We start from the raw sequence: 113,340 nt of genomic DNA on the forward strand, positions 1-113,340 counted from the left end.
CCCGTTGAAGAAAGGTCACTCTCATTAATTTAATTAAAATAATTTACGTCATTTTGCCGTTGGTTACATTATAGGGTTGTGAGAAAGTCAAATGTGTGGAATGCAATACAATGGCATGATTTGGCATCAATGTTCATCGCTGGAATTAATGTCATACACCAGACAGCACTGTAATGCTATTTTACTTCATTCCTCAGTCTCATTATCATCTAGTGTATTTCATTTCAACTAACTTTCGTGCTTATATCCAATTAAGGTTCAAGCACGCTGTCCTGGGCACACACATCAGCTATTTGGGCTGTGTGTCCAGGACAGTGAGTTAGTTGTTATTAGTTAGTCAGAGAGAAGAGGGTGTAGTGATATTACACCTACCCATTGAGTCGTTAAAACTCGCTCTGGGAGGGAGCCGGTACTGGGCTGTGAACCCTGTACCTACCAGCCGTATGCCCGATGGCTTAACTACAACACCACTGAGGTCTAGTGTAAGTGTTGGGTCCTCGGATCCAGGTCGAGTTTGACCCTCAGGTACTTTGGACTCATGGAAGCCCTAAAGGCTGGTATATTAAAGGCAGTGGTATGTGCTAAGGGAAGTTCATACAAAAAGATCCTTTTCAGTTATTGAAAAAAAAAGGGTTTCCTCCAAGACTATATCAGAATTATCAAATGTTTGGTATCCTATACAGCTATAGCTGTTGATTAAAGGGACGTTCCTGAGTTTGCTACAGTTTTTAAGATGTTATCGACTAACAGAGACTTTTTAATGATTGTAATTACATATCAAATATATTTTTTCTGCATAAAATATTAGTGGCTGTATATTAAATGTGTTTCTGGTCGTTCTAATATTTGTACTAGGTTAAATTTCATCTTATTTCCTAAAATATTTTCTTTTCGTAGGTATGAAATTATTGAAGACAAAATCCAGTTTGGGCTTCTTACAAATATTAAGACGACCAGAAACGCATTGAATATACAGACACTGATACTCTAAACAACAAAATATATTTAATATGCAAGTTTAATCGTAGAAATATTTTATTAGTCAGAAACGTCTTACAATGCAGCAAATTCAGGAATGTCCCTTTAATAAATCAATGTGCACTAGATGACTGGCATCGTGGTTAGGCCATCAGTCTACAGGCTGGTAGGTACTGGGTTCGGATCCCAGTCGAGGCATGGGATTTTTAATCCAGATACTGACTCCAAACTCTGAGTGAGTGCTCCGCAAGGCTCAATGGGTAGGTGTAAACCACTTGCACTGACCAGTGATCCATAACTGGTTCAACAAAGGTCATGGTTTGTGCTATCCTGCCTGTGGGAAGCGCAAATAAAAGATCCCTTGCTACCAGTCATAAAAGAATAGCCTATGTGGCGAAAGCGGGTTTCCTCTAAAAAAAACCAGTGTCAGAATGACCATATGTTTGACGTCCAATAGCCGATGATAAGATAAACAAATCAATGTGCTCTAGTGGCGTCGTTAAATAAAACAAACTTTACTTTACTTTATGTGCACTAGATGAAACAAAACAAACTCTGTATTTCTCACTCCCTCACTATCTCTCAAATATCTGTATTTATCTGTCTTCGTCTCTCACTGTCTACCTGTGTGTGTGTGTGTGTGTCTCTCTCTCTGTGTGTGTCTGTCTTTCTCTCTTTCTCTCTCTCTCTCTCTCTCTGACACCAACACACACACAGTGATATACACACCCATACAGCCACACACAACAGCCACACACACACCACACACATAATGGCAAGAAGCTAAGGTGTTGACATACTGTTTTCTCTTTCAATAAAGTTTTAATATTTTACATATGATGAACATTTATTGATGCATCTCTTTTTGAGTAACCCACAAGAGCAAAATATCGGTAATCTCTTACAAGGAACACCAAAAAGCTTCCAGTTGCCAATATTTAATAAAATGTTGGATACAATAACATGTTCCCCTAATTAAATGGCTAAGACAAACAGTGGTGTAGGCAGGATTTTGTATTGGTGGTAGTGGTGGTGGTGGGGGGGGGGGGGGGGGGGGGGGGGGGGGGGGGGGCACCTGGCATCTAAGCAAACAATGATATAGAGTAGTGGGATATGACACAGGAACCTTTTTAATGTTATTAATAAGCGAAAAGGTAAAAAGTTCCCGGGATTGGGGGGGGGGGGGGGGCATGGCCTCCCTGGCTACACCACTGAAGACAAATAGTAGTGTAAAGGAAGATAAATTGTTTAACTGCCCCTCAGCACATATTAAAGCAGTGTCATGTCCATCATATGGTCATTTAGATACAGTTGAATCCTCTTGGCTCAAACCCCGTCGGTGCTCGAGAAAGTGGTCGACTCATCGGTTAGTTCCATCCAACCATTCGGTCAGTATGTGTAAGTGTAACTCGGGACTTCATTTTTGGTTTGAGTGTTGTGGTTTATTTGACATTTCAGAGTCCGACGCAATGAGATTCTACTATACTTGATCAACATCACAATGGCAAAATGACAGGGGTTTATTAAGCAGGGGATATAGACCCCCTTCTGCCCGGTCTCCCTCGCTGAGGCTAAAACAATTGGATTGTAATATTAGGCTAGTAATACAGATGTCCAGGAAAAATTCAGACAAAAGGATCTGCTGAGTTCATGCTTGAACAGCCCACACAGGTCCAGACCAGGATACTCCACTGAAAGATATAGTGCTAATCATTATAGAGTTGACCAAATTTAACACCCACACATGTTAATCCTATTAGTGTTGATAAGCTATGTTAATTGTCACCCTGCGTTCAAATTACCCATTTATGATGAATAAATTCAATCATATTCATTTTACACATCAGTATATTAATTATATCCATTATGGCATTGGCAGAGAATAAACATGCATAGTAACCCATCTACTTTTGTCTGATCAGTTGCAGAAAACTGAAACTGAAGTTCATTAATATTATAAAAGATTGTGGCTTCCTCTACTTGAAAGGAATCATGTAATGATTCTTGATTCATTAAATTACACATCAGATGCATTGCCAATCATTACAAAGTTGACGAGTTTTAGTGCAAAATGATTACTGGTTATCAAGGTGTGGGTGGGTAATTTTTGGCATGCTTCCATCAGAGAACTGTCATGGGCACAACCTGTGACTTCGCCAGAGTTCCATCCATGACAGGGGTTACAAAGGAAGATAATCTTACAAAAAATAAAAAAGGCATAAGTGTAATTTCAGCCTGAGAAAAAATGCACTACATCTTGAAGTCTTTATCAGTTGATTGTTATAGAATACTGAATGAAATCAGTTTTCAGGTTATTTTAATTTAGTCATTCTTATGAACCTGGAGCCTAATTCACTAAACTCTCGCAACTTTGCGATATCGCAGTGCAATGCTAGAAGACTTGCAAAGAGGATACTTTGTTGTCTAGCAGAGCCTAAGAGACCTTTGTAAATTAGGCCCCTGATTTGTCTGGTGGCAATTTCAGGTTTTGCACCTTATTAATTCTAGTGTCTTTCATAATGTGAGATGCATTTGTGCTCTTTGTTTTTCTCTGCCAGTTTCTTATTAATAACTAATGTTTTAAGCGATTTTTATCTCAGTCTTCATATTTTTTATCAATTTTAGGAAGAATAAGAAGGAATGTTTTATTTAACAATGCACTCAACACATTTTATTTACAGTTATATGGCATCAGACATATGATTACGGACGACACAGATATAGAGAGGAAACACGCTGTCGCCACTTCATGGGCTATTCTTTTCAATTAGCAGCAAGGGATCTTTTATATGCACCATCCCACAGATAGGATAGTACATACCATGGCCTTTGTTACACCAGTTGTGGAGCACTGGCTGGAATGAGAAATAGCCCAATGGGGCCACCGACTATCAATTTTTGGGGTTAGTAACACAATGTGACACACTTTGGGAGAATGACCCATATATGAAAATAACAATAAGATATGAGAACTATGTAGCAGAAGTATACTGAAAAACAAAGGAAACGTGAATATTTCAATATACAGTGAAAACTGTCTAAACCGGACCCTGAACAAAGCAGAATCTTATGAAAACCAGCCAAGTTTTATGGTCTCAAATTTTCTAACTTCTAAAACGCAACCCTATAAACACCTGATGCTGTCAAAATCAGATAAATAATAGATCCTGGTTTGATCTTGTTTAGACATGTTGCACTGTTAATATATAGAGATTTGTTTTCATGATACAATTAATTCGGTAACTAGAATGTCAAAATGGCTTAAAATGTTCCAAAGACACTGATAATCTTAATAGATACAAAAACTAATGGGATACAAATTGAATTATTTTAAATAAAATTAAAGAAAACTAAATTAACATTTGTATTCCTTTTGTTGTTCAGTATATTTTAAAAGACCCATTCAGTTTTAAAATCTTTAAGTAACACTGTCATGAAAATCATGTATTGTCATGGAAATCTGCTCATCTCAATTTCCACACCTGGAAATCCATGAAAGTTTGAAATGGGTCATGGAATTTTTTTTTTAATATACCCTCACCGCAACTCCTTTTTAAAATTACACATGAAGAGCAGAAATTCACATCAAAACATTATAAAATTATGCTGATGGAAGAAAAAACATTGAAAATCCTAAATAAAAAAAATTGAAACGGTCACGAAAAATTCCTTTAAAAAAGGTCATGGAAAGTCATGGAATTTGGTTAATAAAGTGTCATTGATTAGATCAGGGCCCAATTTCACAAAACATCATTAGCCTAGTTTTGTACATAAACGTAAATCTACAATTAAACGACAATTCTTATTACTATTATAGTACAACAAATATAGTTAAAAGTACACATATTTGAGTTTCTTTTGTCCTTAAAATGCTCCATCTTCTGTAATGATGTAATTTTCAATGTGAAATAAGATGCCAAACACGTGTAAATGTACGGCCGGTATAACTGCTGGTCACAGACGTAGATGTACAATGTTTTGTGAAATAGGCCCCAAGTATAATATAGATAAAATTCTGACTCATGTTGAAACTAAAAGGTGGTACTAGTAAATGCTGCATGTATATGAAAAGAAGATCAATCCTTTTTTTTTTTTTTTAAATTTATTATCCAGTACATAATAGATCATGGTATGTATGGTTCTCTTTAAAGGAAAGTGTATATAAACAATCCCTTACTTCTTTTCAGTATGGGTAGCCTATGTGGTGACAGCCAGTTTCCCTAATCTGTCCATCTGTCTGTTTTCCCCCTCTCCCCTCTCTGTCTCTCTGTCTCTCTCATAAGTTGTAAAACTAACCATATGCTACACACCAAATAGTCAGTTTAAAACGTGTGGAGACGTCATTAAACAAATATTCCTTTCAGAACCAGCTTCGTTGGTGTAGTGGTTATGCCTTTGGACTGAGGTTGGTAGGTACTGGGTTCATATCCCACCTGAGGCAATGCGGAATTTGCTAGTACCGGCTCCAACCCAGAGTGAGTGAACTGCTAGGCTAAATGGGTAGGTGAAGGCCACATGCATCAAGTTAAACCCACTTGACGGATACTATTATGGGTGTGTCTCCTGAGTGTATGACCCCATATGGGGATGAAAAGTAAAGTTTGTTTGATTTAACGACGCCACTAGAGCACATTGATTTTGTATCTTATCATCGGCTATTGGACGTCAAACATATGGTAATTTTGACACTGTTTTGAAGAGGAACCCCGCTGTCGCCACATAGGCTATTCTTTTTTTTGACAGGCAGCAAGGGATCTTTTATTTGCGCTTCCCACAGACAGGATAGCACAAACCATGGCCTTTGTTGAACCAGTTATGGATCACTGGTCGGTGCAAGTGGTTTACACCTACCCATTAAGCCTTGCGGAGCACTCACTCAGGGTTTGGAGTCGGTATCTGGATTAAAAATCCCATGCCTCGACTGGGATCCGAACCCAGTACCTACCAGCCTGTAGTCCGATGGCTTAACCAATGCGCCACCGAGGCCGGTCCATATGGGGATGACTACCTGGCATAAAACTACAGGTTCATTGTACCCTGGGCTCGGGTGATACTGAGATAGCTCAACTGACAGCAAGCCTGGAGCACGGACCTGCCAAGTAGTCCCATACCAAAATGGAAATACTGCTGCTGCTTCACCATCATCAATGTTTGTAATGTCCCCCAAAAACAATGTCTTTGCCTCTGTGTTAAATGTCTGTGGCATTTTTAGAAGAAGAAAAAAACCCACAAGAAAAAACCCAATTCCCTTCAGTTATTCCCAATTTTGGATTTCATAAATTTTGTAAAGACACACTCTTCAATTCCGTAATACTCTAAGAGAGGATGAGAGTGGGTTGTTAAATGTACTTGCATTCAACTCACATTCAACTGGCTGTCCTGAGTTTGCTGCCATTAACATGTTGTCGAAGAAAGAAGGAAATGTTTTATTCAATGACGCACTGAACACATTTTATCTACGGTTATATGGTGTCGGACACATGGTTAAGGACCAGGATCTTTTATATGCACCATCCCACAGACAGAATGGTACATACCATGGCCTTTGTTACACCAGTTGTGGAGCACTGGCTGGAATGAAAAATAGCCCAATGGGCCCACCGACAGGAATCAATCCTAGATCGATCGAGCATCAGGCGAGCGCTTAACATGTTGTCGACTAACAGATACTTATTAATGACTATAATTACATATTAAATATATATTTTCTGCATAATATATCAGTGGCTGTATATTAAATGTGTTTTAATTATCAGGAAGCATATTGTGCACTTTGAGTGACATTTCCTACATAAACCTGCACTGTTTATTTCAAGTCTTTATCATTGCTGTTAAAGAGTACCAGTGAGGTACATGATATGCCCATTAGGAGTTTGATGGAAAACGGCATCTATATTAATAAATATATTACGGATATGATTCAAGTCTAATTATGTGAATGTTTTCTAAATGAGATGGATGAACAGTTTGTTTTGGACCAACCACCATCCCAAGTTGTTCCTACATGTGGTTTGATGTTCCCGTATGCAAGATATGGTCCGGACAAGGATTTACAGTTATGTGCAGTAAATTGTGAAAAGTAGGTCACAGTGACATAATAGTATGCGACACACCACCATTCCAAGTTGTTCCTACATGTGAGGTTTGATGGTCCTGTATGCATCAGTATGCAAGATATGGTCTGGACAAGGATTTACTGTTATGTGCAGTACCCCCGTGAAAAGAAGGTTACAGTGACCTAGTAATAGTACGCGACACACCACCATACCAAGTTGTTCGTACATGTGAGGTTTGATGGTCCTGTATGCATCTACATGCAAGATATGGTCTGAACAAGGATTTACTGTTATGTGCAGTAGACCGTGAAAAGATATGGTCCAAACAAGAAAATGCTAACAGATGGACGGACAACGCCATACCATAATACGACCCTTTATAGATGGGCGTATAAAAAGTGACACTACAAGTCTAATTAGGTGTCTATTTTGAGACTAAATTTCTAAACTGCTGCTCAACTTTCTATCATTTACATCCAGCTTTGAGCTTAAAATTTTAAAAGCAAAGCTTGCTTGCCATTCTACAAAATTAATTTTTAGCCTTTGTATGTTTATTACAAAGCCTAGTGTCATATGAAAACATGGCAAACGAAGCTGATCAAAGTCAAAAGCTGTGTTTACATATTTCATCTAATAAATAAAACATAAACTTTAATTTTTAGTTTTAGTTTTTTTATTTAGCAAGATAAAAAAAAGAAAAAAGAAGAGAAGTTATTGCCATTTGATTCTAACACATTTTGCTACCATGACTAACATATAATTTATAAAACAGCCATCATGTTATAAATGCGATTCTTGTTACAAGGTGAGACTGTTGGACTTTTAACAGAATTATCTTGAATACACCACAAGATAGTACATTGTATTTTTAAAATAATTAAAGTCAACACATGACACGATTGCCTGTAGTACTTGCAACAGAACTAGGGCTCAAATGCCCATTTTGGCAAGAGCGACAATTTTAAACTAGGCTAACTTCATCCAATTGTTAATTTACTCGTCACTAGTTTTTCTCAGAACCTGAAGCAGACCAGTTTTTCTCAGAAGCTGAAGTAGGCCAATTTTGTTCACAACCTGAAGTAGGCCAATTTTTGTCACAAGCTGAAGTAGGCCAATTTTTGCACAAGCTGAAGTAGGCCATTTTTCTCACAAGCTGAAGTAGGCCATTTTTCTCACAAGTTAAAGTAGGCCAGGCCGCACTGGAACCCTGAGAGCACCTTTTACCGAATTACAGGGCCTCCATGTTCTGTGTTCTCTCTGGCAGTTAATACAGGATATTCAACAAGCTTCCACTTCATATAATGTTCATGTTTCAAGTGAAATAATTTTTAATTGTCACAAGCTTTAATAAAAAATATATCTGATACACATCAACATGAACCCATCAGCCAACTTTGTCCAGGTGTTTCCATTGCATAAGTTCAACCACGAATTCAGTTTTTGTTTCAAAAGTATTTCAAATGCACTTGTCTACTACATGTTGAGCTATCAAGTCGGTTCATCTTGATCGAACCTTGGTTTTTTCTGTAGTGTGGTGCTCGACGCCTCTGTGGAGCTCATGACGTCTATACCAGAATCAAATCCTATAGGCCACGAGCTTTCTACTGGGTATTGAGGTTCATCCGCTTCTTCAGCTTCCATGTTGGCTGCCGTCTCTGAAAACAATCACAGTACCATGTTGAATCATTTATTACATACCTATTCAATCTTACTACAGTGATAAAGACATTTTTAAACCGTGTGATAAATTTATCTGGTATCGCAACATATCTGCGATCTGGACTGGAAAATTTAATGGGAAATTCCCTTTTTATCTTTACTGGAATTAGTGCCTTTTTGTTACTGACGTCATATATGATTTACAAATTATGTTGTATTTGAAATATTACACCAGGTTACCGCAGAGTATGATTCTTAACATTACATAAATCCATGAAATGAGTATTAATCATATATTTAAGAAAGTGTTGCCATGACCTTAAATTAAAAGCCCTTTTGTAAAACATAAAAGAAGGTATGTAATAAATACAGAACTTCACATCCTATTTATTGTACTAATTTATTTTTCACAAGAACATACCATTTCACCACTATGCGGTCTTGTGGTATATATTCTTGCGCAAAATAAACTTGTGCAATAAACAGGAAGCGAAAACAATGTCTGTGAAGTTGTGTATATTTATTACACATACATACAGTAGCTGGTTGTGATATTACCATTAGTGATGTCCCAATAATCAATTATCATCGAACTGTTTTTATCACTTCAGCTCTACTGATATGATGATTACTTGTTCACACAGTTTGAATGATACAATCATATAACAATGCTGTGGATTGGGTTTGTTTTCATGTGATCATAAAGAAGACATATACTGAATAGGTATTAAATGTAAAATTTGCGGACTGTGTGTGTGTGTGTGTGCATGCATTTAATCAGACGTTGTCTTTTAAGGTGCGCGAGAGCGATCGCATCATACAGCGCACATAATTTTAATCTGGCGAGTGTGAAAAATAACGCACATTACTCTTAACTAACAGCGCACGTACAATTATTTTGTATATTGATTGACATTATTTACCTTATGTAGCTGATAGAAAGACCCATTTAACAATACCAGATTTTTTTTTTTTTAATGTGACGAGCACGGTAGCGTCTCAATTAGTTCATAACTGTTAGCCTACCAAACTTACACGAGGTCCCCAAAATGGCATGCGTGTAACTTTCAACTGTCTTAAAAAAGAAATGAAATTTAGACAAAGTCAATTCAAAAGTAGACGGAATAACAAAAAGAAGGAAACAAAATGATAATAGGTATGTAGGTATAGGCCTAGGTCTCATTTACGTCTATTATATATGTACAAAATATAGCAACAGTAATCAATTATCATAGCTGACTATTTAATTTTTGTTTGTTTCAATATCTTTGTAAGAAAGTCACAGACCATGTGACTAGAATATTATTTGATGCGCAGTACTCTGTGACATATTGACCAATCAGAGTGATTGGGTTCAGATTATTTTTACTCTTGGAACTCTGGCTGCATGCACACGCTGGTCTACTTGACAACTTCATTTATGATGATGTCTAAAATTATGTTTTTTTAGATTATCTTTATTATGGCAACCCACGTTTGGAATACAATCCTTTGTAATGGCAGATTTTGTCGGAGTTGGGTTTTTTTTTTTATCAAGAACATTGGGACCATTCTAGATCAATAACGTAATGCTGACTTGACATAGATAGATGTCAGAGCCGTTCCTAACTGATAGTGGTAAGTTAAATCACGTATTGCAAAATAGTGAGGAAAGGAAGACTGGTAGGGTAATTGTTGAATTAAAAATGACACGTGAATGTCAATGCCCCAACCAACACTATCAATTGAACTAATTCTACGCCTACATTTAACGAACTGAAAACCAAAGATAATTTTATACGGGATCTAATTCAGTCAGTAGTGCACACCTGAGATGGTTGAGTCGTAGTTCTAATTGAACAACCTCCTCAGAACCAGTGGGTTTTCTCCATCCCAACTATCCTAATGTTCGTTGTACATAATAATGAAATTCGAGACAAGTTGATTCCTACACGTTTAGCTGCACATTCATTAAACCATCTTAACACTGAAAAGGTATCTATAATTGTGTGCATAAAATTATCTGAATAATGCATATTGTAATTAAAAAATCAAATTGTTTGCATCAGTGTACATGTCATAATTACATGTCTATAGCAGTGCACTGCTCCTGAATTTTTTTAATAACTCCATTCCTGAAAGGAAAAAATAAGTCAGACTACACTAATGAACCAAACAACATAAAATTAGAAGAAAACATTATTGGTTTATTGGTTCATTTTGGCAACATATCGAGGGGTTAGTGCCAGAACCATTGATCTCCTTTCCACTTCAATCTGAGAAAACTACACTGAAAACTTTGGAATGCACTTAAAAATCGGAAACTTAACTTTTGCTAAATATTTTGTTTTTAGCTGCTAGCAATTATTTGTTTTAGTATAAAACTTAAAAGTTTTGTCTGCTAATAATAATAGATCATGATGTAATTAGATGAAGAAATATTTAATTTATTCTGGTTCCTGGAACTTGAACACAAACAGCTCCAACCAGCATGCCAGAGCAAGCTATTTTATAAACAGTTTTTCTTACAGCCCAGCATGTGACAAATTGTGTGAAATCTCAAGTCAAGAATAATGTTATCTTGCAGTGAGTCCATGTGGCCAACAGTAAACTTTCAATATGGCAGCAGCTCTAAAACACCTAATTGGGTCTGTGTTGTTAATACTTTGAAAATGGACTGGAGGCAGGAAGTAATTGTAAACAATAACAAATTATCTCTGGATGGCAGGCACTAGCAAGGGTCATGGGTGTTTCCAGCTGTGTGCACAGTAACCTTATCCTATACTGAGCTAGTGAATCAGGCTTCCTGGTATTGTAGCAGGTTGCTAGAAGCACTTCACAACTTTAGAAAAACAATTTGTGAAACAAAGCAAATCCAATTATAACATATATTGTTACATTAATTGTTACATGAAATGTAAGCTATCATACCAGTTATAACAGATATATTTATTACACTAATTAAACACAAAATGTAAGCTATCAGAGTAAACCAGGGGCGTCAGAAGCAAATTAATATTGGGGAGGTGGATGTCCACCGAGCGAAACGAGGGAGTGCTAGGGGGGTCCGGGGGCATGTTCCCCCCCCCAAAAAAATTTGAATTCTAGATGCCATTTCCTGCATTTAAGATACAACTTTAGTAAGTATCTCATACATATTTTTGTAGCAAAAGTACTGGTAAAAAAGCGTATTTCACTGATAATTTTATGACAATGAAAAGGTTTGTATGATTTGTATGAGGTCTCACCATCTGTACCCTTTTCTTTGACATATTTGGAAGTGTGCAAAATGCAAATACCATTTTACATGTGTGTAAACTGTTTTAGAATGTATTACAAAATAATAAACAAACAATGTCGCACCAGGAATGGCACTGTTCCCATGCCGGGTAAAGTCAATAGGCTATTTGATATCTGAAATTACATCATCTAATTAACAAGATAATCACTACATTGCAAATCATGTTCCGATCCCGACCTCACACCAAAAAATTAAAGGTGTGGGGTTTTTTTTGGGGGGGGGGGGGGGGGGGGGGGGTGGTCCAAATATTGGGGCGGCGGCTGCTGCCTCTGCCGCCCCAGTTCCGACGCCACTGTAAACTGCACCATATATGTAGTGTTGAGATACTAACTGAATTAATAATGCTAATTCAACAGTTAACAGATAAGTTAATATGTTTAATGATTTTTAATACACAGTAATTTAACGAAACAAAATGAATACAGGGCCAGTAACTACTAGTATATTCGGCATTTTTCCTTAAACATTTTCATTCGTTATAAAGTGTCTACATTTTGACATGTTCTAAAACAAATGTTCTTCAACTTATTGATTTAAACAGCAATTTAGAGAGAATAAAATGACAAATATATTTACATTCAACATGTAATGATTCCTAGCAGAATGCGCATTTTCGTAGGTTTTACAAAAATGCACCAAAAAACTGTTGCATGTATCTGTGATTAAACTTACTAAAATAATATGACATTAACAAATAATTACCACACTTCTACTGGCCCTTAATTTATTTTGTTGAGTACATTTTAAATATGCAAGTAATATTACTTAAGGTAACTGTGTTGAAACCAAAATCTATTGATTGATATACTTTAAATTGCACAGATATGCACTAGCGTATCTGGGTAGCCAGGGATTGGGCACAAGAAGACCTTGCCTTCTCAAATATACCTCTTTTTTTCACAATATCTACTTTTATAATGCATGTCGCCCCATAGCATGTGCAAAAGCAGTGCCCTCTATCCCCACTCCACCCCCAATATAAAATCCTGGCTATCCTAATATATATATATGCGCCGTTAACGTTTGTTGACTAGTTGGATATTGGCATGGATGGGAAAGAAATATTTAATGGCACGCCAGCACATGATATTTTTAAACCATGGTTATCATATGTCCTCTCTCTGAGGTATTTCGACACTTGGTAGACCCGTAAAATGCAAAAGGAAAATTGTTACTAGCACAGTGGCTGCTCCAACAAGACAGCGACAAGGTATCATTTATATGCACTTCCCCATTGACAGGGAAGTACTACATACCACAATCTTTAATGTACCAGTCCTAGGCACTGGTTGAAGTAAGATAAAAGCCGATGGGTCCACTAAGGGCAATTAATCATATATCCCATCGCATTTACCTGTACCACTGACCTATGCTGACATGGGTGATATACTGTATATGTGTACAGGAATGAACTACTCTCCTAGTCTTATCATATATAAATTGCAAATACATTGCGGTAACTGTAGATTAAAAATAAGACACATTTTCAGGTAGTTTCATGTTTTGATTGTTAACAGACCTGTCAACCCTCCTGGATTCGGCAGGAGTCTCCTGGTATTTGATCAAATCTCCTTACACCCTGTGCAGGAGACAATTTCTCCTGTTAAATGACATTTTTGTAAGCATATGACGGACCTGAAGTGCCAGACTCTGGCCCAGGGTTGACAGCAATACACACGATGCATGTTAAAATCACATGTCACAGCAAGACAAAGAAAAGACCAATTAGCTATATAAACATACTTGTGTCAGTTAATTTTGTATGTTTGTGCAGTAAAATGTTGGTAACAAGGGTACACTTCAATAGATTTTTTTTTGTACAATTAATAAATGTTGTGTTTGATATAAAGTTATCCACGTAAATGGGTATAATTCCGGTATATTTCACACAATGTCCGTAATGAGGTTTTACTTATGATTAATGGAAATACAATGTTTATTGCATCATTATAATGATTTTAAATAAGTACCACACCACTGTTCCTTATTATAGTAAAAACTGAATATTAATTTATAAGATTTATATAACTTTATCTTGGGTACTTCAATTTGGGTATACTAGCCACAAATGATGACGTAACATAACCTGTAAGTGTAATGCCGTAAATGTACTAATTAAATTTTTTAATTTCTTGTTAATTTTTGGATAAAAGAGATTTTAAAAATATATATTTATTAAATCATAATGATATTTAAACTTTGAAAAGAAATATATACACACATTTAAAAAAAATTTTTTAATTAATTAATTAAAAAAAAATTAAAGCCAAGATCTAAGGTTAACAAGTATATATGGCATTATGTAGTGTTCATATAACTTATTGTAATAATGTTTACAACAACCTTGTGATTTTGGGTTAAATTGTGTGAAGTTAAAAAATCTCCTGTTTTTTGACAAAATCTCCTGCTTTTCAACACACACCTCCTGCTTTCTCTTGACTAAAGGTTGACAGGTCTGTGTTAATGTTTTGAAAACATTTTAATTTGTTCATTGAATAAAGACTGTTGATTAAACTATTTAATAAATTGATGTTATAATAATGATAACAGTGAATGCTATTAAGTACAATGAGACCAGGTGTAAAAAATGTCTAAATACAATTTAATGCATTCGTCATCAGTATTGATCTGGTGTGTGATTAAGTATAATGTTTGTTTGATGCACTCGTAGGATGATATACATGTACACACATATTTCATTTAAATACACTATAGCAGTAACCACTTTGTTATAATGACCAGAGATCCCTCATCATTGGAACATCTGAAATGTTATAATTATTCAATTTAATGTAGTAATATCTAGATATTTTAGCCCAGAAAATATGAATGTGCATACATTTCATCTACTACATTGAACAATATTTATTATTAGTATGCATATTTATTTTATGTTATTTACATAAAGGGGTCACTTCTTCTAACCAATTAGTTATAATATGAACTACCATGAATGGACTCTGATTTAAAGAAATATGCTCGACCTTTTTCTACTAATTCATTTTCAACTATATGTCAAATATTATATAATGTCTATAAAATATACAATGACTAGAAAAGTTACAATCCTGTGATGATGCCTTCAAAATAATATAAACTAATTTCCTTCTATTTTATTGTGTATGGTCATAAAACATTTATCATCTTTGGGCCGGCATCCTTATTACAATAAACAATTCCCAGGCATTTTCATTTTAAATTGCAACTTAATTTTTTTTTTATATATACATGTATATATATATAATATTCAAATTGTCTACACAATACAGACATAGCTAGTTCATAATTTTAACTAAGATTGTTGCATATGGGAGCCATGTTTAAAAAAAACCATAAAGAAAGGAATTTTATATTTAATGACACACTCAACACAACTACAGATGACTGGTGTCAGACGTGGTTAATGACCACAAATATATTTTAAGAGAGGAAGCTATGGGCAACTATTTTTTTTTTATTAGCACCATGGGATCTTTAATATATGCATCATCTCACAGACAGGATAGTACATATCATAGTCTGTAACACCAGTTGTCAAGCACTGGCTGGAACGAGAAATAGTCCAATGATTCCACTAACAGGGATCGATTCTAGACTGACCGTACACCAGGCCAGCACTTTACTACTGGGCTACGTCCTTCCCCCAGCAAATTAATTTAGTTATATTATTTTTCCTCTAATACACATAGTAACTATTCAAACGAAAATAGGGGACAATAACTTTCCTTTCTAACTAGTTTCTCTATGTCTCTGTTCAGATAATATTTTCTCAACTGCGTGTTTCTTCTGTAGAAATAAATGAACTCTGCAATCACTTCTGATTAAAATATTAACATAACCGGCATTTAATCAGCAACTAGTTAACAACACACACATTTTACCACATTCCAGATGTCTAAGCACCCCCATTGTCAGCAGTCCATCTCAGATTACCACCAACGGACATTGTGATGCGTAAACAATTAAATTCTAGATACCTCTGCCAGCATTGTTATTTCTTTGTAAGCCAAAACACCCAGCCAAAGATAGTTTACATATAAAACACCATTGCTGGATGTAAACACTTAGAGCTAGCATGTGTCATTAGCGTGTCATGCGGTATGGCACCTAGGATTCAGTCTTCTCAGACAGTTTACAGCCCACCACAATCCAGTGTTGTGAGCTAACGTGTTATGTCTGTCAGCTATGGGTGATACTACAAAATTCTAGAGAGACAGAATAAGGTAGTGCTGAAAACATGGTTTTGGCCTTTTGTGGAAATGGACATAAAAGATAATTGGTTTGGGTTTTGATGTATAAAGCATAAATAAAGGATTGATTTGAATGAGACATTGTGAAATGATAGTACATATTCCCATGATGCTGACAAGTGATTAACTCATTTTTGTATAATTCACCATACGAAGGGTAAAATTATAAACTCTAAAATCTTGAAAATTAATGGATATATTTTTATGATTTTTACAAAATTATAGTAAGAGAACTGCTGTTTAAAATTAGCCGAAGTACATCAGTATCTGTCCCTGCATACATACCACCATTACTGACGAGCTCTTCAGATTCCTCGCTCTTTTTCTCGTTCAAAAAGGCTCTCTGCATGATTAATTTCTTTCTCGTATGACAAAGATAGTTGAGCTTCGCGGGCCCTGAAGCTGCAGATAGCAAGCTTTTCTTCTTAGATGCAGAATCTGTGCAAACATAAACAGAGAGGATATTTCAAGCTTTTGGGGTCAATTTATCTCAAACATAAGCATACAAGATGGGGTGGGAGTCAACTGCCCTTCCCCAGTGCTGGAGCAAATATTCAAATTTGGGCAAATATTGATGGAGAAATTCAGAGACATTCAAAATGAATTAGCCTGAAATGTTTTCACCATGTATTTCCATCATTCTGACCACAGTGTTAGTTGTAATCCATATTACAGTGTAGTGATTCGTTTGCAACTCTTATAAACCTGTTCGATAGTAATACTATCACTGTTATCACTCTTATCTAGATTCAGGCTTTTTTTTTTTAAATCAGGCAGAATACAGCCCCCCCCCACCCCCCAATGGAAGCATGTACACCTATGATCTCAATAAGTGAAGTATGCAAGTTTATTAAATATGGCGATTTTAATTGTGTTAGAGGGCCGTGTGCAGTTTAATTGCACGTAGCCCAGGTGGGCAACTTGTTACGTAATACTTCTGCGCGACAGTCCTCGATCGGTACGCCTAATACACACCCAGCCAGGTGCGGAGGCCATGTGGCTAGTAGTTACGTAATATCTCCGGTAGTGCTGTTTATGGCCAGGAGATTGCTCGCGGTTGGCGACAGCCAGACTGACGATCAGAGAGAAATATACCGACTCTAGTAGACGTGAAATATCAGATGATAGGGGGAGGTACCGCCTTGTACCCCCAGGCGAATTCTGATTTTATAATAAATAGCTAGTTTTTAGAGATATCGAGGAGAACCAGAATAGGAAGGCTCCTAGGGAACGTAGTCCGTTGGACTTTGGTAAATATTTTTATTTCTGCTCTGTGTATAACCTTGATGTGATTGATGTGACTTTAAAAATTTTAATACTGTATTATACCAATATTCTTTAGACAGTGTCTTCGGTCATCTGACGAAGTAAATCGTAGACTTTTTGTTCTAACATTATATGAGTATTTGGTAATATAAAGCTTAGCCAGTCATCCTAGAGGACCTAGATAAACTGTAGGTTATTGTCTTTATTGTGATAGGTACCAGTATTAATTCTGTGTTACAAGATTACTGAAAGAGTAGTTAAGGGTTAATTAAAAATTAACCCGTTAGGAATAGAGCTGTAATTCCTTTATTAATTAAGTTCCCCAAGAAGCGTTTCTCAATTATCACACGTTACTGAACGAGTAGTAAGGGTTAATTAAAAATTAACCAGTTAGGAATGGTGTTGTAATTCCTTTATTAATTAACTTCTCCTGGAAGCGTTTCTCAATTATCACACGTGTGGGTGTGGTGTAACGGTGAAGTGATTCGCATATTGTGTAACTAGACACCTAGAGATTAACTAATTAAGTGATCAGTTCTGGGTTGTTATTATTGCTGTTATTAATTAACTACTACGGCTGTACATTTGTCAGCGTAGATTAATACAGATTCCAAAGTGTATTGTGTTTTTGTTGTGTTTCTAGAGAACTAACGTGCTATAATAATATATACTTTATATAAGATCGTATCTCTGATCATACCTAGAGACGAGCCATACTAAGGTTAACCGCCTGTTACAGAGAGATCTAATAGATATACAGTTAGGAGAGATATTTTGATAATCGTGTTCTATTCAGTTACGGGAATTATAGAATCCCCGTGACAGGAGTAGAAAATTGGGGCGCTCGTCCCGGATCTGAAACGGGACATGCATATTTAAAAAAGTATTGTTTGTAAATGGGGGCTTTATAAATTATTTTTACAAATAACCAGAAGTAGCACGTTGTTCACTAGAAAATTAATTAATATTAAGTGTGTCATATCTAAACATGGATAAGAATTTGCTGGATAGGCCTACGCTCAGTGTAGTGGAGATTAAGCGAGCACGTAAGGCCGAGTTAGTTGAAATCGCGGGTGAGCGAGAAATTGATTTAACATCAGCTAAAACCTTAGGAGATATAAGGACAATTATTATCCAGGAAGTTTTTGGTGATAGTCCTGTTATGGAAGACAGTGAGATTGTTCCAGAGATAGAGATAAATGAGTTAAGTGTGGAACAACAATTAGCTTTTAAAAAACTTGAGTACGAAAGAGAAGAACGTGCATTAGATAGAGAGAGAGATAGAGAAGATAGAGAGAGAGATAGAGAAAGAGAAGAGAGGGAGAGAGAGAGAGAGAAAGAGAAGAGAGGAATAGAGAAAAAGAAAATAGAGATAGAGATAGGGAAGATAGAGATAGGGAAGATAGAGAGAAGGATAGAGAAGAGAGAGAGAGAGATAGAGAGAGAGAGAGAGAGAAGAGAGAGATAGGGATAGAGAATTCCAGTTAGCAAAATTAAAAGTGGAACATGAGTTAAAGTTGAATACTGAAGAAGTTAGACGTGAGGCAGGAAATGGTTTTAACATGTCGGAGGCTTATAGATCAGTGCCTGTATTTGATGACCAGGAGGTAGATATGTTTTTCGAACTTTTTGAACGGGCCGCTAAGCAGCTAAATTGGCCGCAGTCTAAGTGGACATTGTTAGCCGTGTCTAAGTTTAAGGGGAAGGCTAGTGTAGCTTATAATTCAATGAGTGATGAGCGAGCAAGTCAGGACGACCTAGTTAAGGCGGCAGTGTTAAGGGCGTATGAATTACGACCTGAGGATTATCGTTTACGGTACAGCGAGTTGAGAAAAACGCAGGGTCAGTCTTATAGTGAGTTTGTGGCTAAGAAGGCAGGGATGTTTGATAAATGGGTGGTGTCTCATCAGGTAGAGTCATATACTGAGTTACGGGAGTTGTTGATCTTACAGGACATTAAAAATGGATTACCAGTTAGCTTACGTATTCATTTAGAGGATCGTAATGTCAAAAAGATAGAGGAGGCAGGCATAGTGGCAGATGATTACGTGTTAATACACAAAGCTCAGGCAGTACAGGGTAGCTCTTTACAACAGGGTGATAAGAAGAAATTTCAGCCAGGTTTTTCCCGGGAAAGTAACTATCGGGGAGAGTCATCTAGTTGGTCAGCTAGTCAGGCAAGGAATGCACCTGGTGGGCAAAGTAAGGATAAACCTGCATTATCAGCCAATGCACGAACTTTTCGTCCACATTGCAGTTACTGTAAAAAGGATAACCATCTTATCGGGGACTGTTTTAAAAGGAAACGCGATAATGCGCAAGTGGTCGGTTTAGTGAGGTCAGCTCCGTTAGCGAGAGAGTTAATGGTTAGTCCCATGGCAGAGAAAGTAAACCCGTATGTGTCCACTGGTATGGTTTGTGATGTGAAACAAGAGTTGTGTCCTAAGGCAATATCAATCTATAGAGATACCGGGTGTAGTCAGAGTCTGATAACGCAAAAGTGTTTAGCTGGTATTGAAAATTCCGATACAGGACGAAGTTTGGCTTTAAGCTCAGTTACTGGAGAAAAAATGGTTGTCCGGTTACATAAGGTTTTCTTGTGTTCGAAGTTTGTGACGGGACCAGTCGTTATGGGTGTTGTGAAGGACTTGCCTGTTGAAAACATAGGAGTTTTGTTGGGTAATGATTTGACTAGTCAGTGTTGTCAGCCGAAACGTGACCAATTGTTAATGAAAGACAGCCCTTTACCCATAAAAGAGTGTGAGGTTGATGAGATTAGTTATCCTGCGTGTGTAAAGACTAGGGCTATGGCCAGTAGGTTAGCACGGGACCTAGAGGATATTTGTGATTTGTCTGATACGTGTGTGAGCCATGAAATTGGAGTGGATGAGGTTATCAGTAAAATGGTAGATAAGTCAACTGAGGAATTAAATGTGGTGGAACCTGTTGATCTCCCGCAGAGGGGAATTGAACCAGTTGTCTTTGATAGAGGGGATTTACCTTGTAATAGACAAGAGTTAATTCTAGAGCAGGGGGCTGATCCAAATTTGTTGGCAGCTCGCACTACCTTGTTAACTGTGGACAAGGGAGTATTAATAAATAAGAGAGTTAGAGATGGGAGGTTGCCGGCGACCGAACTAGCTAGGAAGCAACTGAGCCATGCTCAGAGCAAGATAAAATCAGTGTTTGATAGGAAGGCTAAGAGTCGGGAATTTAAACCAGGGGATAAGGTGCTGCTGTACCTTCCCATTAAACGGGGTTCATTACAGAACAGGTATTTCGGGCCCTATGTTGTGCACAAACGGGTTAATGAGACAGGGTATATGATAAACACTCCTGATAGGGTTAGGAAAAGTAGGTATTGTCACATCAATTTGCTAAAAGGTTATTTTGACAGACTGCCGATAGTTCCAGTCCAAATTGAGAGACACTCAATTTCCTGTGATGACGTCAAGACTGCAGAGGTCAAGTTGGCCAACGGCCAGATTCTAGCAGACTTGAACCCCCAGCGAGCAAAGTTGACTACGTCGAAACAAGACAATGTTTCCATTTGTCAGAACCTTCCAACGGTTACCAACACCTTAAGCCAAGATGTGCGCTTGGAACCCAACGCTACACAGATTCGACAGCATGCCTATCGGAGAAAACCTGGAAAACGTGCGACACTGAAAAAGAAAGAAACGACGTTCCAATGGTCAGGTGAATGCGAGAAGTCATTCAACCGTCTCAAGCAGAGGCGCTACTCGTCTCCCATGATGGCAGCACCAGACTACCGAATGCCGTTCAAGCTAGCTGTGGGTACCAGTGACGTGGGTGCTGGAGCTGTGCTGTTCCCAGAAGACGAAGACGGACTGGACCATCCTAATGGAAGCCTCCAACCAGAGAGTTTTGAGATGGAGTCTTCTTCTGCAAGAATACCCAATTACCATTGAACATATCAAGGGCACATCCAATGTAATCGCTGATGCCCTGTCCCGAAGTTGAACGATATGATAATGTGTTGACATTCTTGATTTCTGTTTTGTTTATATATATTTTATTTGTATACCAGGGACTCAGAGACTCAGTGTGATTACTGGTAGTCACCTTATTATTACATGTGTTATAAATGCCCGTATGCGTCAGTTAACGCACCTTTTGTTTTAATGTAGTATATTTCCCTATTCCTAGAGTAGAGGAAATATCCTTTTTGAGGTGGGGGTGTGTGACGGTACATGCTCTTAATTTGTTTTCGCCTGTGGCGATTTTAATTGTGTTAGAGGGTCATGTGCAGTTTAATTGCACGTAGCCCAGGTGGGCAACTTGTTACGTAATACTTCTGCGCGACAGTCCTCGATCGGTACGCCTAATACACACCCAGCCAGGTGCTGAGGCCATGTGGCTAGTAGTTACGTAATATCTCCGGTAGTGCTGTTTATGGCCAGGAGATTGCTCGCGGTTGGCGACAGCCAGACTGACGATCAGAGAGAAATATACCGACTCTAGTAGAGGTGAAATATCAGATGATAGGGGGAGGTACCGCCTTGTACCCCCAGGCGAATTCTGATTTTTATAATAAATAGCTAGTTTTTAGAGATATCGAGGAGAACCAGAATAGGAAGGCTCCCAGGGAACGTAGTCCATTGGACTTTGGTAAATATTTTTATTTCTGCTCTGTGTATAACCTTGATGTGATTGATGTGACTTTAAAAAATTTAATACTGTATTATACCAATATTCTTTAGACAGTGTCTTCGGTCATCTGACGAAGTAAATCGTAGACTTTTTGTTCTAACATTATATGAGTATTTGGTAATATAAAGCTTAGCCAGTCATCCTAGAGGACCTAGATAAACTGTAGGTTATTGTCTTTATTGTGATAGGTACCAGTATTAATTCTGTGTTACAAGATTACTGAAAGAGTAGTTAAGGGTTAATTAAAAATTAACCCGTTAGGAATAGAGCTGTAATTCCTTTATTAATTAAGTTCCCCAAGAAGCGTTTCTCAATTATCACACGTTACTGAACGAGTAGTAAGGGTTAATTAAAAATTAACCAGTTAGGAATGGTGTTGTAATTCCTTTATTAATTAACTTCTCCTGGAAGCGTTTCTCAATTATCACACGTGTGGGTGTGGTGTAACGGTGAAGTGATTCGCATATTGTGTAACTAGACACCTAGAGATTAACTAATTAAGTGATCAGTTCTGGGTTGTTATTATTGCTGTTATTAATTAACTACTACGGCTGTACATTTGTCAGCGTAGATTAATACAGATTCCAAAGTGTATTGTGTTTTTGTTGTGTTTCTAGAGAACTAACGTGCTATAATAATATATACTTTATATAAGATCGTATCTCTGATCATACCTAGAGACGAGCCATACTAAGGTTAACCGCCTGTTACAGAGAGATCTAATAGATATACAGTTAGGAGAGATATTTTGATAATCGTGTTCTATTCAGTTACGGGAATTATAGAATCCCCGTGACAATATTATATAATACAGGTAATTTATTATATAACATTCAGTGGTATATTTGCAAATATCTGTGAAATAACACTTACAGTGCCACAGTCACTAGTGAATGCTCATATCAACTTGTGTAATGTAGTGAACGTATACAAAAGTATGTCATTGGTTGGTTACATTGTTCACAATGGATTTGATAAATAATAAATAGCATATTTCATATTTAAAATTGCTGTATGCAGGCTCAAAATTGTCAAAAGAATATTGATCCTCTTGTCTATTTCAAAAGTGCTTATTATAGCAACCTCCGCAGATGGTCACAGACCATAATTATTTATGCTATATGTTTCTATATAGCGTTAGTGGCCACGGTGCAGAAAGTACTCGCCCGCTCGCCAAATGCAAGTAACAATTCTGACAGACGAGTTAAGAAATGCAACAATCAGTCCGATGGTCGATCTTGCTTTTTCTGTAATTTTCCATCGAATCCATGACAGCACATCGGCCATGTCAGAATTTAAAACCATTCAAACAAACTGTTCAGAATTATGACGAAATACGTAATACATGTACAGCATTGACCAGAGCCGGTTTAAAGATCTACGGGGCCTGAAGCACAAATAACAGCGGGCCCTCCTTCCCAGGATATATATTTTGCAACCCCCTCGTGGAGTGGGACACAATTACCTGGGCGAATAAATGTACACATCACTGCGGGGCCCCTAGCACATGCTACATATGCAACAAGGATAAACCGGCTCTGGCACTGACAATAGATGACTTCGAAGTTTCAAATAATCAATTGCGTAAGCATGACATTCAGGAAACAGTCGGTCAAAGGTCAGTACTACTTAGATATGGCTTGTTTATGTTCAAATTATGTTGCCGGTTTTGAATAGATTGTTCTGTTAAATACTCGCAGGATGTCACTTGAATTTCCTAAATCTATATGAAAGAAATGATTTGTCAATCAAGTTCTGGCAGACTAGTACAAATTCTGATGGGCTAGTAAATTTCAGTTGGTACTAGTCTTGGCACCCCTGGTGGCTATAGCATTTTTTATTAATATTAGTAGGCCCATGGATTTTTTAATGCATCTTTGCCTGTCTGGCAACATACCCTGAAACGGACAACCCCTGTTGTCCATCTCTTTCTCTCAGGATATTGGTTTAAACAAACACACCCAATAAACCTGGTTGGGAGTACACCCATTTCACACAAAAATCACTACTTTTGCACTGGCCGCAATTACCATTAAAAACTTAAAAGTCTTCAATGTCAACAAGTTACACATGTTTGCAAACTACATGCTGTCTCCTGTCAACTTCAGTTAAATAGTTGCCAATTCAAAGCTATATGCCATGAATTAATCACAATCAAACAGCAGACTACATGCACAGACATATTTCCGGACTTTGGTCAACCAAATGAGAAGATAACTGTGATCTGAGGCCAGATAAAGTTTTCTCCATTAGCAGAGGACTCAGTAGCTACAGATTTCTGCAACAATGATGAGCATGCTTAACATTATACAAGTTTAAAATAATTACCAGTATTTGTGCCCATGCTTGAAATATTATGTAACAACCTAACTAAGCCTATGACCATACTCATGGTTTACAGATTACCACCAAACTCAATAACCATCTTCAATGACACACGGGTAGTGTTCTTAGTCATCTCATGGGTCAGAGGACTCACTAATAAATGTAGACTTTGAACAAAGGTGAGACAGCTTAACCCAGTAATATAAGAAACGTTAAAGAATGATAATTAGATAGTTTGTTTGCTAAATAATAATTTTAAACAAGCATTTCTAGAGTACTGCTAAAACAATACATGTCCCCTACCGGGCCCAACAATTTTCCTAAATTCAAGGGACATAACTCTGAATTATGGGCAAATCACCACAAAACTTCAAATTCATTTGTAAAGCTATATACAAATGATAAAGCTATATACAACATTTCATCTTGGTATCTCCAGGCATTGCAGAAACCAGATTTTTTTTTTTTACATCTCCTAAATTCAAGGGCCATAACTGTGTCAAAAATGGGTAAAGCATCACGAAAGTTAAACTTGATCTGTAACAGTATGTGATAAACCTATATACAAAATTTCAGCTCAATATCTAAAGGTCTTCTGAAGAAAAAAAGAGTCCAGAAAACAAATGTTCACGTCTCCTAAGTTCAAAGGCCATAACTCCATCAAACATGGGTAAATCGTCATGAAAGTCAAACTTGATCTGTAACAGTACATGATGAAACTATACACAAAATTTCAGCAAAATATCTCAAAGCCTTCTGCAAAAAGCATCCGGAAAGCATATGTGGGACAGACGGATAGACAGACAGACAGACATGAAACCAACAGTGCCTCTCGTTATCTGTCTGTCTTGTCTCTGAGTTGTAACCAGAAGTTGGCCTGGTTGAGGAGGTCACGTACACTTCCAGTCACCTTAGCATGTTGTAGTAATACATTCAAAGATCTACATTAGATATATTTGTTTAGTATCACATTAAAAGCAAACTGCATTGGTTATAAAAATATATAGGTATATATTGGGTAATAATTATGTTTACATTATAACTACAGGCAATGATTATAAAATATATAGATATATATTGGGTAATAATTATGTTTACATTAAAACTACAGGCAATGGTTATAAAATATATAGATATATATTGGGTAATAAATGTTTATAAGATATATATTGGGTAATAAATGTTTATAAGATATATATTGGGTAATAATTATTTTTACTTTATAACTACAGGCAATGATTATAAAATATATAGATATATATTGGGTAATAATTATGTTTACATTATAACTACAGGCAATGATTATAAAATATATAGATATATATTGGGTAATAATTATGTTTACATTATAACTACAGGCAATGGTTATAAAATTTATAGATATATATTGGGTAATAATTATGTTTACATTAAAACTACAGGCAATGGTTATAAAATGTATAGATATATATTGGGTAATAATTATGTTTACATTAAAACTACAGGCAATGGTTATAAAATGTATAGATATATATTGGGTAATAATTATGTTTACATTAAAACTACAGGCAATGGTTATAAAATGTATAGATATATATTGGGTAATAATTATGTTTACATTAAAACTACAGGCAATGGTTATAAAATGTATAGATATATATTGGGTAATAATTATGTTTACATTAAAACTACAGGCAATGGTTATAAAATGTATAGATATATATTGGGTAATAATTATGTTTACATTAAAACTACAGGCAATGGTTATAAAATGTATAGATATATATTGGGTAATAAATATGTTTACATTAAAACTACAGGCAATGGTTATAAAATGTATAGATATATATTGGGTAATAATTATGTTTACATTAAAACTACAGGCAATGGTTATAAAATGTATAGATATATATTGGGTAATAAATATGTTTACATTAAAACTACAGGCAATGGTTATAAAATGTATAGATATATATTGGGTAATAATTATGTTTACATTAAAACTACAGGCAATGGTTATAAAATGTATAGATATATATTGGGTAATAAATATGTTTACATTAAAACTACAGGCAATGGTTATAAAATTTATAGATATATATTGGGTAATAATTATGTTTACATTAAAACTACAGGCAATGGTTATAAAATGTATAGATATATATTCTATGATGTGTGTATTTGTGTAAAGCGCCGTTCTCATTATGACTTGTCACACTGACTTGTTATAACTTGTATGCGATTTGTCGTGAGAATTAGGACATGTCCTAATCAGTACGACTTCGATATGACTTGGGTGTTCTAACAGTATGATTCGATTGCATGTGACAAGTCGGTACGACTAATACAAAAATAAGAATGCCACTTAAATAGTGTTTACCTGTTTGTGAGTTTTCTGCAAACAGAACACAGGTTCCGAGCGAGTCTTCGTATTTGCCAGAAAATACATAACTTCCTATCTGCAGCAGTGGTCTCTCGGTGTCAATACCCTGAATGTATCACAAAACAATAGTAGCAGTGGTCTCTCGGTGTCAATACCCTGAATGTATCACAAAACAATAGTAGCAGTGGTCTCTCGGTGTCAATACCCTGAATGTATCACAAAACAATAGTAGCAGTGGTCTCTCGGTGTCAATACCCTGAATGTATCACAAAACAATAGTAGCAGTGGTCTCTCGGTGTCAATACCCTGAATGTATCACAAAACAATAGTAGCAGTGGTCTCTCGGTGTCAATACCCTGAATGTATCACAAAACAATAGTAGCAGTGGTCTCTCGGTGTCAATACCCTGAATGTATCACAAAACAATAGTAGCAGTGGTCTCTCGGTGTCAATACCCTGAATGTATCACAAAACAATAGTAGCAGTGGTCTCTCGGTGTCAATACCCTGAATGTATCACAAACAATAGTAGCAGTGGTCTCTCGGTGTCAATACCCTGAATGTATCACAAACAATAGTAGCAGTGGTCTCTCGGTGTCAATACCCTGAATGTATCACAAAACAATAGTAGCAGTGGTCTCTCGATGTCAATACCCTGAATGTATCATAAAACAATAGCAGATTATTAATCCTGCAACCATTGATTCTACTGGCCGATTATCATCACTGATTTAAGCAAAGTCATACATGTATACTAGTATATTACAACGTTTGATGCCATGTCACGTTACATCGCATGCATAAATACATTACAAAATCATTCATTTCACTTAGATCATCGTGCAGCCAACATAAACAGAAATAAAAGTTTTTCCACTTAATTTTTGATGGATTAGAAGATAAAAATAATAACTAGTCAATGTAATAGAATGTCAGCAAGCCTCACCAAATTTTCCATTCTTATCTTCACAAGATAAGCCATCATCCATGTTTATAATGTCACAAAAAATAATTACTTCATCCTATGTTAAATGTTTGTAGTGTTTTTAAAAAAAAAAAGTTCTAAGAAAAAAGAAGCAAATTTGTTTGTCTTATTGTTCATTAAAAAACTTGCTTTAACATGATTTTCCAGTATATTTTTAAAGAGACAGACCCTAGTTTCAGTTTAGTTAATCTATAAACCTGTAACACATTTGGATAAAGTTACAATTTAGTGAAACATGAGTCTGTGACTTTGAAATAGTGAAATACCCTCTAAAATAGACTAAAACTCAACTCCATAACTGTTACCTCTTAGACGCACGTGGGTTTTTAAAAATATGCGAAATGCATTTTGTGATATTAAAAACACAAGGATGACCAAAAACACTTACAATGTACGAAAATGGATAATCTAAACAATAAAATTTAAGTAAAGTATGATTTCAGTTATCAAAAACGGCTCAAATAGTAAAAAATATGCCGTAGTGTTTAAAAACTAGGGTATGTCCCTTTAACTGGTTATCAATGTCGAACATTATCTAGATTGTAATTTGCCATGCCTGCACAGTTAGTACTCACCAGAACATGACATTCTTGTTGGTCTTTCATCAAAAAGTCTTTGTCAATAACTCCAGATAACTCCACAACCAATGTCGATTCCTTAAACAAGATAAACAAGAAGAGAAATGCAGTCTTAAAAGGTGTATACCACCAAATCAAATCCCACAGACAACAATACAGTGGCTTAAACTGATACACATTGCATTTCAATCAACATATATATGCCTCATCATTAAAGTAAATCAGACAAAATATTGGGGGGTAGGGGGTTTAAGCTGCTAGTATCAGATATAATTGGAAGCATCTTGGAGAAGCATGGGCCCCACCCACTAATAGGTTCGGGACCTCATCTTTCCATCACACCGACATCTCTGCCCTCCCATTTCCAAATACACTCTGCAGGCCCCAACTATCATCTCTTTCTTTTTCATCATTTCATTTTGTGCTTATATCCAATTAAGGTTCAAGCATGCTGTCCTGGGCACACACCTCAGCAATCTGGGCTGTCTGTCCAGGACAGTGGGTTAGTCGTTAGTTGTCAGTGGTTAGTGACAGAGAAGAGGGTATAGTGTCTAATGTTGTTCAAAATAAACAATACACATACTGATATGTGATGTCATCAAAACATTTTGGACTGGTGATGGGTCACATTGATTTTGACGCAAACTGAAGCACAACCAATCGCAGGCACTGTTAATTAGACAGTGTTGGTCACCAAAAAATCTAATTCCATTTACTACGAAAATCAAGTTGCATAGTACATACAGTACAGAATTAGTCATATAGCCTCTATTAGAAACATACTTATCTGCCCTTGATTTGCATAGCTCTAAGCAGTCCCAATCAGCCACTAAATTATTTCCAGCGCGTTAACGCTCCAGTCGCTTGCAACAAAGGCTTTTTGTTACTACTGAATTGTGAATTAGTCGTCAACTTCTTTTTTTATTTTTTGACATTAATAAAGTTTTCTATTTCTATTATTGTTTGTCAGATTGTGTGCAATCTCCTTTTACAGAAAAGAAAATGTACAATATGTTTTGTGCTCAACAGAAATACTTACGAACACGTCTTGGGGAGACCAAGAAAAGGGGCAGTCGTGGTGCACTGGCTGGAACCAGAAACAGCCCAATGGGTCCACCGACAGGGATCGATCCCAGACCGACCGTGCATAAAGCGAATGCTTTACCACTGGGCTACATCCCACCCCTCATTGATGATTGACTCATTAAAACGGCACCTTAATAAAGTTTTGATATTTGCATGTAATGAAACTAATGATACAGAAATTCACTTCCTTGCCTAACGATAAGGTTTCTACTGTCTGACACCGAGTCCATTGTCATTGTCAGATGGACATAGTGCAATGATCAATATTTTGCTTTATAATAGTGTAAAAGTGTGTAAATATAAAAGTGTGCCCCTCCCCCCACACTTTTTGGCACCTTCCTACGCCACTGATATATGTGTGTGTGTGTGTGCTTGCATGCCCCCTACCCCCAGCCTTGCCACTTTCCTATGCCACTGATATATGTACACAGATAAAACTCTCTTTTTTTAATGTGCATGTTTGTCTGGGTTGTTTTTGGTTGTGCGTGTGTACTGGGTGTGTAGGCTTGTTTTGTAGGCTATTGTTTATTTGGGGGCGGATTTGTTGTTGTTACTGGGGTGGGTTTTTTTTTTTGGGGGGGGGGTAAATTTGTTGAGGGGGGTATTTTAAAATATTAAGTTTTTTTTGTTTTGCCTGCAACTTACGCTTATAATCATGTATAAAACAATGTCTTCATTTTAACATTAATTAATTTGCAGTAAACAAAATATTTAGTCAAACAGACGCGTGTGCAGAAAATTGTGTAGAGGAAGTCTAGACTGGCTAGTGGTGTTTTTAGGGGAGGGGTCGGGTCATGCGTCCCCGGAAATACATTGAAAAAAATATATATAGCACGTAGGGAAGGGGACTGTTCTGATCGGAATATTACATATAGTCCATCCCATTCTCCTACAAAAATGTTGTTTTGTTGTTTTTGTAAATAATTTAAGTTTGGTTTGACATACAAATAAAAATAAAAGTGTTTTGGAAATAACAAAAATATACTATTTTTGTGTGTAATTTAGAAAACAAGTGGCTCAGAAATAAATAACTTGAAGTAAATTCCATAGTATGAAAAAATGCATTCCCCAAGGGACGCACTATAAACATTTATCTATTACAACTGTGTTACCATCACACACAATTCATTAAAACTGTAGGTGTGTTTGTATACTACTCAAAAGAATTTAAGGGTCAAAAATTTATAACCAAATAAGTTTCAGAGTGTATTAGATTGATGATGTAAACTACACCAATTTTTTTATTTATTGTTCAATATTTACAAAAAACCACAAATAAACATCACTGTATACAAGAAAGTCACATGACATGCTGTCAAAGTTGAAGGTTGTCAAACATGGATTTTACACATTAGAACATTCGTTTAATAGTGTGTGAATCCACCCCTGGCGCGAATACATTCGACACATCGTTGCCTCATGCTGTTGATCAGATGTCTGAAGAACTCTTGGGGAATGGCCTGCCACTCTGCCATAAGAAGTTGACCCAGATCATGAAGGTTGGCCGGAGGGGCATGGTTATCCCGAACTCTCCTGCCTAATTCATCCCAGGCGTGCTCTATTGGGGCCAAGTCAGGCGAATATGCTGGCCAATCCATCCTGGCGATACCTTGTTGTCTGAGAAAGTCCGTTACCACCCTGGCGCGGTGGGGTCTGGCATTGTCATCCTGCAGAACTGCCCCGCCGCCAATCTGCTGAAGGCCTGGGAGAACCAATGGCCGGATAATCTCATTCAGATAGCAGATTCCATTCAGATTGCCATCCACCACATAGAGGGGGGTCCTGTGGTGGATAGAGATGCCGCCCCACACCATGACGCTGCCACCACCGAACCGGTGACGTTATCTAACGTTAACGTCAGCGAAGCGCTCCCCAGGACATCTGTAGACACGAACCCGACTGTCATTGAACTGGAGACTAAACCTGGACTCATCAGTGAACATTACTCGACCCCACTGAGCACGTTGCCACCGCAAATGAAGCGTGCACCAGTGATGTCTGGCCGTTCTGTGACGTGGTAGGAGTGGTGGTCGAACAGCCTGGCGACGGCAGCGTAGATTATTGGCTCTCAGACGATTGCGTATGGTTTGATCAGACACTCGAGTTCCAGTCGCAGTCCGCAGATTGTCACGTAATCGGCGTGCAGTGGTTGTGCGATGACGTATAGCCATATTGGTGATGTAGCGGTCCTCTCTATTTGTAGGGCTTCGGGGTCTTCCCGAACGTGGACGATTTCGAACAGAATTCGTTGCTTGGTACCGTTGCCACAGTCGGCCAACAACACTCTGACTGACACCAAGTCTCAGAGCAACATTTCTTTGCGTATTGCCATCCTGAAGCCAAGCAATAGCCCTTCCTCGATCTTCGATAGTCAGTTGAAGTCGTACCATTGTCGAATTTGGAGTGTGCACCGTACACGAACGCAAGCTCCAATTATATGGAAATTCAGCATTGGGAACATGGAATACACGTGCAAAGCGTGCAAATGAAGCGCTTTGTGAAAAAGCAAGTTATGGGCACTTAGCAGACCTTTCGCTTTCGCCCTAATTTACGTGCAAATGTAAGCATGTTTTCGCCATTAGAACTAGTCGACAGTGTCAATGACAGTGGATTTTAATTCATTTATGGGTTGCTTAGACCCACTTTCATCAAAATGGAACAATACCATGCGTGACATTATGGTCTAGCTAATATAATTGACATTCAGAAAATAATGTCGAAAATATCGTCTGACCCTTAAATTCTTTTGAGTAGTATATGTTTAAATGAAATTATAATTAATGTGAGGCGAGATTGCAGCTTTGAAAAAAAAAATTCTCAAATGTTCATGCAAGAAAATCAAAACAATCAAAAGAAGTATGTGATATTTTTCAGATCAGAAATAGATATTAATAACAAATAGTGTGTTATATATGGCAAACAATCCACTGATCTTTTATGTACCATTAGTTGAACAAGAGATACTGTTGGTCTGACCTTCATGGGCATTCGTTTTGCTGAACTGATCAAAGTTTTAATATTATTTTAATAAATATTTCAAGATAAATGAAAAACAATAAAGATTTTAGAAAAGTGATCCCCTAATGTGGGACAAAAAAATGTTCTGTTCATTTTATTTCCATCTTCATTGAATGAATCAATCGCTTTGATATCGCCAGCTGATAAAAAGTTTTGTTTTTGTACAGGTGGTGAATATATTATTTAGCACCCAAGATAAAGGAGTTTAATGATGAAAACTAGCTACCACTTCAGTTGTTTTTATAACTGGTGATATCCCCCCAAAAATGAAAATTTTCTAATATTTTATCAAGAATTGATGAATAAACATGATAGAAAGTAAATATAATCAGTTACAACCAATTAAATCTACAACTGATGACAAAATATCAGACGATAGTGGACACAAAAGACACAATGACCATTCTGATCAAGTGACAAATTTGGTGTCAAATAAGTGTTTTTTAGTCAGAGATTGCCGAATCGATAATTAATAAAATGTTTTCATTGCTCAAATACAATATAACTTTTATTGTGTGTAGCAAACATACAAATGGATATAGGTATAGGACAAAATAGTGTGTTGAAATTTACGTTACGGCAACTGTCGTAAGCTACTGAAGTTTTTTGTCAGTTGCTTTTCCATATAGTAGGGTTCAGGAAAATAAAGAGGTGTGCAGAAAAATAAAGGAAGGCGGCAGAACGTGAAAGGAGGGCAGCAAAATGCAATAGCAGGGTGGGTCGCCCCGCTTAAATGGAGCAGCGAGAACACTGAATGTATGTATGTATACATATTATACACTCATGTCACATTAGTCTGCGCTGCACAAAAGTCTGCGCATGTTAATTACGTTCCATTACGTCTTGAAACAAATGTTGGGGTATGTTTGTAAACAAACAGGGCACAATATTCATGCGAACCGCCGTTCTGTTTGCGTGTCGGTTACGCAAAATTAAATTTATGCGAACTGCAAATCAGTTACGTCTTGACCTGTTGACGTTCAGAATTTAAAACTTGCAAACTTTACAATTACAGGAAGTTTATTATACAGTTGAGTATTGTAATTTCGAGATCCAAAATTCGACTAGTATTCCAACAAATGTTTTAGACTGAATTTTAGATACTTGATGTGCAGCAAACCAGTAGACAATGTTATATTGCAACAGTTGTAACTTGCGACCAGTCTAAATTAAATGCTCAGTATAGAGCTGAGCCTAAAGTTTTAAAGAAATGTGCACGGACCGCTGGGTGCGGCTAAATTATCTACTGCTATTTTATCTCTAAAGGAATATATATTAGATATTCTATTTTACAAATGTTGAAAACAGTTTTAACATAAACAGAAATCCAAAAAAGTGTTACAAAAGTTGAAAAATACTAACATGGCATAATGAGTTTTAAAAAACAAACATTTGGAATGTTACTGTGGTATTGAGGTACCATCGATAAAATGAAAGTAACTTAGCCACCGCAAAACGAGAAAAGGAATCTGGAATTGTATCTATTTTGTTAACTTTAGCAAGCATTAAAGAATCTGTTTTATAAAATGTTTTCTTTTGTATTTTGTTTTAACTTTATGTTTGAGCTAAAAATTATGTATTTAAAATATAATTTCAATGTAACTTTGAGGTAACCAATCAGTTAACCCACAGGTTACGCAAATATAATTCACACAACCGAACACATGGTTACCTAGGTAAAAACCATGTGAACCAATTTCTGGTTACCTCTGATTTCGAAATATTGTCCCCTGAAACAACGTTAAGTTAATTCATAAAACAATTGTTAAAACAACATATCTTGATTGTGAATATATGTATAAAACTGGTAAATAACAATTTGATTGAAAAAACCTCTGAATTAATGCACTAAAAGTATACTTTTGCCAGCCTTGATCAACATGTTTTTGTATCACCTGTCAACACGTCTGTCACCACTGTAATAATCAATGATGCATATCAACTTACCCATGTAAGTTTACATAGAAGCTTCAATACATACCGTATTGTAATTTATGAATCCATAAATGAAATCTATGTTTTATTTTACCTGTTAACGTAAACATCCAAGCATACTTTGAATTTTCCTCCGAGTGACACAACACAACCAATATGGCTGCACAGACTATAAAGTTTACAGCATGGCCGATTCTTAGCCATTCTCTGTTTCAAAATTATCATTAATTGTTCTATATTTCTAACGAACACTATTTGTGCTCATTTACACAGTTAATAACAGACAACTTTTGTTGAATAATGATCATACATTTTGACATGGCCCTTTTTTTCATATTGTCATTTTCCAAACTAAGAAGCATCCATGGAACACCATTTATATTTATCTCATTTGCATAATCTAAATTTTCCTGAAATAGACTATAATAGGAAGTGTTTATTGTCTAGAACTTACAAGAAGTCGGATCCATTACCTGTTGTTGTTTCTGTGAATATTAGCGACAGAAGTGGTTGTTTTAATGTTTGCTGCACAGACTTATGTGCCATCATGTAGACCAGTAAATACAGAGGGGTGCCACTGAAAATGGGCTCATTACTTGAGTTTAAAAAAAAAAAAAATAATAACTTTCAGTAGTAACACATATATTGTTCCATTGTACTCTGGCGGTGAAACAAATATTTTTAAAGAAAGATTTTAACTTTAAAATATAACACAAATGCTTAGGTGTGCAGACTTATAGTCCATCCCATCATTCCATGAAAAACTATTTTTTTTAAATAATTTCAGTTTGGTTTGACGTAAGATGAAAAGTAAAAGAGTTTTGGAAATAACATACAAATACTATTTTTGTGTGCAATTTACAATGGGATAAGAAATAAATAAGTTGTAGTAAATTCCATAGCATAACAAAGGCATTCTCTGTGTGTGTCTGTCTGTCTGTCTGTCTGTCTGTCTGTATCCATCCATATATACTCTTAAAAAAAAGTAGGGGTACTCTAATAAGAATTTACAATTGCCAAAATTGTAAGGTATATTAACTGTGGGGAATGGTTATATGATAATAGTGAATTAATTGGGCAAACATTGCAACCGGTAGTTCAGTATTACAGTAGGTTTTATGACCACCAAAGATCTTGAAGGACGAATGGGGTCAGAAGTGAAATTTGAAAGTTGACGGGTTTTTTATCAGTAAAATTATCAAAATCAAGAATGACACCCCACGCATGTGTACGGGGCAAATGCGTGATGCATATGCAAACTATGGAATGTGGTTCGGTGTGTTGATAAACAGACCTGAATGTTCTTTACTAGGATATCTGTGGTCAAAACATATGTTTGGTCTAGTAGTTGATATTAACATTAATATTTCATCAGTAAAATTATCAAAATCAAGAATGACACCCCACGCATGTGTACGGGGCAAATGCGTGATGCATATGCAAACTATGGAATGTGGTTCGGTGTGTTGATAAACAGACCTGAATGTTCTTTACTAGGATATCTGTGGTCAAAACATATGTTTGGTCTAGTAGTTGATATTAACATTAATATTTCAGGTTCCCCTACTTTTTATATATATATATATATATATATATATATTTATTTTTTTAATATATATATATATTTTTTTTTTTTATATATATATATATATATATATTAATTTTTTAATTAGTTTCCGATGGGTTCCGATTATCACAACTGGGACAAGGCACCAAACTGAAAAGCGTTCAGCCATTTGTGATCTAAAAGTGGTCATCCGAAATATGCCAAAAACCCTGTTTTTGGCATATTTACAATACAAAAACTTTTTTTCCAATCAAAAAACCTCACTAAGAAAATCATTTTGCCAAAATCGAATTCAATAAGTGTTTTTTTTACTGAGTTGACATTTTATCAATATCATATGATTTACACCAAGCAGAAATATAGTCGTAATAATAATGTTGTCGGGCCTAAACATGCGCATCTGTCCGTTTCCGCCTTGTTGGTAAAATGCGGAACAGAAAAGATTTTAGAGTTTATGAAACATCAAATGTGAGTAGACCTAACAGTGCATAAATCGTATGTTTCCCGGAGAGGAAAGCGTTACCTTCCGATTATTGTTATCATATAAATACATTTTATACACAGTCTACAAGTATCGTGGTGTAGCTCTCTCGGTCTGTGGGCGTTTTTTCTGGTTCAGCTTGCCAGGTTGCTAAAATACAGACGGAGCATCTTTCTCTACTGGAATCCGAGTCCACTTGACTTTCTTTTGATCTAGGGGCGGGACGTAGCCCAGTGGTAAAGTGCTCGCTTGATGCGCAGTCAGTTTGGGATCGATTCCCATCAGTGGGCCCATTGGGCTATTTCTGCACCACGACTCGTACATCAAAGGCCATGGTATGTGCTATCCTGTCTATGGGATGGTGCATATAAAAGATCCCTTGCTGCTAATTGAAAAGCATAGCCCATGAAGTGGCGACAGCGGGTTTCCTCCCTCAATAATTGTGTGGTCCTTAACCATATGTCCGACGCCATATAACAGTAAATAAAATGTGTTGAGTGCGTCGTTAAATAAACCATTACCTTCCCAGTGTCTGCATTTAACTTTTTTTTTGAGTTGCCATCCGGGCAAGTGGTGACAGCACTTTCACTTGCCAGGATCTATTTTCACTTGCCCGAATAATATTTTCTAAAAAAGCAAACAATATTGCAACAGATTATAAGAGAAAACATTTATTAACATTGAGCACTGGTATAACCGACATAACCCCTTCCTCCCCCCACCCCATCTCAATGAAATAATAATAATTTTAAAAAATCCTAAAATATAATGTTCAGTGGATACGATCTATGACGTGTACACATAACCAGGGCTGAATCTTGTCGACATGAATTTGTGCCCAATTTTACATGCCACTTAACTTACCTTACACCTATTCTTATATTGGGCATATGTTTATATGTAAAAGCAGACCTAGTCACCTACACTTTTTCATGGTGCAAAGTAGACTACATAGCTGTACTTTTATTTATTTATTAATTATTGATTTAAAAAAAAAAAAAAAAACGGTCGCCAGGCGGGCAACCTTACTGTGGGTTTTCAGTCGCCCGTCGTCATTTTCAGTCGCCAGGGGCGATCGGGCGACCGTTAAGTTCGAACCCTGCTTTCCTTCTTTTGATCTCTGTCAAGCTCAAGTTCTGCAAACAACAAAGTCAGTAAAATGTTTATTCTTAGTGAGGTTTTTTGATTGGGAAAAAGTTTTTTGATTGTAAATATGCCAAAAAGCGGGGTTTTGGCATATTTTGGGTGACCCCATTTTGAGCATTTATATCACTGTGTAATAATAATTAATTTTATGTGTTTTCCAAAACTCACTTCTTCCCATTCGTCTTCCATTTTGAACGTCGATTATCCTATTTATTACTATTTCAAGTTATATATTAATTTAGACTTTTAAGGTCCATATTAAACGAGACTCACATTCTCTTGTAGACTGAGTTTTTTGGTTTTGATTCCTTTACTATGATGTTTCAACAAAACAAGGAAACAGTATATTATTAACCGTCTACTTTTGTTATTTTTGTTGCTATGCAGATATAGAATTTGATTATTGTGTTAATCTTATGAACTATATCCTAAAATGGCACAGCATAACTAAGTAAGATCTAATGCATTCTATTTAATGACTATTTACCTCGCAATCGAAGACCAGAATTGGGTTTGTGAAATACAATCATGCGCCGCGATATAATATATGAATATATCGGTACCGTACCCGTATTAAAAAACAATCAATAAAATAGAATAATTAAATAAAAAAATTTTTTTGTTACTCATAGTTTCTTGTTCCATGCCTTCACGTACCCCCAAAATAACCATGTAGTGTAATAATGGAATGTGACGTGGGTGCAGACCTCCTGAAAAAAACATTTGATGTGAGTGAATAAAGCCTAAATTAGTAAATAATAATTTAATTAAGAGACTATCCTGAGTTTTTAGGCTAGCAATAGTTCGAATGGACATAGAAAGAAAGTGTTGTTCAGTATTGACTTAATGTGTGCCTGGCAATACCCTAGCAAGACTTCCATGTGTACACCCCAACCAAAAATAGCTAGGAACATGTTCCTAAAACGTTTAGAACAGGCGAGGTGTTCCTATCCTCAAATCCCACACTACCTCACATAGTGGTGTGACGAGAACGGGTTCTCAAGTGCATCACTACCTCACATAGTCACATATTGTTGTGGCGAGAACGGGTTCTCAAGTGCAGTGTCGAATACACTGTGAGAATGCTCCTTTAATTTTTTTTATCTTGATAACACATTAGTGTCAAATTTACAAAGTCTATTTACATCTTGCATGCATATAACTAAAAAGAAAAACAGGCTTCTAAAATTTGGCCCATAATATACACCACGATGTTGATGGTACAATGATAATGTCATTGGATTTAAGACTGGTAGGTACTGGATTTGCATCCCGCCCTTGCTCAAAGTGCATTTGATAGTTCATTTGGCCACTGCAATGACTTCTCTGTCATTAACCACTGATGATTTACTGTTGGCCCACTGACCTGAACAGACAGGCCAGATAGCGGAGAAAACAAGTTAAAATAAAATGTAATTGTACATGTTATATGATCATCATGTTTATCAAATCAATTAATGCAGCTCTTTTTTTGTTTTCATTTCTAAAAGATGTTTCTTCTTTTATAGATGAGACTGTATATATGAAAGTCTTGAATCACTGTAACCAAGAATGTTAAAATACTGGACAATGTTTGGTTTCTCAAGTCTGAAAGTTGCTACCGAACTAATGTATTCTCCCACTGCATTGGTTTTTGGTTTTGTGGCATGTCCAGTAAAACATATGTAACATCATGCAGTTTGAAGTCGACCATCATTCACATGCCAGCTAAGGAATTCTGGGAACTGTTCATGCCATTAAAGTCCCTGAAACTTCAGGATGGTCCTGATGTTTCCCTTCTGTCTCTTTCGTTTGTAAGCAAGTCAACAGGGAAAGACATGGGTCAGAAACGAAGGAGGAAAAAAGTCACAAAAAAGAGAAATTCTCTCCCTTCGCAATCTAACAAAAATCTCATTCGACAGTCGTCAGCATCTGCTGTTTACACCCACAACTCTCCGAAACGGCCTGATCGGCCAGACTGCTCTAAAACCAAACTTCCAGGAATCACAACAGAAAAGGACAAAGATGCTGGTTGCAAGCAGAGGGTTTTGGCAACTCCGTCACCGAGGCTGTACTTCATTCCACCAGTTCCTCCACTCAATGAACGGAGGAAAAGGGTTCCCTTACTTGCGGCAATAAAACCGGACAATGATAAAACAGAAAAAGATAGGTTTATGAGAGCTAACTACAACTACAATCCATATTTCCTCTATCGCTGCCCAGCAGACGTTGATGTACTTGAAAGCTTCTCAAAACCATCAGACAAATATCTCAAACAGGTTTGTAAGATTCAAAATATTATGAGTGAAGTCATATAAAAATGGTATAATATTGAACAAGATGGATGGATAGAAAGATGGATACAGGGAAAAGTATTTCAAAGTAATAGGTGTCGTGAAGTCAGTTGCCGTGAATTTTACCTATAGTCCTTCCCATCATGGAATGCTGTTTTCTTACTTTGGTATGTACTGTTACTTATTTAGTTCTAAGCTGATTGTTTTTTAAATTGCACACAAAAAAGTGATTTTTTATTATCTCAAAAACACTTTTACTTTTCTTCTTATGTCAAATCAAACTTAAATTATTGACAAAAAAACAATGTTTATGGAGGCTGCGAAGGACTATAGGTTAACCGATTATTTGGTTATGTGAATATATTTGTGTAGCCTAATCAGTTACCTAAAACTTGCATTGATATTATATTTTTGTGATAGTATTTCCAGCTATTACTGTAATTTTAAGTGAATCATTAGTGAACAGTTTCTTTGATACACAAACTTGATAAAATGACTTTTTAATAATGTAACGGTTCATCATGTAACCTCTTGGCAGTTCACATGAACTTGCATACGTTATGGCATTCGAACAGAACAATTGAATATGGTTCCCTGTGGATGGAATAGATGGATTAGACAAACATCATCAGGGTTCGTTGCGGTCTTTAAATTCCTTGAAAGTCTTTGAATTCTCACAAATCATAGTCAAAGCAATTATGGTATCTTTTACAGCTGCATGTATTAGATATTTCCCAATTACAAGGTTTAATCTGTCATGATGCATGTAAAAAAAGCTAATTTGTTTGCCATGGACAGCAACGTAAACAAACTGATTTGGTATTTTTATCGCATTCTATTGTCTTTGACTGCTGTGTAAAAGTCTTTGAAAGTCTTTGAAAATGGCAGGTAAAATTCTTTGAAAGTCTGAATTTGTTTGGTCTTTAAGGCTATGTAACCAGTTCATGTAAAATACCCATTCTGTCATTTATTCATCACTGCCACGGATGGATGAGCTGGCCCAAATTGGTTGTAGGAAGGCACCTAAGTAAGATACCTATTCATGCTTTTACATATTCACCCATCATAGCCTGTATGGATGGGATGTAGCACAGTGGTAATGCTCACCTTATGTTAGAGGGCCATATATAATGTTATCTTGTGATCAGTGGCTCTCTATGGACGATGATGTAAGTTTAAAATGTACTGACGTGTCATCAAACAAATGTTCTCAACAGATAGCCCAGATATATGAGATGTGTACCCAGGACAGCATACTTGAACCTTCATCGAGTTGATATGAAATGTTGAACAAACATTGCCTTGTTTTGATTTTGATTTGATTTCCTTCTTTCCATACCAATCTTTTTCTTTCCTTTCCATTTTTTTCCAATCCTTTCCTTTCCATTTCCCCCAATACTTTTCCATTCCAATCCTTTCTCCTTTTCAATCCTTTTATTACATTTCTAATCCTTTCATTCCCAATCCTTTTCTTATCAATCCTTTTCTTTCAAATCTTTTGTTTTCCTTTCCAATACTTTCGAACCCTTTCCTTTCCAATCAATTTCCATCCTTTTCTTTTCCAAACATTTCCCTTTTTTTCCAAAGTTACCCATCCATGTATATTAAAACTCACCATCTTATGTACATCCAGTTCTAAATTATGTCGACATTGTTTGTTCAGGCCATGTTGATAATGGAGAAAGCCATCGATCGATACGGCTGCTATGAGGAGTTTGAGGAGAAGACCGGCGGGAAGATTCTGTCCCGCTCACAGATCTGTACAATCATTCACCGTTACCTCAAGATCGAGGGTATGGAGGATGAAATCTGCCTTAACCTCAGTGACAACCTCATCTCTCGCGGGTCCATGACAAGGTCTAAAGGTCGGCCCGTGTTAAATGTGAGGATAGTCAACCTCAGAGAACAGTGGGCCGAGGGCCTGCTGAGACACGAAATAGGTAACACTTAGAGAATACTCAAAAATCTTTGAGGCAAAACTCACATTTATCTTGCACAAATGAATTGATTTTGTGAAATGTCATAGCTTTTGCATATTACTGAAGAAGTATGCATGCACATACAACTTCCTCAGGAATCAATTCAACATTTTATGGTTCAGCAAGACAATTGCTTTGGGCCTAAGAATCAGCATTGTCACACCTGTGAAGCTGCTGGCATGATGTTGAAGTTAGAATTGACATCGTCACCACACTGTTGAATGAAAAAGTTGTTTTTATGTTTTGTGCATGAAGTCAAAGTACTAAACCATATGGATAATAAATCTAAGAAATGTTATTTAACATGGATGTTAATGACATTGAATATATTTTTATGGTTCCCCGACCAAATTAAAGTAAGTTTGTGTTCAAGAAACATGGCATATATAGCTATAGCTATAAAATTGCCTTAGAATCTATATATAGTAGGACAAAATGTTATTGGTTTTGAATGTGGAACAAATGTTAAAAGGTTTTAAGCCAGTTACTGAAGAAGACATTTTCTCCTTATTTTATGGGTCAGTTTATAAGGTGTGAGGCAACTACACTGATTTTTATTTTCGGCTACAACTAAGAACATACCTCTGTTTTGAAAGCCAGATAACTGAAGTATGCATTATTTTAAATGCACATTTAATAACACATCAGACAGTCAGAGACGGCGAAAGAACGAGAGAGAGCGAGAGCGAGAGAGAGAGAAGAGAAGAGAGAGAGAAGTTTCTGCTTCCAAAAAGCAACAAGGGATCTTTTTGATGCATGTTCCTGCAGAGATTACACAACCTTTGAGGTACCAGTTTTAAGACTTTGTGGTTAAACCAGAAATAAAATAAGTTGTAATTTCATTGTTGATCTTTCAGGTACTCACTACATGAGAAGCAGCAACAACAGGTATCAGCCATGGAACAACTGGAAGATCCGCAAAGACCTTGGCTTGCTGCCTCTGAACCCGACGGAGGAGGGCCTTGCGACCCTGCACAGTGTGATCTTCCGCCCCGATCCGTGTCTGTGGCGTGCAGCCCTCCTCTACTACACCGCACACAAGGCCTCGCAGATGTCCTTCAAGGAACTGTTTCACGACATGGGGCACTTCGTGCACGATCCCGCTGTCAGGTGGGACTACTGTCTCCGGGCCAAACGAGGACAGTCGGACACTTCCATTCCAGGTAGGAAGGAAATGGTTTATTTAACGACGCACTCAACACATTTTATTTACGGTTATATGGCGTTGGACATATGGTTAAGGACCACACAGATATTGAGAGAGGAAATCCGCTGTTGCCAGTTCATGGGCTACTCTTTTCAATTAGCAGCAAGGGATCTTTTATATGCACCATCCCATAGACAGGATAGCACATACCATGACCTTTGATGTACCAGTTGTGGTGCACTGACTGGAGCGAGAAATAGCCCAATGAGCCTACTGACAGATCGATCACAAACCGATTGCATATCAAGCGAGTGCTTTACCACTGGGCTATGTCTTGCACCCCCCCCCCCCCCCATTCCAGGTAGTGTATTCCAAGTAGTTGAAGCTGCTGACCCTCATTAGTGAGTGTGAAATATTTTTAGTTATTACAATTTCTTTAACATTAATGTATTGGAACACATTACTTATGTCTTGCTTCAGTTATCAGGTTTAGCAAAACCAACATATTTCTGGTAGTTCTGGTGGTAGAATACTGGGCCTGTCCATTGACCTTGGTGACAAAGTGGTTAAGCCATCAGTCTCAAGGCTAGTAGGTGCTTCTTTGAACTTTAAGTGGATTTGTAATAAGCATGAAAATAAATAGAAATAAGCTTGACTGGATTAGCTATGGTGACATTTATAATGGCTTCCTTTTGTAGTAGAATAATTATAGGATATTAAATAATTATAGGATATTAAATGAGCTTCCATTTCGTATCATGTTTATGTCCTGAGTGAAATGATTTTCAATTGTCACAAGCTTTAGCAAGTGACAATGAAAATCATTTCATGAGGGACATAAACATGATATTAAATGGTAGCGAGTTTAATACCTTATTTATCCTATTTATTACCCATAATCAATTTTAATTTATATCACTCAACTTGTTCAGTTAAACTTCCTGTAAGGTTGTAGTGCACCAATCAATACGTCATCATGCGAAATCAAAGTTTTACGTTCTACTTGGCGTTCTAGTGGGACGTATCACTTTGATATGTACTTGGCGTTCTAGTGGGACGTATCACTTTGATATGTACCAAGATATTGTTAACCATATGGGTAATAAATGGAGGATACTCCCTGAGTGTCTTGTGATATCATCATTTATCAGGACGAGTTGATAAAAGTATGAAATCTGAGTTAAATTTTAATGATTACCATTCTTAATTTCATTTCAGGTGCTTTTTGTAAGGATCAAGTTTATCTCGATGGAGCTCTGCAGATTCTTAAGAGACGTCATGAAATTGATTTTGGTTTACTCATCAGAATGGGAAAGATTGCTTATGAAGATGTGGACCTCCTAGTAAAACTGGCTGAACTGGAGGAAACCAGAGTGCCCCACTTCATGAACAACATGCCTGTGTATCTCACGAACATTAACCGCATAGCCGAGAGCAATGGTCTGACAGACGAAATATTGAGTGAGGTGGAATAAATAAATAAATAAATTCATCCAGATGGATACGACCTGTTCTGATTCGATAGTGGTTGGTTGGTTTTCGATGAGCTTTTATTAAACAAAAGCTATTTCACTGTCACTTCCATAAGAATCAAAAATAACACTGTTTGTTGAGACTAATGACAATCTCAAACGCACGTATACATTTTGTTTTGTTAATGAATGAAATGGTTGTCTGTTATTGGGTATGGAGAATAGTTTAATAAATGAGTGTACAGTAAGATTTCATTTATCTGGACAGCAGAACTCTCAAGGAAAGTTGAGTGAGGACTCAAATGTGCCTCACACTCATCTGAATTGAAAATTTGGTGAATGGGTATTCACTCGCATATTTATTCTCATCATTGAGATTGTTGGCAGACTAATAGAAATACTTGCTGTCACTTGCCTAGACCTATTTCCAGACAAGCAGCAAAACACCCTCCTTAAAAGAATCCACAAAAATTATGGGTGGGGGTTTTCTCAAAAAGTATCCTGCTTAATGAATTTCTGTTTAACCATTTGTGACACCCAATAGCCGATGTGTATTTTTGTGCTGGGGTGTTGTTAAACATTCATTCATGGATTCATCTGATTTGATGTGAAGAGTGGTCTCTCTTGACTCACATGGCACCATACACCATTATATGCTGTAGTTGCTGTTTACCAAAGTAACGGAATAGTTTAGAGTGGAAGTGCACCATAACAACTATCAATGAGTGAAACCTAAATTCATTATTCATTATTTATGTAATGAAGTGATGATTGATCAATATCAAATATTACATTCATAGTGAAATTGTTTCACTGTACAGTGTCCATATCCACAGGGCTTCTAGGTAATGGTATCCCAACTCCCGTGGCTAGTGATATTCAATGTTGGGCTGGTAAATAACTACTTTAGCCATGCCCAATGGCTAGTAAAAAAAAGAAAGAAAAAAAACATCAAATACATTTAAGTCTATTTTGTAAATATGTGTATGAATATCCTGCCCCCTCACCCCCAAATCTAAGGGTTTTTAAGCTCTACCTCCCTCTTTAGGTGACATACATGTATCCAATTAAAATTGTATTTACTTAAAGTAGGGATAGTGAATTTTTAATCGTGGCTAGTAAAGTTTTAAAATCACTGATCCCATGGCTAGTGTTTTTTTGTAAAAATTCTAGACGCCCTAATGTCCATATTTTCAAATTAAAACATAGACAAGGCCACTGTATAGAAGATAGAGGTCACAGAACTAATATTTTAGTAGATCGATAGATATTTCTCTTCATAGGGATAGAGATGCAAAATTTACACAATTGTGTTCATGTCATTTAACTGACGGCACATACCATTTATGTTGGCCAGTTGACCATGGTCATTTTTATTATCTTCTGGGAAGAGGTATATATAGATGTAGCTTCATTTTTACAATTTTTATAGTCTTTGACTTGCTTCACTAATCTGTTTTTGCATTTATCACTTGTATGTGTGTTCAGGTTTTTTTGTGCAATCTTTAAATACAAATGTAACTCTTTGTAAATTTAACCTTGAAAGCTGTATGCCAAAATAGTCACATGCTGTAATAATTGTTTACGTTTGATACATATTGTGTCCATATAGAATTTTGAATGACAGCTTTTATTTAAGTCTGGTACTTTTCCTAGATCTTATGACTTTTATTTAAGTCTGGTACTTTTCCTAGATCTTATGACTTTTATCTAAGTCTGGTACTTTTCCTAGATCTTATGACTTTTATTTAAGTCTGGTACTTTTCCTAGATCTTATGACTTTTATTTAAGTCTGGTACTTTTCCTAGATCTTATGACTTTTATTTAAGTCTGGTACTTTTCCTAGATCTTATGACTTTTATTTAAGTCTGGTACTTTTCCTAGATCTTATGACTTTTATTTTTCAAGTGAATTTGCCAGATGTAATGGCTTTTGTTCTTTTTTTTCTTTTTTTCGTTTTTAATACTGATGTATATAATTTTGTGCATGCGTGCGTAATGTTTTAACATGCTCATATACCACAGAGGTTTCGAGCATGTCCACCCCAGGGTTCGGCCTCTGAGAGGCCAGGGGCCCAATCCGGGGCAGATATAATTTTGTAAAGAATTTATTTAACTTTTAATTGAACATGTTGTGAATACTGATGTTTATAATGATGTTGCGTTGCATAACTTTTGAACATGCTCATATACCACAGAGGTTTCAAGCATGTCTGCCCCAGAGTTCGATCTCAGAAAGGCCAGGGACCCAGTGATGATATAATGATGTAATTTATTTTTAATATTGCTGCTTTTATCAAACGAAGGATCAATCACCCTGTTAGGGACTACTCTGAGATTACAACCATTAATGGATTATTTTTATTTGAACTATATTGTACTGCTCATGATCCAATTAAGGTTCAAGCACGCTTTCCCAGCCTTGACAGGTGTGTGACATAGCCCAGTGTTCAAGTGCTTGTCTGATGCATGGTCAATCTGGGCCATTTCTTGTTCCAGCCAGTGCACCACAACTGTTATATCAATGGCAGTGGTGTGTGCTATCCTGTCTGTGGGATGGTGCATATGAAATATCCCTTAAAATTAATGAAAAAAAGATAGCGGGTTTCCTCTCTAAGACTTTGTCAGAATTACCAAATTTTTGACAACCAATAGCCGATGATTAATAACTGAATGTGCTCTAGTGTGTTGTTAAACAAAACAAACTTTCACTTTTTCCGCCCCTTGAATCCACCCTGCTACAGTGTGGGTATCGGAGAAGATATGATTGGTAATGGATCAATCATCTTAGGGGAGTTATCAGTAAGTGGGGGAGGGGCGGGATGTGCTTGGGTCCTAGGATTGAACTCCTTCGGTTGACCCATTCTTCTTCCCCTTTCTAACCAGTACACTATGCCTGGTATATTAAAGGTCATTGTATGTGCTACCCTGCTGATGATTAATAAATCAATTGGCTTCAACTTATTTTCGTGCTTATATCCAATTAAGGTTCAAGCACGCTGTCCTGGGCTGCCTATCCAGGACAATGGGTTAGTTGTTAGTCTGTTAGTGGTTAGTGAGAGAGAAGAGGGTGTAGTAGCCTTACACCTACACATTGAGCCCTTAAGAACTCGCTCTGGGTTGGAGCTGGTACCGGGCTGCGAACTCTGTACCTACCAGCCGGTAGTCCGATGGCTTAACCACTGCGTCACCGAGGCCAGTTTTGCTCTAGAGGTGTGGTTATACACATGTACAAATCAAATTAATAATAAGCAGAACAGGGGGTACATAAATCACTGAACTTGATACAGATCATTCAACAAGCACATGAATTAACATGGTCTTTTGTTTACTTTGTTTGAAAGTATGTAGCAGTATTTTTAGTTTAATATATATATATATATACACATTGTTTAGCTAACTGAATGCCAGAATTATTGTGATAAAAATTTACGATTTTTAATAATAATTTTTTTAAATTTAATTCTTTGTTGTTGTTGACTGATCCAGTGGTGTGTGTGGTGAAGAGAGTAAATGCTCTCTTTACTTATTTGAAAAACACATTCCACCCGACCAAATATACGTGAAATCTTTTGTGAAGCTTATATAAATTGTGATGAGTTATTCTTTCAAAGTGGAGAGAAATATTTCTCATACCGTTCCCTCCCGTCACCCATGCTCCAAATATTGTTATTTATCCAACAGTGAAATGGTTATTATTTGGTAAATCATGTTTTAATGATATAAACCATAGTGAAAACATGCGAGATTAACAACTGCCGGTCATCATTAATGGTACACAGCCATAGGGTAAAAAACCCATGCTATCCCTTATGCAAAGATAAATGTGACAATCAAGCTTATTCATGAATTAGATGTAGTAATTGGCTATATGTCACAGTAATTGTTAAAAAACCCAAAAACATTTGTTTAATGACACCACTAGAGCACATTGATTTATTAATCATTGGCTATTGCATGTCAAACATTTGGTAATTCAGATATATAGTCTCGGAGAGGAAACCTGGCCCCGTGCTTATAAACCTTAAAGTCTAGACATTAATAAAGTCCACACTTTAACGTCATGGCAACGCCATTCAAATAGCATTACATTAAAGTCTGAACTTTATTAAAGTCTAGACTTTAAGTTTTATAAGCACGGGCCCTGCTATATTTTTCCATTAGAAACAAGGGATCTTTTTATGCACCATCCTACAGACAGGATAGCACATACCATGGCATTTGATATACCAGTCATGGTGCAATGGGTGGAATGAGAAATAGCCCAATGCATGGGCCCACCAACAAGGATCGATCCTAGATCAACCGCACATCAGGAAAACGCTTTACCACTAGGCAACATCCCACTCTTTCACGAATGAATGAATGAATGTTTAACGACACCCCAACATACAAATACAGGATCTAGAGAATAAGAAAATAAACCCAGTGCAGTCGCACTGTCCTCAGTGGTATAGTAGTTAAGCCATTGTTCTCAAGGCTGGTATGTACTGGATTCCCACCCAGAGTGAGTTTTAACAACTGTAGAGGTTGGTGTAATTGTAGACTGCTACACCGACCTCGTCACGAACAACTAACCCTCTGTCCTGGACAGCCAGTCCAGATATCTGAAGTGTGTACTCAGGACAGTGTGCTAAAACTGTAATTGGATAGAAGCACAGAAATAAGTCTAAGCAAACAACAAGTTACTGTAGTTACACAGGTTACTGCCCCATAAGCATACAAAATGATACATGCATAAAATCAATACAGACAATATTACATTGTGCAATTGTTAACACCTGTGTGGGAAAACTAGTGTTCAGTCAGTTAAAATGTAGCTAAATTGACCATGTGGGGAATAATCATATTCCTTTACATTTATTTTTATACTTGCCTCCAATTAAGGTTCTGTCACACTGTCCTGTGCTATACGGCCCACCGGTCTGTCACGAAGACTGGTAAATAAATCATATCCAAACAGGGTGAAAATAATAATTGAGGGAAGATTATGGCAAGGCGTTTTAACATCTTACCCAACAAGGACCCATTTATACTGAGCATCAGAGATTGGGTGATCGTAATGATTGTAATCAATTACATGTTTTCATGTAAATGCAATCGTAATTGATTACGTTTGAAAATGCCATGTAATCGCAATCATAATCGATTATATTGATAATGTAATCGTAATCAGCTATTACTTTCAAAGCCCTTACAGGTACATGTATGTTTGGTGAATCAGTGTAGACAATAGAACTGATATTCTCTGGTATTCTACTCTAATAGTCAATCAGTCAGTCACAATAATAGTACACGGTTAGTATCCGTATATACTGATTAACCTAACTGAAATCTAGCATCAGTATTGCATTTTATAAGAAACGCTTAATAAATTTTGTTTTATTTAGAAGTTAGCACAATGTGCTTTTAAATATTTTTGTGGGCTGTTTGACGAGATGCTGTACTTTCTAACCTTTGTATATATTCATATATTTATAATATTCTATGATTTGTGTACACCATGTGACACAATTATAAAACAAGTTGTTTTCTTCTTCAACATGTACTTCCATCAGTTGCCTTAGAAACAGGAAATCATTATGACTCGATTATCAAATGAATGAAACCCAAGGGGAAGAAGCCACACATTCACATAATGGCATCTGTTTATGTTTGCTGTAAAAATACCTGAATCAATACATGTTGTAGCTGGCAATAAATAGAAGGGCGTTAGCTGCGCCCTGCCCCAGTTTTGTGCCGCCCTGCTGTTTATTGTCACCATTACCCTGATTATCATCTCCGTCATAATTCTTTGCCATACCAAAAAAATAGTAATAAAATGAACTAAAATAATTTAAAATCTTGCTTTCCTCTCAAAGCGTGTACAGTGTCATCACTGGTCTGAATTCTCAACTAAGAAATGCTTGACAAGACATATTCGGTCACAGGTGTGAATGTCAACCAATGGTACCATGACAAGATTTCTTTTCTTGTCTTAGTCATTACAACTGCAGACGGGCAGGCAGACAGTTGTATTAGGTGGATTCCATCAACAGCTATTCCTACACTATCACATTACATTTAATTTTAACTTATTTTCATGCTTATATCCAATTAAGTTTCAAGCACGATGTCTTGGGCATACACCTCAGATATCGGGGCTGTCTGTCCAGGACAGTGGGTTAGTTGTTAGTTGGTTAGTGGTTACACCTACCCACTGAGTCCTTGAGAACTCTCTAGGTTGGAGCAGGTACCGGGCTGTGAACCCTGTACTTACCAGTCTGTAGTCCAATGGCGTAACCACTGCACGACCGAGGTCAGTACACTTTCACAGACACAGCCACAAATCACATAACTATATTAAGCAAACACCCATTTGAAAGTAGTCGATCAAGATAAAGCTTGTTTAAATTTTTCTTCAAATTATGTAATTCAATATTAAAGCACGACTGCAAAAACTTCGATATCAAACTTTAATAATAGTAATTTTTAGAGTGTCAAAAATGAATTGCAATCATCTTGTGCAAATATATGTAAATATCAGTTTATTTATTTATCTGTTGCTTTCTTTCTTTGATTATTTCTTCATTAATACAGTTTTAAAAATTATTTTAATTTTCCTTTGTGGATGGTATTTGGTATAAATACTACAAACAATACAAAACAAAAATAACAGTGATCAGAGAGATAATTATTAATTAGGGTTAAGTTCAATACTTTTAAAATACATATTTTATATATTGATACAATTATACCTGTGGTTATGGATGTACCTTTTCGTCAGTGATCCAAATATAAGAATAATAAATCAGGTTTTGGAAACAGGAATCACACGCTAACTGCATGCTAAGAAGAGCTCAAAGCACTCTCCTTGAACTATGAGAGCGATGACAAGCCAGGGTATGATTTTGATAACAAGAGTACCTGTGAGGGACATGGACCAACCACCATCCCAAGTTGTTCCTACATGTGGTTTGATGGTCCTGTATGCATTTGTATGCAAGGTATGATCTGGACAAGGATTTACTGTTATGTGCAGTAGACCGTGAAAAGTAGGTCACAGTGACCTAGTAATAGTATGTGACACACCACCATGCCAAGTTGTTCCTACATATGAGGTGTGATGGTCCTGTATGCAAGATATTGTTCGGACGAGGATTTAGACCGTGAAAAGTAGGTCACAGTGACCTACTAATAGCATGTGACACACAACCATCCAAAATTGTTACTACATGTACATGCGAGGTTTGATGGTCCTATATGCATCTGTATGCAAGATATGGTCTGGACAAGGATTTACTGTTATGTGCCATAGACAATGAAAAGTAGGTCACATTGACCTAATAATAGTATGCGACAAACCACTATCCTGAGTTGTTCCTACATGTGATGTTTGATGGTCCTGTATGCAAGATATGGTCCGGACAAGGATTTACTGTTATGTGCAGTAGACCGTGAAAAGTTGATCACAGTGACCTAGTAATAGTACGCGACACACCGCCATTCCAACATGTGAGGTTTGAGGTTTCTTCCCACAAATGGCAGTTACTTCCTCAATGGTCAAAATATCATCAGCCTCATCCCAGTAAAATATTTATTTAAATTTAAATCCATTGTATGAAAATAAAAGTTCTGAAAACATGTACAATGTTTCTTGTATTTATTTTTCCATTTGAGATACATGTTTAATATCTATCTAATGAACATACAATACAATGTTAAATTACAATAACTGACCCATGTACCAAATGCACTGCCGGGTCAAACATGACCATGAAATAGAACAACTAGTTAACTACTCGGATGACGAGAGATGAAAGCAGAGAGCAACTGAAGACACAAAGAATTGTATAATACAAGAAACTTCATAAAAACAATAGTAAACTTTCATTACAGTCATATCTGTTTAAATCATTATCTTTTTTGTTTTATTTAATCGTTTTATGACTTAACTGAATGATTTAAAGTTATAAACTTGCTTGTTACTAAAACTGTTTAGTCATTCTTAATTTTTTTCATTTTTCCTTTAGTGAACTGTAAATTTTCTTAATGTACATGCATTAGATTTTTATTGTTTTAAATAAACACAAAATTCTTTTTTTTTAAATATTGTCCAAGATGAGCTAAACTTATTAAATAATTTCTGAGCTTTCATATCAGCAGTGATAAAGGAACAAAACCAACACTGTAACATACTGTCGTGCTAATTAACTGTCAAGTCATTCACTACATATACTGTTAGCAATATCAATATAATGCTGGGGAATGGTTTTTGTGACAACAGTCACAATATGTACAGTTCCAGAAATCTGGATCCATAAAGAAATTAGACATTGTATTCTTAAGTTAAATAAACATCTTTAACTTATTTCAAAAAGAAAAATACCATGATCTAATGAAATGACCACCTATTGTGTCCAAATTTATTGTCATTTTACTTTTGTCCACTGGACTACCTCAGAATTTACAGCTTAAAACTGTAAACCAAGTAGTATCACACAGCTAAACGAAAATGTTTAAAATCAGGCAGTGTTTACATTTTGTCATGTGTATATAGCTGCTGCTACCACGAGCATGGAATCTGATTAAACATATTAAGAATAAAATGTCTTATTTTCAATATGGGGCTTGCACATCACTTGGAAGCAAATTCCCGAAGGATAGCCAAATAAATACAAAATTTAATAACACATATATATGCAATAGATAATACAAAATTATGTTGTGATTCCCGGACCAGAAAAAAAAAGAGATATCTTCAACATTGAACCTATGCCTATGAAACTTGGGAGAATATGTTGAAAGTATGACTAAAACAGATTACATGTTGTTACAGCGTTAGTCCTAAGACTGCACTCTCAAGTTTTATAAACAAAGGTTCAGGTAAATGATAAAATGTATTAAAGCCAGTCATTTATTTATTAAATGATCTGTTTTCAAAATGTTCCATAATTGCTTCCTTGTAAGATAACTTTAAATCTTCATGCACTCTGGTCCTTTGACTGCATCACGATCAACATGTAGTCATTATCTGGGGAAAAAGAAATTAAATTAAAAGATTATGTATTGGTTAAGATTGTAACTGAATATTTTGAGCTATATGTGCTGAGGTGGACCAAAATCTAACAGTAATTTTTTTCAGTACCTGTACAATATATCTTACAGGTATTCAACATTTTAAAATAAATTAATTAATTAAAGAAAAACAAATAACTTCACATAGGCACTTGAAGTACCTTTCCATGGCTCAAAACAAGCACTTGATTATTTTATAGACTTAAAACAGTACTAAACCAACATAAGTGACATATAGACCAGTATGGACAGTAAAAAACCAATTTATATATACACATTGCTGAATACTTGACAAAAAAAAACTTTTTTGTTTAAAGACGGATGTCATTTGGTAATTTTGACATGTAGTCTTAGAGAGGAAACCTGCTACATTTTTGCCATTAGTAGCAAGGGATCTTTTACATGCACCATCCCACAGACAGAGTAGCAAATACCATGGCCTTTGATATACCAGTCATGATGCACTGGCAGGATCGAAATACTTGATGAATGTTGTGCAGCCTTACAAAACTGTCAATTTTCTCTTCACAGACATCAAAACATTTTCATCTCTCAAATAGTTTCAATCCATATACATGTAAAATACCAATTTCATTTCCTGACAGCAAAGCAGTGTCAAAACAGACTAACATATACACAATTAGGTTCATTAACAGAAATGTGTTTTTTCACATCTGCATTTTTACAAGAGGATTACTATATGTGTATTTTGTAAGTCAAAAGTAACAATTTGCATTAAAATTATAAATAAACTAGCAATAATTATAAAGAACCTTACCTGGTGCCACCATTATTTCGTGTTTCTTAGATCTTAATCTCAAGAATGTGAGGTCATTCTGAGGGTCAATATCTCGGATAACGCTTTTGGCCTTGGCTGTCAACTGGTGAATGAGACCAGCACACTGTACAGTGGTGGAATTATCCAGAGTTGTACGAATCGGAATTCCTGCGAAATACAAACAAACACATGAAATCATTCTAACAGAGTAAGAACATTATCAAATATTCTAAATATTACACTGGCTGATCAAAACAACTGAAAAATAAAATCTAAGAAAAGTATGGAACATAGGCATATAGTGAATGTAATTTAAAGTTATCTACTGAGTAAAATCTTAATTGATTTAACACATTACTGACATTCTCATACTAAAACTGTCTTTCAATGTAATCTGACCAAAACTAAATTCACTGTGTAGCAAATCATTGTGGACAGTGAACACACACCATGAATACAATTAAGACAACATGAACAATTCATAGAAAAATGAAAGTGACATTACATCTTTATCAAAGGATAAAGGGGCGGGACTTAGCTCAGTGGTAAAGTGCTTGCTTAATGTGATGTCAGTTTGGGATCGATCCCCATCGGTGGACCCATTGGGTTATTTCTCGTTCCAACCAGTGCAACACGACTAGTATATCAAAAGTTGTGCTGGTGTATGCTATCCTGTCTGTGGGATGGTGCATGTAAAAGATCCCTTGAGACTAATGGAAAAACATAGTAAGTTTCCTCTCTAAGGCTAAATGTTAAAATTACTAAATTCTGGTGGGATTTGACAAATAGGATTTATCTACGCTAACAACACTGTTTATGACCTTTTGCAACAGTATGCACTACAAGAAAACACTTACCTTCTTGGTTGATGACTATGATTCCCATCACACCTTTATGGCTCTGCAGCCTCTTCAGGGTTTCTTCAACTTCAGCCTGAAAATGTTACCACAGTTATATTCATTTGTTCATTTTAATTCATTTGTTTACATTCAACATTCAAGCACAGTATCAGATAATCGTAAGAGCAACTCTTAGTTAGCTGGGATGTCTGTTCAGGACATGTCTGAAAGAACTGTCAGTGTTGTTGTCTTCCCTACTGATCATTATTAAAACTCACTTTAAGTGATAAAATTTTAGGATCTACAGTGTGCATAAACTGATCAATGTTGGATTAATAATATATCAAAATGGATAGTACTAAAATTGTTATTTATATATCAAACAGGTTGGAAGTAAAACAATTATGGTGGGGGTGGGGCATAGCCAGTGTTGCCTTCGGATTAATAACAAAAATCTGGGCACCAAGGCAAGTTGGAGGGGCACCAGAAGAGCAAATATTTGGTTACTGGGTACTAAACATCAAGATGAAGAAACTTTAGAAAATTATTTCGCAAAACAATCTATTATTTTGCATATTTTAATTATTTGTTCACAATTAAGGATATACATGCAGGGGACCAGAACCAACTAAAATGTACTAGCCCGCCACTATTTCCAACACTAACAGTCTGCCAGCCCATAGATAAAATGTTATTGTTTAACAATATAATAATATACACTTCAAATGATAAGATATAAATTTGACAAAAACATTATTAATAACACTTGGTTGACCAGTGATCAATATCACATGACAAATGAAATAAAAATGGCGGAAAACACTTTTCAATACCAAAATTTTAGTATTTTGACATTTGCTTGGTACAGTAAATCGGTGTTGACATGATACCGAATGGTATATATGGTATACCGAATGGTATATATGGTATACCGTCCAGCTATTTTATCAACTACTTAATAATATCATGTTTTTCATGAAACGTACAACTGCTTTGTTGACATTTTATTACCAGAAGTATTAAGTGTTTAATATCAAAATATTACGATTAGCACCGAGTGTATAATTCAGATTTTGGCGAAACGTTACAAATATACCGATAAAATGTTACTTTGCCTATTATTATCAAATGTTTTCCCTTTCTTCTGGGAAGAGAGAAGTAACTTCTACCATTTCAATTGTAGATTAGGGTCGGTTACATACCCTCAATCTATTTCTGGCAGAAAGACATGTCAATGTTTATCTTTATGAATTATGGCTGATCTCAACATACTCATTCTCAAGAGATGAGGAATGTGAATAAAAAGACTGGGTTGGGACAAAATTCAACGTAGGGAAATGGATGGGATAGTTCTTCATCAATCATTTATTAATTACAAACAAGCATATTGACTTATTATTATGTTAAATTAAAATACAACAATGTGAAACAATAGCAATTACAAAATGCAAATGTTTTTTTTATAAAACCAACAGTAACCAAGGCAATGCAAAAAGTAAAAATCATGATACATTGGATGAATGACAAGTCAGTTTGTAGTGCAAACATGGTGACTTTTTTTTTTCATGAAGTGACTTCCCTAATATCTACATATATAAACAAATTTACAGATGAAAGTTCAAAATAGTTGATAAATTGAAGCAGAGTAAAATAAGGTGTCCCCTTACCATTGTAGATCGTTTCTTAGTGGTTGCTAAGCCTCCAAACACTCAGTTGACAAGAGCACCCAATGTTTTATATTCCGGTTCCCAACAGGTGACTTCTGGGATAAACGTAAACTCTCGGAGATTCCCGAATGCAAACACTAATCCGAGAAGTAACAACTCGGGGTGCGGGAAGGACTACTAACACTACAAACGCCGGACTACAGATGTTTTGTATTTGATAACCATCGTAAATCTCTGTTACACTGTATTATTTAATTAATAACCGACCGTTCAATTTAAATATTTTTAGAAACAGAAGAGACATCTTATTTTAAAAAATTACCTTTGACACAAATAATGTCAGATATATCGAACAGAAACCTCTACTAATTTCTAAGATTGGTGTAAACGGAGTGGACAACAATATTAGATGCCATTGCAATCAGATCATAATGGGCTATCAGATCAAGCGGGGTTGTTAAAATCGATCCGTAGACCTTTCAATAGGCCTAAGGCCAACGAAGAAACAAAAGTTTGTTTATGGTTTTCGACAGACCCTGTTTTGACATCGAATCATATATAATGAGATAATGTGTCCACTAAGGTGGTTCGATCCTACAACGCATGGGCGTCAATCCGGCTTTAAAAATGTGGGGGACGTGTTAGTGTTAGTGTTAGTGTTAGTGTTAGTGTGTGTGTGTGTGTGTGTGTGTGTGTTAAACGAAAAGGGGGGGGGGGGGGGACATCGACGCCCATACTACAACGCAAGTACTTTGGGTGAGCGCTCTACCGAATTAGATCCCGCCCTATGACGATTGTTGGTGACAGTATTATGAACCGATGGGTATTTTTTTCTAGCACGTTTTGGTTTTTACAAACTTGGTAACAATTAGTTATAGGTAAGTGAATTTTCAAGCATGGCCAATGAATTTTGAAATCAACTGGCCCGAAGGTAAGTGAATTTAAAATAAATTCTAGAACCCCTGATTACATTAAACATACGGAAACCCAATGTAAAATAAATTATTAACAAAATTATAATGGGATCGATACGTCTTAATAGGCTTACGCGGCATTGAATAAGATATTCCAAAAACTGTTTAAAATAATTAGGCTTATATTGATTGTTAATTATGTCCATTCACACGTTTTCATGTTGCTAACAACATTAATTGGTCAAACGATAAACGTCTTGATTAACTACAGTAACACGACCCAGGAGTCGCATATTCGTAATGGTTTAGGCCACTGGTTTACAGACTATGTTAAATAATCTAACTGTTTGAGTAGGAGAATCAAGGTAAAAAACAAAACTATGGCTGCTTTATGGAATGAAACGAGTAATTATTAATTAAATACAGAGACATTATTATCATCGTTTGACACATATACGTAAATGTATGTGGTATTTTCAATTACGGTTGTGAAGTGTGGGGATTCAACAAAGCTAATAACGTGGAAACTGTACATATGTAAGGGTGTAAAAGAATACTAGGTGTGAAAAGGAGTACGACTAATATGATGATATAGTGTGAATTAGGAAGATTACCATTGTACATTGAATATTGGTTGAAGTTGTTGCAAACGGATAATTGTATTTTACATCAGTGCTATTATATAATAATTGTTTAAGAAAACCAAGCACGGTGAATTGAGTGGGTCGGGTATTTGATTTGCTCTGTAGCCTTGGGTATGCTAATATAGCCTACCAGAAAGTACATAACAGTGTTATGTATCTAACTAAAATTAAACAGGGAATGAAAGACAAATCACCCAATCTATGTATGCTATTCTTGACACATCCTCAAAATGTTTTATATACAAATATCTTGTTGATAGTTTATGTTTGCAGTATTATTTACAAAAATCTATTGCTTCGAAGTATAAACACATAATATCTAAATATAGACTAGATCTGCACACAGCCTTGCTATAGAAACGGGCAGATATAATAATACTGAATGATCACAAAGACTGTAATTTGTGAAACATGTAGGCAGTTGAAGATGAGTTCCACTTCATATTAGTTTTCCCATTTTATAGTCATCTGAGAGGCAGATATATTAAACCATATTATTATACCTGATCATCTTCATTTAAATTAATACAATTACTTCCATTAATAACATAAAGCGGTTAAAAGAACATATAAGTAAGTGTAAATATTTCTTAGCAGCAACAACTCGGAGAAAAGATCATTTATATTTATACGTATCACTCTTCACAATATACTGCAATATATTATTATGGGATTAATATACAACTATATGGTGGGTTATGGTTAATGTATAATATGTGTATGTATAATTATATGATAAACTATCGTCTGTGGATAATGTATTATTTGTATGTATAATTATGTGTTATATATTTATGTTATGAATAATGTATGTGTGCCTATAAACTATGTTTAATGGATACTTGTTATTTCCACTGTGTAATAATTAAGGGAATAGTGATACAGGTTCACAGATAACACGAAGTATGCTTGACACTTGTTTATTGTTGCAGTTAAATGTAAGAACTTTATTTATCGACATCACAAACTAAGCAATATTAATTATAAGTCGAGACAACTTGGGTGGGTTGAAGGTAAAGCTTTAATTATCAATATGAGTAGAAGTCGGAAGCGGGAGGAGGGTCACTGACCCACCAGTTCTCTCTGGGTTTTTTCGGAGGAGCATGACCCCGAACCATCTAACAAGTTTGGGCCATCGGGTCCGCTAAGTTTTGGAAACCCAAACTGCACTGCCTCCACTACAGTTGAAAACAAAGGTAATGCATAGCTGTCCATCCCTGTTGCAGTGATCTTCCGATGTATGAGACATTTAAACGATTTTTCATTATCTGTGTGGTAATTCAGTATTAAAACTACCCGAACGTTAATACCAAAATTAATAAATGGAGATGTTTCAGTATTTAGTTTACATTATACAGTTATATATATATATTTAAAATTAGTGCCTCCTTTTTTCTTTTCTTTTTTATACACACTTGATATATAAAAAAAATAATGAAATATAGGTTCGAGAGCTTCACTATTTTTGAAAATCTTGAAAAAGAATTTCTGTTATGTTGGCCACCTTGCAGTTGTGTGGACATTTACACCCGTGCAAATGCATGTTGAGTGTACCGCTCGCCAATTACCCTTGCTGTTTTTACTAAAGTACCACTATGAGATAAGTCGGGGGTGGGGGTGGGGGGGGGGGGGGAGGTTAGTAGGGGTGTACAAACACGTTTTAAAAGTGGATATACACATACAGTAAAACATTCAAAAAATAATGTTCCGAGTATCAAGTTGGGGCACAACTACCCTACCCCTCCACCACCGGCGATCCCTACGAACATTCAGTATATAACACGATCGTGCCTATCAATATATACGGTATGTTTGCACAACCCAAGAGACGTTTACCCTCTTCCGAAGACTAAGAAAAGGATCAGGGTAGTTATAAATTAGTCTTTTGTTCAGCTAGACTGCAATGACATTTACTATTCGGCAAGTATGAATTTGTCATTACTTTAACTCTTTCAGCCATCATGACAGTGGATACCAAATAATTTCATAATATAAGATACTTTTGTAAGCCCAGTCGAAGCATCAGTCTGGATAGTGTGGTAGAGTGCTTGCCTGAAATGCAATTGGTCAAGCAAAACGTGTTAATTTTCAGAAGCTTGACTTAAACTCCACTTGTCACAATCTTGATACCACCCACCCCTGCATACTTTTCTACACCTGTCTGTTGTTGATCTCTCTATTGACTAAAGTTCCCAGTCCCATAATTGACACATCAAAGAATGTGGCATGTACTGTCCTGTCCATTTGAAAGTACATATATAAAAGATTCCTTGCTGCTTCCCTGATAGGGATAACCTATGTGGTAAAAACAAGTTTTCTATTTTTCTTTCATGCCCAAGTGTTGAAAACACAATGTGTTAAACACTAAAATGCCCTAGATTTTTAAAATGTGTTGAGATGTCATTAAATATTCTTATAATTGTTTGCACATAAATCTAAATTATGTACCTGCACAATACTGTATAATTCTCTCAAGAGTAATTAAATATTGATACAGGTCTCCTTTTTGTCCCATCTGCAATGCTATTTATAGCAAATCATTTTGAAATGTCTGAACATTGTAGATACAAAAAATTGTAGCCTATGTACTGGGCCTAGGAATACATTTTTGCATTCACCAGTTTGTCACCCAATAGCCGGTTTTCGTATTTACCATAGTTTGTGATAAACAACATCAATAAAAAAAAAATTCAAGAGATAAATTAAAACAGTGTAAAGAACTATGCAGAAAAGACAAATACCACAAATGGATAAAATTAAAATTTAGAACAAAATTAAGTATCATGAAGAAATTGCAACAAAAGTGGACCCAGGAATAAATACTACATCACACAAATCTGAAGCCTTGTTTTAGTTTTAAAATTACTTTCAATGAACAGTGTTCCAGACGGGACAACAATAAAAAAGGAGACCCTTAAATGAAATGACCCCATTCTGTGATATGCAAAACATTTTTTGTCACAATACTGAGTCAAAAACATTTAATATTTAATTATTTTTTATTTAAACAAAACACAATATAAATGACAGTAACACATCTAACAGTCAGCAGTTTTGCAACATGTGTCATAATTAAAAAATAAACAAAACTAAAGAAAACAAAAAGTTTTAAATATTAATAATACACATGTATTTAAAATTTACAATTATAGGTTTATATGTTGCAACCCATAATTATGATAAACACTATAACAATGGTATTTTCAGAATATGCATTATTCTTTGGACGGATACATATGTGACAAATGTCACTACATAAATGTAAAGATCATTAAGGTAGCTTTACAAATTATATAATACAAATATTTTCTATGATGAATATTACAAAAATTATCATATGGAGGCTGAAATAAGGCTTCAAAAAATAATTGTAATATATTTTATTTATTAACTGATGGATTGGCTGCTTTGATCTAAAACAAACTGGAATGGTAACAGTTCTGGCCTTTATATATTTCTATTGAGGGGTGGATGGGGATTAGTGGACAATACTTTGTCAGTAAATTTCTTTCTGTATGTACATATTCTGTTACATTTAAATACTGTTTGTGTTAAAACTTTTACTTATTATTAATATTACTTAACTATCCCACAACTTTTATTTTTCTACTTGGATGTTGATTCCATTTCTTCCCATCTGGCAGCTCCTATCATTCAATCTAGCCCCACTAATAATTCTCAATCAAAAATATTATTGGTAGTAAATCTCAAGGCAGAGATGAATTTTACTTATAGAATGCAGGAAATTGCATTTCAGGAAATGTAGATTTTAAAATTTTATGGGGGAGCATACCCCCAAACCCCTTAAATACTTTGTTTGGCACCCTTGATCTCAGTCAGCCCACCACCCCCAATGTCTACTTGCTTCTGCCGTACATTTTACTTTATGTGGATAGGTGCATTAAAAACAATTTTACAACACACCAGTCACGGCATAACCACAAGAGTTCATATCAAATACTTTACATTAATAAAATCATTATTATCAACAAAAAGGTATTACAATACAAATAATAATAATAAATCAAGTTTAAAAACACAAACTTAAATATTATTGCACTAAAGGTTAAAATCAAACTAAACTTCAGAATGTTTTCTGCATAATGAGGTAAGTGTCAGCAGTAAAAGCAATTTATTATAAAACAGTGAGAGAAAATAAAGTCTGTTTGGGCCTATGATCTACTATAGATGATGGGGGAAATAATGTAAAAGTTGTATGTACTAATGTATAGTCTATAAACTGATGGAAAGAAATAAGTAATCATATAATTAGTAACAGCAAATAATGAAAACCCCTCGATCCTTTTGTTCAGAAGTTGATAGTCAATTTGACACGACTGACATTCAACACACATTTGTGGGATACTAGTATACAGACATTACTAAGCTTATGGTGAATTAAATTTGGTCTACAATTCCATCAGTATATTTTCCTTGAAACTGATGAGTATTTCAGAAACAAATATATGTAAATAAAAATCCCAATTTCTATTATCTAAATTGTGTAGGTACCAGACTATGAGTACTTTGATAAGAAAAACCGTTAGAAATCATTTAGAAACGTGTGAAATATATACATTATAATTTGATTTCTTCTTTTAAATTGTACAATTGCTTGACATTAAGTTACATTTTTCATGAAATATGCAACCAGGGTTTCTGCCAGAGGGTAAAATAGGTATAGCGCCATACCCAGATTTGTTTGCAGATTAAAAAAAAAAAGGTAACCTTTTGACAAAATTAATTACTCTTTTCTTAACTCTAACCCTAAACTTAACCCATTTTTTTTTTCTGGGGGAGGCCTCACATACCCCCAGTTGACTGTGGTTGCATTCAATTCTATAGTGCCATACCCACAACTTTCTTTCTGGCAGGAACACTGGCAACAGTTTGTATAATTGAAAGATGATTGTCTATTATATACGATATAAAAGATGATCAGCAAGAACATTGCAACCATACCATATAGATAAAATACTACTTATAATGCACTACGAATTAATTACTAACATTGTATGTGTTCATTTCAATTCTTAGACTGAATATTTTTGTCTCTGTACAGTTTTATTTCATGTCTTATATTTATTTTTTAATATTATATATATAATATTTATTTTTTATATTAACATCTTATGTTCAGTGGATTTACACTGTAAAAGCCACTGAACATAAGATATTATAAATATAAAATAGACAAACCATTACAGAAATATTCAGTCTGTGCTAAATCTATATTTATTCAGCAATGATTTTCTTATTTATGGAATGTATGAATCAGAATATCCATTAAAAATGTTGTATAAAATAGAAATAAAATAATATTTCTGCATCACCATCACAATTTTGTATATTCAGCAGTGAAAATAGCTTTGGACGGAATGAATAAACATGTAAAGATCAAATGAATATTACTTTCTACCACATGAAACAGTAATTTAATAATAGTCATCAGCTATACTTCTAAAATGTCTGTTTTTTGTTTAATGAGCAATTGTGTTTGTTGTTTTTTTAACTGTCTTTACGTTTCATATGATTTTTAAATTGCATTTTAATCAATCTGAGATATTTGTTTGTTACATATATATATAATATGAAGGCCAAGAACAATTTTCTTGTTAACATATTTAAGTGCATATTACACAGTGTTAATTGTAAAAGGTGACAATATTACTTTAAATGAAAGTATTATTGACCAAATGTCAGAATATTAACTTTCTGTAGTCTTTGAATGAATACACAAGGTTGTAAATTCATGATGACCTTTGATAAGAAACAAATGATTATTTCTAAGGTATTAACAACATGTATTAATTAAGTAGTTTTCCTAATACATACCCGGTATACATAAAAACAATACTCAGTAAATCCAAGTGAGTTTAATTTGAGTAATTAACGGGATGATCCCATTGCTAAAAACTAATTTTAAAAATTTTAAAATGTTCAAATCATCTCATGATCTCTCAAATTTTAAAAATATAATAATCAGAATTCTTACTGGAATTATTAATATTATCCACTCAGTCCTCAAACTAATGAATTGTGAAATTAAAATATACTTTTAACAACAGTTATACTCTAAATTATAAAAATAATGGTGAAAAGATTCAAAATATTTTTCATTTACAATTTCTTTAAAACAATCTTAAAAACTACACAGTAATTCAAAATACACATTAGGCAATTTAAATTGCTTTTCGTTGGCTCGATTCATGTTACATGTGCAAGACTACATATCTCAGACTCAGTCACAACCGCCCTGAGTACAGATTGTATTTAACACCTTGTCAGCCTCTTCCACACCCTTGGATGCTGCGTGATGAATCAGCGTGTGTGCTTCACTGAAACAAAATATGAAAAATATTAAAAGTAGCAGTCTCAAAGTTGCAAAGACTATAATTCACTATTGTTATATTTGTATATATATATATAACTACAGTGAAACCCCCTTAAACGGACACCCTCAGGACCAAGACAAATGTCTGGTTTTAAGAGGGATCTGGTTTAGAGAGGTTAAGTTCTGGCCTGGTTTTTAAAAAGGGACTGTCTTTGACGGAATTCCGGTTTACAGAGGGTCCGGTCTCGAGAGGTTTCACTATATATAAATTAATCAATCTCACATACTGGTTAATTATACTATTTACATAACTAACACAAGAATATCAAATTTGTAATAAGCTTTGACTCGTCATAAACAGTGGTTTCCTTAAGAATTGTTGACAAAACATATAAAGTACCAGACTTCACCATTTAAGGGGAGCTACATGTATCATCCTGAGATTTCTTCAAGGATCTTGTAACTTTTAGCTCCCTTTAGCATGCAAATTTATCTGGTCAGGGCTTTAGATGTGACTAATTTGGGCACAACCGGGACTTTTGTCTTTTCTTAGCACAAGAAGGTCGTTTTAGTTCAGTACTGTCACGAACAGTAAAAAGTAAAGTTTGTTTTTATTTAACGACGCCACTAGAGCACACTGATTTTTTATCTTATCATCGGCTATTGGACATCAAACATACGGTCATTCTGACACTGTTTTTAGAGGAAACCCGCTGTTGCCACATAAGCTACTCTTTTATGACAGGCAGCAAGAGATCTTTTATTTGTGCTTCCCACAGGCAGGATAGCACAAACCATGGCCTTTCTTGAACCAGTTATGGATCACTGGTCGGTGCAAGTGGTTTACACCTACCCATTGAGCCTTGCGGAGCACCCATTCAGGGTTTGGAGTCGGTATCTGGATTAAAAATCCCATGCCTCGACTGGGATCCGAACCCAGTACCCACCAGCCTGTTGACCGATAGCCTAACCATGACGCCACAGAGGCCGGTGTCATGAACAGCTGCTGGAGAGTTGTCAATATTCAGACATGCTTTTCAAGTTATTTGAATGTACTGTACTGATTTACATTTCAGTGGTTTTATGGTGAAATATTTTGAGGTCAGCATGTTTGTACTTAATCTGGGCGTTATTATTTTGGACATGTGTATTTTGAGGTCAGCATGTTTGTACTTAATCTGGGCGTGATTATTTTGGACATGTGTATTTTGAGGTCAGCATGTTTGTACTTAATCTGGGCGTGATTATTTTGGACATGTGTATTTTGAGGTCAGCATGTTTGTACTTAATCTGGGCGTTATTATTTTGGACATGTGTATTTTGAGGTCAGCATGTTTGTACTTAATCTGGGCGTTATTTTGGACATGTGTATTTTGAGGTCAGCATGTTTGTACTTAATCTGGGCGTTATTTTGGACATGTGTATTTTGAGGTCAGCATGTTTGTACTTAATCTGGGCGTGATTATTTTGGACATGTGTATTTTGAGGTCAGCATGTTTGTACTTAATCTGGGCGTTATTTTGGACATGTGTATTTTGAGGTCAGCATGTTTGTACTTAATCTGGGCGTGATTATTTTGGACATGTGTATTTTGAGGTCAGCATGTTTGTACTTAATCTGGGCGTTATTTTGGACATGTGTATTTTGGGCACAACATTTATCACCTTGACTTTGCTGCAATCTAAAGCCCTGATGGTTATCAATATGCTATTATCTTAAATGGCTCCCCACAATGTAAGTTAGGAGATTCAATTAAAGGGACATTCCTGAGTTTGCTGTATTGTAAGATGTTTCAGACTAATACAATATTTCAACGATTAAACTTACATATTAAATATATTTTCTTGTTTAGAATATCAATGTCTGTATATTCAATATGTTTCTGGTCGTCTTAATATTTGTAAGAAGCCTAAACTGAATTTTGTCTTCAAATAATTTCGTACGTACGAAAACAAAACGCATTTAAGAAATAAAATGAAATTTAACCTAGTACAAATATTACAACGATCAGAAGCACGTTTAATATACAGCCACTAATATTGTATGCAGAAATTTTTTATTTAATATGTAATTACAGTCGTTAACATGTCTCTGTTAGTCGATAACATCTTAAATATTACAGCAAACTCGGGAATGTCCCTTTAATCACTCAATTTATTTTTACATCAAGGTCTAAAGTAGATATAAAAATATTTATCATGTATCCACTGATATACATGTAGCAGCCAGTTATTTGTCAATTTGGAGGTGTGATGTATTGGTAGTAAATGAAATTATTTGGTTGTAATTTTTTACGGACATGTAATTCAAGGCATGTTTACATTTCATAACAAAAATAATGTTTTGAGACTGTCCCTTGTTTCACATACAATGCATTTTGAGTTACTACAAACATTAAAATGACCAGAAACACACTGCGTTTGCTCAAATGAACAACTTAAGCAAGATAAAGAACTCAAAATATTTTTTAAAATATGAAGAAAAAAAATGTGTACGTCAGTCTATGACTCAAAGGGATACAACTCTGTCAAAAAGAATGGACAGAAGAACAAAACATTGCATTTATATTGTCTTTTAATTACAAGGCATCTTGTCAAATATTCAGTTGTTTTAGTCAAATATTTTTGATTTTATATCAATTTAGTAATTAAATATTAAAATGAAGTTGATATTACCACATCCCACCTATGAAGGGTTTTTTCTGCTGTTGTAAATTGACAAATGAAAAGAAGAAAAACATTTATCGGTATCTGGAAATGGGTTTGATCTCATGCATATATCCACCCATCCAGTAATGTTATGAAGAATAGAAATAACAGATGAAATTATAGGCTGCTATTACCGGTACTGTCTGCTACAAATGTCATGTAACTTAAACAAGTTGATAGCGAAGTCTAAGAATGATGCATTTTCATTGGTTTATTTTAAATATTGTTAAATATTAACACCATACATTAACTACTAAGGCCCAGCTTTCTGAAGCTATCTTAACACTATGACATCGTAAAACTGCTGTAGGCTTTGACATGCATTGTAATATCATAGCTATGACGATTGTTTTATGATATTGTCGCACCAAGATAGCTTTGAAAATCTCTAGCCAGCTATATTAAATAGGGGTAAAAAAAATGGCAGCCTCCTTTCTATTAATAATAACATTTGTGCCACCATGGGCTCAATAACTGACATCACCAGAAACTAAGTCGGGGATTGAGAAAAAGTTTGCTCACTGACCCTGGTTTTAAGCCTGCATTCATCCCTCTGAGGTGGCCAATAGCAAGGTTGTATGAGGCGTGAGCATGACCTTGATCTGCTGCTTTTCTGTAATGTAAAACTAACATTCTAACTGCTATACAACTCATGAAACTACCACACAAACGAAAATTATGTTATGCTGGGCTTGAAATAGCGACTTACGAAAACAAATAGCAGTCCATTTTTAGACCAAACAGGTGAAATAGAAATTTGCCTATTAAAACTACCAAACAAATTGCAGGACATTTTTCATGAGACACAATGTATATATGATTACTGTAGACCCTGAAATTAATGTGATCATAATATTATGGCAAAAAAATAAGAGTTTGTGTTATTCGCATTGATAATATTATGCATTTATTTCTGTTTTATATATGTGTCTCACGTTATACAACAGAACTGGAAAACAATTCATTGTAAGCGAGACAGACTAATTGTCGAATAGTCCAGCAAGCTGCCAGCCATGTGTGACGATTGCAGGGTCACCCTGTCAAAAGCAGATATGATCCATCATAGGTCAATGGGTTTTAGCATGCTAATATTGCAGACAATCTTTTCTTTGTCTTTACTGTTGAATAACAATTGTCAAATGGTAGCTCTGCTAGATATTTATGGCATATTCAGTCCATTCCAATAAGCCGACGACTTCCAGATTTAAAAAATACATGCATTGTCTTCAATATGTTTTGAACTCTATTTTTAGAACGACCTGGCCCAAAGCCACAAAAGCTGAGTCTGGCGTTGTCAAAATATAGAGCATGTCTTCTGCTGCCAGATCTGTAGTTCGTGTCAACACACACGTGGTGTGTTTTGTCACATTCGATTCAGTTTCTTTCTTTTTCAATTGATACCGTATTCGCCCAACTCTAAAATCGATGGTCGCCCAACGGACTACCTTGGAAAAATTCTTAGTCGCCCTTAGTCAATAAAGGTCACCATTGGCGACTGCCAATTTTCAACGCTGAGATGTACTATTTTTCCATATACTATAGTGTGTCACAAACCTGTCTCCACTACCTGTTGCATTATTTCCAGCAGGTCATATTTTTTTTTCTTTGCAGGACATATTTCTTTTGGACTGCTATTTTTTTTTTTAATAACAGCAGGCCATATTTTATTTCCTATTTCGAGCCCAGGACTATGTCATCATGAGATTTGTAATGGACTTTTGCTAAAACTATTAAGACATTATATACTGAACATCAAAAATAATGTTAGTTTGTAGTTAACATTTTTATTCTAAACAAAGTCCTTTTTGAAACTCCCAATGACTAACAACATGTTTCTGTTGACAAACATCCAGAGAATATAAATTATAATAGCATAAAGCTAACAGCTGTCCATCCTACAGGGCTTGGGACCTGCATATTAATAGGTCAGTTGCAGCTTTTCGATAGTAAATTATCATTTGCGAAAAGCTGTAAACACAAACTATTGCTAAAGCTAACCTGAACCATTCCATTGCTTTATCGTCATGTTTTTCAACACCTTTACCTGAAACAAAATTAAGAAATATTTTTTACTGAAACATCATCATACAGTAATTTTAAGAGTTTACTTTGACACTATCAGTGGAATCCCAGCCTAATAAGTAAGGAACCAATTCACTGTGTCCAAGCAATTACTTTAAAATACAGTTGAAGAAAAAGATTTGTAATATCATTAAAACATAAACACATCATATTTATGACAAAAGCTAATGAACTGATTGAGAGAATAATCTGAATGCTGCCACATGAAATATTCTGATTAACAGCTAAGAAGATTCTTATATACGGTACCTCTGATATCCCAGATATGGAAATGTTTTATTTAACGACGCACTCAACACATTTTATTTACAGTTATATGGTGTCAGACATATGGTTAAGGACCACACAGATATTGAGGGAGAAAACCTGCTGTCGCCACTTCATGGGCTACTCTTTTCGATTAGCAATTAAGGATCTTTTTTATGCACCATCTCATAGACAGGATAGCACATACCACGGTCATTGATGTACCAGTCGTGGTGCACTGGCTGGAGCGAGAAATAGCCTAATGGGCCCACTGATGGGGATCGATCCCAAACCGACCGCGCATCAAGTCAGCGCTTTACCACTGGGCTACATCTTGCCCCCTCCCAGATATAGAATGCTGACTGTTAAATAAACACATGCATTACATTATAAGAGTACTTGGAACAAGTTTAACACAATCTGCTGGGGCAGATCCAGGTATATTTCTAGACAGGATGTGCAACATCAAAAAGGTACCTATAGTGTTCCAAACAACACACACACACACACACACACACACACACACACACACACAGACACAGAAAGAAAGAAAGAAATGTTTCATTTAACGAGGCACTCAACACATTTTATTTACGGTTATATGGCGTCAGACATATAGTTAAAGACCACACAGATTTTCAGAGGAAACCCGCTGTCACCACTACATGGGCTACTCTTTCCGATTTGCAGCAAGGGATCTTTTATTTGCACTTCCCACAGGCAGGATAGCACAAACCATGGCCTTTGTTGAACCAGTTATGGATCACTGGTCGGTGCAAGTGGTTTACGCCTACCTATTGAGCCTTGCAGAGCACTCACTCAGGGTTTGGAGTTGGTATCTGGATTAAAAACCCACGCCTCGACTGGGATCCGAACCCAGTACCTACCAGCCTGTAGACTGATGGCCTAACCACGACGCCACCGAGGCCGGTCAGACACAGACACAGACACATACACATACACATACACATACACATACACAAAACGTTTGTATTTAATTATGAAATACTGGTCCCATATTTTTTATCGTTCTAGGCTTGGTATCCTCCTTTGGCGTAGGCAGGATTTTATATTGGGATGGGGGGGGGGGGGGGGAACAACCCACACTATGTATATACATGTGTATGTATGATTTTACAAAATTTAATATTTAAAAAAAGATGTTTAATGGGGTGGGGGCGCATGGCCGTAATATTTAGCAAAGAGGCACTTTTGAGGGTTATATTTGTTGTATGTCCTTCACAACTGAATTTGAAAGAAGAGTGGCATCCTCGAGATGTACCTTGAACCGCCCTCCCCCCCCCACTTCTCCCCCTTTGAGCTCTAGTTTAGCTGGTGTCTGTTGTGGTTTCTTGTTTGTTGTATTATGCGCAATCGTAGAACATGTGCCGGTGGGGATACAGGCTTGGCATAGATATGCTTTAAAAAAAAAAAAAAAATTGGGTGTCATACTTATCGATCACATTAAATAATTGTTGTAGTCCCCAGGGGTGAAGTGGTTACTTCAGATCCTATACCATTGTGATGGTCCTTTCCATTACACATGGGTTCGGTTTAAGAACCGCTTCCATGCAAACCCTGTGATTGTCGGTTTGTCTAAAGTTCGGAAAAACTGCAGCTTTAATACATCCAAACACTAAACAATGGTTCACCATATTTAAAAGAATATTCCACCCATACAATTCAATTCGCTAGAATAAAAAATTTCCAAATCAAATGTGTGAAAAGGTCAGGTCCGGTCAGATGTGAAAAGCTGTGCACAATAACGCTTTCATAGTATGCCGGATAGCACATCACAGGGCCACGTGACTTAGCTTGTGGAGTCAGAGGTGTTTTGGCAAGCAATGGGAAAAACACAACTTTTTATTGCGAATATATTAAAAAGGGGTAAATTTTTTGGAATTTGTTTTATTGATACTTCATATATATTGTACAAGGTATGCGTAGATACCAAACAATAGTGAATTATGCTTTCGATAAGCCTGGACCTTTAAGTAAGCAATCTCTGCCACTGATTAAGGGTTTAATTTATAAACATATATTTACAAATGTATTAGTCAAAGATATATATACGCACCATGTAGATATCTCTGGCCCACCTGGTGTTGGGCATGGGCATACCCAAGGTGTGCATAGGCATGTACCACGTGGAAATGGAGGTTGTCGAAGTAGAAGAAGGCATAGTACACCATGGCAAATGTAAAGATAATCAGACCAGCCTGTAAACAAGAAGGAATAAATAAGACAACATTTAAACATTGTATCAAATTTACATTGTGTCCAAAAATATTAATCTGTTTTGAAATGTAATTATTGATTCATACCTTAAAAACAAATGCTCATATAAAAAAAAACCCCATCAAATAATTTTATTTACTAGCAGAGCAAACATGTCAACTTTTTTTCCATTAGCAGCAACACCATAGCCTTTGATATGGGGGTACTGAATGGGATGCCCCCCCCCCCCCCCCGAGAAATAGGTCAACTGAAGGGATTAAATCATTTGACCCAACACACCTAAGGCAAGCACTCTAACACTGACTGAGCTACATCTCACCTCTAAATTTAGGACATTTGCATGGATGTAAAAAGAGAAATTGCTTACATGAATTTATTTACAATTGAGTTATGCAAATCCACAGTGGCTTGTGGGCAAAATTAATATTTTAAACCGGCCTCAGTGGCATAGTGGTTAAGCCATTGGACCTCAGGCTGGTAGGTACGCCTACAGGGTTTGCAGCCTGGTACCGGTTCAAACCCAGAACAAGTTCTTAAGGGCTCAATGGGTAGGTGTATGGCAACTACACCCTCTTCTCTCTCACTAACCACATACCAACTAACCCACTGTCCTGGACAGACAGCCCAGATGTGTGCCCAGCACAGCATGCTTGAACCTTAATTGGATATAAGCACGAAAATAAGTTGAAATGAAATGAAAATATGGGAGGATGGGGGAGGGAGATATAAATCAACACCTGGGTGGGTTGTACCAAAAGTGTTTTCTTGAAACAAAAAAATTTAAAAAAATAAAAAATAATAATTAAAAAATTATAACAATCATAATGCACATAATTAATGATGTTGAATGAAAATTATTGCATATGTGACAACAATGCAATGGGCCTAGGCCACTGACTTTTAGCAAAGCCACAAATGGACCCAACCAGGAATTGAGCTCAGGCCCATTTGATGGGAATAGTATTCAATTGTATTGCCAATACTATTGGGCTTTAGTCCTCACCTCCAAGACGCGCACATACATTGGATCAGATTTTTTTTTACGAGCTAGATAAACCTTTCCACCGTAAGGCAAATTTGGATTCCATTCTGGATCGAGCTCCGGCTGGTATCGATGTCGGAGTTCTGCCTGTGATGCTCCTTCCAAGCCACTGGTCGCCATCTTTAAACAATGACGTGGATTAACGAGCTGCAAAGTAGGTGCCCGCAATTGCCATGACAACCGAGATGGGTGCTTGGCGAAAATCGATTTTTGTTATAAAACTGGGGCAAGATCGATGATATAGGCCTAAGTGGAAGATTGCGTATAAATAATTATATAAATAATATAAAAAAAACCCAGTACAACACAACAGAAGATTTTTTTTTTTAAACTGTGGTCAGGGGATTGGGTAGAATAAAGCATTTCACATAAAAAAATTGGTTAGTAGCAAATAACTTAATAATATTTAATTGTCTTCCTCATCTTTTTTTTTTTGTAAATGATACTGCCATGGCACAGCAATGCTTGTTTTGGCAATATATCATTTCGTAAATGGTTATTTTATTTCACCATTTCCACATACAAAAATAGTATCGACACGCACACTAACCAAAGATGTGACTAGAAATCACAAGCCCGAGTGGACCTAGAAGTAGAAGGGCGAGTTACTTCCCTTCCGGCTGTAGATGGCTCTGGCGAAAGAAACGTGATACAAACGATACAAAGTACCGCTAACACAGTGTTTGGGTTTGTAACCCTTATAAATTTTGGAAAATCGGCTTGCATCTAAGCTGACAACATGGTAAGATTAATAGCAATACATAGATATATGTTTTAGATATTATAAAATCTTTTTATTTGTATTCTATAGGAAGTATTAATGCACAAAATTATGTATTTTGTTGATGTTTACATTAAAATATATTCTTGATTTTAATACCTAACGCCTGAGTTTTAAAAACTACAGAAGCCAAGTGCTAGTGATATTCCACAGTTTTATATTACATAGTATAGTTGGACCTGTATCCGACCTCCCAAAGCAATATATACTTTTTTAATTACTCCTTTTCAGTTTTTGTCTTGAGAATACAATGCCTGAAGTTTCGCCCCCCCCCCCCCCCCCCCACACACACACACGGCACCGGTCAGAATCGGTTCACTCTGCCTTGGCAATCAGTCATGGAGCAAGCAAGTAGATATTGGAGGCAGGGGGCTTTACTGAGATCGATGGAGCAAAGCACAGTTTCTAGGGGGGTTGGGTGTATGTTCAGCAGGAGCAGGTAAACTTTCCTCAAAACCAACTCGCCCTATGCTGTTTTGATTTGATTTGATGTATTAGATTTGACGGAACTACAACATATTTCAACATATTTCACGCCAGAACACTCAGTGGGAGTTCAAAGTTGTAAGATACACTGCACTATCAAACTGTATATCGGCACAGGGCATAATATTTCGAGTGAACCGCCATTCTGTTCGCGTGTCGGTTATGCAAAATTAAATTTACGCTAACGGCAAATTAGTTACATCATGACCTGTAAACTTTGCAAACTTCACGATTACAGGAAGTTACAGGTAAAGGGCCAAAGAAAAAAGTTAAAACGGCCAAAAGAAATGGTCAGAACGGCCAATAGGTACTATCACGTTAAATTAATTCCCATTAGTAATACTTAGTAATGAATATAGCCTATATCACAGGCAGTTCAAAAAATACACTGTAAGTCATGAAATTAATGCGAAAAATGCGGCGAACACATCGACGCAATACTAACTTGACACATTTTGTTTAGTCTCATTCCCAATACAAAAAATGTGTAGGATTTTACTATAATACTTCTAAATAAAATAAAACTTTTATAATATAAAAATAAAACAAAATACAAAAACAATTTTTGTTAAATGTCTTTTTGTGAATACTTCAAGAATCTTTCTTTTGTTTCGATGTTACCATTCTGTTTTCACTTTCCTGGAATATCATAGCGGTTATATAATACAGTGATGTTCCAAATGTTTTGTTTTTAAAAAGCTCATTTTGTGATGTGAGTATTTTTATAATTTTCTTACACTTCTGGATTACTGTATTATATACATTTAAACTGTTTTGAACATTTGTAAAATTATAATCAACAAATTTTATTACTAAATATATTCCTTTAAAAATGAAACAGTAGAACATTATACAGGCTTCGAAATTCACGACGGCTCCACGGCATTCGCCGTACTGCCTTGTGCCTTTGCCGTGATGCCTAAAAAATACCAGTTACTTTACGGCTATGAATAACCGTGCCCTTTTAATTACCTGCCGTGGTGCCCCTTTTGTGTATGTTTTTTTTTTTTAAACTTGTATAACCATAACTTTTATTTTAAAACATTAAACATGCACGAATTCGATGTTCCTAGGTAGTGTTTGTATACAGTTTCTTGGTCATGTATTATAATTGCACATCGAATGTAACAAATGATAAATTACGGTTGAAACGTACAGTGTTACGGGAAAAAACCCCACCATAAATTGCCGAAAGTTTTAACGTCGTACATTTACGAAAAAAAAAGTAAATAGCCGAAAAAGAATCCCGGGGCAATTTTTTTTTTTCAAAATAGGCTAAACCATGCCTAGAAGAAAAAGAAGACAAACATTGCCAAAACTTTTTCATTATTTCAGGTAAAAATTATTATTATTATTATTAGCTATTTAAATGTCAGCTGCGTTCAACCAGACCGAGCGGAAAAACATCCGCTAGACTGGTTTATGCACTTCACAATAAACCAAATGGCAAACTTGGGACTGTTGTTATCGATATTCTTCATGACAAATTTAGAAATTATTAAAAAAAAAAATTTGCTATTAATTTCAGTTTTGTTTGACGTAACACGAAAAGTAAAAGTGTATTGGAAATAACAAAACAATACTAATTTTGTGTGCAATTTACAAATCAATCGGCTTAGAAATGAATAACTTGTAGTAAATTTCATTAGTAATAAAAAAGGTGTTCCCTGTGTGATGGACTTATAGTTTTAATGTTTATTAGCCTATTGAACGGACCCATGCTAAAATCACCCAAATTAATTTATTCCCATTTAACTGAAACAAATGTAAACTGTTTAATGTTTGTGGTTATTCTTGAATATTCCGTTTATTTAATTATTACCCATGCTCAGCAGTGATAGGCCTATACATCATTGGCGTAGGAAGTGGGGAAAGGGGGTACTTTGTAGCAGCATCGATGGTTTATATATTAATTTTATAGGTGTGTCTGTGTGCCCACCCACCCCACTTTTTGGTATTTTCCTACAGGCTACACCCGTGTATATTAACAAATTCTGGGTACTAGGCCTAATTAGCAGTAGCCAACAACAAAAATTGTACCAGGTCTTCGTCAAGTGACCTTCACCTTTGCATGCGAAAAAAAACGCGATGACTTGTGGTCTGTGCATGTGGTATCGAGAAATCCTTGATTGTTTTGTTGAGATCGCACGTTGTTTTTGGAAAATAAACCTACAATGTATGAGATGACTGGAGTTACGATAATACGATATATTTTCCTCTATAGGCCTACAGTATTTAGCAGTTTGTAATAAAAGCCGTTTAATCGCCACGCACGTTACCATACTATCATGCGATTTCGTGTGTCACCAATTACCGTAGTACCTAATAAGAGCACATGTTAATGATTCCAATTTCAAACAAATTAGTTATGCTTATATCCATTAAACGTCCAGGCATGTCTAGTCTGGGTCCGGTCTCTAACAACGCCTGTGATTGGGTCCAGGGCACGACGTAAGAAGGTGCGAAAAAGTGGGGTGGGGGTGTATACAAACCATTGATGCTGCCCCCCCCCCCCCCCCCCACCCACCCACCCACGCACACACACCCCTCAACCTCTATTTAACACACACACATTAAAAATAATCCATAAATGATGAAAACATACTTTAAAAAATAGGCCATGGTGTCCTCCGACAATGTTTACGTTTTGGTGGATACGGTCACTGGACAGAATGAGATTTCCCTCCACATTTTTTATTCTATAATTAAATGGGTAATTTGGTTAATCTTGTTATTACAATTATGTTTGTTGGAGAAAAAGTTGAAATTTGGGTGGATTTTTTTTATTATTGTTAAATATAGAATTTACAACAAAGATAATATAAAGATTAAATTTTTAAAAACCTAAATGATTTTGTTTGAACATTTATTTATTTAATTAATTGTATTTCAAATAATTTAACCCTGAACATTTCATCCCTTTTCCTAAAGCTTTGATTGTATTGTTCTGAAACGTAATACACATATTCTCTTGGTAGTCTCCACAAATAATAAAGATGTCTAAACTTGTAAAAACGTTGTTGTTGTTTTGTTTTTTATTAAATTAATGATATTGTAAAATTGAAATAGAAATCTTGATTGGTTAATTCTGAAACTTAGTACCTGTATTCTACAGTGATTGTCTGGAGATACCTTCACAAACTAATAGATAAAATTAACATATCTACTTTTATTATAGATTACTAGTATTTTATTTTATTTCTTTAATGTTAAGACTTTAACATAACTATCCAGCCATTCAAATATAATTTTCCTTCAGTCATACGCCATCTGCTCAGATGGTCCGAAACCAGTAGACTTTGATCCATTACCTGCAGTAATGAGATAGAACAGCAGCAGTGTTTGTTCAAGGAGACCAGATATGTCATAATCTCTATCCACCAAAGTTGTCTTCAAGGACACCACAAAAAATTTAAAATACTGTTTTGTTTAATGACACCACTACAATACTTTGATTTATTGATGAATGACCAATTTAACAGAATTACAGATAAAAGTTTTTTTTCTGGTTAAATTGACTTCCTAAAAAAGATTTCCTTGGTGCCCTTTGAAAATGTATGAACGTAGCCGTTGTGCCTTTTAGGTTAGCCTTGGTGCCCTTCATTTCCTAGATTTTTAAAGGCTATTATAGCCTGCCCTTTTAACACCGAATTTCGAGGCCTGATTATATAACCGCAACCAAACATCCGTGCATATTTCTTCAAACCATTTGGCTCGACTCTATACATGGCATTTTAAGTTAGACTGGTCGCAAGTTGTCACTGTTGCAATATATCGCATTTGTTAACGTCTATTCCTGTGCTGCGCATCAAGTGTATAAAATCAGTCTAAAACATTTGTTAGAATAATACGTCTGCGTTCGCGTGAAATATTGTGCCCTGTAATAGCGACCCGTTTACCTTTTATTCCTACTGGTGGATTAATTAGAAGCAATCACCACACAAAAGTGCGAGGCATACCCTTAACGATAAGGTGTAGTTATACTAATTACACTACTTTAAGTAATTAGGCCTTCCTGGTCGACCCACCATGCGATTAGCTTCAGATTATGTAGTAGCTGTGAAAACAACTACTGACTTCTTTTAACATGAAAGATGAAGCCCAAACAATATAGTAACAACACAACTGTTTTTTTTATGTGATGTGGACTTTTGCCTGACAGATTAATAAAAATACGCATTTTTGTTCACTCATGTATGGACGCAATAATATCATGACGTATTAATTACATGATTTACAGTATATAAAAAACAACGGAATCACTGGTAACAATTTATTAGCCTACACACCGCAATATACTATTGCAATTAAGACCACCAATTAACATTTTATTTAACAACACTGATAGCTCGACCCGGCTGTGCCCCCCCGGATGAGTTCCAAGTGGCGCTACTCGTCGGGGGGGGGGGGGGGGGGGCGTGCGTGCATGCCCGCCCTGTAATTTATTATTTTAATAATTCAATCACAGAAAGCAGTGGGTGGGGGGGTGGTAGTGGACCGCCAAGGCTTTCCGAGTGAGTGCGTATCGTCTGAACGAGTTCCTAATGGCACTGCTCACCCAGGGGCCACAACGGGCCTGTCCCCCAGTTTACTAATATAATTAAGACCACCAATTGACCTTGTATTTAAAAAGACCGACTCGCCTGTGCCCCCCGGACGAGTGCATATTGCCGGGCGAGTTCCAAGTGGCGCTGCTCGTCGGGGGAGGGGGGGCGTAACGTTCCCGCCCCACAAGTTATTTTAATAATCAAAAGAAAAAAGGGGGTAGTGGACCGTATAGACCCTCCGAGTGAGTGCATATCGCCTGAATAAGTTCTTAGTGGGCACAACATGCCTATCCCCAATTAATTTAATAATTATTGTACCATGCTTTGGTGTTGGTCCCTTTGATTTTGATTTTGAGCAAGATATTACGTTCCCCACTAAAAACAATAAATGCATTGTATTCACCTGCTAAACATTTATTTTTTTCCGGGGCACTTCAAATTTTCGAGGACTGTTACACATTCATTCATCACTCTAGATTCGTCTAGTTAGACCACGGTTATTGCGTCACTCTCGTAAAAGGATGATGTAACTATAACTTAAACTGATTTATACCATTATCTTCGTGTAGATGAAATACATTTTTAAAGTATTATATCTAAGGCCGTCTTGACTTTTTTCAAGGGCAGTTTTGACTTTTTCACTTTGGCCGTTTTGACCTTTTTAGGGCCGTTTTGATAAATTATTGTTGAGGCCGTTTAGTACTGGGGCCGTTATGACTATGATCCATTCACACATACATAGTACTAGTATTCTGACAAATGTGTTAGGCCGAATACTTGATGCGCAGCAAACCAGTAAACAACGTTATATTGCAACGGTTGTAATTTGTAAATGTTCCAAGGCCATCGGTCTACAGACTGGTAGGTGTTTTGTTCGGATCCCAGTCGAGGCATGTGATTTTTAATCCAGACACCACTTGCACCGACCAGTGATCCATAACTGGTTCAACAAAGGTCATGGTTTGTGCTGTTCTGCCTGTGGTAAGCGCAAATAAAAGATCCCTTGCTGCCTGTCATAAAAGAGTGGTCTGTGGCAACAGCAGGTTTCCTCTAAAAACAGAATTACCATATGTTTGACGTCCAATAGCCGATGATAAGATAACGAAAATCAATGTGCTCTAGTGGCGTCGTTAAATAAAACAAACTTTACTTTTTGTAAATGTTCAGTATAGAGTCGAGCCAAAATTTTAAAGAAATCTGCACGGACCGCTGGGGATGGCTATTTTCTCTCAAGGAATATATATATATGTAGACATAATATTTGATTGGCTATCATTTTACAGATGTTGAAAACAGTTTTAACGTAAGCATGAATCCAAAAGTGTCACAAAAATACACACTGTAGTATAGAAGTGCCATTGATAAAGTGCAAGTAGCATAGCCACCGCAAAACGAAAAAAATAATCCCTCCAAATGATTGACAGATACTGTTATTTATGTTTTACCTCATGTACAACATAATTACATTTAAAGTAAATGTATAAAAGCTGGGCATAAAATTTGAATTTTTCAGAGAACCAATATGTCATTCGTGATTTTCTTCAGTATATTCAAATCGAAAAAATATTTTTTGTGTTCTAGGACTATCTTAAAAGCTACCAAGCGAAAATAAAAATCAGGTTTGTTTGTCCTAACCCGATCAAGCCAATCCATGCCAATAATTATTTACATGTTCATACACCACTAGAGTTTCGAGCATGTCTGTCCCTGGTCCGGTCTCTGGATAACCCAACCAACCTACAAAAACCAACCCATGTCAAAATCGTTTTTGACATCTTTTGGGGGATTTTTTATTATTTTATTTTAATATTTAACCAATTTCAATTTAGGCTTCAACAAGTATAAATTTGATCTGTTGATGATATTTTAATTCCTGTCCTGGACGACAGGCGTGCACTACAACAGCTTGTTCTAATGTGCACGTAAAACCCTATGACCTGATATTTTAAAACCTCGATATAATTTAACCAACATATATTAACGTCCGTTTCGATTCGTTGGAAATTAGAAATTCTGTCAAATGCTATTCATAGTGACAAGAGCACAATTTTCTTGAGACTGCCACGAGGTGTTGCACACCGCAGTGCATGATCGTAGTACGTGGTACATGGCATGCTCTTGTGACAGGCAAAATGGCTTTTATCTAAATCAGTCTTACGGTAGCTGCATAGGTACTTTCGCGTAAGCCAGATGAGGCTATGTATTGGCATGCTCTGACGGTCACAAAGTTAATATCAGTGGTCATTTTGTCTGACACTAGGTACAGTCGATAGAATGTCATCGCGTTTGATATTAATAGACATGATTCAGTCCGAAAGAAGCTATACAAGTGTTGAACTCCGAGGAGAATCCGCAATCAGCTAACTTACTCTGATTGGCTTGGAATAGCTGTGAGAGAGATTTTCATTACACCCGCCAAACGAAATTTGAAATAATTAAAGGGACAGACCCTAGTTTCAGAGCGTGAATATTAACACTAAGTTTAGTTAATCTACAAACCTGTAACACGTTTGAATAAAGTTACAACTGAGTGAAACATGAGTCTGTGACTTTGAAATTGTGAAATGCTGTCTAAAAATAGACACTCAACTCCATAACTGTTACTTCTCAAAAGCATGTACGTTTTTAAAAATATGAGAAATGCATTTTGGATGGCCTACCTACCAGGCTGAGGTCTGAACGGCATATGATTTTGCGCATGTAGCGAAATGATCAAAGGGAACGTGCAACTATGTAACTAAACGTTTTTGAGACTGCGCTGACTTTGTATCACCGCAGTGCCTACAAAGTGTCGACTTTGTATCGACTGCGGTGCTGATTTCAAACGAATACATTGTATGTTTCTGACACCAGCAATAAGGCTTATTTACTTCCCAAAACTGTGATACTTTAAAAAACAAAACAAAAACAAATTCTGACAAACAAATTTTATGCCCTGTAAAAGTACATACGCCATTCCATAGGGAATTATGAGAGACGATATGTACAATAAACAAATATTCACATTTATACTAAATTTAAAAACCAAAATTATTAATACTAATACATGTACATATGGGTACTTGATTGTAATGTAAGTAACATTGTAAATAAGCTTTTGACAATAAACAAAACATACAAATTAATAAAACATTTAAAGTCACTACATCTCTGTAGAGTTAAAAAAAAAACCCAAAGTTTTGGCTGTTATAAAAGCAAGTTTTGATTCGGACAGTAAAAAACATATCTCATTAAAATCGGATAAAGACATAATAACATTTTTAAAGGCAACTTGTGCGTGTTGATCTAGAATAAAACGGAGGTCTTCGTAAAGGGACCAGTATATAAAAACATGCAATTTATCCTTCACACACTGCCTGTTTAGGACATACAGGACATGACATTCGTGAGCAGGTAAATGTTCATATCTGCCAGTCTCTAGTCGTATTGGTGCTACACCACATCAGAACTTAGCTAGAGTGCTTCTGTAGTGGCAGGTCCAGTGTTCTCGCTGCTCCATTTAAGTGGGGCGGCCCACCCTGCTATTGCATTTTGCCGCCCTCCTTTCACGTTATCCGCCCTCCTTTATTTTTCTGCGCCCCTCTACTATATTTTCCAGCACCTAGCTCCGTTATTTCCAAATGCACACTTTTTTTCCACACACAAAAAAAACCCACAACGATCAGTCTGCACACTGGACATCAAAGGAAACAAGCCGCGTTGTGTACGAAAAAGTAACTGACGAAACATTGACTACAGTTACCGTAACGTAATTTAGTAGTATTTTTAACAGCCTCTATTTTGTCCCATACCTGTTTCCATTTGTATGTTTAATACACACAATAAAAGTTATATTTTATTTGAGCAATGAAAACATTTTAATTTTTTATGGATTCGGCCATCTCCGACTGAAAACCCCCACTTATTTGGCGCCAAATTTGTCACATGATCAGAACGGTCGCTCTACCTTTTGTTTCCACTAACTGTCGTCTGATATTTTGTCCTCAGTTACAGATATAATTGATTATAACTGACAATTTTTACTTTGTCATTTTTGTCATTCTGTTTATTCAGCAGTTCTTATAACATATTGTAAACTTTTCATTTTGGGGGGATAAGACCGCTTATAAAATCAACGGAAGTGGTAGTGTTTAGCATTAAAATCATTCATCTTGGGTGCCAAATAATATATACACCGCCACTACAAAAACGAAACTATTTTTTATCAGCTAGCGATAATATTTTACCACAGCGATCGATTCATTCGATGAAGGTGGAAATAACAAAAAATGTTTTCGACATTAGGGGATCACATAAACGTCTTTTTTTGTTTTTCGTATATCTTGAAATCTTTATTAAAATAATAATATTAAAACTTTGATCGGTTCAGCAAAACCGGAACTGCCAGTGAATATCAGACCGATAACATCTTCGGTTCAATTAAAAGACGAATCTGTTTGTATTTCGTATGTATACACTTTTTGTAATCAAAAATAAGGAGTATGTCTTTCCACAAAGTCTATCAACACACAACAACATGGTAACCACCAAGCTCTTCCCCCAACCATTATTATTTATTTTTTTTGAAGGGTGTGGTGCTGCGCGGCCGCCCTCCTTTAATGTTCACCCAGCGAGAACACTGAGGTCATTAACATTTCAATGTATCTTTCAATACCAAAACAGTTCTTAAATATGCGATACGTCCTCAGTTTCCCAGTATTGTGATATATAAATTACCTCCACAAATCCATGTGTGTTTCACACAGTTGTATTAAGGCATCGTTAATTACATATTGAGGTAGCGGAATATCAATGTCACAAAACTGCCCAGTATGTTGCTGTATCTATTTTGTTTCAGTACTGGGGCTGATATTCCTTTCTTTTACAATATTGTTAACTTTACCAAGCATTAAAGAATTTTTTTTTTGTATCTAAAATATAATTTCAACGTAATTTTGAGGTGACTGATCAGGTAACCCACAGGTTACACAAATATAATTCACTTAACCGAACAAATGGTTACCTATTGCAGACCTTGCTTTTTAAGGTGCGCTTGTACAGCGCACATAATTTCAATCTGAGTGTGAAAAACGGCGCATGTTACTCAACAAATGGCGCACGTAAAATAGATGGGTATATTTATTCCCATTGTTACAAAAAACTACAATTTTCATAGCTCATTTAGTTGATTGGAAGGCCCTTTTATTAAAACAATAAAAATTAAAAACATGGCAGTGGCTCATTTCCATTTCACAAAACGAATGTTAATATTTTAATATTTCATAATTTTGTATTTTAAGGTGGGCAAAAGCTCAAAGATGCTTCAGCACATCAACTACAGGATGAGGTGTACCCTTCAAGATGGTCGCACCTTCATCGGAACATTTAAAGCCTTTGACAAACACATGAACCTTATTCTGGGCGACTGTGATGAATTTCGTAAGATAAAGCCAAAGAGTACGAAGTCTGGTGAGAGAGAAGAGAAGAGGGTACTGGGTTTGGTGTTACTACGTGGAGAACATCTTGTGTCGATGACAGTCGAGGGACCTCCCCCTGCAGAGGTATATCATTACATTTGTTATTGGGTGGGGGAATGGTATAGTTCAGTGGTAGACTGCTCGCCTGAGGTCAGGTCTTACAATCATTTACAGTGTATCAAATAGCGGCCTGTGAAAATTAGTGTAAAAAAATTAGATCTAAAAAGAGAAATTCACCGTAAGTCCACCACAGTTCCTGCCAGAGCGAAAAACGGGTATGGTGCCATACCCAAAGAATGTTACGCTTTAAAAAAAATAAAAAATATTATTACTCTTAATACTATCATTATTGTATGATTTTCTTAGAGTCCCTAACCTTAACTCATTTTCTTTCGGGGGGGGGGGGGGGGGGTGCTGTTAACTGTGGTTGCATTGAATTCAATAGTGCCATACCCAAAAATTTCTTTCTGGCAGAAACACTAACCATGCATTTGTTTTTCAAATATTTTATCTGCTGTTTAGTTTGTGATTCTGTTTTATTTTAATTCCATAATGCTCTAAAATACATCTCAACGATCACTTTTGTCCAGTCAGATACTATATGGGAAGCACTCGTTTCGTAAAAATTATATCTAACAAAGACGATTGTAATATTCTATATATAGTACTCTATGTATTATAGTAATACAATTTATCATTTCCACTAATCCAAACCAAAAATTCACAAGCTGGGACCACCGGCTAGTAGATTTGTTAAACTCTTCATAAAGATTTGTTTGTGATCTTCATAATAGTTGGACCTCGCTTGAGACTAGTTCAAGTAGAGTAACGTTTAGCTTTCCTTGGCATGTGAATTTATATGGTATTAAAATGGTAATTATATCTTAAATGGACCCCATTAACCACTCTCCTCACTTTAGTTTGCACTTTGAGGTCTACAAACATGACCGTTAAGTTTTAATTAAAATGCCTGAACATGCTTGTCAATGTGGCAATGTTTGGTCACAGACTGGTAATTCAAGTTTGGAAACATTAAAAAATATCATTTCTCTTTTTCTGACATTAAAAATGGAAGAAAGTAAGGAAAACCACCACCAGTCGAGGGCTCACAATGTACATTGATTTTCAGCCAATTGCTAATTTTTACATAAAATGGCTTAAAATGTTGGACCTTGGAAAATAAAATAGAACTTAAATTAACCACATTTCAATGATTTTCAAGGAAATGCTCTACATTTCTGAAAATTGGCTACACTAAAAAAAATTCCAGTGTGATCCCTGCCAGTCACTACATCGCCCAAAATGTATTTCATAAAGTTCATTGACTGGCATGCAGCAGGGTAAATGTATGCTATGAATTATTAATTTAAGAATCATTTGATTTCAAAGTAGTAACCTAAATTGTTTGTTTTTGTTTTGTTTTTAGGAAGGCATTTCTCGAGTACCTCTTGGTGGTGGAGGTCCAGGGATGGGCCGAGCTGCTGGACGGGGGATGGGTGCAGCACCAGGAAGAGGAGCCGGACCAGGGCTGCAGGGCCCTGCTAGAGGAGTGGGTGGACCATCCCCTCAGATGATGGCACCAGGACGGGGTGGATTTCAAGGTGGGTGTCTTTTTGTTCATATATTAGCCCCTGTCCTGTGTTTGTTTATAACTATCCTGTATTTGTTTACAATGTTTCCAACATATGGGCCATCTTTGTTTTCTTTTTGCAAATAATAGGTAATAACCACAAAACCCTACCTAAATCTCTGGTATTAGCACTCTTTCTTATACAAAATATGGCTGCCATTAAGGAAGCGAAATTAATGCAACAATAACATGTAGCGGCATTGCATCTGGGTGCAATTTCAGTCTTTATTACTTTTTTGGAAGGTTTTGTAAAAACAAAACCGGTCACTCGGATAATTCAACCTCATTTAAAGATTACAAGTATATTCATATCAATGTAGGTGGAAATCTGTGATGGATTAAAAACAAAAATAATAAAGTACCTATACACACCAATACAAAAGCGTATCGAATAAATTAAACACACAAGTGTAAATAATTTTGATGGTTATTAAGTGAAACTTTACTGAATGCATCCTAAAATATAGAAAAACATTTCAGTTACTTACGTAAAAGAAAAAGAAAGACTGACCTTCGATCAAGACGTCAATGTTTAGCTGTTACTGTTGTTAGCTCTGGGATATTCCACATGTGATCACATGGGATTGCAGTAGAGCGCATTCACACTGCCAAATATTGCTCTGTTTATTTATTTTTGATTTTTTTTTTTTTATATAAATAAGAGTTATGGTGTTAAATGTGTTCAAATGAAATGATAAATAATTTACTAATGTAACACGCATGCAGGCCACATCAAAAATCGCACCCCCACCTATTTCGTCAATTATTTATTTATATTTTTATTAATTAATTAATGATTTGTTTATTATTATATATGCTCTTAAAAAAAACAGGGGAACCTGAAATATTAACCCTTATCCTGCCGTTGACGTGTATACACGTCAAGCGTCATCACAATGACGTCACTTTGCATTGTTTTTATTTAAAAATCATTTTCTAAATTAATTGTTGACATTTTTGTCAAAAACAAAGTAAGAAAATGTCAATAAATAGTCTTAGAATGACATATCCAAATATTTGCTAAATTGCTGTTGTACATCTTAAGTTTTTTTAAAAACAAAAATGACCCGTCAAATGGCGCGTGCTATTGTTTGTTATTGTTTCTTGTTTTTTTTTGATAGCGGTTTCTTTTATCTCTACAAAGTTGTCATAATATACTATTATATATGAACTATATTATGACAGTTGCATTAAATTTTTTAAAGTATCACTTTTAATGCCTAAAAAAGGTACAAACACAATCAAATAATTGTAATCCGACAGTCGTCGAAAAGCGCCAATTCCCTGTTTCTATTTATAAACAACAGGTCATGTGACAGCACATTTCCCGCCATACAATTTGACAGCAGTAGTACACATTGCTTGCATGTGCGGCTAACTGTTTTCATTAATAATTACAACGTGGTTACTTATACTACAGCAGACGATATTCTAACTAGCTATGTTTACTTGAACAGTTACGTCAAGTATATGATCGAATACGCACATGTGCTCGGTGTTTGTCGTTGTTTTGTTTTGTGTTGTTTTTCTGCCAGTTTTTTCTTTTCAACATTCACATTAGTATTAATCACTACTGAGTGGATATATATTTGTTCTCATTTTTAAAAAATGAATTACAAACGATAGGTTACGAATATCTGCTGAAGTAGTCTGCAGAATACTGTGACCTATATTATTTTCAATAACCAATCACAAAACATTCTCGTTGCGTGTCACACATAATTATGTGGTGCCACCGGTTTTTTGTTTTTATTACTGTACCAGTCGCGGATCCAAGGATTTGGGGGGGGGGGGGGGTGCCATGCATGGCTTTTTTACGAATAAGCGTATATAAGCAGTGAATGTTTTGTAATGTTGTACGGTGGATGACAATCTTTTAAAAATCAGGCATGTGTGCTGGGATTTTAGGTAGGGGTGTCTGGAGAGCGAAGTTTATAGGGGATTTCTGTAATGCTCGGCCGGAATATGTATTGATTTTTTTTTTTTAAATCTGCTCGAGCAGGGACCGGAAAGGGGGGGGGGGGGGTCAACCCATTCCCTGCACACATATCTGCAAATGTTATAAAGATAAATTAATCATCATGAGGTAAACTGTAGTTGTGTTGCACTGTTGGATCTATTGTATTTTGATAAATTTATTAGTACCAAAATCTAAAATTTGGGCGAATACGACAGAGACATTCGGGCAAATTGAGCTGGCCTGAAACCTTTTCATCATGTACTAGTAGCCACAATACTAGTTGTAATTAAATCCATGTAAAATTGTGTAGTGCTTCGTTTGAAACCCTATATTATATATAGCTGGTTGGCAGTAACGCTAAAACTAATAAATGTTGTTTTTCAGTTGGTGGTATTTTCGTTTAATTCGGGCACAAATTAGCCTGCCCTTCTCCCTCTCCCACCCCTACAAAATAAAACGGATCCCGTACGCTTATGATTAGTACATCAGGCCTGTACAGTACCAATTGGTGTGGATGCGTCGGGGGTATACACACCCTTACCGCGAGGTCCAATTTTTTTTCCATGCAACAGTTATCGACCGTTTTTTAGAACATCGACACGGTCCATTTTCGTGTTAAGCAACACCCCCCAAAAAATCGTGCACTAACTATATGGACCTATATAAAATGTGAAAATTACAGTAGGATAATGGTTTGCAATAGATTCAGAGTAAGTAATCACGTTTTTTATTTTAAAAATACGGTGATAACTAAAAAAAATTAAAATAACAATTAAAAAGAAAAACATTCCACGTACTTTAGCAGGGCGGACACTTGTGTAGGCAACGACCCGAAACATTGTTTTTGTCTCAAAAATCGTTAAACAAATTATTTAATGCAATTAAAATGTTGTATTCAGGATGTAATAATCACAAATCATAAAACGATCCTATATTGTTGATAAAAATATCAAAAGAAAAATCGCAAAAACTTTGAAGTGTAGTTGACCTATATTATCGACACTTGACCCAGATACAATACTTCGCGGGACCAACTGCCAGTGATTTCTTCTTCTTTCACTCCGTCAATAAACATGTCAGAAGAAGTTGCACAAATATAAATTCATGATTCCGATAATAATGTTTTAAACATTTACTTATGTGACATCTCAAGTAACCTATTGCGGTAGGGAGCACATTTTCTACGTCTGCTCGGACTACTGTGCGTCACGCATAAACGTTTCACGTTTTTGACTTCTTAATTTTTTTTTAATCAGTTCCAACTACATTTTGTGCCACACATAAACACATTCTAACCTCCCTCTCCAAGGGCCTAAGCGACAGGGCCCAAAATTAAAAAAAAAAAAAAAAATGAAGCGGCATAGGCTTAAGCGTACGGGCTCTCATTTTTGTTGGGGATGCAGGCAGATTTCTGCCAGAGTTGAACGAAAATCCCTGAATCTAGATAACAATTATTATTCATATTAGCTTTACTGCCAAACAGCAGGGTCTCAGCTAACGGGTAGAGGCAATGGTGTGTGTGTGTGTTTTATTTTTTATTTAACGACACCACTAGAGCACACTTATTAATCATCGGCTATTGGATGTCAAACATTTGGTAATTTTGACATACTAGTAGTCTTAGAGAGAAAACCCCCAACATTTTTCCATTAGTAGCAAGGTATCTTTTATATACACCATCCCAAAGACAGGATAGTACATAACACAGCCTTTGATATACCAGTCATGGAGCACTGGCTGGACCGAGAAATAGCTCAATGAGCCCACCGATGGGAATCAATCCCAAACCAGCTGCCCTTTACCACTGGCCCGCCCCTGGTGTGGGAGGAATGCATTGGGGGGGGGGGGGGGGGGGGATAATATAAAAATAGTTTATTGATACTGATGTTTTAAGTATGTAACCTTCATGAAATGACCACAAAATGGTGTCTTGCACCTTCCATGCTCATTGGTTCATTGTTTAAATCCTAGTTACAGCCATGAACAGCTATATAGGGTTGCAAATGAATCACTACATATTTTTACGTGGATTACAACTAATATTGTGTCAGAGTAAAATGATGGAAATACATGGTGAAAAGGTTTTAGGCCAGCTCATTTGCCCGAAATGCTATACCTGGATAGTATTCAAATAATATATAAAGGCAAATAGATGACCAGTGTATATAACTTGTGAATGTCCCCTAGGTGGGGATGGAGATCACAATAGTTATATAGAAATTGCATATTCGTGACCCATTTCCTTGTGAATTTGGTCATTCTACCCCCTCTCCTAAAGGTGGGGCACAAATAGGGGAAATTAAGCCAATTATCGTGTCCAGGAATACCATACAAATATCAATTTTGCGAATTTCGTTAATGCGGTTTCCCTTAAACACCACCACCCCCACCACCCACCACCACCCCCCCCATCCTCAAGTAGGAGACAAATTCATTAAACCATCTATCATATAGACAAATGCATTTAAACTATTATGTTTTCAGAAATACTAGACCATTTCCAACCAAATTTATTTGGTAGTTGCTATCACCCATGGAAAACCCAAAACCACGAATTTGGTCATTTTAATCCCCCTAGGAAAATGGGTGCTCCGCACTCCATGTGTTTGGTAGTTGTGGTCAGCAATTTACTCAGGTGACCGTTAAGATCTATTTTGTATCATGCATAAGTGTTCAACACTGGATACACATTATGTATACGGTACATATTGAATTTTAATTAGGGCTCACATGTTGATGTTTGTTTCTTTGGGTTTAAAACATTTTTTAGATGAATGGACATTTTTTTTTTTTTTTTACAATTGTGACTGTGTGAAGCACTATGGCAAGTATCTTGTGTCACAATAAATTACGGAAATGCATAAAATCCTTTTTACTATTTCTATTATTCTAATATCAGTGTCCAGGGTTTCTGCCAGAGGGTATGAAGGGTAAAATTATGTACCCTAAAATCTTGGGAATTAATGAATACGTTTTAATAATTTTTAGAATGATTATAGTAAGATAGCTGCTGCTTAAAGTGTGTACATGAAATACAGTGTCCAATTTAAAAAGATTCCAAACCCCATAACCACCTAGTTGCGGCAGTTATGTGGAGTTTTCAAGTACCCTCAAATTATTGATTACTGGTGTCCTTTACTTTTGACCGTATGACCCAAAAGTTGCATGCACACAGCAAATAGTTTCCAGTTTTACATACCTTACCATGGTAACCAATAGTTTGCATTGGTTACCATGGTAACAGTTTCGATCTGGGTACCATGGTAACATATAGTTTTGAACTGGTTACCATGGTAACAGAATTAATAAGCTTCATATATCTTTCCTACAGGCATAGTACAATTATGTCACTATACATTGTTTTTTCTCAGTCCTTGAAAATGATATTTTTTTAGAAATTTGTTTTGTTTTGCATTGTGGTAAAAGAATTAACAATTTTCACCCATCTCTTGTAAACAGCTGGGAGCTTATTATTACATCATTATACAGTGATTTGTATTCAAATAAATTCATTTAAAACATTTCATATGGGAAACAGTTCCTCTTTTTGCATTGGTTACCATGGTAACAGAATTAATTATGTTCATTTGAAAATGACAGGAAGTGAAAGGGCATATACCTTTTTTAAAATCTTGTGTCATTTGACAAAGATATATAAAGTAATAGAGATAGTATACATATTTTTAGTGTCTAGGTAATGTTGAACACAATGTCCACAAGTTACAAAAATGCGTTGACCCTATTATTCAAAAACAAAATTGGCTATCTACTTAATTCTTTTTCTAAATCGAGTAGTATGGTTAATAGATCACACCATAGACTTAAATTAAAACCAAAATATTAGTTTTAAATTAAAGTTTTCATAATTATTAATGAAAATATGGTATATTGAAATTTGCAGGTGTTGCCATGGTAACATAAATAATATAACTGACTATAAAATGTTAGCGTTACGTAGGTGGATATTCTTAGTATATATGAGTGTAATTTCATGCTGAAATGTCAACTGATTTTAATAATATTACCAGAAATGTATAATAGTTAATGTTGGAAATTATGTTCATAATTTACAAAAATGCGCTGATAGCCGAATGCACATCTGACCCTATTTTTTTGAAAAAACGTGATTGTCGACTTAATTTTTTGTTTACATCAAGCAGTATGGTTAATAAATCACAGCATAGACTTAAATTAAAAGACAAATATTAGTTTTTAATTAAAGTTTTCATAATTATTAATGAAAATATGGTATATTGAAATTTGCAGCTGTTGCCATGGTAGCATAAACAATATAACTGACTATAAAATGTTAGCATTACGTAGGTGGATATTCTTAGTATATATGTAGGTGGATATTCTTAGTATATATGTGTGTAATTTTATGCTGAAATGTCAACTGATTTTAATAATATTACTAAAAATGTATAATAGATAATGTTGGACATTATGTTCATAATTTACAAAAAAAGCGTTGATGACAGTATGTGCATTGCACCCTATTATTCTGAAAAAAATGGCAGTCTACTTAATTTTTTCTTTAAATCAATCACTATGCTTAATAAATCACAGCATACACTTAAATTAAAAGAAAAAATAGTAGTGTTTTATTCATGTTTTCTTAATTATTAATGAAAAAGTTGTATATTGAAATTTGCAGCTGTTGCCATGGTAACATAAATAAAATAACCATCTACAAAATGCTATCATTACGTAGGTGGATCATTATGGTATATATGGGTGTAATTTCATGTTAAATGTCCATGGATTTTAATAAAATTACTAGAAATGTAGAACAGGTGAAAAATCTTTAAATTTAGCAAAAAGAATGCGGTAGGATAAGGGTTAATGTTAATATCAACTATTAGACCGAACGTACGTTTTGACCACAGACATCCTAGTAAAGAACGTTCAGGTATGTTTATCAACACACAGAAACACATTCCATAGTTCGCACATGCATCACTAGGGATCATTATGTCTGTCAAATCTTTTTCATTCTGTTTTTAGTAATTTTTAGTGTGAATTTGCGATTTACTGATAAAAATCATCTTTCAAATTTCACTTCTAACCCCAATCGTCCTTCAAGATCTTTGGTGGTCGTAAAACCTACTGTAATACTGAACTACCAGTTGTAATGTTTGCCCAATTAATTCACTATTATCATATAACCATTCCCCACAGCTAATATACCGTACAATTTTGGCACTTGTAAATTCTTATTAGAGTTCCTCTACTTTTTTTGAAGAGTATATATTTTTTAAATGATTATTTTTTGCTTCTGGGGAAAAAAGTTTCAATTAATCATCCACAATATACAACACAAAGTACCCTGAAAACACCTCTGAATAATCCAAAAATTAAATGTTCTGAATACTAGTTAATGACAAAACGAACCCCTTTGACACTTACTCGGGGCTCAAAATGGACTGTGGTCAGGTCGCCTAATGGCGTTAGTCGCGTTCTTCTTTAGAGGTATAACATATGAGCCACTATTAATATTTTTATGTCATATATTTATTTGTGCCACCATATTTTTTGATGAGTTTCGAGCCCTGCTTACTGGTGATGCCCAAGAAAAGTACAACAAAAACAGGAGCATTGGCTGGGGTGTGGAGGGGGGGGGGGTGTCATCTGATACTCTCATCCGCTGAGGTTACAATATTGTTTTAAAGTTCAATATATTAGGTTATACAGGTATTAAAGGGACACACCCTAGTTACGTTTATTTGTTAACCATTACGGCGTTGTTTTTCGCTATTAAACCCCATTTTTCACAAATAAAATTGCACTACTACTTACATTTTATTATTTAGAATACACATTTCCATTCACCTGAAGTGCTTTTTGGTAATCCTGATGTTTGTAAAACCACGAAATGTATTTTTTGCATTTTTTCACAAGACGTGTTGTCGAGAAAAAACCGTTAAGCAAGCGAGGTCCAATCTATTTTTAGAGGGGATATTTCCATTTCAATGTCACAGACGTTGGTATATCACGTGACCATTATCATTTTGATTTGGTTTGTTTTCTCGTGCACGATTCGTGCAATCGACATCCGATTTGTTGTTGTTCATTTGTGAGATTTTTCTTCACAGTTCGTGAACATTTTCAGTAACAATAAAGTTCAGACAAGTAAGTGTCTCAATACAAAACGTTTCAAACCCTTAAAACCAATAATTTTGCTAAGTCTTACGATATCTGGAGAGGGGATACAACCAGGACAGAACAGTTGGAACATGTCCAGGAGAGGTGAAATGAACGCACCCCAAGTCTGTGAAATATGTCATGACGTAGGCATTGTTGTGCTTCGAGTGACATCTACCGGTGACATCATAATACTAATTTTCAAAATTATTTCAAGCAATTGGGACATGGGGATTCCCATGGTATTTATCGATATAAAACCTGCTTTTTCACTCCATTTGATAAAAACGTGATCTAAGTGTGTTATAGGTTTGTAGATTAACCAAATTATAATTTATTTTCGCTGGATGGAACTAGGGTGTGCGGCTTTAAGGGAAATTATATTTGCTTGTTTAAATTATTTGTTATGCTTTTGTATTCACATGGATATATATATATACATGCTTTATTATTTGTAACGTTTTTAATGATTAACGCACTTCCACCAACTTTGTTGTGAATCTGCAATCATGAGATTGTATTATCCGACATACTGGGTTTGCTTTCACAAAATGTACGAAAAAGGTAATAAATACTGAAAATACAACCAGATGCAATGCCTTCACATGTTATTATTGTGCGAGTTTCACTCCCTTAATGGCGGACCGATCACATGACTCAAAACATGGCCATGCACAATACTTTGACGTCGGTGGCCAATAAACCTGTCTATACAGTGAAGCCTGTTTAATCCGGACCCAGACTATACCGAAATCATGTATTTAAAGACTTTATAAAACCAAAACCGGATTGATTTTTGGTTCAGAAATGTAAAATCCTTAATGAATTAATCTGAATAAACCGGCATAGTGAGTGTGAACGAATGAAGAGTCAACTTGAACAAAAAACGACTTCCAGAAAACAATACAGACTGGAATTTCTGCTGTCTCAACCCACCTTAGCCGTCATCGGAGTAATTAATGCGCTATTGTTTTTAATTGTAGTCTGGTGCAGTGTAAATTCTTTTCAACTTCAAACAAATCTAAGATAGTCACACATTTGGGTTTCCTCCTTTGATTTTTGGTCGGTGCACTTTGATAATGAAATGCTGACATTGAGAGTAAAATATACACACATGACTTAATTTGTCGTTTATAAACTAAATGCAAACAGAGATTGATGTTTTTAAGAACATTGTTCTGCGATAGAAACGAGATGATATGACACTGAATTATGCTAAGAAAGATCAAAAATGTTTCGGAAACAACAGACTAGCGGTAGGTGTGTGCAATTATTGTTTATGTATGTTTTAATGTCTGTTCATAAATAAGAAAGATACATGAAAAAATTGGAATATAGTTACATTATCACTAGTCCTTGTCGCTCACAGTCCCTGTTCATTTGCAATTCTCGAACATGTTCGTTCAGTTACAAATTCAATGTCAAGGGAAATAACTCAGTATTCTAAAAAAAGCAACCCTCTAAACACTGGATCCTGTCTAAACTGGATAAATATTAGGTCCCCAGTGTGATGTGGTTTAGACAGGTTTCACTGTATAATCAAATTATGGTGGTGGGTTTTTTTTGTTTCTGGTATTGCAATGCTGTATTAATAATAAAAAAAAGTACTAAATATTAAGCCTGCAAATAGTTTTTATGAATGTACATGTCAATTTGTGTTTGTCTTAATAATGATCAATGAAATTGTACCCATCATCACAAATGCTGTACTTTATTTCAACCTGATTTACAATATTCAAGTCAAATTATTAATCACTTACTGATCTCCATGTCCAGCTATGTGAGTACAATATAGATTTTAATTTTTTATGTTGTGAAATGTTTGCATGTGTAAAGTAGTTATATTTCTGTTTTGTAGGTCCGATGATGGGTATGGGTCGTGGTGGACCAGGGATGAGAGGACCAATGCCAATGATGAGAGGTATGTAGCTATCTTTTTATTATTCACTTTCACAAACATGTAGTCTAGTGTTGCGTGTTCATTATTGGAGGCTGCTGTTGCTGAGATATCTCGCCCGACGTCACATCAGTCGACATACTGTACACTGTATACAGTGCATTCCCCAATTCATATTTCCCGCCGTTTTGCACACAACACTCAACGGAAATGGAAATATAATAAAAGAAAAAAGATTTCTTTTCAAAATGGTGGCTTTTGTTTTGATTTTTTCAATTGAAAATACCTTGAAATTTTGAGTTCAAAAAGTGGTTTTCGGCAAGTATTTTGACTTGACAACAATGGCGGCACGTCGCGGTCATTTTCAAGGATCGATAGCTGATTGTGACAGCTAATTTGATAATAAATTTGATTGTTTTACCAACAACGAAAATCACCAAATATTGCAATATGAATCGTAGTTCGGGTTTTAAAAATAATTCTGGTCAGAAAACCACTGTTATCGGGAATAATGGACATAAATATTGGACAGCTGGCCACAAGTGCCCGTAAGTAAACACAACTTTTTTGATTTTTTGCCTCATGGTAATCACCATTAACTAAAAATAATAAAAATTACAAAAACCCACGAAAATCACACTTGCTGATTCATATATGAACTTTATTTCATGTATTTATAAAACATTTAAGTGAATATATGTCAGTAAAAATTATGAACTTGTACCCACACAACATGATTTTTGTTAAAAATTAATCCAGTAGTCTAAGGGTTAAATTAGATACCTAACTGCACCTAGTAAATATAATTTTCCACTTTCGAAGGTAGCTAAAACGAAGACAGTCTGCACTATTGATGGTCATGTTCCAACTGATTCAGTTTGTCGAGAAGAGCTCAGTTAGACCTTGTGACCATTTTGAATTTTGAAATAAAAGAAGATATTTTGAGATTAAATCTCAATCTTATTCTTTGACCCATAAATCTGGGATTCATAGAAGCATGTTAAATTCACAGCCTGTATACAGAGTTACTTCCCTTGTGGTTGCTTGGTTCTTCATGCACTAATTAAAAGAAAAAATGCTTTATTTAACGACACAACACATTTTATTTACGGTTATATGGCGTCAGACATATGGTTAAGGACCACACAGATTTTGAGAGGAAACCCGCTGTCGCCACATAGGCTACTCTTTTACGACAGGCAGCAAGGGATCTTTTATTTGCGCTTCCCACAGACAGGATAGCACAAACTCAGGGTTTGGAGTCAGTATCTGGATTAAAAATCCCATGCCTCGACTGGGATTAGAACCAAGTACCTACCAGCCTGTAGACTGATGGCTAAGGCCAAACAAAAAAAATAGGTGTGTTTCCGATTGCATCCCCCCAAAAATTAGGGTGGGTAGGTAGGGTTTTTTTTTTTTTTTTTTTTTTTTTTTTTTTTTTCCTTTCCCTTTCTTCCTTTAAATAATATATATGGATTTGTGGCATAAAGAGATGTTTAAAATATCGAAATAGCCTGTACCAAGGCTATGTTCGTACATTCGGTTACTTCCGTGACCGACCAAGCTGTTCGGTGGTAGCTAATCAGGGGAAGGAACTCTATTACAAAAGCTTTTCCATAATTTCTCGATGTTTTTCGGAAGGGAATTACATGTGCAAAATGGATCGCATAATAGTACAATGTGCAAGGAAGGAAATACTCTTGTTTGGTGATGTCCTCTTTTATTTTTACTTTTTTTTTATTTTTTATTTTTATTTTTTTCTTCTTCTTCTTTTTCAGTTTAAGAGAGAGAAAAATTAGGGTCGGGGGGGGGGGGGTAAAAACTAGGGACGGTCGGTCGACCGGAAACCACCTATTTTTTCGTTTGGCCTAAACCACGATGCCACCAAGGCCGGTCATGCACTAATTAATGATCAGTAGACTTCCCATCTGAATTGCGGCTAGGTTTTGGCTTGTGTACCATCTACCAACTACATACCAATGCATAGGAAGTAAGGTTTTAATGCCACTCATGGGAGGTTGTATGGCCACTCAGTGGGAGGTTATAAGGCTCTTCGGTGGGAGGTTGCACTGCCCCTCAGTGGGAGGTTGTATGGCCACTCAGTGGGAACTTATAAGGCTCCTCAGTGGGAGGTTGCACGGCCACTCAGTGGGAGGTTGTATGGCCACTCAGTGGGAGGTTGTATGGCCACTCAGTGGGAACTTATAAGGCTCCTCAGTGGGAGGTTGCATGGCCACTCAGTGGGAGGTTGTATGGCCACTCAGTGGGAGGTTGTATGGCCACTCGGTGGGAGGATATAAGGCTCCTCAGTGAGAGGTTGTAAGGCCTTATATTAACCATGTTTCACCCACTTCACAGCTGCAATTATGGGTGTCTTCCAAATGTATGCCCCCAAATAATTATTTTTCTTGTGAAAGTATATTAAAAACTAGCATTTATAAAGAGACCATTTCTTGATATATATGTTTTTAACCTTTATACTACTGGATTAATTTTTGACAAAAACCACACTGAGAGGGTACAAGTTTATAATTTTTACTCACAAATATTCACTTAAATAATTTATAAATACATAAAATAAAGTTCATATTTGAATCGGTAAGTATTATTTTCATGGGTTTTTATAATTTTTATGATATTTTAGATCAGTTAATGTTGACTAAAATTAGGCAATTTTTTTGAAAAAGTCACGTTTACTTACCGGCATTTGTGTCTGTTATTCCCAATAACAGTGGTTTTCTGACCAGAATTTTAAAAAACCCCAACTAATTGTTTCATATCCCAATATTTGGTACTTTTCGTTGGTAAAACGATCAAATTTATTATCAAATTAGCTGTCACAATCAGCTAGGCGATCCCTGAAAATGACCGCGATGTGCTGTCATTGTTGTCAAGCGAAAATGCATGCCAAAAACCACTTTTTCAACTTTATAAAAACTAGAGCTGGGCGGTATTGAAATTTGAGGTTCGGTATCGATATCGGTAATTTTGGGTTGATTTACTTCGGTATCAGTACGGTGTTCGGTATTGACACGATACCGATATCCAGCGCTATTTTCGGTATACTCGGCTTTAAATGCATGCCTGTGTTATGGCTCACCCACAAATTTCATCTAAATACAATTAAACTCCATACACAAGGCTCTCGTCTGATTTATGCCAACCCAGTTTTCATTCGTCAGATATATTATTAGTACTTTCCGAGAAATATTTTTCAATACCGAAATTTCGGTATTTTGAAATTTGTTCGGTACGGTAAATCGGTATTGACATAATACCGATACCGAACGGTATATACGGTATACCGTCCAGCTCTAATAAAAACCTAAAGATACAGGAAGCTGAGTTGTCTTCTGTTATACAAGTCTTTCCGGTGAATGTCGTGTGCAAAACGGCGGGAAATAAGAATTGGGGAATGCACTGTATACAGTGTACAGTATGTCGATTGGCATGACGTTGGGCGAGATATGTCGCCTGCAGTAGTCAAAAGGTTAGGAACCTACATAAAAGCAGTAATTTTTCTTGGGTCACAAATTGTACATTAACCTTTAGACTACTGGATTAATTTTGAACAAAAACCACGTTGAGTGGGTACAAGTTTATAATTTTTACTCACATATATTCACTTAAATGTTTCATAAATACATGAAATAAAGTTCATATATGAATCGGTAAGTATTATTTTCGTGTCGTTTTTTTTGTAATTTTTATTATTTTAGATCGGCTAATGGTGATTAAAATTAGGCAAAAAATCGAAAAAGTTGCGTTTACTTACGGGCATTTGTGGCCAGCTGTCCAGTATTTATGTCCATTATTCCCGATAACAGTGGTTTTCTGACCAGAATTTTTTTTAAAACCTGAACTACTATTCATATTGCAATATTTGGTAATTTTTGTTGTTGGTAAAACGATCAAATTTATTATCAAATTAGCTGTTACAATCAGCTATCGATCCCTGAAAATTACCGCGACGTGCCGCCATTGTTGTCAAGCGAAAATACTTGCCGAAAACCACTTTTTGAACTCAAAATTTCAAGGTATTTTCAATTGAAAAAATCAAAACAAAAACCACCATTTTGAAAAAAAAATCTTTTTTCTTTAATTATATTTCCGTTTCCGGTGAGTGTCGTGTGCAAAACGGCAGGAAATATGAATTGGGGAATGCACTGTATACAGTGTACAGTATATCGATTGACGTGACGTCGGGCGAGATATCTCGCCTGCAGTAGTCAGAAGGTTAAGCAATAATAAATAGAACATTGGGGTTCTTGTCATCTGCCCATATCAACGTTTTATTTCAGGGCTCGAACGTAATGGCGGGATTTACTGTCGCTGAGATATAAATAGCTGTAGGTAGAAAGCATTACCAATGGCACTTTTGTGCTGTTGATAAAACTCCTCAACAATGGCAAAATATATATACCTTGTGTACATAATCTGCTGAGATAGCCGAATTGATAAAAAAAAATTTTTTTATTGCTTAAGTAAAATATAACTTTTATTGTGTGTATCAAACATATACTACTCAAAAGAATTTAAGGGTAAAAAATTTATAACCAAATAAGTTTCAGAGTGTATTAGATTGATGATGTAAACTACACCAAAAATTTAATTTATTGTTCCATATTTACAAAAAACCACAAATAAACGTCACTGTATACAAGAAAGTCACATGACATGCTGTCAAAGTTGAAGGTTGTCAAACCTGGATTTTACACATTAGAACATTTGTTTAATAGTGTGTGAATACACCCCTGGCGCAAATACTCTCGACGCATCGTTGCCTCATGCTGTTGATCAGACGTCTGAAGAACTCTTGGGGAATGGCCTGCCACTCTGCCATAAGAAGTTGACCCAGATCATGAAGGTTGGCCGGAGGGGCATGGTTATCCCGAACTCTCCTGCCTAATTCGTCCCAGGCGTCTCTATTGGGGCCAAGTCAGGCGAATATGCTGGCCAATCCATCCTGGCGATACCTGGTTGTCTGAGAAAGTCCGTTAACACCCTGGCGCGGTGGGGTCTGGCATTGTCATCCTGCAGAACTGCCCCGCCGCCAATCTGCTGAAGGCCTGGGAGAACCAACGGCCGGATAATCTCATTCAGATAGCGGATTCCATTCAGATTGCCATCCACCACATAGAGGGGGGTCCTGTGGTGGATAGAGATGCCGCCCCACACCATGACGCTGCCACCACCGAACCGGTGACGTTGTCTAACGTTAATGTCAGCGAAGCGCTCCCCAGGACGTCTGTAGACACGAACCCGACCGTCGTTGAACTGGAGACTAAACCTGGACTCACAAATGAACATCACTCGACCCTACTGAACACGTTGCCACCGCAGATGAAGTGTGCACCAGTGACGTCTGGCCGTTCTGTGACGTGGTAGGAGTGGTGGTCGAACAGCCTGGCGACGGCAGCGTAGATTATTGGCTCTCAGACGATTGCGTATGGTTTGATCAGACACTGGAGTTCCAGTCGCAGTCCACAGATTGTCACGTAATCGGCGTGCAGTGGTTGTGCGTTGACGTAGAGCCATATTAGTGATGTAGCGGTCCTTTCTATTTGTAGTGCTTCGGGGTCTTCCCGAACGTGGACGATTTCGAACAGAATTCGTTGCTTGGTACCGTTACCACAGTCGGCCAACGACACTCTGACTGACACCAATTCTCAGAGCAACATTTCTTTGCGTATTGCCATCCTGAAGCCAAGCAATAGCCCTTCCTCGATCTTCGATAGTCAGTTGACGTCGTACGATTGTCGAATTTGGAGTGTGCATCGTACATGAACGCAAGCTCCAATTATACGGAAATTCAGCATTGGGAACATGGAATACACATGCAAAGCGTGCAAATGAAGTGCTTTGTGAAAAAGCAAGTTATGGGCACTTAGCAGACCTTTTGCTTTCGCCCTAATTTACGTGCAAATGTAAGCATGTTTTCGCCATTAGAACTAGTCGACAGTGTCAATGACAGTGGATTTTAATTCATTTATGGGTTGCTTAGACCCACTTTCGTCAAAATGGAACAATACCATGCGTGACATTATGGTCTAGCTAATATAATTGACATTCAGAAAATAATGTCGAAAATATCGTCTGACCCTTAAATTCTTTTGAGTAGTATACAAATGGATACAGGTACTTTTAACAATTAGAATTTCTGGTTAAATATTCACGCAGATTTCCAGTCATGTTTAATTCTCCACATGTATCAGTATTTAAAATTTAATAAAATATGCCTCCCTTCCCCCTAAAAAAACAACAAAACCCCTACCTGACATAGACCTTTATTACAGCTCTATTTTCCCCTTACCGTTTCATTAAAAAAAGAAGTCGTACAACTACTAATCAATGCTACATGTGTCTATCCACAAATTATTTATTTATTTTATTTTCACTATCATTTATATCGGTTACATGCAACTTCACTTGCAATAATATCTGATATTTACGAAGTTGTAAAACATATATTTATTTATCTTATCTTATTTTATATATAGAGATAGAGATAGAGAGATATATATATAGAGAGAGAGGGGGGGAGAGAGAGGGAGGGAGGTTATTACCAGTGTTTTTCGGTATCGTCAATATCATATATTAGGAATAAAATTTGTTAGAGGCTCGCATAATACATTATTTTTATTCCTAATATATGATATTGATGATACCGAAATACACGAGGGTAATAATCTCTTTATCATATAATTTCAAGCTTAATACAACATGTTTTTGTAAACTGTACACACAACTTTAATTCCAGTCCGCCATTACTAGATATTCAAATGACGTAAGAATATGTAGCGCGGTGTATTTTTGAATGGAAATGACGTCAAACTCGAATGACGTCATTTTGGATGTCCTTACATCAAAACAAACTAAGGCTTGAAAGTTTTTTTGTTTTCTGAACGCTGGACAGCTTTCAATGTCAAATTGCCATTGAAATGTTTTTATTCGATGACTATGAATACATACATCAATTATGGGAGTGTCACACAAGTACGTTTGTTTAAATGTCAATAAACCTAGTGCCGTATGATCTTAAAAATATCACATACATTGCACTGAATATGTACGATATTATAAAATATATATATATATATATATATATATATATATATATATATATATATATACTAAAAGGGAAAAGTTAATGTGACACACAAAAGACGAAGATAATTGATGATAAGTTTTTACTGCTGTGTTTGAAACGTTACAACATGGAAAGAGAAATGTCCAAAGTATGGAAACAAGCAATAGTCCATAAAAAGGGTGCACCTGCCATATGCAAATAAGCCACATCACTAGAGGGGGTCCAGAGCAAGTGTGTCCACCTTGAGCATTGATACAGGCCTGGCACCGTCGTCTCTTTGAGGCCACTAAACGCTGGAGAAAGGGATGGTATGGGCTGTGAGGGTTGCTGACTGGAACCTGTTTCGCAGATGCGTGGTTCGGATCCATGTGTCTTGGCAAGGGGTTGTCATGGGTGGTTGGCCGCTACGGGGACGGTTGTTTTGTTCATATCGTTCCCATAAGTGCCATATGGTGTTTCTGTGGACAATGAATTGACTTGCGAGGTCCCAGATTCAAGCATCCCTATGACTCGCCATCTGACATTTTCATTGATGCGTGGCATGACGGTGGCATCCAACAGTTCACTAATGGTGTTTTTCTGACTTCTGGACTTCTGAAGGCTGCACACAGTGGCAATGATTTGCAACTGAATGTCTGGCCTTTTATGGTGAACACTGGACAGCATTTCTCCCGAATATTCCATGTTTCTTGCACAAAGCATGCAATCACTGCAGCAACTGATTGGTTGCATTTCTTTGAACTGTTTTATGCACATTTTCTCTGGTTTACATCCATAAATCCATTCACAAATTTATTACTCCAAACAATTCATGTCACAATAACTTTTGCCTTGTGTATATGTGTATGTGTGTGTATATATGTATATATGTATATATGTATATATAATATATATATATATATATATATATATATATATATTATATTATATTGTAAGCCACCCGGCTAACAAAAGGAACAAGTCAGGCAACCATAGGACTTGTGGTGTTAACTTCTCTATCAAAAGTTGGGGGTGCACCGCGAACTTTGACCCAGCCGGACGTTATTTGGTTGAGTACTACCTATAGGTGACATATCCGATTATATGATTTATTACTATTAGTTAGTAAAATTGTATTAACTTAAAGTAAAGTAGGGCTAGTAAATTTTTAATCGTGGCTAGTACATTTTTTAAATCACTAATCCCATGGCTAGTGGATTTAAAAACAATTCTAGAAGCACTGAATCATGTTAAATACGATAAATATCTGCATACATACATGCACACACATTAATATTATTTCAGCCCATATCCGATATTTATTGTGTACAGATCCCAACCAATGCTTTCTAGGGCATTAACAACAACATATTTTTTATTTCATGATAAGCGATAATTTACAAATGTCTCCAATGTCTTTGTTGGTTGTTGACAGAATTTTCGGGTTCCCTACTGATAGAATAATTAATCATGGAGATATTTACATTCCTATTGCATGGCCTCCCATAGTCTATGTCCCCCAACTTGTACACAGGACTATTTTTGCGAGATCAAGTGTGGGTTCACTGTTGGCGTCCACGAGTTGCTCTGCAACACGGACATACATAGTGGAATGTGAAAGAGGTCTATTGTATCAACTTTAATTTGTTAATATGTACCTTTTTCTGATTTTCCTTTGTACTGGGGTGTTAAACATTCAGTCATTTTTAAATGCTCTTAACTGTCCTCCCCAATTTTTGTGAATGGTTATTTATTTATTTAAAACAATTTTTAACAATTGTTATTGTTTTGGATTTTGTTTTATTTCGTTTTTTATTTGTTCATAAATACATTTTCTAGTAGTACTTGTATTAGTAGCTTACAATTAGAAAACTTAATTTTCAAATTTGTTTTGAAGTTTAAAACTGATAAAAGTATTCTGCTAAAGTGTTGGATTAGGTTAGAGCTAAGAAAAATTAATTGTTTTAAAAAGTTATTTGGTTTTGTTTGTAAAAAAAAAAAAAAACCCCACATTTCTTTTGAAGTGTTTTTTTAAGGCACTGTCTGGGAACATTACTTTTAATAATCCTCTAGCATGTGTGAAGGGGTTAATGATAGTTGCTGGCATATTATTTCCTATTTGTCTATTTAAAAAAATATTTTTTTCAATTTGGAATCAATATGAACAGTAAATAGATGGACAGAAAAAACTTAAGCAAACTATTTGAAAATATATTTGACAGAAGAAATTATTTGTAACATTAACTGAAAAAAATAACCCTATTACTCTATATGCAAATGCCTTGGAGGTTTTTCTTAACTTAAGAAAACTTATTGGATTGTTATGACAATGGCAGCTCCAGTTTTCATGTAACGAAATATACATGGTTGTCTGATCTTTTCAAAAGTTTTACTCTGATCTCTCTAGCCAGGGGAAGTAATCATCATTTTTCTTTGGCCGTGAGCCCTTTCTGATTACGCTTTCATCAAGTGTGTATTGATTTTGACATTTTGCGACGCCCACGGCAGATTGTAGCCAGTAATAACTTGTTACTCTCTTCTTACCCACTCACACGAAATGCCCATGAACGCCCGAGGGTGAAAAGTACATTAGGAGCGGTGCCATCAGCTATGGCAGGTGTTTTCAGTGTAAAGTGAGGGCGACTGCTTCAGTGATTGCAGGCTTATTAAGTTGTGCTGAAGAGCCCCGGGACTTCATTCAGCAGGGGAGGTAGTATTATTTAACAGCAATTTCCTGATTAGAACAGGAAGCGGTGGTTAGGAAAATGGTAAATCTCTCCTCTGTTTTCTGCAGCACTGCACATTTATTATTTCGGTGCTGGTTTTGTTCTCTCCAAACATTTCTACAGAATTAAGAGTTAAAAAGAAAAAGAAAGAAAGAAATGTGTATTTAATGGAAACATTTCACATGCATGTACAGTGCAAACTCTGGAAAGCAGATGTGAAAAGTGGTGTCTTAAAATGACCAGTTTTAAAATGCAGATCTTTTTTATGTTAATTTTTTTAATTGGTAAAGTGGTGGCTTTTTAAAGATGATTTAGCACTTGTCAACAGGTTTGATAAAATAGGCCTAGCATGGTTCCTTGATGTACAGATCAGTTTGTGCAAGTAGATATTAATTATATTAACTGATTTAGTAGAATAATAAGGTGATCTTTAAAGATAAGTGGTCTGTACTACATCTGATTGGATAGGAAGGAAAATGGTCTCTTAAGACAGGTGGCTGCTTAATACAGGTAATTTTTGTCCTATAATGCATTTCTAAGGCTAGGGGATGCAGGACTGTTATGACAGATATGGGTTGGGGTGTTTTCATCTTTGCATGGAAATTCAGTATATCTTTCTTCTCCATTTTTTGTTTTATTTTATATTGTTGAATTCCATTATGTGACCCTATCCTCTCTGGTAATAATTTACAACAGGAATATCCCTTATTTGCATTTTTCTAAATAGGGTATTTTGTCTTTGCAGGACCACCACCAGGCAGATATTGAAATGGATTTTGGAAGACTGGTAAACGCTTTCCATCTGGGACAAACTGTTTGTGTACCTTTAAGATGTACATTAAAAAGACCTATAGTGTTCAATTCAACAAGTTTACTGCCTTGGATCATGGACATGATTTCATGAGTCTGTGTAGATGTGTGAGGTTAACCTCTCTTAAGAGGTTAATGACTCTCATGCTCACAGAGGTTGTTCAGAGGAAAGGGTTCATTGGGATGCTGCCAGAAGATACACATTGAGTTTGCATACCATTTTCATCATGGACACTTTGCCCATCTTGTGGTGAATCATTTTTCACTCATCTTTGAAGTTTTTACAAGTTGTTAAATGGACATTAATTATGTATGAATGAGAAATATGTTTTGTCATTTTGCATGTCTTGGTGACAAGTGTTCAGTAATTTAACTAAACATGGACAAGACCTACCTTTGAAAAATGATGTTTGGGAGTGGATGTGGTGCTTTTATTTTGTTTTAAAACGTTGTCATTGCATCATCATAAAATTCATCTTTTTCTACTGTTTTGTTTTGTTATTTAGAATTTTAATCTATGCCAACAGTTGTCTTAATTAAATGACTGCCAGTCACCTTACCAAGTCATTTCCTTTAGTCACCTTACCAAGTCATTTCCTTTAGTCACATTGATTTGATTCCTTGTTTATAAACTTTATACTCTCATCCCTACAAAAAAACAACAACATGCAGTTGAAAGTCATTTATACGCCTTTATGGGCCTTGTAATGACCGTTTTGTAAGAGGCTAGTTCATAATACCAGGATTGAAAATTAACATGAAAACAATGGTCGCCAGCAAGGCCAGTTGAAGAAAAATCTTATTGGTCCTTCTCAAATTCAACTAGCCCTCCAGTTACCATATTGAAATTTAACTGCAAAGCAAAAATCAAAACTAGAATTTTCTTTGTTGATTAATAATCGTGTACTCGCCGTATATACTACATTTGCATAAAAAGGAATCCGGTGAATTGGCATGTAACTTCACAATGATTAAAGTTAAAATCATATGAAAACGTGATGTTAAGTTTTAAATCCATACCAACTCAAATAAAAATAAATTGAAAAAAAAATCCAGTATAAATAAATAAATTATACATATTAAATCTCATTTTTAATACATGGGGTGAAGACAAAATGCTAGGACAGTCACGGTATGCATCTTTATTTGCATTGTCTCTGAAAAAAGGAAAAGGGTGGGACGTAGCCCAGTGGTAAAGTGTTCGCTTGATGTGCAGCCGATCTGGGATTGATCCCCGTCAGTGGGCCCATTGGGCTATTTCTCGCTCCAGCCAGTACACCACTACTGGTGTAACAAAGGCTGTGGTATGTACTATCCTGTCTGTGGGATGGTGCATATAAAAGATCCCTTGCTGCTGATGGAAAAGAGTAGCCCATGAAGTGGCGACAGCTGGTTTCATCTCAATATCTGCATGGTCCTTAACCATATGTCCGACGCCATATAACTAAATAAAATGTGTTCGAGTGTGTTGTTAAATAAAACATTTCCTTCTGATGTAAAACAATATAATACAGTACAAAAAGACTAAACATACAACTGCACGTGCTTTAGTAAACTAGTCTGATTGGCAGTCTTCTTTGTGCCGATGCAAGAGGGATGGATTAAATGTGGTTATGCAGTCTCCAGTAAAGGATTTTCTCGGGAGTGGCTGTCCGAGGCACTATATAGAACACCCTAGAATCATCCACTGTTTTGCCAAATGCCCATTCGACTTATAATTGTGGGGAGTTACGGCCCAGGGCCCCGTTCCACGAAGCGATCTTAGCACTAAGATCACCTTATGCACTTATGGTGTTCTTAGGGCAAAGATCGATTTGTGGAACGGGGCCCTGGTCATGTATTACGGGTTTGTCGTTAAGATTACCTTGGTTGTTCTATCAACTGCTTTTAAACCTGAAGATTTAACCTAGCAGTTTGATGGTAATTTGTAAAGTTTTATTATTATTATTTACACTGAACGTCCACCCCACCCCACCCCGTTAACATTTGTGACACCCAATAGCCGATATGTATTTTTGTGCTGGGGTGTCGTTAAACAAACATTCATTCATTCATTGCACCACCACCACCACCCCCCTAAAAAACAAACAAACAAACAAACAAAAAACCAGAAAAGAAGAAGAAAATTATTTGAGATTGTATGGGTGGGTTTAAAACAATAAATTAATGTTTTTATATGAATTTTATCTTTATTCAGTAAGAAGTTAAATGCCAATTCATCAGTTCCCATTTGACGCAAATGGACAATACCCTCAAAATTAATATTTTCTGCCTCGGTAAAATGTAATAATGCGTGCGTTTGTGTTTAATTTGGATATTGTAAATGCTACAGTAGTAGACTACTAATAAAACAAATATCGAAAGAAAAATAAATCTTCAAAAAAAAAAAACATTTTAAAATTTACGATGTATTCTGTTATATTGCAAAGCATAAAAGTGTACATATTTTTCTTAAAGTAATCAAGAAGTAGGTCTACTAGATAATCATTGCATATCCGACTACACGCAATGTCTGCAGCACGTTTTGAGCTTTATTTATAGAAAAACACGACCCAAAACCACAAACTCAATCTGGCGCTGTCAAAATATAGAACATGTTCTATATCATCTGCTGTCAAGATCTGTAGTTAGGCAGATGCAGTGTGCAGTTTTAAGTGATTTAAAAAAAAAATTATTACTCTTCATTACTGTATGATTTTCATAATCCTAACTCTAAACTTAGCCCATTTACTTTCTTGGAGAGGCCCCCTCCTCTCATACCTCGTGTTCGACTGGTTTCATTCAATTTCTTAGCTTCATGCCCCAAACTTTTTTTTTGGCAGGAACACCGACATAACCTTTACAGTCGGTCAGGGCACACGGGTATTGATCAGGCTGGGTTTTTTTTTTTTTTTTTTTTTATTAAGGGGGACACTTGACTGTACTTAATAAGGGAAGATGGGTGAACCGTACCAAGGCGGTATCCTTTGATCCGTTTTCAAGTCTTACGACGGAATTTAACTGACCAACATCATATTGAAGTACCCGAGGATCAAATTGTAAGAGCTTCGTGCACTTTTCTTTTAAAGTGATTATTGTGTACATCCGCTGTAGATAATTACGAAGTGTGCAGCAGTGTGGGTGGCATAGATATAAATGATTAGTCTTGGCGCCGGAAGGCCGTGGGCTGTTCACACTTGCATGATTCCCTGCACGAAGCAGGCTCTTTAATTGTCATAGTTGAAGGTTCAGTCGACTACTTGCGGAGTTGACATAACTGCTGATAAAATCGTGCGCAAATGTTATTACTAGTATCTATTCCCAGTGAATGTATTTATTGTAGTTGAATCTGAGCAACAAAGGGACCGGACGTAGCCTTATGGTAAAGCGTTCGCTTGATACGCGGTCGGTCTGGGACCCACATACTTGTGTCAGTTAATTTTGTATGTTTGTGCAGTAAAATGTTGGTTATAAGGGTACACTTCAAGAAATTATTTTTGTACAATTAAAAAATGTGTTTGACATTGACATAAAGTTACTCACGGAAATGGGTATAATTCCGGTATATTTCACACGATGTCCGTAATGAGGTTTTACTCATGATTAATGAAAATACAATGTTTATTACAAAATTATAATGATTTTAAATAAGTACCACGCCACCGTTCCTCTTTATAGTAAAAACTGAATATTAATTTATATAAATTTATATAAACATGTCGTATAGGGCCTACCCTCAGGATAATTCGGAATGTTTTCAAATTATTTTCAAATCACTGGCATGATTCTGCAAGTAAGGTTTTCATTGGTGGACATGAGCTCCAACTGGCTGCTGTTGGATCCACATGTAATAGTGGAGCTAATTTTAATTAGATTGGTATTTAGGCTTCATGCATGTAAAATGGCTGCTGCATTGATATTTCACTATATATGTTGTCGTTAGCGTGTTTTTGCGACGTCGGTATGGCGTAACATCCGGCATCTTCGGGAACATGGCCCCTGAACTTTACTTTATTACACCCAGGCCGTTAGTATACTAATTACGAAGAAGCGAAATACCACATTAACTATTTATTGTAAACTGATGTCGAGTGTGTTCTGTATTGTGATTGGTTAATTACACTCTCTTTCCGGGATCAAATAGACAGTAACACCCGGAAAGCTAATGCCCGGAAATGTTTCATTTTTGACCTTAGACTAACGCCTTCGGTCAAAAATGACATTTGCGGGAACAAATAGACAATAATACCCGAAAATCTAAAAATTCCATATGGTTGTCTCCTAAATGACGTCACAAGCAATTGAGTCATGCAAGTTGCACTTGTATGCAGCAGCGACTTGTCTTAAGCGGTCGCTTTTGACTAGCCACGTGTCGCCGTTTAATACAGGTTTGACTGTATTGGGTTAATATAACTTTTTGGGTGTGAGAGAAGTGACTTCGTTCTATGATTTTGATCTCACGTGAGGCCTGCTAGAGCACACTGATCTATAAATCATCGGCTATTTATTGTATATCAAAACATTGTGTAATTTTCACTTATTTTCACTTAGGATCTTAAGAAACTCGCTACATTTTTTCATTAGTAGTAAGGAATCTTTTATATAGACCATCCAAAAGACAGGATGGCACATACCACGGCCTTTGATATACCAGTCGTAATGCACTGGCTGGAGAGAATGGGCCCACCAACGGGAATCGATCTGAGACCGACCGCGCAACAAGCGATCGCTCTATGGCTTTGTCATGCCATGGAAGTCCGTGTAGGGAGGGAGAGAGTTAAACCTTTTGATCAACGTGCATATAAATAGTGCTAGCGTCGCAGAATCGAACCATCTCGGTGGATCAATTCAGCTGATTGGGTTTTATCTCGTTCCAACCAGTGCATCAGGAAAAATGTAGCGGATTTCCTCTACGTGACAGAATTAAAATGTTTGACATCTAATAGCCGATAATTAATTAATCAATGTGCTCTAGTGATATCGTCAAATACAACAAACTTTAATCTTAATATCCAATAAAGGTTCACGCACGGCCACCAAGGGTCCAGCTTTTGACGTTGCCAGTCGTTGGTCCCGTGGTGTAGGGCGTTCGAGAACTTGACTTAGGCGGAAGGAATTTGGAATGGGTAGGCTGTTTGTAAATAATTTCAGTTTGGTTTGACGTAAGAAGAAAAGTAAAAGTGTTTTGGAAATAACAAAGAAATACAATTTGTGTGTGCAATTTACAAATCAATCGGCTCGGAAATAAATAACTTGTAGTAAATTATATAGTATGAGAAGGGGAAAAAAATGCGATCCCTGTGGGACGGACTATATATTAGTAGGAAATCAAAACAACTTGCAATGTTTGGAACAAAACTTTAAGGCCGAATTTTATTATTATTATTATTATTTTTTTTTTTATTTGATTGCTCAGCCGAATAATTAAAAGTGATTGGATCGATTTTAAGGGCTGCCAAACTAAAATGTTTCGGACTATTTATATATATATATATATATATAAAAAAATAATATTAGTAATAAGCAAAAAAAATTGAAAGTCGAAAACGCTATAACGATCGTTGCGAGGTTGGCGCTAACGTGATGCGATCACACTTGGGACGAATTTTGCCATTTTAAACTTGTCTGAGGTTGCTGGCTCAGGAAATGTATACCGAGTTGTCGTCCCACAGTACCATCTTCAAGTCTCTAAATGGTGGTATTCTCCAATGCGACATCTAGAATAGCATGCTGCTAGACGTCGCCTCATAATAGTCACCATTACAGGTGGTTTTGCGCCGCTCTTGGCGATACAAAACCATTATTCATGATGAAGGCCAATGCAGATTCCAATGGGAATTTGGCAAATAGTAGTTGCTTGCATGAATCGCTTCGTCTATAGGAGAGACACTCCCGAAGATATCTTTTACTGGATAATTCATCCCTCTTGCACCGCCAGGAAGTGGACTGCCACTCCAGACTAGATTACTGATTTAGTAAATCAAACCTAGAACAGGACAGAACTCATTGGAATAAATACAGCTGTAACATGCACTCATGAATCACTGTCAAAACAGTGATGATAACAGCTGAGCATAACATTGTCCTGCCTCACCGAAAGACGATTATGGTATTAACCTGGGCCCAATTACACAAAACACCGTAAGCCTAGTTTTGCACGTACACGTATATCTTCGACTAAACCACAATTTTTATTACTATTATAGTACAACAAATAGAGTTTAAAATACGCATATTTCATTTTCTTTTGTCCTTAAAATGCTCTATCTTCAGTAATGATGTCATTTTCTGCGTGAAATAGATGCCAAACAAATATAAATGTATGGCCGGTATAATCGCTAGTCGCAGACGTAGACTTAAAATGTTTTGTGAGATAGGCCGCTGGGTGTCACTGCGGAGACGGCGCCACTTGGAAGAATCCGGTCGTATGGGCAGGTGGTCAAGCCAAGACTCTCATGTAATGTGTGATCAATATTTCAGGATCTTCACCAGGGCCACGTACCATGGCATGGGTGCTAGAGCTTCCGTTGAATGACGCACAATAGGCTTTGACTGCCTCGCGGCAGTGGAACCAACAACGATACTGTCTTCCTCTTCAGGGTCTTGTCTACCCGGACCTCTCCATCGGTGCGGCCGGGAACTCTTGGGTCTTCGGAGAAGATGATTCGGGACTGGCTTGGGCGTCTACAACGATGACATGCGGTACTGTTGCCGGCTTAGTAACTCCTTGGACGTTGAAGGCTCAGCCGTGTTGTCAGGAACGGGTGGGGGTGGCGCCGCAGAAGGAACTT

The 113,340-nt window shown here is 36.1% G+C and overlaps 5 protein-coding genes across 7 annotated transcripts; 2 read left to right on the plus strand and 3 right to left on the minus strand.

Annotated features, from left to right (window-relative positions):
* Window positions 1-7,689: 7,689 nt before the first annotated feature.
* LOC121388589 (general transcription factor 3C polypeptide 6-like) lies at window positions 7,690-37,859 on the minus strand. Its single transcript, XM_041519989.1, has 5 exons — window positions 37,814-37,859; window positions 28,410-28,490; window positions 26,848-26,956; window positions 16,509-16,661; window positions 7,690-8,689 (listed from the first exon to the last, which is right to left on the minus strand). Exons 1-5 carry the CDS (start codon window positions 37,832-37,834, stop codon window positions 8,523-8,525), a joined length of 531 nt encoding a protein of 176 aa, XP_041375923.1. The 5' UTR covers window positions 37,835-37,859; the 3' UTR covers window positions 7,690-8,522.
* A 134-nt stretch (window positions 37,860-37,993) lies between these two features.
* On the plus strand, window positions 37,994-45,499 carry LOC121389529 (uncharacterized protein KIAA0895-like). Of its 3 annotated transcripts, none has more exons than XM_041521190.1 (5): window positions 37,994-38,373; window positions 39,154-39,903; window positions 41,582-41,858; window positions 42,755-43,060; window positions 44,263-45,499. In XM_041521190.1, the coding sequence occupies exons 2-5, from the start codon at window positions 39,292-39,294 to the stop codon at window positions 44,517-44,519; spliced, it is 1,452 nt and encodes a 483-aa protein (XP_041377124.1). In that variant the 5' UTR covers window positions 37,994-38,373; window positions 39,154-39,291; the 3' UTR covers window positions 44,520-45,499. The 3 variants fall into 3 exon arrangements, with proteins under 3 accessions (XP_041377124.1, XP_041377125.1, XP_041377126.1); XM_041521191.1 differs by having other exon boundaries at window positions 37,994-38,156; XM_041521192.1 differs by having other exon boundaries at window positions 37,996-38,096.
* Window positions 45,500-52,142: 6,643 nt separating this feature from the next.
* On the minus strand, window positions 52,143-56,983 carry LOC121388469 (dynein light chain roadblock-type 2-like). Its single transcript, XM_041519818.1, has 4 exons — window positions 56,857-56,983; window positions 55,208-55,283; window positions 54,351-54,518; window positions 52,143-53,528 (listed from the first exon to the last, which is right to left on the minus strand). Exons 1-4 carry the CDS (start codon window positions 56,857-56,859, stop codon window positions 53,479-53,481), a joined length of 297 nt encoding a protein of 98 aa, XP_041375752.1. The 5' UTR covers window positions 56,860-56,983; the 3' UTR covers window positions 52,143-53,478.
* Window positions 56,984-61,394: 4,411 nt separating this feature from the next.
* On the minus strand, window positions 61,395-73,213 carry LOC121388308 (secretory immunoglobulin A-binding protein EsiB-like). The gene is made up of 5 exons (XM_041519599.1): window positions 73,026-73,213; window positions 71,862-72,003; window positions 69,455-69,500; window positions 67,983-68,069; window positions 61,395-64,752 (listed from the first exon to the last, which is right to left on the minus strand). Exons 1-5 carry the CDS (start codon window positions 73,182-73,184, stop codon window positions 64,656-64,658), a joined length of 531 nt encoding a protein of 176 aa, XP_041375533.1. The 5' UTR covers window positions 73,185-73,213; the 3' UTR covers window positions 61,395-64,655.
* Window positions 73,214-73,651: 438 nt separating this feature from the next.
* On the plus strand, window positions 73,652-107,051 carry LOC121388640 (small nuclear ribonucleoprotein-associated protein B-like). The gene is made up of 5 exons (XM_041520069.1): window positions 73,652-73,806; window positions 84,158-84,418; window positions 85,761-85,935; window positions 95,927-95,989; window positions 106,506-107,051. The coding sequence occupies exons 1-5, from the start codon at window positions 73,804-73,806 to the stop codon at window positions 106,526-106,528; spliced, it is 525 nt and encodes a 174-aa protein (XP_041376003.1). The 5' UTR covers window positions 73,652-73,803; the 3' UTR covers window positions 106,529-107,051.
* The last annotated feature ends 6,289 nt before the right edge of the window (window positions 107,052-113,340 follow it).

Source organism: Gigantopelta aegis, chromosome 14 (genome assembly GCF_016097555.1).
Source record: "Gigantopelta aegis isolate Gae_Host chromosome 14, Gae_host_genome, whole genome shotgun sequence".
Taxonomy (NCBI): Eukaryota; Metazoa; Mollusca; class Gastropoda; order Neomphalida; family Peltospiridae; genus Gigantopelta; species Gigantopelta aegis.

Bases quoted from the DNA above. Each gene is read 5' to 3' on its own strand.
- LOC121388589 (XM_041519989.1), bottom strand. From the start codon at position 37,834: ATGGAAGACGAATGGGAAGAA. The intron at 28,491-37,813 runs GTGAGTTTTGGA...ATCTTGTTTAAG, and splicing joins TGGAAGACGAATGGGAAGAA to GAATCGACATTGGTTGTGGA. The intron at 26,957-28,409 runs GTGAGTACTAAC...TGATACATTCAG, and splicing joins AACAAGAATGTCATGTTCTG to GGTATTGACACCGAGAGACC.
- LOC121389529 (XM_041521190.1), top strand. From the start codon at position 39,292: ATGTCCAGTAAAACATATGTAACATCATGCAGTTTGAAGTCGACCATC. The intron at 39,904-41,581 runs GTTTGTAAGATT...TTGTTTGTTCAG, and splicing joins CAGACAAATATCTCAAACAG to GCCATGTTGATAATGGAGAA. The intron at 43,061-44,262 runs GTAGGAAGGAAA...ATTTCATTTCAG, and splicing joins GTCGGACACTTCCATTCCAG to GTGCTTTTTGTAAGGATCAA.
- LOC121388469 (XM_041519818.1), bottom strand. The intron at 54,519-55,207 runs GTAAGTGTTTTC...TGTATTTCGCAG, and splicing joins CATAGTCATCAACCAAGAAG to GAATTCCGATTCGTACAACT. The intron at 53,529-54,350 runs GTAAGGTTCTTT...CTTTTTCCCCAG, and splicing joins CGAAATAATGGTGGCACCAG to ATAATGACTACATGTTGATC.
- LOC121388308 (XM_041519599.1), bottom strand. From the start codon at position 73,184: ATGGCGACCAGTGGCTTGGAAGGAGCATCACAGGCAGAACTCCGACAT. The intron at 68,070-69,454 runs GTTAGCTTTAGC...TTTACATTACAG, and splicing joins AAAGCAATGGAATGGTTCAG to AAAAGCAGCAGATCAAGGTC. The intron at 64,753-67,982 runs GTCAGTGAGCAA...ATTTTGTTTCAG, and splicing joins AATGCAGGCTTAAAACCAGG to TGAAGCACACACGCTGATTC.
- LOC121388640 (XM_041520069.1), top strand. The intron at 85,936-95,926 runs GTGGGTGTCTTT...TCTGTTTTGTAG, and splicing joins AGGACGGGGTGGATTTCAAG to GTCCGATGATGGGTATGGGT. The intron at 95,990-106,505 runs GTATGTAGCTAT...TTGTCTTTGCAG, and splicing joins ACCAATGCCAATGATGAGAG to GACCACCACCAGGCAGATAT.